Raw genomic sequence first — 121,896 nt, forward strand, 5'->3', positions numbered from 1 at the left:
AGAGCTAGTTAGAAACAAGCCTAAGCTACTGGCTGAGCTTTTGTAGTTAATAAGAAGTTTCTGTGTGGTTATTTGGCAGCTGTCTGGCAGGACAGAAAAGTCCACCCACAAAGTGGTTAGAGCCAGCCGCGGCAGCACAAACCTATAATCCCAGTACTTAGAAACAGAGGCAGGCACATCTTCTAGCTTGATCCTGAAACATGAACAGAGTCTCCAGGAACAATAAAACTGAATCCAGTTGATGGGAGGGGCCTGCTCCATTTAAACAAAGTTAAATCTTTGCTGGGACGAGCTTTTCATACACAGCTCAAGCACTAAGTGTATCTTCCCACTTCTGGGCATTACCCATAATCCAACTCCAAAGTCCTCTGTGTTCCCCAACATTTTTTTCTACCTCTATGGAGTTGCCTCCACTCAGAAAGCTCCCTAGCCTTTCTCAGTATTGTGCTGAAATTCTGTATCTTTCAAGCTCTCTTCCACAGCGTGTCCTGGTCCCCAAACTGGATCTTGTCCTGCTTCTCAGCAGTCTTTAAACCATCTTTGGGCATTTACTTTATGCCATGCAGGAGTTAGTACATGATGATCGACAGGCTCTCACCTTCCACCAGTTCTGTGGTAGGTCCTGGGCAGGCGTCAGAGCTCTTGAGCAGCTGACACATGACCACACAGTTGTAGCAGAGAGGCACCCATTGTTGTGAATTAGTAATGTCCATCTGTCCCTTTGCAACCTACCCTGAAGCAAGATGGAATTGGTAGCATGATAGGCTATCATCCCTGGAACCTGGAGATCGAGCTTGTGACTGTTCCACACTGTATGAAATAACCACAGGGTGGTTTGAGGGGACTTATAAGGCTGGGCATGATCCTAGGCAGAACCTCCTGTAAGCTGGCAAGACCTCAGCTTAAACAGAAGACAGTGTCCACAGCCAAGCTCACCAAATATCCTTTAGCCTTTCAGTAAAAGGGTCAACCAATTCTCAGTACATTTTGATAAAAATGTACTGACTCTGGATAAGCTGTCATTTCTAAAACTCTTAAAATTTAGGTGCCATAATCTTCATTTGTCCAATCTCAAACCCAGTTTTCTTTCTCTCTTTCTTTCTTTTTTTTTTTCTTTTTTCTGGAGCTGAGGACCGAACCCAGGGCCTTGCGCTTGCTAGGCAAGCGCTATACCACTGAGCTAAATCCCCAACCCCTCAAACCCAGTTTTCTATATGTGAGATAGTTCCAGGATAGATTCAAGAGTGCTTTAAAAAAAAATGTGTTGTTGTTTTTGTTGAAGACAGAGTCTCTCTACATAGCCCTGGCTATCCTGGAACTCACTATGTTGACCAGAGTGGCCTCAAACTCAGAGATCTGCCTGCTTCTGTCTCCCATGTGCTAGGATTAAAAGCATGTGCCACCACACCCCGCAAAAGTGTATAAAGTTTAAAGTAATTTTTTCCCAAATAGGACAGCAGTCTGCTATCCTCAGAACTACTACTACCTTGCATGCAATGGTGTCAGCTAAAAATGCAAACACCCTTGAATGGTTGCAGTATTCACTCACTTTGTTGGGGAAAACCACAGGGCAAGGATTTGCTCCATTCAGAAATCACAAAGCTTCAATTTCCTTGGCAGAGAAAGCAAAACAGGCCAAACTGCTTGGTTTAGGCAAGATTTCAAACTTTAATGCTTTGGTAAAAACTGAGTTCAGAGACCACATCTCATTTTTAAGTTCTATAAAGGAAGAGGTGGCTGGGCCTTGTCTGCAGTTGTTGATTTAGGCATCTAAACTATCTGTTGTAGAGTGTAGAGGAACTGGGTGTGTGTTCTCATGAAACAGCAGTCAGGAGGAACCACACTCTTTCTCAAGGTCTGGTAACATACACTTGTAAATCCAGCACTTGCCAGGCTGGGGCAGAAGAACAGCCAAGTTCAAGGCCAGCCCAGGCTGGGCTATATACTGATACTGTCTTTAAAAAAAATAAAACAAACAAAGGTGAGCTAAGAAACAACCCTAAATGCCCGAGAGAATAGCTCAATATTTAGTAGATCTGAAGCTTGGCTGGGTTTGGATTGAAATTCCAGCCAGGCAAATACATGACAGATTCTCTTGACTGGCCCTTCAGCACACACACAAATCAGTTCGAAAACTTAAGTCATACATATAACGGGGATAGAAAGCTTCTGGAATTCCTTTCAATATAGATTTTTCTTCCTAATTACAAAAAGTTCTCTTTGTTATAAGAGACTCTGAAATGAACAAAATAATCGGGAAAATAAAAATGGAAACTGCCCATCTGCTTCACCGGGCATTTTCGATACTCTGACCTGCCCTGATTTCTCACCTGTCTGGTTCTTTAAGATTCTCTGACGTTCCTGAAAACAACCAGGTTAAAGGGAGAGACTTACTCTACATTTCGGCTGGATGATGGCCTGCTTGTTTATGGAGTGCCTAGGCAGAGAGGAATTGCATCACTTCTCCAGGGGGAGAGCTTTGTGCTATATGTACAACTCCCCTGTTCCCACCACGACATTTTAATAGGTTCCCCAGGCCTTAAGAACACACAGCTTTAGCTCTGTCTGATTAAAATAGCATGGCCTTGGGGTGAGAGCAGAGCCTAAGTCAGGCAGAAAACTTCTGTGGAGGTTTTCGTAGTCAGTTCAGTCAAGGTCGTGTGTGTAACATCTTACTGCTCTCGGTACCCCTAATCAGAAATGGGGAGTCCAGTCAGCAGAGGGATTCTGCAAGGGAGTTGTGGTGGCCTGTCAGGGGCTTTGGTGGGGCTCCCCTAAGACCTAGAGGTGTTTGAGCGAGAGGTCTGTCGAGAACCTACCCTTTAAAACAAAGATCTGAGTGACTTTAAAAACTGCTTTTCAGCATGGGGGTACACACCTGTAATTATAGGAGTAGAGCGCTGGAGGCAGGAAGATCAGGAGGTCAAGGGTGGCCCAGGCTCCAGGAGACTCGGTTGCAAACAAAAACAAAGACTGCTTTTGAAAGCTTCAAGAAGAACAGTTTTGTTTTTTCAAAGACCACATACGTATAAAGGCAAAGGAAGTTTAAAAAAAAAAAATCACAGGCAGATGAAGCTCTGGTTCCTACTTACGAAATGAGGTAACTAAAGGAAGCCATCTACTCCAAAGCACACTAAGCCTTGGAAGAAGTAGCTAGGACAGCAAGAGTTTTCAATTGCACTGAAAAACTGAGATATTAGCTATAGATCAAAAACACTGACGGACCTGGGTTAGTGGCTCACGCCAGTAATCTTAGCACATGGGAAGCTGCGGCAGGAGGATTTGGAAAATTCAAGGCCAACCTGTGCTATGTGGTGACTTGCAGGCCAGCCTGGGCTATAGTGCAATGCAATGCTATCTTAAAAAAGATACTGCCTTCTTCACCTGAAGCATGCACTGCAGAAGACACACTCTTGAGTTTGTGGTGAATCTGATACCAAGTTGGCAGAACTTAATTCTTCCAATGGACACAAGCAGAGAAAACCCAGAAAGAGGAAAATTACAAAGCTAAGGGTTTTTTGCTGTTGTGTTGTGTTATGTTCTGGCATTAAATGGCCAGATAAAGAAAAAGCAGCTGTGAGAGCCGGCCATCAAAGGAGCATAAATACAGAACAAGGTACAAAGAGCACAAGGGTGCAAGGTTACCTGGAAAGAAATGATTCAAGAACAAACACACACAACACAGTCTTTTTCTTTCAAGGGTGACACAAAATTAGAAAGAATTCCCCAGTGCTAAGAACTGAAGAGGAAGGGAAAACAAAAATCAGGGCAAATGAAACAATTTGTAGAGGTCCCCATTCTCAAGTGACCATTGCAGGAAGATGGGAAAGGCGGGTAACGATACCACCACCATCAGTTCTGAAAGACAGTTTAAGAAAGAACATCATACAAGAGTAAGTGGGGAGGCCGGGTGTAGACGAAATACTCCTTATTTTTTAAAAAAGCCAACAGACTGTAGTTGAGCACACCAATGTGTAAAAGGCTGGAAGAACCTGCAACCTTTGGCTATCTCTAGGGAATGGACTCATGGGGCAGGGGCAGGGGGTGAGGGGTCGGGTCTCTGTCTACTTCGCAAGCACTAATCCCAGGAACTTGCCTGAAAGGTTTTGGATATTAAACTGCAAAGTATGAAGTGTCTTGCCCACAGCTACACAGAGGACCACTACGATGCTCCTGAGGGTGGGGTGTCAAGTCTGAGGTGAAGGTCAGCGAGGGCATTAAAACGCTGGCAGTGCTTCTTGCTTCAGAAATTTAAGGAAAACTAAAATGCCGGGTTACAGGGGAAAAAAACATGTACCATGTCCAGAACTGTCCTCCGCCCTGAGCAGCTCACTGGTTTAACAAGTAGACATTTGAGTCCAGTAACGGCTGTAATTTAATCAGTCTTTGGCCCCTCTCCAAGGAAGAACCAGATTTGAATTTAAAGGTGCCACAAGTCTGGAGGTGCTGTTGAGTGGGTCCCCCAAAAACTCAGAAGGGACCAAGGGTGGGACAGGAAATGAAGCCTTTCCTGCATTCACGAGGGGACAGCTCCCGCAATGTCCCAAGTCCCTGGGGGAGCAGACAGGATAGGAGGGAACACCAGGGTCTCAGTTTACTCACGCCGGGCGGTCGCCGGCTCATCCCACTCAACAGTAGCCCAGAATATCCACCTGTCCTCGCCGGAGACCTCCAGAAAACTGGACGGAACGAGACACTGGAAAGAACACAGACATCAGGAGGCGGCCTCTCCGGGCAGGAGTTCTGGAAAGTCTGCCTGCAGCGCTGGCCTCAGCTGCTAGCCAGCAAGTCCAACCGGTTCACGAACGCTGGCACCCGCCCAGCACAAAGGACATGGTCCTCTTCCAGTGACCAGAGAGGTCCCCGGAGGGATGCGCACGGCCCCCAGACCCCAGAGACTGAGCAAAGGCCATGCTGGATCCCAAGACCCTAACAGAAAGCCCGTGAAGAGTGAAGGAAATCCACAAAACCAAACCCGCTTCCGCCTCGGCTGTCAAAACGGACCACCCACCCACGACCCCACCCACGACCTGCCAGTGCCACGCCTACTCCCCGGGAGGAAGGAACACCCCCGAGCCTGGGGTTTAGGTTAACAAGTGATGACGTGCCCAAGAACCTCAAATGTCACCAAAAACAAAGTACAATATAAAACCTCTAGAAACAGCCATTTCAGCGGAGCGTGGTGACGCACGCCCAGCCTTTTTACTTTTTATTATTTTTTTTAATTTTTATTTTTTTGCTGGGAGATTGCTGAAGAGGGAAGATCACAAATTGGGGGCCATCCTGAGCTACATAGTAAGACCCGGTCAAAAAAGAAAGGCCCATTTTTACCCAGGTCACTCTACACAAAGGCTACAAGTAAAAAAGAACTGTTGACCAAAAAAAGAAAGTTCCGGTAAGGAAAACATTCAGAACCCACTTACAGCTAGGCGGGGGTGGTAAGACAGGGCAAGCTAGTACAGAGGTTCCTCCATCCTCAGTTCTTGCTGAGGCCATTTCAAGTTTAACTGGAATTTGGGCTCTTGGATGGAGAATCCCACGGAAAATTGCCCAACTCTATTCTGGGAACCCAAGCTCGAGGTGCCCCAGCTAGCTTAGCTTTCTGTTAACCGGCCCGCTTGGGCAAAGCAAACCTCGCCTTCCAGCTACCTGCTTATCTTAGCTTCGGCCAAACTGCTTGCTTAAGCAGAGCGCGCCAAGCCCCACCCCTACCTCCCAAGTCCCGCCCCCAGCTGCCTAGTGAGCTGCAAGGACAAGGTCTCTGCCTTCAAACACCCTGTGCTGGGGACATCTGGAGCCACACTTCCCGTCCTGAGTGCCTCAGTGTAGTCCCAGCTGGCTGGAATAAAGACTTCCAATTGGCTATAAACTATGGCTGAGTGAGCTCCCGGGAACAAGTCACCAACAGTGGCACACACCTTTAATCCTCGCAATGCAATCAGGAGGCAGGGGCAGGTGGATGGATCCCTGTGAGTTCTAGTGGTCTACATAGTGAGTTCAAGGACGGCCAGAGCTACACAGAGAGCCTTGTCTCAGAAAACCAAAACATAAAAATAAATAATAGTGTGCTCACAAACCAAGGTTGTTTGTGATACAGGAGAGCTGAACCTTTTGTTCAGAACCTTCTTCAAACTGTGTGTGTGTGTGTGTGTGTGTGTGTGTGTGTGTGTGTGTGTGTCTGTGTCTGTGTCTGTGTCTGTGTTGGGGGGAGTTGTTCTGTCTAAAATATCTAGAGAGCTCATCCCTGTTGGTTAAGGCCTGCCTTATGTGACCCTCCCCTCCTGACCCCACCCCTCTTAGAGTAAGAACAAATTTCAAAGGTTAACTAACCTGGAAGGATTTATTGAGCCCTTGAGTTCACTTCCAGCTCACCAGAATTTACTGTGAATAACAGTGGCCTTTGTTTTACGGCATTCCTTTGTTAATGTTCAAGCGAACTTGCCCTCCCATGCAAATCCAGACCTGGTTAATAAGAGAAAACATCTTGAAACCGTAAGAATTCTGCCCATCTGAAGTGGGTGAAGAGTTGCAGGATCAGGCTTACTTTAAGGGGTGGGTAGGTAGATAGATAGATAGATAGATAGATAGATAGATAGATAGATAGATAGATAGGGATAAGACAGTATTGAATTCTCAATTCCCAGGGGAAATGCTGCTGGTCAACAATGTCAACAATGCTAAGTGCTTTGGGAAATAGCCAAGGCGCTTCACTATGCTCTTGAAAGTCAAACTTCCAAGCACTGAGTAAACAAACGCACACAACAACTCAGAAAATGCCCCCTTTCATTTCAACTTTTCAAAAACTGGTAGTTTGGACAGTTCAACTCCAGGAAATGAGTAACTCCCCAAGATGTTTGCGCAAGACTATTGTGGCTTGCCCAGCATAGTTAATCTTCAAGGGTGCTCCCTCCTGTCCTCCGGATGCTCTCTCTACAGTTCCGGAGTGCACAAGGGTCCTTTAAGGGCTATTTCCCCTCGGGCAGGGGGCTGTCACCACCTGCGGCCGCCCTGCTGGGGACCGCACCGTAGGAGGGGCGAAGCCGCCCTGGACTGCGCTCGGAGCCGAGGAGGCGGGGACCCGGGGTCCGGGTGCCCAGTCCAGGCCGGTGCGGGCGAAGGAACTGCAGTCCTCGGTGCCCTCCCCGGGCTCCGCCCGCGGTCCTCCGGGCGCCAGCGCGCGGCTCGCAGCGGCCTCCCGGGCCGAGCCAGGGTGCGCACCGCAGGGGTGGGGGTGGAGGGGGGGGTAGTAGCGCGTGTGGCGAGCGGGTTTCCACCGCGCAGGTCACGTACCCGTCTTGCCCCAGGTGGCGCCTGGGTGGCTCAGATCTCCGAGACTTCGCTCCGGTTGTCGGTCTGCGCAGGCAAGATGGAGACACACACGGAAACCGAAAGCTGGCTGCGAGCCGACGTGGCAGCAGGCGCGGCTTCCCTGATCTCCGGCGGCCTCGCAGCCTGGGGAGAGATTAGATTCTATCTGGGCGGAGGTGGCCCATGCCTTTAATCCCAGCACTGGGGCGGCAGAGGCAGGTGGATCTCTGTGAGTTCGAGGCCAGCCTGGTCTACAGAGTGAGTTCCTGGGAAGCTGTTACCCAGAGAAACTCTTGTCTAGAAAAATCGAAAAAAAGAAATTAGATTCGGTTGGACTGAGCCATCCTGTGTGTGTGTGTGTGCTGGGGACCGAACTCAGGTCCTCTGCCAGAGCTGTAAGCACCATAACCCCTTACTTGATTATAAGGACAATAAAAGGGTTTTGGCTAGATATGCATATCACTTTTATTTTAATCTGTAGAAATGTTTAAAATACAGAAAAACACCAAATAGCAAACATCTGTTATTTTCTATCACTCAGAACTGAACGTGTGTGCCTCCTTTCTCATCCTTTCTCATTCGGTGGAATCATGGGGTGTGTGTGTGGGGGGGGGTGGATTGGTGGCCAGCAAGCTTCCTGCTCCCTTGTTACCTCCTATTCCCTACTTTCTAGTCTCGCAGATCCCTCTTGACTCCCAGTAATGTATCTAAGAAGAAGCCATACTTTTTAAATGACTGGGATATTGACTATTGACTGATAATTTAGCTAGTGACTTACCATCTCATAACTTGGAGCAGAGGCAGGAGGATCAGGCATTCAGAGCCACTCAGGGCTACCTAGAAAGTTCAGGGCTAGCCTGGGCTATATAAGATTTTGTCTAAAAAACAAAGACATAGGCTAATAAATCATCTTTCTTTAGATTTAAAGAACCCAGGATGTCTGGTAATCTTCATATAACATCAGAATCTTACCCTTTTTTGTTTTATTTATGAATTTTTATTTGTATTTATTTATTTACTATGTATACAGTGTTCTGCCTGCACACCAGAAGAGGGCACCAGATCTCACTATAGAAGGTTGTGAGGCACCATGTGGTTGCAGAGAATTGAACTCAGGACCTCTGGAAGAACTGCCCATGCTCTTAACCTCTGAGCCATCTCTCCAGCCCGAATTTTTGAAATTTTTTTAGATATAGTATATTTTGATTATATTCTTTCCTCTCACTAAACTCCTCCCAGATCCTCCCCACATCCCTACCCACTCAAATTTATGTTCTTTCTCTCTCCCCCAAATGACCCCAAAGCAAAAAAAAAAAAAAAAAAAAAAAAAAAAAAAAAAAAAAAAAAATCAAACTCCAAACAAAGAAAAGCTAATAAGGCAAAAAAAAATCCCAAAGCAAAACAGCACACCCAGAATGAGAGAGACAAGATTCTGTTTTGTGTTGGTCCATCACTCCCACGCATGGGGGTGTGACCGGGTGACACTCCCGCTGGAGAAAACTGATTATCCCTTTCCCAGCAGGTATCAATTACACACAGTTTCTTGGTTAGGTGGAGTCCCTTTGTGTCCATGTCCCCTTCTCAGTGCTGGGATTTTGTCTGTTTTGAGCCTATGCGGGTCTTGTGCATATTGCCAAAGCCTTTGTGAATTCATAGGTGTCTCAGTCCTGTTGTGTTTTAAAGATTTCCTTGGAGTTACCCACTACCTCTGTCTCTTACAAGCTTCTGTCTCCTCCATAGATCCCTGAGCCTTGACGGGAGGGGTGTGATGAAGACATCCCATTTAGGGTTGAGGACGACAAAATTTCTCTCTCCACACATTGTCCTGTTGTGGGTCTCTATTAATTCACATCTATTGAAAAAAGAAGCTTCTCTGATGAGGTGGAGCGAGGCACTGATCTATGGGCATGGCCATAAATCATTAGGAGTCATTTTATTACTTTGTTCTTTTAGTAAAATAACAGTAGTAGATGGTTTTCCCCAGGGTTCCTGACCTGTCTGGTCTCGGGTCCTTGGCCACTTTAGCAATGCCGTGTGTGTGATCTCTGGCATGGAGCGGGCCTCCAATCCAATCAAAAAGTGCTTGGTTCCTCCTCTAACATTTATGCTGCTGTTGTACTGGTATATCTTGCGGGCAGGTCACTGTCGAAGGTCACGGGCTAGTAAGGCCAACATTATTTACAAACTTATGTCTTAGCAGTTAGGTCCCATTCCTAAATCTTAAATGCCCCTCACTAAAATAAAATAAATCAGCTTATTTTCTAAAAAAGACAAAAAAAAAAAAAAAAAGCAAGCAATTTGGGGGCAAGAAGACGTCTTGCTGTCGAGCCTAACCACCTCAGCTCCGCCCGTGGACCCCACGTGGTGGAGGGGGACAGAGAAGGAAGCAGAGAACTGTCCCTACAAGTTGTCTTCTGATCGGCAGGGCATGTGTGCCCCCAACACATAAAGGTAATAAAAAAAAAAAAACTAAAAGTAAGCCTTTAACCTTTAAACCCTGTGGTAAATGACACTGGAAACCTTGTAATGTAAGGGCTGGGCCAGACGTCCCAGCTCGTAAACCTTTTTCTCTGCCCTCAAAGACCTAAGATGGATTCCCAGAACCCGTGTAAAGGTGAAAAGAACCCACCCCATAAAGGTGGCCTCTGACCTTCACACACGTGCCAGGCCATACGCATATCAGTGCGTACATGGAACACACAAAATAAGAAGTAAAAACGTAAAGTATGTGACTTAGAAAGGTAAAGGCTGTATAGCCGCCTCGGAAAGGTAATAAGGCACAAGTGTCTCACTCTTTCCGTGAGCGTCTGTCTCTACTAACCTCTGTTCTTACGATTTATGGTCAAATGTATTTTAACCTCAGCCTCCCAAATAGCTGGGGTTCTAGGCCTGTGCCCACCGGACCCAGCTCAAAATTTTAATCCATTCATTCACTCATACATGTTATTATTTTTCTTATGTTTCAAGGTTTGTTTCTCATTCTTACAGAGTTCTTAGAAACCGTACTTGGATAACTGACATTTAACCACGTATCTATGCCCCGTTTTCTATAGGAGAGAGAGCTGAGAAGACAAAAATGTTGTGCCCAGAACTTCTGAATGATGTAAAGAGTCTCCCCCACCCCCACAAAAAAAAATCTAGCAACATACCGTCCCCACATTCATCTTATGAACCCCATCAAGATTTTACCACATCACACTTAGTCTAAGAGTAACTCCATCTTGTTATAAATACACTTTTCTTCTACCATAAAGTCATAGACTCAGAAAGTTCTATAGAAACTTAGCTATTCCCCCATATTCTTTTTTTTTTTTAATATGGAACACAGCCAGGCGGTGGTGGCGCACGCTTTTATCCTAGCACTTGGAAGACAGAGCCAGGCAGATCTCTGTGAGTTCGAGGCCAGCCTGGTCTATAGAATGAGATCCAGGACAGGCACCAAAACTACACAGAGAAACCTGTCTCAAACCCCCGCCCCCCCAAAATGGAACACTTCCCGAATTTGCGTGTCATCCTTGTGCGGGGGCCATGCTAACCTTCTCTGTATCCTTCCGATTTTAGTCTGTGTGCTGCCAAAGCGAGCACTTCCCCTTATTCTAAATGAAGAGACAAAGGGAGTTGTGTGCTGTTAAGATTTCATCGTATTTTCCTGTTACTCTATATCTTCTCTCTTTTTTATTTTTGAGACAGGGTCTCACTCTGTAGCCCTGGCTGGCCCAGAACTCACAGTGATCCATCTGCCTCTCCCTCTTCAAATGCTGGGACTAAAGGTATGCACCGTGAACCACCACATCTGGTTCTCTCTCTCTCTCTCTCTCTCTCTCTCTCTCCCTCTCTCTCTCTCTCTCTCTCTCCTCTTCTCCTCTCTCTCCTCCCCTCCCTCCTCTCTCTCTTCTCCCCCCTCTCTCTCTGAATGATTATATATGTATGTATATATAATTTTTATTTTGCTGTAAATGTGTGTCTGTGTGTGCGCACACGTGTATGTGGCTACCGAGGAGGAGGCCACACCAGATCCCATGGAACTAGAGTTACAGCTGTTTGTGAAACATCTGTTGTGATGTGGCTGCTGGGAACCAAACTCAGGTCCTCTGGGAAAGCAACAAGCAGTCTTAGCTTTGGAACCACCTTTCCAGACCCAGCCCTGTATTTTCTAAGACATTAAAAAATCCTTTTCATAATCTTTAAAATTTCTAGCTCATCACGGAAATGTTACATTCTGATTTTAGGGTTTCCTCCAAGAAATTTTCAAGGCAGTTGACAAAATAAGGACATTACCCAATATGATGTTGAAATTCTGCCTACTTTCACCACATTTGATGGGAAGGTTGTCCACACCAGGCGCTATCACAAGCCTGAAGCGGTTAAACTCTCTCACTTTCACAACCAAATTAGGTTCCAGTTCTCTGAGAAGGACAAACAGGTGTCTTTTCCAACAAAGGGCCACTTATCTACAAGGCCCTCACATCCAGGGTGGAGGGAGAGAACGAACACAGACAGAGGGTCTAAGTCGGCCTCACAGTGTCTCAAGGACAAACCCAGTGCCCTTCTGAGTCACGGCCAAGCTTGTCCAGGAATGAGAAGACTAAACCTCGGCCAATTAGAAATATACGATGTAACTACTGCCTGCTTAACCAATTATGTAGCTGACCCTGAAACTCCCCTTAACTGTGCTTAAAAGGAGCCTGCATGGCCCTCTCAGGGTCGTGGCCATTTTGCACAGGTGAATGACCCCATGCAGGCTGGTATGATAAACGTTCTTTGTTCTTGTATCCTATCTGAGTCTGGGTCTTCCTTCAGCATTTCCTCGGACCCTGCAAGCCTGCTCAAGAATGGTACCGTTAACTAGATAGGTATGGCAAATTTCACAAGCCAGTGTGGAGCCAGATCTTTCTAGGACGGCATGAGCTTAAAAATCAGTTCCGAAAACATCTTTCAACTTTTGTAGTCAGTTTTTCTCCTTATCCCACAAACATACATTATCTTTACTCCAAGCCTTTTTTTTTCCCCATGCGGTCGGTCAGCTCCAAAAAAGGCGGCGTCCAGGAGCATGCATGGGACTGTCCTCTGTTTTCAGAGAAGCCTTGTCTCCTAATGCAATTGTTCTCAGTATTGCACTTTGAGTTTTTCTGGCTAAAGTACCCAGATCTCATCCATTTATTCCATAACATCCAAAAATGCTTTCAGTGATTCTGATACTGCCAAAAAAGAAAAAAAGAAAGAAAAGAAAAGCCTGACTATGAATGCTTATTAGGAAGCCCCATGGTGTCCAGAAAACAGACAATGGAGCTGTGTCTTAGGGTTACCATTGCTGCGATGAAACATGATCAAAAGCAACTTTGGGAAGAAAGGGTATGCTTGGCTTGGATATCCTGAAACACAGATTGCTGAGGAAAGCCAAGGCAGGAACTCAAACTGGGTGGGAACTTAGAGGCAGGAGCTGATGATGATGGAGGGGTACTGCTTACTGGCTTGTTCCCCATGGCTTGCTCAGCCTGCTTTCTTATAGAACCCAGGACCACCATCCCAGGGATGGCTCCACCCACAATGGGCTGGACCCTCGCCCATCAATCACTAATTAAGAAAAAGTCCTAGAGGCCTGCCTACTGCCTGATCTTGGGGAGTCAATTTCTTTACTGAGGCTCCCTTCTCTCAGATGACTCTAGCTTGTCTCAAGTTGATCTGAAAGTAGGAAGCGCTGGGCGGTGGTGGCGCAGCACTCGGGAGGCAGAGGCAGGCGGATCTCTGTGAGTTCAAGGCCAGCCTGGGCTACAGAGTAAGTTCCAGGAAAGGCGCAAAGCTACACAGAGAAACCCTGTCTCGAAAGAGAGAGAGAGAGAGAGAGAGAGAGAGAGAGAGAGAGAGAGAGAGAGAGAAAGAAAGAGAGAGAGAGAAACTAGGAAGCACAAGCTGTGAACGCCAAGAAACAATCTGCCAATTCTGAGCATATTTAAACTTAGAGTAAGATGTTCTCTCCTGAGGCATCTCCTCATTTTTAACTCAATGACGCTGGGGTAAGTAAGTAATCCATCCGTAAAAGTTTATCCCAATCCACAGCCCCTCTCTCAAACAAGGCAGTGAGGAGGAGAGGGCGTGTCTGAGGCTCCGAAAGCCACCTTAAACTCCGTAATAGACCAGAGCCCGCTGCCTCTTCCGTTAGACTGATGGGTTCAGTTTCACCTTTCTCTCAGCTGCCAACCACACAGCAGTCCTCCAGTCCCAAGTCCCAGGTCTCTGGGCAACAGTGTTAAAAAAGCGGAAACCTCCTTCCCGAGCCAATGAATCTTTCATAGGCTATTGTCTTGGAGTACTTGATGTCCCAGGAGCCTCGAGAAGCTTTCATCTGGGTGAGGACTTGGAGATGGAGCAATTTGGCATATGCCTCCACCCATATACATTACCATCGATTTATGAGTTTATTCTTTCATCCGTGGGTGAAAATCTGTGTCAATCAATACTTCCTTTGATATTCATCCTACCTCCTATTTGGTCCAGAGAAGACCTTTCAAGTTGACTCTGTTCCTTTGGGTCTTTGAGCACTTCCTTGATGGCTATCATATCCAAATGTTCCAACAACAACTAACTGTTTCCATGCTCCAGTCCTGGAGTCTGTTGTTTCTTCAGGAGTTTTTATTCCTTTTAGTCAAGCATTTAGTATTTAGAAGTCAAGATTCAGAATCTGTATATGCTCTATGTTTTTAGTTTTGTTTTGTTTTGTTTTGGGGGTGTTATTTTGTTTTGGTTTTTTTTTTTTTCCCTAAGATAGGGTTTTCTCTGTGTAACAATCCTGGCTGTGCAGGAACTCACTCTGTAGACCAGGCTGGCCTCAAACTCACAGAGATCCGCCTGGCTCTGCCTCCCGAGTGCTGGGATTAAAGGCGTGCACCACCACCACCACCACCACCACCTGGCTCATCTCTTTCTTTTTTAAAGATATACTTTTACTTCTATTTCTAAGCATGTGTGTTTGTGTGAGTGTATGCCACATGTGTGCTGTTACTGAGGGAGGTCAGAACTGGGTATCAGGTTCCCTGGAGCTGGAGTTACAGGAAGTTGTGAGCATCATGATGTGGCCAGGAACTGAAATCTTTTCCTCTGGAAGCAAGCAACCTGAACTGCTGATCCATCTCTCTAGCCCCCATTTTCTGTCTTTGTAATTGAAAGAATTGATTTTCAATCTTAGAGTTAAGAATTATACTGGATTTTTATTTTCATTTTTAAAAGTCTAACTTTTTTAAAATTGTGAAATATAAATGATATTCATAAAGATGCTGGTACCAAGCCAGAAACTGGCAAGAGCCTAGACGTCCATCATCTGATGAATGTGTAATACAAAAATGTATGCAATATGAATGTAAAAAAATATGTTACATTTATACAATAGAATATTTTTCAGCTGCTAGGAAAAGCATAATTACAAAATTTGCAGGTAAATGGATGGAGCTAGAAACAATTGTCCTGAGTGAGGTGATCCAGGCCCTCAAAGATAAACATTGCATGTTTTCTCTTCTGTATAGATGTTAGCTTTTAATCCTTATATGCGTGTGTTAGCTTTTAATCCTCATATGTGTGTGTTTTGGTCCAAGTAACCATGGAGGTTGCACAGCCAGTGAGGGGACTGGGGGAAGAGGCTAAGGAAGGAGAAATAGAATATGGTGATCTAAAGAGATAAGGGCGGGTGGGAGGGCAGGGTAAAGGAGGGGAATGTGGGAAGGAGAAAAGTAATCACCAATGTCACCCAGCTACAAACCTCTCAACCTGTAACAGCAACCTGCCTGCAAGACATACGAGAGCAACAGCAGAACTAGTGTGATGGGAGTGACTGATCGCTTTTTAAAAGCTGGATTTAAGGCTCACTCCATGGGATGCAACACATGCATGATACTGCTAAAGTGGCCAAGAACCCAAGAACAGATCGGGCATGGACCCTAGGGCAGACCTGCTGCTATTAATCTACTAAAGGCACGGACGTAGCAATACAAGGACTCCTGATGATAGTGTTATACCCACAGAACAGAGCAGCACTCAACGCCCACCAGAGAAGCGTCTTCCTGCCGTAGATGATAAGTAACACACAGACCCACAACTGGACACTGAGAAGGGGAAGTGGACACAAAGTCCCACCCCGAACCAGGAAGCTATGTATAATTGACACCTGCTGGGAAAGGGAAAATCAGTCTTCTCCAGGGGAGTGTCACTGTGTGTATTAATCACACTCCAAGGCAGGCCCAGTACCAGGAGTGGCTGGCCAGTTCAAAACAGACTCCATGTTTGTGTGTGTGTGTGTGTGTGTGTGTTTTAGCATTTTTTTCTTTTATTGTTTTTTTAAGGGTTTTTTGTTTGTTTGTTTGTTTTGCTTTCTATTTTTTGAGAGAGGGAGAATATGAAGTTGGGTGGATAAGGAGGTGCGGAGCATCTAAAAGGAGTTGGGGAGCAGGAAAGATTAAAATATATTGTATAAAAAACTTTTTAATTAAAAAGAGATTATCTATAAACTCAAAAACTGAAGTATAAATTATATTCACAAAGATACATTATAGCTGTAAGTTTCTCTGGTCCTGCCTGGCCCCACGGTCAGGACTAATCTCTCCCACCCATGTCCCACAGCTGCTTGGTTCCAAGTAAACACACAGAGGCACAGAGGCTTATATTATTAACAAACTATAGGGCCTATAAGTCAGGCTTCTTGCTAGCTAGCTCTTTTTTTAATTATTTATTTTTATTTTATGTGAATTAGTGTTTTTCCTTGAATGTATGTGTAGCTAGAGTTTTCCTGCCTTGCCCACAGTCAGAACAAATCTTTGTCACCCGCCAGTCCCACAGCCACTCAGACTCAACCAAGTAAACACAGAGACTTATATTGCTTACAAACTGTATGGCCGTGGCAGGCTTCTTGCTAACTGTTCTTATAGCCTAAACTAATCCATTTCCATAAATTTATACTTTGCCACGTGGCTCGTGGCTTACCAGCATCTTCACATGCTGCTTGTCCTGGCGGCGGCTAGCTGTGACTCCTTCTGCCTTCCTGTTCTTTCTTTTCTCCTCTCTGTTAGTCCTGCCTATACTTCCTGCCCAGCCACTGGCCAATCAGTATTTTATTTATTGACCAATCAGAGCAACACATTTGCCATACAGAACATCCCACAGCATGTATGTCTGTGTGAGGGTATCAGGTCCCCTGGAATTGGAGTTACAGACAGGTTTGAGCTGCCATGTGGGTGCTGGGAATTGAACTCAGGACCTCTGGAAGAGCAGTCGGTGCTCTTAACCACTGAGCCGTCTCTCCAGCCCCGCTAGCTAGCTCTTATAGTTTAACTCAACCCATAACTATTGATTTATGTATTCCCACGTGTTCCATGGTTTTACCTGCATCCCATTACATGTTGCTCCTAGACTGGCATCTCCCCAACTCCACCTTTCTCTTTCCCATCGCTCTCTTTGGATTTCCCACCTGCCTCTAAGCTGCCTTGCCATAGGCCAAAGCAGCTTATTTATTAACCAATGGGAACAACACATATTCATAGCATACAGAAAGACATCCCACGGCAGTACATAAACATGTTTTAAAAATTTTATTTATTCATGTTTTTTGAGACCAAGTCTCGTGTGGCCTAGGCGGGCTCCAGACTTACCATGTTGTCAAGAGTGTTTTTGTACTTCTGACCCCCGCTGCCCTCGCCTCTCAAGTGTAGGAATTACAGACACATGCTCTTATGCCAGGTTATGAAATATAAATATAAACTTTAGCAAAGCCACTCAAACAAATGCTGGACAAGTGTTTGTCTAAGTGGCTGCTTTCCTCCTCTGGCTGTGTGGCACGTTTATTTATTTATTTACTTATCTATCTATCTATCTATCTATCTATCTATCTATCTATCTATCTACCTATCTATTTATTTAAGTTTTAGAGACAGGGTTTCTCTGTGTAGCCCTAGCTATCCTGCAACTTGTTCCGTAGACCAGGCTGGCCTGGAGCTCACAGAGATCCTCCTGCCTCTGCTTCCCAAGTGCTGGGATTAAAGTTGTGCGCCACCAGCACCCATCTACGTGGCACTTTTATTTGTGATCTCAGAACAATAAAGTGATTTTACTTTTTAGATATTTGATGTTGGGTATATAGGTGATGGCTATAAAATAATCTCCATTTTGCTGCATTATTGAATTAGGGGGTGGGGGCAGGGTCTCACTGTAAGAAGGAACCAAACCGAAGCCATTTTGGATAGAACTTCCATTTTGGATAAGGGTCAAACAAAGTTTTAAGTTTCCTCAGACTTCCCTGGGTAACTGACATCCTGGTTGGCAAGGTAAGGCATGAATGACCCGCAAGCCACCCCACCACACTTGAGTAAACCGACCCGTAAGAACAAGGTGAGTGTACCACAGAACAGTGTTCCTAGGAAAGTCTCTTGTCCCTGAATCTTGACTGGTGGAAAATGTAACTGTAACTTGCCACAGATGTTTGTGGTTTTTAGGCTTGTAACATTCTGGCTCAGGGTGGCAGGCAGTTCAGCTCTGGAGTCTGTTCTGCAGATTGATGGGTAGCAGCTTGATTACAATAAATTTTTGTCATCCCCATTGGCTTGGTGTGTGAGTTGTGTAGACTCCAAGCAGATCCCGTAACATTACATAATCCAGGCTGGCTTTGAACTTCTGATTCTCTTGCTTCAATTTACCAAGTGTTTGGATAAGAGATGTGTGCTACCATACCTGGCTGTGATGGTGTGTTTTGTACTAAAATGTTTGGGAAGAAAAACACTGTGCTAAGTGAAAGAATCTGAACAGAAGAAACAGTGTGTGGATTATTTATACAAAATCCTAGAACAGACCAAACAAATCTGTAGTACATTAGTGGCTGCTTGGTGGCAGAAGTGATTATAGACAAGCAGGAGGTGTGAGGGGCCCAAAACAGCTTGACCACACAGCTGCCATGACAGAATTAAAGGCCCAGACAGAGCTTCTGTGACAGGCTTACTGGCAGGCAACATCCAGACCCAGGAAAAGCCATAAGCTGACCCCACCCAGGAAGGGCCTCCATCTAAGGGGAAGTACCTGACACCCCAAACATTCCAACCATTAGATAAGGTGGCCAGATGTCCCTGAGTCTAGCACACACCTATTTCTGTTTTACAGATACCCCTAGACAAATGTCAGCCAATCAGGGTCCTGAACCCTGGAAATTCCCTCACCCCAACCTCTGCTATGATGAAAACTCTACCCCACCTGAGCTCAGGGCTCTCTAGTCTCACTGCTGTGTCAGACAGACAGAGAGAGACCAAGCTCAGAGCTTGAAATAAAGGTTCTTTGCTTTTACATATGGGATTTGGTCTCTATGGTGATCTTTGGGGGTTCCCTTGATCTGGGCATAACAAGAGGAAATTGGGGATGTGTGATGGATATATCCTGTATTTTCAGCTAGATGGTCAGTGTGTGTTTGTCAGAAGTCACTGGACTACACACTTAAAGTGAGTAACTTATATAAATCATGTACTGATGAAAGTGATTTTTACTTTTACTACTAACAGACAAGTGAAAGCACATTGGATGTGCTAACCCCCTAAGTGTATCTACTGCATTTGGGGCATCTCAGTGGAAGGTCTGGCAGGCGAAGCTGTGTCCTTGCAAAATGTCCAGGGTCAAGGTACTGAGTCTTCCTTTTAAACTGCCAGATTTAACAGACATCTCCTCCTCCTTTTACAACAGGGTCTCCTGGACCCAGACTAGCCCGGGAAGACCCATGTAGTCAAGGGTGACCTTGAACTTCTGATCCTCCTGCCTCCACCTCCCAAGTACTAGTGTTACTGGTGTGTGCCCCCATACTTGATTAATGGCGTGCTGGGGATCAGCCCTAGGGCTTTGTGCATGTTAGACTTGCACTCTATCTGCCGAGCCACGCCCCTAGTCCTAGCAGACATAACTCCTGCAATTTTCTACCTCCAGAAGGAAGATGTGCCTGCAGGAAAGCCCCGCCCCCCTCAGTGTGGGGTGGGAAAAGATTGATGAGGCTTTCCTAAGCCTACAGGCACAACTCTATTTTTTTTTTTTCTGAGACAGGGTTTCTCTGTATAGTCCTGGCTGTCCTAGAACTTGCTCTGTAGACCAGGCTGGCCTCAAACTCACAGAGATCTGTAGCTAGAGTTTTCCTGCCTTGCCCACAGTCAGAACAAATCTTTGTCACCCGCCAGTCCCACAGCCGCTCAGACCCAACCAAGTAAACACAGAGACTTATATTGCTTACAAACTGTATGGCCGTGGCAGGCTTCTTGCTAACTGTTCTTATAGCTTAAATTAATCCATTTCCATAAATCTATACCCTGCCATGTGGCTCGTGGCTTACTGGCATCTTCACATGCTGCTTGTCGTGGCGGCGGCTGGCAGTCTCTCCCTCTGCCTTCCTGTTCTCTCAATTCTCCTCCCTGTTAGTCCCGCCTATACCTCCTGCCTGGCCACTGGCCAATCAGTGTTTTATTTATTGACCAATCAGAGCAATTTGACATACAGACCATCCCCCAGCAGAGATCTGCCTGCCTCTGCCTCCCGAGTGCTGGGATTAAAGGCGTGCGGCACCACCGCCCGGCTAGCTTCTCCTTCTCCTCTTACTGAAACCCTTATTGCTACTGTGACCTTATTTTCTCCGCACACACACACACACCCCACCTCTTGGATTTTTGCTTGTTTGTTCCTTTTTAGACTTCAGTTCCTTTGTTTGCCTTTTGTTTGTTTGGTTCTGTTGTTGTTGGAGACAGGGTCTCTCTGTGTGGAACTCACTTCGTGCACCAGGCTGGCCTCGAGGTCAAAGAGATCCGCCCACCCTGCCTCTTGAATGCTGGGATTAAAGGCCTGAGCTACCACAGCTGGTTCTTTTGTTTGCCTTTTAAAGCTGGTTCTGTCTTTGACAGTCCTCAACTGTCAACCAGAATTTTCTTCTTCTTTTTTTAATGCTTGATTCAGAACCTTGTCTTATTTAAATGAGCCCTTCATACTACAACACTTCAGAGTCAATTAAATACATGATGTCAATAGGTTTCCTCAAAACTTTTTTTTTTATTAATCTATTTATTTTACATCCTGACAGCAGCCTCTCCTCCTTCCTCTCCTCTCCCTCTCTCCCCCCTCCTCCGCCCACTCCCCCTCATCCACCCCTCCTCCGTAAACGCTCAGAAAGGGGCCGGCCTCCCATGGGCTTCAGCAAAGCATGGCGTGTCCAGCTGCCATAAGCCCGGGCACCTCCCCTGTATTCAGGCTGGACAAAGCAACCCAGCATGAGGAATAGGTTCCCACGAGCCAGCCGAAGCACCAGGAACAGCCCAGCTCCCAAAACCAGGAGTCCCACAAAAATAGACCAAGCTACACAACTGTCACATACATGCCGAGGGCTTCCGTCTGTCCCATGCAGGCTCCCTCCCTGGCTGTCGGTTCAGACTCTGAGTTCCCATGAGCCAGGCTGGCTGTTTCTATCCCTGACCACTCTGGCTCCTACAATCCCTCCTCCCTCTCCTCAGCAGGACTCCCCTAGCATGGCCCAATGTTTGGCCCTGGGTCTCTGTCACCAGTCACTGGATGAAGGCTCTCCCCTGACAACCTGGGTAGTCACCAATCTGATCACAGAGGGTGGTCAGTTTAGGCTACGCATCACCGCGGCCAGGGCTCTTAGCTGGGGCCCTCCTTGTAGACCCCCTTGCACCAGGCTTCTACCCGACTCCGTTAAGCCCCCCTTTCTAGTCATCTCTGTCTCCCTCTGCCCATGGCCAACCCCCCAACCGGATCCCTCAAGTTCCCGTGCCCACCCTCCTCAAAACTCTTAAAGACTCACAGCCACAGTACTAAGCCTCTATAAGACAGGTTCAGGCCGGGCGGTGGTGGTGCACGCCTTTAATCCCAGCACTCGGGAGGCAGAGGCAGGAGGATCTCTGTGAGTTCGAGGCCAGCCTGGGCTACCAAGTGAGTCCCAGGAAAGGCACAAAGCTACACAGAGAAACCCTGTCTCGAAAAACCAAAAAAGGGAAAAAAAAAAAAAAAAAAAAAAGACAGGTTCAGTGTCCAGAAGGACACAACACAGGAATTGTGCCATTAAATCCCATGTTTATGCAAATCAAAAGAAAAGCAAACAGAAGAAAATTATCAAACTAACAAAAGCCAGTGACATCTTTATTTAGTATGTATATTTCTCAGCTCTCTAAACTTCGTTCTCAACACCGGGGGAGTTTTAAAAACTGTCAAAGCCTGAACTCCACCCCATGGCTTTTTTTTTTTTTTAAACTTCCCCTGCAGTTCTTGTGACAGCCAGAGCTGGAAATCATTTCTCTAGCAGAGTATCTGATTACGCAAAAACATGATTAATTTCAAAGCACAGCACAGGAAAATCGCAGGCACGTGGTGGGGATAGATTTAGAAACCAAAAGGACACACTCTGCTTTTGAACAATTTCTACCTCTTCCAAGGCTCGAATTCGTTATGTTTCCGTAGCCCTGCTTCTTTTGGCCACATTCCCCCAGTTTCTGTACCCATGAAAGCTCTGCCGTTTCCTGTTAAGGGCCGGCCTTCTGCCTTCCTTGATGGAGCCGTAAGGGAACAGACTACAGAATTTGACCGAGAGAGGTGGTCAAGGTCAGAGACGCAGAATCATCGGAGCCTGAGGAGCCTGAGGGCCACCAGCTGGTTCAGCAACGTCACAGGCTTGGAGGGAGTCGCTGACAGACGGAGGCAAAGCCTGAGGGAAGCTACAGCATCTTGGTTTCATACCGCTTCTCCGGGCTGGGAGTGACCTAATTCCATTCTGCTGTTCCACTGCACCGCAGGAGAGTCCTTTCCGAACACGAAGTCAACGCTTAGGCACCCTGGTCTCCCTTCTTTTATTCAAAATATATATATAACAAAATGCTTGGGAAGAAAATATAGTGCCACATGAAAGAAGCGAGACACAAAGGCTAGACACTGCCTCCGTGCCTAATACTGAAGTTAAAAATAGTGCTGTTTCCTCCCAGTGCGGGCGGGCGCGAGCCCCAGGGGAGCGGCTCATGGACACATCCCCTCCCGGGACCTACAAAGCTACTTTTTGTTAGATGGGGACCATTTGAAGGCAAGTATATGATCAACCATAGCTATTATGTCTTGGACATATTAATGTGCGATTTCTATACAATTATCTCACGTCGTGCTCACAAAGTACCATTATTTTCGGTTTGCTAAGAAGAATCTGAAGAGCAGACAAGCTAAATAATCAAGCCATCGGAGCTCAATGTCATGTTCAAAATCACAGGCAGAAGCGCCTTCCCCTTTGACGAACTAACAAGCCAGACATTGAACTCCCTGCCCGCTGTACCATGCGCATCTCTGTCTCCAGCAGTCCACAGACATAGACTAAGTCGCTCTCCATCCATGACCCCCAGAAACACGCATCCCTTAAACTTACGCATAAAATGCAGTTTGCCCTTGAGGTATAGGCTTGGGCAGAGGGAGACAGCCCAAGGGTCTTTGATCACATGACTGAAGTTCTTGGGCACATAGTTCTAGAGGAGGGCTTTTATGTGGAATGTCCCCTGGGTCTCCCTCACAGACTCTCCTCATCTCTCTCCACCTTGGGAGGAAGACACAGCCTGGGAAAAGCTGGAGCAGGCCCATTGAAATCAGGGCCTGAAGCCGGGCGGTGGTGGCGCACGCCTTTAATCCCAGCAGAGCCAGGCGGATCTCAGCACTTGGGAGGCAGAGCCAGGCAGATCTCTGTGAGTTCGAGGCCAGCCTGGGCTATCAAGTGAGTTCCAGGAAAGGTGCAAAGCTACACAGAGAAACCCTGTCTCGAAAAACCAAAAAAAAAGAAGAAGAAGAAAAGAAAAGAAATCAGGGCCTGATAGCTTCCTCAGCTTCAAGGCTCTTTCTCCACAGCTAATACAGAAAAACAACAACAACAATAATAATAAAAGTGTGTTTTCGTCGACTCTAATGGCCATTAACCTTGACTGCACCTTGAACTCTCCCTGTGCCGCCTTGGAAACAGGAGTTGGATGCTATCCCAGGCCAACTAAATCCTAGTCTCTGCCAAAGGGGACTCCGGATTACTAGTTTATAAAGCTGCCCACATTGTTGCAATGTACATCCACACTTCAGAACAATTGGTCTAATCCAAAGGCCTTCTGCCTCCTCAATCATCTATAACTCAAATCCCAGATGAAGAACATGGGGTTTTTGTTGCTAGTAGATAGATTAAGATGTCTTGCATATACGAGTAGAGAGATAGCTCAGCTGGTAAGAGGTCAAGAATCCACATAAAAGGCCGGGGGGTAGTGGCGCACGCCTTTAACCCCAGCACTCGGGAGGCAGAGGCAGGTGGATCTCTGTGAGTTCGAGGCCAGCCTGGTCTACAGAGTGAGTTCCAGGAAAGGTGCAAAGCTACACAGAGAAACCCTGTCTCAAAAACAAAAACAAAAAACAAACAAAAAAGAATCCACATAAAAAGCCGGTTGCCAATGGCAAGGATGGGCTACCTCCCCATAGGTTACTGGTCAGGGAGACCCTTGGATTACCAAAAAAATACAAGCAATTGCCACAAAAGTACATGGCAAGACTCTGTTATTAAAGACACACAAGCTATGGTCACAGGACTTGGAAAAATCAAGCTGAAATTGAGTTGAATGCTTCTTCCCTGCTGGCTGATCCTGATGGTACCAGAAGGATCTGTGCAGTCCGCTGGAGGAGGACTGTGATGAATAGCCTTAGACAGCTGTGGACCCTGAATACTGAACTACCAAACTGCAAGGCAAGATGTGGGGACTGGTTCCCCACATCCCCTTCCTGCTGTGGGATGTCCTGTATGTTGTGAATATATGTTGCTATGTTTGTGAATATATGTTGCTATGTTTGATTAATAAATAAAACACTGACTGGCCAGTAGCCAGGCAGGAAGGATAGTGTAGGTGGGACAAACAGAGAAAAGAGGCTGGGAGGTGGAAGCCTGTAGGAGGAGACATGAGCTTGCCATCCAGGGAGCAACATGTGAAGGCAACAGGTAAAGCTATGGAACATATGACGACATATAGAGTAACAGGAATGGGCTGAGTTTAAGAGTAAGAGGTAGACAATGTAGGTCTGAGCTAATGGCTGAGCAGTTTAACTAATATGAGCTTCAGAGTGATTATTTTATAAATGGTTGTGGGGTCCATGGGGCTGGGCAGGACTGGAGAAAACTCCAGCTACACCTTCCTGATTGGTTTATTGCCTACTCCACAGGATAGAATTCAAATCTGGTGTGACAAACCTGACCAAAAGTCCATGGCTGGGGATCCTCTAGTGCTGTTGTTTTGCTAAATGGACGTGACATGCCCATCAAATTATTTTCTAAATAATTGTTGGGGCTGGAGGGATGAGTCATTCGTTAAGGTACCTGCTGCCAAGCCTGAGGACATGTCTTCAATCCCCAAGACCCACATGGTGGAAGGAGAGAACTGACTGTCTTTAGTTGTCTTTTGATGCCCACATGCCCAGAGAGGAAGAGAGACAGACAACACACACACACACACACATACACACACACACACACACACACACACACACACACACACACACATACATGTACCTGTGAACACAATAATAATGATGTTTTCAGGTGATGGTGGCACACGCCTTTAATCCCAGCACTTGGGAGGCAGAGGCAGGTGGATCTCTATGAGTTCGAGGCCAGCCTGGTCTACAGAATGAGTTTCAGGACAGCCAGGACTGTTACACAGAGAAACCCTGTTTTGAAAAAAACCAAAATAATAATGATGATGATGATAATGATGCCCATAGATTAGTCCTACTTTGGCCAGAGAAACTTCTCTTTCCTGTGGATAACAGTTACTGCAGGATTGATAACTGGCAAAATATGACTATTGAATGCTTTGTCCTGAATGGGACATGGATATCACCCATTCCAAGGCTCAAGGGACACTGTATGAGAGGGAGCAGAAGGATTGTAACTGCTAGAGGAAGGAATGGGATGCTATGTTCTTGGCATGCCATGACTGTTGGACTCTTGAACTCACAGGAGCTATGATTACCTGCTCAAGATCTTATCTGTCAACATTCTATCATAGTGGAGGAGGGTCTCATGAGACCCCACTGCTCCCTGAAGATATGGAGACAGTAGTTGCTGGAGAGAGAGAGAGAGAGAGAGAGAGAGAGAGAGAGAGAGAGAGAGAGAGATTCTTCAGTAGTGTAGCCACTAGTCTGTTGCCCTTGTTCATGTGAGTAACCCTTTACGTACACTCTTTGTGGTGGTTTGAAAGAAAACGGCCTCCCAAAGGGATTGGCACTATTGGAGGTGTGTGCTGTGGGATGGTCTTTCTGTATACTGTGAATATGTGTTGCTACCATTGATTAATAAAGAAGCTGTTTTGGGCCTATGGTAAGGCAGAATAAGAGCCAGGCAGGAAATCCAAGAGAGACACAGGGAGAAGAGGGAGGAGTCAAAGCAGAGGCCAGCCTGCCAGCCAAGGAGCAACATGTCAGCGAACCCGTAATGCCACGACCACGTGGCAAAACATAGATTAATAAAAATGGGTTAATTTAAGATAAAAGAGCTAGCTAGCTAGTGAGAAACCTGAGCCATAGACCAAACAGTTTGTAATTCATATAAGCCTCTGTGTGTTTACTTGGGACTGAGCAGCTTCAGGACACAGGAAAACTTCTGTCTACAAGCGTGGCCTTGTTGGAGTAGGTGTGACCTTGCTGGAGGAGGTGTGGCCTTGTTGGAGTAGGCGTGGCCTTGTGGAGGAAGTGCGTCACTGTGGAGGTGGGTTTCAGCTCTTATATATGCTCAAGTCACACCCAGTGAGACAGTCTATTTACTGTTGCCTTCATATCAACATGTAGCAGCTCCTTCTCCAGCTCCATGTCTGCCTGCATGCCGCCATGCTCCCTATTATGATGATAATAGACTGAACCTCTGAAACTGTAAGCCACCACCTCAATTAAATGTTTCATTTATAAGAGTTGCCATGGTGATGGCATCTCTTCACATCAGTGGAAACCCTCAGACACTCCTGTAAACAACCCTACTGAAAGTCTTTGGGGCAACCCTAAAGTCTTTGGGGGCAACCCCCCACTTTAAAGAGACAGGAAAGTAGAAAAGCAATTATTTGGGAAGAGGAGAATCAAAGTAGGAGACATATAATGGGAGTGAACATGACCAAAATGTATTACATACATTTATGGAAATGTTGTAATGAAATCCATTATTAAATATACTTGGTATGTGCTATTGAAAACTTAATTTTTAAAGCCAGGAGCCAGATGTGGTAGTACATGCCTTTAATCTAAGCACTTGGGAGCCAGAGGCTGACAGATCTCTGTGAATTTGAGGCCAGCCTGGTCTACATATAAGGTTGCTGGACAGCCAGGGCTACATGGTGAGACCCTGCCTCAAAAAATAATAAAATAAAACATAAAAAGAAGAAAGAAAAAACCAAGCATGGTAGTGTGTGGTCTTGTAATCCCAACACTGAAGAGCTAAATGACCAGCCAATGTAGACACCTGATCTGGACACCCAAGACAGCTCCAGGCCAATGAGAGAACTTGTCTCCAAAAAACAAGGTGGACAGTTCCTGGGGAACAGCACCTGAAGTTGACCTCTGACCCCCACATGCATTGTGCATGCATGTGCACATGAAACTGTGCCCACGTGAATACACCCCCACACATACAAAACGATCACATACATCTAATGGTAGAATTAGACCAAGGCCCCAGGGCTGTCAGGAATTATCCACTCATCCCAGAGGCCTGAAAAGTGGAGGCGCAGTGACCACAGTGAAGACTCTGTGTCTGGTTTTCTCTTCCCGATCATACACTCAGCCTCCATAACTGACCTTCTGGACCTTTAGACTCTTTACGAGGATAATCGAATCCCTAATTAATGTGCCAGGTTTCTACACAAGAGGGTAACTTTAAACTTGAACCACTGGATGTCACAAGAAAAAAACGATGCAGAAAGCCAGGCGGTGGTGGTGCACGCCTTTAATCCCAGCACTGGGAAGGCAGAGCCAGGTGGATCTCTGTGAGTTCGAGGCCAGCCTGGTCTACAGAGTGAGATCCAGGACAGGCACCAAAACTACACAGAGAAACCCTGCCTCAGAGAGAAGAAAAAAAAAAAGATGCAGAAATTGGCAATTCAGTCATTTCCAAAGCTTCGGCAGTTCAGCTGCATCAAGAGTTTTTTTTAATTGGCTCCGGAACAAGCTCTTGGTTTGGACCCAGCTCTGCCTTTTTCGGTCTGTGTGCCCCGACCAAGTGTTGCTTTGTACTTTAGTTGTATCATCTTTAAACAGGTAAGGACAGCAACAGTTCTAATCATATCAACTTGAGACAAGCTAGAGTCGTCTGAGAGAAGGGAGCCTCAGTAGAGAAATTGACTCCCGAGGATCAGGCGGTAGGCAGTCTGTAGGGCATTTTCTTAATTAGTGATTGATGGGGGAGGGTCCAGCCCATTGTGGGTGGGGCCATCCCTGGGCTGGTGGTCCTGGGTTCTTTAAGAAAGCAGCTATGGGGGGAACAAGCCAGTAAGCAGCTCCCTCCATGGCCTCTGCATCAGCTCCTGCCTCCAGGTTCCTGCCCTGCTTGAGTTCCTGTCCTGACTTCCTTCGATGATGACCGGTGATGTGGAAATGTAAGCCAAACAAACCCTTTCCTCCCCAGCTTGCTTTTGGTCATGATGTTTCATCCCAGCATCAGTAACCCTAAGACCGTGCCAAGTAAATTAACTAGTAAATACTGTGTTGGCATTGATCTAGGTTCTGGAAAAATAGTGAGGAAAAGACAAAGAGCCTGGACGCTGAGCTAGCAACTACCACAACTCAGCACAGAATCGTACAGGTGTTGGTTTTGTGTGGCGCTGTGTTATTCATTAAGCGGCACTGCTTTCCACGCGGGGGTTGGGGGGGAGGCATGAGATACAACAAAACCCACTATGAGTGTTTACCAGGGGAAGGAGCCAGAAGAGAATGTGCTTTGGACTACTTGGAAGACATGTGTGGAAGGGGGAGGAAGCAGAAGAAGACAGAGGAGTCTGTGACCCGCTTCTATGGATTCCCCACGCACATGCGCATCTGCGCCTACATAGCTACACCACACATGCGCATAGATTATGTGATCATGCAGCTCAGGGATTACGTAGGACGTTAGGGATGACTAAGCCTCTTGCTACTGGACAGCGCATGTGCAGTCATGTAGCAACAATAGTGGTGCACACCTGTAATCCTAGCGTTTCACAGGCTGGGGTGGGTGGATCAAGAGTGCCAGGCTAATCAAGAGTGCCTTGCACTGAGATACATAGACATCAAACTTACTGATTGATTGGCTGGGAAGTAATGGCGCACGCCTTTAATCCCAGCACTCGGGAGGCAGAGGCAGGCGGAGCTCTGTGAGTCGAGGTCAGCCTGGTCTACAAAGCTAGTTCCAAGACAGCCAAGCCTACATAAAGAAAAAACACGCTGGGCGGTGGTGGCGCACGCCTTTAATCCCGCACTCGGGAGGCAGAGCCAGGCGGATCTCTGTGAGTTCGAGGCCAGCCTGGGCTACCAAGTGAGTTCCAGGAAAGGCGCAAAGCTACACAGAGAAACCCTGTCTCAAAAAACAAACAAACAAACAAACAAAAAACCCCTATCTTGAAAAACTAAAACCCAAACAAACAAACAAACAAATGCATTTGCATATATTTATGCATAATGCATATTATTTTACTGACAAGCATATGGGATATACATAGAAGGCAGTACCTTGTCAAGAAATAATCTTTAGCAAACAGAACCAGGGGGGAAAAAAGAGGCACTGAAGTGTGCAAAAAGGTACCATTAAATTAATTCAGTTTATTTTTGAGATCCTTGGGGTCTAGTTATTTTTATCACAAATGCTAACAAGTTCGTTGGCTGATTTCCTAGATTATTAGGAGCTGTGAATTAAGGGGGTTGATGAGGGAAGAGCTTCCAGAGCTGGATCAGGAGCAAGTAGTGGCAGCTGGTTGCAGACGAGGCAGAAGACTATATGACAGAAAAAGCATCTGGAGCCATCTAGTATCCGGGCATCTTTGTGCCATGAACCAGTACAATAACAGATGCTTTCAATCAGCGCCTGAGTCAGAGAAAGGTTAAAGGATGTTCTGTGCGTGCTATTTCAAGAGGGAGAAAAATATTGAATGCCTTTCAAAAGGCTTTTTTTTGTGTGTGTGTATGCAAAATGATTCAAATGCAAAAGCAAGTTTAAGCTTTACGGAGTTGAGTTATTTGGGGAATTCACTTAAACGACGACAGCAAATGACTGGGGAAAATATCGCCTTTGATTATAACTAACACACAATAACACTAAATTCTGCGGTAAAAATAATATACAATAAAAATTCTATTTATAAATTAAAGGCAAGAACAAAAGAGAAAGCCAAGCTCCCATCATTGGGGAGGAGGGTTGGAACTCAAGGCAGCTTTGAGAGCTGCTTGAACAAAAGCATGACCGTGAGACTAAGAGGAGCCGGTCTCGATGAGTCAATTATTAGTCCTGGATAGGTTTAAAATGCAGCAGAGGGGCTAGAAGGATGGCTTGGTTGGCAAAGTGCCTGCCATGGAAGCATGGGGACCTGCATTTGGGTTCCCAGCACCGATGTGGCAGTGGTGTGTGGTCACATACATCTCTAACCCAAGCGCTGGGAGGAGCAGAGGCGGGCAGATCCCTGGTCAGCCAGTCTAGCCAATCAGTATACTGAGAAGACATGAACCAGGGAGATGTTTGGAAAGTTCTAACTATGTGTCTGTTTCTTTTCTTATTTCTTTTGTATCTTTCTTGGTTCATTTTTTAAAATTTACTTATTTTATTTTTATGTGCACTGGCATTTTGCCTGCATGTATGTCTGTGTGAGGGTGTCAGATCTTGGAGTTATAGGCAGTTGTGAGCTGCCATTGTGAGTGCTGGGAATTGAACCTGGGTCCTCTGGAAGAGCAGTCAGTGCTCTTAACCACTGAGCCATCTCTCCAGTCCCCTCTTGGTTCATTTTTAATACTGGAAAGCCAGGGCTGGGGTAAAGCTCAGGGGTAGAGTCTTGCCTAGCCTGCAATAAGGCCCTGGGGATTAATCCTGAGCAATATTCACAAGGGCAGGGGCTGTGCCTCTTCCATTTCTTATTGTGAATTCAGCACCTAGGACAGTGTCTGACCAACAGAGATTCTCCTTATCAGCTGGGTAATACCGCCTGACTCAACAACGTAGAGTCTTACTGCTGAAGACGTCTATTGTTTCTTTTGGTTTTTCCGAGACAGGATTTCTCTGTGTAGCTTTGCGCCTTTCCTGGAACTCACTTGGTAGTCCAGGCTGGCCTCGAACTCACAGAGATCCGCCTGGCTCTGCCTCCCGAGTGCTGGGATTAAAGGTGTGTGCCACCACCGCCCGGCGTCTATTGTTTCTTTACCTGGATATTCAGTGTAAGGGTTTCCAGCATGCATCCTCCACTTATGCGGTGGTTTGCAGCAACTGAGATTCTTCATAGTCTAGCCTCACCATTCCCAAGGCATTTGTCCTTCTCAGTGTTCAGCCATCGAATGAGAAAAGTGTGAAGGAAGTACACCTTCATCTTGAAAGTTGTGTCTTAAGAATGACACAATACACCTCCACATGCATCTCACTGGTGAAAACTACCTATTCAGTCACAGGGCAGCCACAGGCGGGAAGAACTGTGGAGGTGATGCCTAAGTTGCAATGGAGACCCAGGATACTAGAGAGGTAAGAGTCATGAGCTGTCCACCCAAGAAAGCCTCACACATAAAGTGGGGCCAGTGAGAGAAAGAGAGAGACTCTGCGTTACAGCGGCAACAGTGAAGGGTCGGAGTTGCCTAAGCCCTTTGGAACAGAGATGCATCCATTCCAAGTCTCAGCTGCCAGACGCGAAACCACAGGGTATGGTGTCTGCTCCGCCAGGTTCGGGTTTTCCTTTGATCCGATCTTTCCCCGCTACATCCCCATTCTTTCTTTTCGGAATGTGAATGTATACTCTGTGTGTGTTGGAAGTCCACAGTTTGGTTTTTGATTTTACAGAGTGTCTCAGAATAGACTCGGAAATTTTGAGTTTTAAACGGTGTTGGGATTTTGTGTTGGGGATCTCCAGCTCCGGGCCCCATTCCATACCCCGCCTTCAGTGGGCCAAGCCCCAGCTCCCTGGAGCTGCGCTCTCCAGACCCCACCCAGAGAAAGCTGGCCAAGGAGCGGCTCCACCCCCGGAGGTCTGGCCCATAGACTCCCCCGCCCCCGCCCCCCCCCCCCCCCCCGAGGTTTCCCCTTGTGGCTTTGCCTCTTTCCAGGGACAACCTGAGAATGTTTTGCTCAGATTAAACCTGGATTTATTTATTCGCTCTGATCTGACTTATTGCATCGGTGGAGTTAGTCACTACTGGGGGATTTTTACTTATCTCTTTGGAAGTTGGACAAGATGCATTTTGCAACAAGAAAGGGTTACAGGTATCGGGGTAAAAGGTGGAATGTTGCAGTTTGAATGTGAAATGTCACTCTAGGCTCGTGTATTTGAACCCTTCCTATTTAGCTGATACCCTGGTGGGAAGGTTGTTCTGCAAGAGGAGATGGAGTCTTGCTGTGGAAAGTGTTATCACTGAAAGCAGACTCTGAGGCTTTGCAGCCCAGCTCCATTTCCTGTTCACCCTTTGCTTCCTCGGTGTGGGTGAATTATGACCTCTCTGCTGCTACCGTTCCTTCTCTATCGTCATGGCTTCCTTACCATGACCAACTGTGTCCCGCTGGAACAACAGCCAGATGAAACCCGTTCTCCCTGAAGTTGCTTTTGACCGGGTGTTTTTATCACAGCAACAGAGAAGTACCCAAGACACCCTCCTACCGGCTACAACTAAAATCCAGATCTGCAAAGTCTACTAAACAGTCCTCGGATATTGGGTATCAGGCAGTGGGGGGGCAGTGACCTTAACAGAGGTCCATCACCACCCTAGCTTGCTGTCTGCACAGAGTTTCTAGGTCATCTCAAGGGGGAAGAACTAAGGCTAAGCCTGAGTGTCTTCCTCCTTGGAAGAGACAAACAAAGTCCAGGCAGGCCAAGGGTAGCTAGAGTTTGCAGGGCAAAGTACCGGAGGGGCAGTACGGTAAAAGAGATAGTGCTAGGAATCTGCAAGTCACCCCACACACTCAGTGGAGTGCCAGTCAGTGCCTGTGACTAAGAGAAGAACCACATGCTGTGAGAGAGGCACCAGTTTTCAAAGCTCACATGGAGACAGGAATAGTTTAAGTCTGTGCTGAACAGAATGAAAAATCCTAGCATTCATGGACCTCTTAGAAGTGGGGAAACATTAGCTCCAGATGGAAGTGGATTCTGGCCCTTATCGCAAAGCCTAAACATATGAAAGATCAAACTGTTTGTAAGAGACTTAGCTGCATTTAAGAATAAAGCTAAAAAAAATTTATAGAAATACAAAAAAATACAGCACATAAGATAAGTTTACATTGTCAAGTGTTTAACTTAAAATTATGAAAATATAAAGAGTAGGTAAGGAAAATATGAGCCATAATGAAGAATGCAACCAATCAATAGAATTAGGCTTAGAAATCTCACAGACAATAAAATTAGTATATAGAAATGTTAAAACAGATGGGCAACGGAGGCTCCTTAGGGGTGTGGAGGAAGGTGGGAGGTGGAATACAGAGGGAGGGGGAAGAGGGTGAAGGGGAAGGGGTGTGTGTGTGTGTGTGTGTGTGTGTGTGTGTGTTATATCCTTAGGGGAGAAGAGGGAGGTAAATACAGGAGAAAGAGGGACATGGGTAAAATAATAAGAAGAATGTCTGAAAAAGAAACAAGGACTTATACTATTGTCTAAAAAATTAGAATGCATATAATTCAGTATATAAATATACATAAATAGTCTTAATGAACTTTTTTCATCTGAGCTGGCAATGCTCCCTCCAAGAGCCAAAGACTACCTAACGAAAACCCCACTACCAGACATGAGAAGCCCAGGACTGTCTAAGAGATTTCCCTAAGCACAACAGCCTCCTCCTGTTGCCATTGGTTACCCCCAGAGGTGGAAGGTAAGTCCCTATTGCCAAAGAAACTATGCCCTTTCGAAACAGGGCCCAGAGAACCTTGAATTGAAACTGCCCTGAGTGCCCCCTCCCTGAGGAGTAGCTTTCATGGTATCAGAGGAGCTATGAAAGCTTCTGAATGGAGGAAGCCCACAGTCCTGCCCAGCTAGTATGCCTCTGAACCACATCAGTGACCAACATGGCCCAATAACCCTGTAGGTTCAGTAATGGAGCACATACCTCTGTGGAAAACAGCAGCTCTCTAACTGAACTTAAGATGCGCTCAACAAGAGGGAAGCCATGCCTGGTAATGGAAACCTAGCTAACTAGTCAGAGCTGGTGAAATCATGGTTATTGGAGGGGAACTTACAACCACTAATTTACTAACCCAGTGTAAACCTTAACAACAATCTATAAACATTCTCTTCATACCCACAAATAAGTGTAGTCCTCACCCTCATCTGCTGCAAGCCACAAGAATATATTATAGAGATTCAGCTGTATATAATAAAGCTATACCTAGAAAGGTCAAGGATTTTTCTAGAGGGAAGCCATTTATCAGGGAATATTTGGTGTTATTCGGCTTTTAATATATCAGCTGTCTTCTGCTATGAATTTCTTGTGTGCTCATATACTACTAGGCACTATGGCAAACAGTATAAGCTTTCTTAGACCTACTGCTGGTCTACTGGGTAACACTCCTACAGAGCCTAGGAGACAATCAGACTGTAGACGCATAGCTTTGTTTCTTGTGCAAATGAATCTGAGACCATCCCTTTCCTTCAGGCCTAGTGGTATTTCCGAGCCAGTGACTCAAGACAAAAGAGTTTTCTGCATAACCAGGTGCAGTGAAGACTGAAGCAGAATTTTTGGTCTGGTCAGAGTTGTGTGGCCGGAGAGAAGAGAACAAGGCAGAGTTTCTGTAGATGAGAAGGCAGACTGGCTTGGGCCAAGGAGCAAGGAAAAGGTTTGCAGACTGTGGGTGGATTGGAATCAGGTCAGGAGAGGAGGAAGGGAAGGAAAGATGGCGGAAGAAGGAACAGAGGAGGAAGATGAGATGGAGAGCATAAGATCTTAGTTATTACTAGGGCTTGAAAGGACAGAAAAAGAAGGGACAGAGAGGAGCTGAGTGTCAGAATGAAACTGACGCTGTGTAGATAGAAGTTTGTTGTAGACAAAGTAAGTGGGCAAAAAAGCGTGGTGTACATGGATTCTTTTCCCTCAGATAACCCCACGCCAGACGTAGCATCTTCCCCAGGACTCTGGGAAGGATTTTCTCAGGGCAGGCCCCTGGAAAAACTCCAGGACTCATCAAGGAAACTTCTCTTTGCAACAGAAAGAGACTACTGTAGAAAACCACAATCAAAATGCAGAGCTGCGGTTCAGTCCCAGTGGGAGATGCATCTACAAAATACTCATGCACCTAAGGCTGAGGGAGCCTGCGGGAGAAGAGGTGGGAAGACTCTAAGACTCAGGGCATCAGGGAGCTTGCTGTGAACTGTGCCTCCTAGTAACATCTGAAGCTACACACATAAAATCTCACCAACATGAGTGCCCAAACGGGAGCTGAACCAAGATGGCACCAATGAACGTGTCGAACGGGACAGGGAAAAGCAGAACAGAGGCAACTGAGTAAAGCTGAGAGCCAACCTCTATAAGGTGGCTTCTGACCTCCACATACACACCATGCCACACAATACTATCCCCATGTACACAGCACATGTTTGCACACATACACACACACACAATAGATAGATAGATAGATAGATAGATAGATAGATAAATAGATAGATGATAGATAGATAGATAGATAGATAGATAGATAGATAGAATTTAAAAAGGAAAATTACCTCTTTGAAAATCTGGTAGAATTCTGTGCTGAAACCATCGTCCTGGGCTTTTTTTTTGGTTGGGAGACTTTTAATGACTGTTTCTATTTCCTTAGGGGTTATTGGTCTATTTAGTTTATCTAGTCTTGATTTAACTTTGGTATGTGGTACCTATCCAGAAAATTATCTGTTTTTTTTTTTTCAGATTTTTCTAATTTTGTGGAGTACAGGTTTTTGAAGTATGACCTGATGATTCTCTGGATTTCCTCGTTGTCTGTTGTTATGTTTCCCTTTTCATTTCTGATTTTGTTAATTTGCATGCTCTCTCTTTTCCTTTTGGTTAATTTGGATAGGGGTTTGTCTATCTTGTTGATTTTTTTCAAAGAACCACTTGTTCCATTGATTCTTTGTATTGTTCTCTTTGTTAGATAGATAGATAGATAGATAGATAGATAGATGATAGATAGATAGGTAGGTGATAGATAGATAGATAATAGATAGATCGATAGGTAGATGATAGATAGATAGACAGATAGATAGGTAGATAGATGTAATTTAAAAAGGAAAATTACAAAAGTCAGTAAGGTGGAGAGCAATAGAGGACTCATGCATCAACCACTGTCAGACGTCAACCTCTGCTCCACTTTTATACACATACATGTGCATGCCTACCCATGCCTACATCATACACACAATAAAGTAAAATAAAATTCTAGATGTAATTACTGTGCTTGAGATGAAAATGCATTGCATGAACTTAACAGCAGACTGGAAACTGAGGAAGAAAATGTGAGTGAACCTGAAGAGAGACCATGCAAAATGAAACCTAGAGAGAAAGAGGCAGAAGAACAAAATAAACAGAACACCAGAAAAGGGGCAACACAACTTTACTAGACTAATGTCTGTACAAGTAAAGTTCCTGGAGGAGGGCGTGAAGGGATAAATACTTGAATAACAATGTTTGAAAGTGTATGAATCAGCTGAAAACTGTAAACCCATAGAGCAAAGAAACTCAATGAATGCCCAACACAAGCCATAAATGGAAGAACATCAAAAACCATGGGGGTCAACCGCTTAATGATGCTGACATGTTGATCAGATTAAGCACATTAATAATAACCTCTGAGTCACCCACGCTGTGCCCCGGAAAGAAAGCACAGCCTTGCTCCTTGGAGTCATTTAACCAAGAGTGAGCCCGGATTTGAGTTCTCTGGCTCGATTTCCCATGTCTTCTCTCCTTCCCTGTCTGTCTGCTGTATAAGTCCAAATATGTGCGGGCCTGAACGCTGACTTGTCGATCTGTCCTTGTGTCTGTCTACGTGAATGTGTCTGTGTGTATGTCTGTCCCTAACTAAGGGCTTGGCTCCCTCTTTTATTGAACAGCACAGACATCATCACATGGGGAAGGAATGAGAGATACTTTATAGAAATCTTGAACAGGACTTTATAAGGGATGAAGTCACTGGCTCCAACGGACTCAGATAACACACAGTATCACAAAAATCATTGTTTATCAAGCAATATACATGGACTGCTTTCATCATTTATGGTGGATATTAATTAATAAGGCTACTCCCAGCCTATTTGTTGTTTCCAGCAAATGATAGAATAACACACATGCAAACACTATGTATTACTCTCGGATCAGAGGCATGAAAGAGTCGATAAGATTACAGCTATGCATTATCTTAGGTTGTAAACCTTGATTACCTGGGAAATCCAAAACAAGCAAGGTTGTTTATTACATTGCTCTCTCTCTCTCTCTCTCTCTCTCTCTCTCTCTCTCTCTCTCTCTCGCTCTCGCTCTCGCTCTCGCTCTCGCTCTCGCTCTCGCTCTCGCTCTCTTCGAGACAGGGTTTCTCTGTGTAGCTTTGCGCCTTTCCTGGAACTCGATTTGGAGGCGAGGCTGGCCTTTAACTCACAGAGATCTACCTGCCTCTGCCTCCCGAGTGCTGAGATTAAAGGCGTGTGTCACCACAACCACCCGACCTTACATTGTTATCTTAAAAGCAGGTTAAACAAACAGGCTGAGCACACAGTAGGACAGCAATCTTAAGTCTTGACCGACCTCAAGGTGTATTTTAACTTCAGCTATGAGTTCCAGAAAGTGTTCCAGTCTTTTAGACCGTAAGAGACATTTTTTATCACAATGTATTGCCACAAAATGTCCTATCAAGACCGACCTATCAATCAGTCTTGGAGTTTTCCCTTTGGCCAAAGCCTGACTGAACTAAAGACACAGTAGCCCTGGAACTTTGCCAACACACCAAGTTTCACGTCCACACCACTCCGGACTCTTTAAGACAACCTTTGACGCCGACACCTGGCTTCCGGCAATAGGCTGCCTCCACTGTCACCAGCTGCCCTGAGACGGCCTGCCATTGGCTGTTCGGGCTTGTTTTCTTTGCCTGCCCGGCACTGTGATGGCTCTCTGGAATTCTAATCCATGCTTACCTCCTTGCACAACCGGCTTTGCCCAATCTGTTTGGACAGGATTTTCTGGCTTTGGCTCTTAGCACTTTCTCTTGACACGATTTGACAAGAACCCTTTGTCCCAGATCTCCGGACTCATTTACAACAGACTTAACCATTCACCTTTCCTACTGGCTTTCCTGTGAAACATTTCCAGAAATGACTTAAAAGTCCTGACTGTGTATCCACATTCTAAACAATGCCTCGCTCCACTTGACTGCCCTGCTGGGTTCATCGAGCTGAGAGCTGAGAATTCCAGTTGCACCTTCTTTTATAAATTAGAAGCCTGAATTGAAATACAGGTTCTCTCACATCAAATACGACTTATGAGAATTAAGTATGTATGCTTGCTACCCCAGTCCACACGGAGCAGGAACCAATAGTAACGGCATTTTCGTGCAAGCTGGATAAAGCATTTTTTGGGTGCCTTTTGTGGTTTTTGAATGCATTCTTCTAGTATTGTAAGTAAAAACAATCCTCCCACACACTCTGCTTGATGACCATATTGCTCTTCATTAAAATCACTCAGATATGTGCCAGCTACCCACCATACTTACACATCTGTAGGAAGTCCCGCCATCGTGGCCTACATGCAAAACCCAGAAAGGAACCACTGCCTTGCTGCCTTAGTAGTAGCAAAGGAAGCTCCAGTCGAAGAAGTCCTGGAACTGGAACAGAATCTTACTCTTTTGTTTTGTTTTTTTGTTGTTGTTGTTTTGTTTTGTTTTTTGTTTTTTGTTTTTTTTGTTTTGTTTTTCAAGACAGGGTTTCTCTGTTGTAGCTTTGCACCTTTCCTGGAACTCACTTGGTAGACCAGGCTGGCCTCAAACTCACAGAGATCCATCTGCCTCTGCCTCCCGAGTACTGGGATTAAAGGCGTGCGCGGCCGCCGCCCGGCCCAGAATCTTACTCTTATTTGGTGAGCTTGGCTACCCAGGGTGAGTGAGAAGGAAGGGGTTAGAAATGAACATGAGCCAAGCCAAGCAGTGGTGGCGCACGCCTTTAATTCAGGAGGCAGAGGCAGGCAGATCTCTGAGTTCGAGGCCAGCCTGGTCTACAAAGTGAGTTCCTGCACAGCAAGGACTAAACAGAGAAACCCTGTCTTAAAAAGCAAAAAAAAAAAAAAAAAAAAAAAAAAAAAGAGCACTTCCGGCGGCTACCAGCAATTGAGGTGCAGGTGAGCGGCGGCTTCCTGTCCGCGTCCCTCCGACGGGCGACTGGATGCCCTCGCCCGACCGCGGCTGTCCGGTGCCGCCTTGCCCAAGCTCAAAATGAACTATATGCCCGGCACCGCCAGCCTCATCGAAGACATCGACAAAAAGCACTTGGTCCTACTTCGAGATGGAAGGACACTTACAGGTTTTTTAAGAAGCGTTGATCAGTTTGCTAACTTAGTCCTGCATCAGACTGTGGAGCGCATTCACGTGGGCAGAAAGTACGGTGATATTCCTCGAGGGATTTTTGTGGTCAGAGGAGAAAATGTGGTCCTGCTAGGAGAAATACTCTTGGGAGGCAGAGCCAGGCGGATCTCTGTGAGTTCAGGGCCAGCCTGGTCTACAGAGCGAGATCCAGGATAGGCACCAAAACTACACAGAGAAACCCTGTCTCGAAAAAACAAAAACAAAACAAAACAAAACAAAAAAAACAGATTATGTAAGTCAGCAGTCAGTCTGAAGAAATTACATATTAAAGCCCAAGAGAACTCATAGCCAGCATATCTTTAGAGAAGCATGGTTGAAGACATCTCTAATGGTACCCCATGGTGGCACATGCCTGTGATATCAGAAGTGTGGAGACTGAGGCAGAAGATTTCAAGTTTATGGCCAGTCTGCACAAGACCTTATTCCAAAAAGAAAACAGAGTGCCTGGATTCTGCTGGATGATGAAGGATCCGAGTCCTAAGAACCTTTTCTTTAAAAGGTTACCCCATCGTGGTCAACAGTAGTAGTTCCCTGGGTGAAATGCCGTGAAAAGCCCAGGAAAGCAGAGCTAAGCCATTGTCTTTTCTTCACTCCAGGGTTACGAGGGAAGGGGTTAGGTGATCATGTGTAGTTTTCAGCAGATAACCTTTGACCCGGGTAACTTATGCAACTTGTGTGGCTTCTTCTAACCTCCTGCTGAGAGTCCTTCCTCTGATACCACAACGGCTGAGCTCTGAGACCTTGGAGGCATGTGTCAGTTATTATCCAGACTGAAACATCTGCAGATTTTTTTTTCTGGTCGGGGTCTTTCCAAACCACCTCATCAAAAGTCATGAAAGGGACTGGAAAGATGGCTATCAATAATTGAGTGCTTACTGCTTCCCTAGCTCTTCGGGAGAACCTGAGTTCAGTTCCCAGCACCCATATACGGTAGCTCATACCCGACTAACTCCAGCTCCAGAAGATATGACACCCTTGTCTGGTCTCTGCCCACATCCCTGGCTAGGCATAAATTTTAAAAAAAAGTCACAGAGGGTAAGCAGCTCATCTGTAATCCCAGCATTCACTAGAGGAGATCAATGAGTAGAGGCCAGCCTGGGCACTATATAGTGAGTTCTAGGACAGACACTTTTTGCTGTATAACAAAGATCCTGACTGGGAGGAGTTGTGGGGAGGGTTCAGAAATATATTGCTGCTTTATCTATGTAGGCTTTCCCTGTTACAGATAATACCTATACATTTTAAAAATGATAAATCTGTGTTTAGTGAGGCTCGTTTATAGTTCTGCATTACAAGATTGGTTATTAAATGTTTATGACAAATAATAAGTATATTATGCTGTGTTAAATGAAAATAAAATTGACAGTAACTATTTGCAAAAAAGAAAGAAAGAAAGAAAGAAAGAAAGAAAGAAAGAAAGAAAGAAAGAAAGAAAGAAAGAAAGAAACTTGGAATTCTCTGGCCTGCGCCTCAAGGAGTTCACAGTCTAAAGATGAGAGAAGAGTGGAGCACAGCAAAATGGGAGCAACCATAAATTAAGTCCAAGCATGGCAATAAGGACAGGAAGAGGAGGGACTTCAACATTTACGGCAGGAATCAGGTCCCACTTAGGTGAAGAGGGGGTGGGGAGGTAGCCAGTCACCGGATGTTGAGCGTTGGCACTCAGTGGTGCTGTGGTTCCGTCTCTATGGTTTCTGGCTTAGCAGGCCGATGTCTGACTATCTCTTGTAGCCTATGGAGGCCACCGGCCCTTGAGCAAAGACAAGGCTGCCAGAAAATTTGCATGACCAGGGCATCTCTACCCCATTGCCAGTCAGCCATGTGTGTCCTCTGCGTTTCCCAACAGTCCGCATACATAGCTAACTGGCTTTAGTATGTTTTAGAGTTACACACTTCATTACGCTCTTTCTTGTTCTGACTACTAATAGACTGACCAGCAAAGACAATGGAAGGGGACAAGAATGGTATCAAACGGAGAGGGGATCAATGCATTGTTGGGGTATTACCAATTGTTTGACCAGATGGAGTTTTCTAAACCAGAAGTGGTAGCCCAGGCCTGTGACCTCACCAACTGGAAGGCCAAGGAAGGGAGATGGTGAGTGGTGAGTTCAAATTCAGCTTCAGCTACTCACTGAGCTGCTGTATGAAAAAATAAAGATTGATGTACATGCAATGGAAAGGAAACACTGTATTTAAAAAAAAGAGAGATATTAGTATACAGGCCAGAAGAGAGCATCAGATCACATTACAGATGGATGTGAGCCACCATGTAGTTGCTGAGAATTGAACTCAGGACCTCTGAAAGAGCAGCCAGTGCTCTTACCCCTGAGCCATCTCTCCAGGATCAGGAGTTTAGGGTCATCCTTGGCTACATAGCCAGTTTGAGGCCAGCTGGGCTGCATGAGACCTTGTCTCCACCCCTCACTTCCCCCACAAACAACTGCACCTCAAAGCCCAGTTCAGGCCTCGAGCCTATCATCCTAAAACTTGGGCACTTGAGACAATGGAGCTTGAGACAAGCCTGGACTCTGTTTCATAGGAAGGAGGAAAGAGAAGAGAGAAGGAAGAAAGAAAAAGAAAAAGTGTGGGGAGAGAAGAGAAGCATGGTTAGAAGTGGGAAGAGGAAAGTGGGGAGGAAAGAGGAAAGGGGGAGGGGAAGAGGAAAGGGGGAGGGAAGAGGAAAGGGGAGGGGAAGAGGAAAGGGGGAGGGGAAGAGGAAAGGGGGAGGGAAGAGGAAAGGGGGAGGGGAAGAGGGAAGGGGAAGGGAAGAGGAAAGGGGGAGGGGAAGGAAAGAGGAAAGGGGGAGGGGAAGAGGAAAGGGGGGAGGGGAAGAGGAAAGGGGGAGGGGAAGAGGAAGAATCATCAAATTTCCCCGAGTCAAACCACAATTTCAGAATCATGTTCCTGGAAAAGACTGGTTGATAACATATACTTGGTGTGGAGATAATTTCTCTGAGGCTTACTAGGTAGCACCAATCCCACCAATAGTATCACAGGAAAGAGAGAGAAAGAGTAACAGCCTTGCACTGGAATGCAAATGTCCAGAGAAGACACATATGCGTGTTCATTGATGTGTCCCCAGAGCAGTGAATAATACTGGCACATGTGAAGTGATCAGTAAACACCTGTGAAATGAATGAGCGAAGTTCAAGGGAATGGTGCTGAACCGTTAGCTTCTGTTCTAGTTGGAATTCCGGGGAGTCTCCTGGATTCTGAGGTTGGAAGAAGTTGGGCACGTGTGTCCCACTATTTGCATCTGAGTTTCCGTTTCTGATAATCTGGACAACTCAGAAAACAACAGGGCTGACAAGGTAGCTCAGTAGTTAGAGGCGCTTTCTGCAAATCCTGAGTTCCTTTTCCAGGACTCCTGGGAGAAATGACCCTCGAAAGTGAGCTCCACACAATTCTGTCTGACACATACACACACACACACACACACACACACACCCCTACTACTACCACCTCCAACAAAGAACAGCATGTTAAAAGAGAAATTTTTTTTTGGGGGGGGGGGTTTCGAGACAGGGTTTCTCTGTGTAGCTTTGAGCCTTTCCTGGAACTCGCTTTGGAGACCAGGCTGGCCTCGAACTCACAGAGATCCACCTGGCTCTGCTCCCGAGTGCTGGGATTAAAGGCGTGCGCCACCACCGCCCAGCGAGAAATTTTTATTACCTGCGGTTGCTGTGGATGGAGTCATTGGCTGGAGTTAGCATAAACTGTTCTAGACCTATGATGGTCAGTGATTTTTAGCATTAATGAGCAGGGGCGAGTTATATCATGTGTCAATGTGTAGGCCTGGCTCAGTTGTAATGTCCTTGCCATTGGATTGAAAAAAAAAATCCTCCTTAGCTGGGCAGTGGTGGCACATGCCTTTAATTCCAGCACTTGGGAGGCAGAGGCAAGGAGATCTCTGAGGCCAGCCTGGTCTATAGTGTGAGTTACAGGACAGCCAGTCTATACCTACACAAAGAAACCCTGCCTCAAAACGAACAAAAACAAACAAACAAAAAGAAAGAAAGAAAAAGAAAAGAAGAAATGCTCCCTGACTCTGCAATCTACTCCCAAGACATCACCACAGGCCCCTTGAGATCTTATGTATAGTCACTAATTCAGTGAATTCCCCACTCTTAGATACGGGAGTTGCAAATTTCTTCTCACTGAAAATTATGTAGTGTTTAGAGGCTGCATTTTGGTTTCTGATGGTGTCTCGTCTGATTATACTATCCAGTTTTAAGTGTGTACGTCCTTATCGGGCCCTCACGCTGCGGTGTTTGGTTACTCTCACATGGAGTCTCAGGTCCAGGTGACACACTGCCTGTGACCCTGAATCTTCCTTAGCAAGGTGGCTTCATCTGTGCTGACAGAGGCACTATTTTTAGGACTGTATTGCTATGGTTACTGTGAACCATGGAGTTGGCCTTCAGGATTACATCCCTGAACAGTTAGTGTTTGCCATGAAAATTTTGAAATAAGATAATTTGAAATTTAAATATATATGTATATATTTAGTACAATAACTGTAATCATATAAAACATTTGATCAAGTGTGTGATTCAATTAGATAAATAATTAAAAGTTTTTTTAACATCCTTGTTACTCTAAAAAAAATACCTGACTAATATATTTAAAAAGGAAATTTAAAAAGATGTTTGATGGATTATCAAATCAGCAAAAAACATCAGCTGCTTTTCTTATTTCCAAATTCAGCTGCAACCGAGTAATTAAATATAAAGTCATGCAGACAGTGGTAGCATCTGCCTTTAATCCCAGCACTGAGGAAGCAGAGGCAGGTGGATCTCTGTGAGTTCGAGGCCAGCTTGGTCTATAGAGTGAGTTCCAGGACAGCCAGGGCGGTTATACAGAGAAACCCTGTCTCAAAAAACAAAAATAAATAAAAAGTCATGACACATTTATAATGAATATTAAACTCTTTCTTTATTAACTTACTTGAGTTATACTGCTTGTATAACTTATAAAGGCCTAAACACAGAGTATTTTCTTTTAGACATAATTTGTCTTGAGGAGCTTGGTGTGGTCTATGACTAAGAATTATTCCTTCAGGGTTTTTTTTTTTTTTTTCTTCTTTTCTTTTCTTTATTGAGACAGGATTTCTCTGTATAACAGCCCTGGCTGTCCTGGAACTCGCTCTGTAGACCAGGCTGGCCTCTGCCTCCCAAGTGCTGGTGTGTGCCACCACTGCCTGGCTTTCCTTCAGTTTTAAAATAAAGCATGACAATATATGATATTTCAAATGACACAAGACTCGATTTACATCTTAAGTATACATAATGTTCTTATTTTGCAATGTGCACTCCCAGAAACAGAAGTCTTTAGTAACAGCTATAATTCTTTCCAGTTAGTTTTGTAACTTGCGGGAAATTTCAAAAGAATTACTTCATTCTGTTGCATGTGATATTAAACAGAAACACACACAGGTCTTGAAATATGGGATTCCTTTCTTTCTTTCTTTCTTTCTTTCTTTCTTTCTTTCTTTCTTTCTTTCTTTCTTTCTTTCTTTCTTTCTTTCTTTCTTTCTTTCTCTCTTTCCTAGTAAGGCCCTGTTTAACATTGCTCATACATAGCAAATTCATTCTAATAGAGTCTAAAGCATTAACAATCTTTAAATGAGTTCATATTTTATAAGTTAATGTTATCATAAATGTACATGAAAACACATGAATGTAGAAATGGAAGGCAAGATAGAGATGAAGTGTGGTTTTTCTAATCATGCTGATTCTGTGCTGCTGTTGGCTAAGTTACCAAATCAGTATACTCCTGGGGTAAGGTTCCCTGTACTGACTGCTGGTCCAAGTCCATGTTTCTGTCTTCTAAATACTTTGGAGGGGAGGAAGTGGTTTTCCCGTGATGAGACCTCACACACAACGCTGCTGACAGATAGCTGTGGTATTTTGTCGTTTGCTTTTTCTTGTGTTATTGGTATTAGCTTCAGTCAGTGGTTTCTTTGTAAAATTCTCTTTAAGCTGCTCAGGTGCTTAAGGAAGGTCAGTTATTTAAAACTTGTGGATTATAAATTCCACAAGCCTAGCACACACAAAGTGCAGCCTGTAGCAATTTTCTGAATGACCTTTGTATTCTTTGGAGGTTAGAACACCTTTCCCTTAAGAGGTCTCTTTCTAAATTCTGTGTAATTACTTCTATCCAGTTTGTGAGAGAACACCCCCTTTTTTTTTTATTTATTAAATCTCAGCCTGGTGACCCAGGGTTCTAATCCCAGGTACTTGGGAGACTGGGGCAGAGGACGGTAAGACCAGCCCAGGTTACAGGAGTTCAAGGCCAGCCTAGGGAACCTACTGAGGCTCTACCTTAAAATAAAAAAGAGAACGAGGCACTGGGCTCAATCCCCAGTGCTGAAAAGGAAAACAGCCAGATTTAATTCATCAGCAATAAACATGAAGATAAACTGGGCGGCAGTGGCGCACCCCTTTATTCCCAGCCTTAGATAGGCAGAGTCAGGAGGATCTCTGCGAATTTGAGGCCAGCCTGGTCTACAGAGCGAGATCCAGGACAGGTACCAAAACTACACAGAGAAACCCTGTCTCGAAAAACCAAACCAAAGCAAACCAAACCAAAGCAAACCAAACCAAAGCAAACCAAAAAACCATGAAGATAAGTGTGATTAGAAGTTCAAGCGCTTTCTCCTTCCATTTCAGTGCGTGGTCTTGCTTGTCCTGTAACCGTAATAGACAATGTATCATGGTGTGTCTAGGGGCTCTCAAGTCAGAGCTGCACTCAAAATCTAACTTCACACTTATTAGCCAAATCGCTTTGGGCTCTGTTACTTTCATGCTATGGACTTGTCCCACGTACAAAGTAGGTCTAATAACACTTTTACATGTTATCATGCCTGGTGCTTATTTTTGAGGCTAGGTTCATGTAATTAGCAACACTTGAATGTTCTTTAATCGTTATTTGAGAAACAAAAACCACATGAAATGCATACTAGTTTAAATAATGGCCACACATAGGACAACAGGAGTTGGAATGCTTTGTAGGTACTAGGGAATTAAAGTAATAAATTCCAAATTCAGGAAACAGAAGGAAATTTTCAATCTTTACTTTCAGCAAAAATTATAGTAGATAAAAAATAAGTTATAAAAATGACCAAAAAATGGCTGGGCGGTGGTGGCGCATGCCTTTGATCCCAGCACTTGGAAGGCAGAGGCAGACAGATCTCTGTGAGTTTGAGGCCAGCGTGGTCTAGAGAGCGAGTTCCAGGACAGCTAGGGCTACACAGAGAAACCCTGTCTCAACCCCCCCCTACCCCCATAAAAAAAAGTTGTCATTTTTACTTTGAGTAAACCATTGTCCTTTTGTAAGACAGATCGCCGGCTGGGTGGGTAGGGGTGGCCGAGTGTTTGTCAGGTGCAGGACCCTAGGTCCAATCCTCAGCATGACTCAAAACCAGAACTGCAGAAGTTCATGCAAGGAGATAACCCGAATGACTTTGTGTCTATTACAAATGTTTGCAGTTTGGGGTACTTGTGCATTCACTTCCTGGGTTAGGTAGAGGAAAACAAAGACAATCTTGCTGGGCGTGATGGTGTCCTCCTGTGTACTCAGGAGGCAGAGGCAGGAAGGTGACCAAAAGTACAAGACCTTAAACACACCGTAACTAAACAAAAAGAAGAGAGAAAGCAGTGTCAGTTTCATCAGAACTACCAAACTGATTGTCTTAAAGATGTGAATAAAATGTCTTTATTGTTGAAACTCTCTAGGCCTGCTAGAGACACCCTCCCTCCCTCCCTCCCTCCCTCCCCCCTCCCTCCCTCCCTCCCTCTCTGTCTCATTGCTCCTTTGTGTCCCCCGCTCCCGCCCACTCCTACACATCAGTCTCACCTGCAGCTCTCAGACTTTGGTATTGAATTATCTCATTTTCCTTCGGTTTCTTTTTACATTCCCTGGACGCCTGTGCTGGTTAGATTTGTCAACCTGACATAAACGAGCGTCATCTGAGAAGAGGGAACCTCAGTTAAAGAATGGCCTCCATCAGATTGGCCTTTAGGTGGGCCTGTGGTACATTTTCTTGGTTGATGATTGATGTGGGTGGGCATATTCACTGTGGGTGTTGCCGCCCTGGGCTGGTGGTCCTTGGTTGTATAAGAAAGCAAGCCGTTGCCGGGCGGTGGTGGCGCACGCCTTTAATCCCAGCACTCGGGAGGCAGAGCCAGGAGGATCTCTGTGAGTTCGAGGCCAGTCTGGTCTACAGAGCGAGTTCCAGGACAGGCTCCAAAACTACACAGAGAAACCCTGCCTTGAAAAAAAACAAACAAACAAAAAAAGAAAGAAAGAAAGAAAGAAAGAAAGAAAGAAAGAAAGAAAGAAAGAAAGAAAGAAAGAAAGAAAGAAAGAAAGAAAGAAAGAAAGAGAGAGAGAGAGAAAGCCGAGCAAGCCATGGAGAGTAAGCCGAGTTCTCCATGGCGTCTGCTTCAGTTCCTGGCTCCTCCCTTCAGTTCCCGACCTGATCTCCCTCAGTGATGAACTGTTACCTGGAACTAGAAGATGAAATAAGCCCTTTCCTGCCCAAAGGTTTTTTCATCAATGTTTTATCACAGCTAACTAAAACTGCTTTTTTTTTTTTCCTTTTTTTGAGCAATTTGGTATTTTAATTGTCAATTTCCAAGTCACAGGCAGGTTTTCAGAGGTTAATTATTAGTCGAATTTCCCTGTAGCGTGAGAGTATATATTGTATGATTTCAGCTTTGCCGTTTTGTTTGTCTTTGCAGAGCTGCACGTGACTCCAGTCATCTTTACTGAGCCTGGTTTCGCGGTCTGGAATCTCATCAGTTATGGTAACCGTCCTCATGCTCTGGGAATGAGCGCTCTGCTTTTGTTCCAGGGTTCTATAAATATTACATCAAGCTGGGCGCTAGTGCGCTGCTCAAGACTTCCCATAGCCCTGTTTTCTGCGTGTTCTGTCGGGTACGGAAAAGGGAGCGTTAGCGGCGGCAGCCTGGCTCTCTTCCCTTCAGCCCGTTCATTCGGCTGCAGCCCGTTTGAAGCTCGGCACAGGTATTTAAGATTCTAGAGGGACCAGTACCTTTGAAGGCAGTCTGTCTTTTTTTTTTTTTCTTTCAGACGGGGTCTCCCTCCATTCCCAAGGCTGGCTTCCAGCTTGCTCTATCCCTGCTTCTCTCGAGTGGCTACACCCACGGGAACACAGCACTGTGCTCAGGGCCACTTGTCTCGTGTGTGTGTGTGTGTGTGTGTGTGTGTGTGTGTGTGTGTGTATGCACACCTGTGTGTTGATGCATGACCCACACACATACACTCGGAGGCCAGAGGTTGGGTGTCTCCCACTATCGCTCTAACTTTTATTTATTTGCTTTTCTGAGACAGGGTCTCTCATTGGAGCTGGAGTTTACTGTTGGGGCGTGACTGGCTGGCCAGCGAGGTCCCGGGATCCATCCCATCCCCCGGCACTGGGTAACGAACATGCATCACTGTGCCCATTTTTTTCTTGGGTGCTGGATATCCAAACTCAGGTCCTCAAGCCTGTGCTTGCCGTCATCGCCCCAGTCCAGAATTGAGCTTTTAATTGGCATGGGTTTTTTGTTGTTGTTTTGTTTGTTTTTTTGGTTTTGGTTTTTCAAGACAGTGTTTCTCCGTGTAGCTTTGCGCCTTTCCTGGATCTCGCTGTGTAGACCAGGCTGGCCTCCCGAGTGCTGGGATTAAAGGCATGTGCCACCACCGCCCAGCCTTAATTGGCATGTTTTAAATTCTGGACCAATTCCAGCACCGGGGAGGCAGAAGCAGGCAGATCTCTGTGAGTCCGAGGCGAGCCTAGATTACAGGGAGTCCTTCCTTGTCTTAATCAATTAACTCTGGACCACATACGCTCAATGTAATTATCAAGGAGTTAATCATCTTATTTCTAGGAACCCCAGTGTTTATTTCTTCCCCTGTATTCTGTGCACTGTATTTTTCTGTCTAATGTAATTTTTAAATTAAATTATAAATTTAAGTGATAGAAACATCAACATTATACAAATTCATGGGTGGTGTGCAATGTTTTGATACATTTGCATTGTGTAATGTTCAGACATTACACATTTTCATTAAGTCAAATAACAGTTCATTACTTAATCTCAGATTGTGACATATTCATCATGTAAAATGATTCACTCATTAACATTCAGATAATACAATTCAAATTTATATTTCTTGTGTTATAATTATCTTTTATCAAGGATACGATGATCAAAATCAACCCATCATAGCAGATTATATTGATAATTAGAATATTAAATCAACAAATGTATTTTTGTTTTTCAAGACAGGGTTTCTCCATGTAGTTTTTGGTACCTGTCCTGGATCTCTCTCTCTGTAGACTAGGCTGTCCTCGAACTCATAGAGATCTGCCTGGCTCTGCCTTCCCGAGTGCTGGGATTAAAGGCTTGGCTAACAAATGTATTTTCTTAAGTAAATCCAATCTATTGTTCTTGGAAAGATGTTTAAAGTAGGCCAGAGACAGACCAGACCCTGGGACAAGTCAAGTCCAAACATTACAGAGACAAGGGCTTCAAAGACAAAAGCTGGTTTCTTGAAAATAATCACTGCTGTTAGTTATCCTAATCAATATGCAGTGGGCTGAATGTCTGTGTTCCTCAAAAATATGTTGACACCTAATTCCACTGTGATGGTATTTGTTAAGTCTCAAACCCCGGGAAAATGGGAGAGAATAGCCAGAGGCAGGGCCATCTGATCATGTCCACTCTGGACTCTCCCAGACATCCCCGCCTCTGGCTACGCCTCCCTTGTATCTACAATAAACCTTCTTCTCCACCATACCTAGGAACAGTCATGTCTGAATTCCTTTTTTCTTTTTTTCATTCATCTGGTGCCAAAACCTGGTACCAGTCATGTCCTTTCTTTTTAATTTTTTTTTTCATTCAGTATTTAGAGGCAGAGGCCTTTGGGAGATTAGCTGATGAGGGCGGAGCTGTCATGAATGGAATTAGTTCCTTATCTAAAAAAGGCCAGAGTGAACACATCCCCCCCACCCCACCCCCAGTACAAGAATCCACCTTTTATAAACAAGAAAGGCAGCCACCACCAACAAAGCAACTGTATCAGCAATTAACTGCAGTTTCTTTCTTTTTTTTAAATTATTTGTTTTGTGTTCATTGGTGTTTTTACTTGCATGTGTCTGTGTGAGGGTATCAGATCCCCTGGAACTGGAGTTACAGATGGTTGTGAGCCACCATGTGGGTGCTGGGAATTGAACTCAGGTCCCCTGGAAGAGCAGCCAGTGCTCTTAACCTCTGAGCCATCTCTCCAGCCCCCTTAACTGCAGTGTCTAATCATTCCATTTTACCATTTGAATTTTATTAGAAATTCTGCCTCATTTAGGATTGCTCATTCTGACTTTAATTAGCTTGAGTACTCAAGAAAAGAATGTATCTTCTCAATAAATCTTTTTTTTTTTTTTAATTTTATGTTTGGGTGTTTTGCTGGCATGTGTGTCTGTGTACCATGTGCATGCCTGGTGCCCAGAGGCCAGAAGAGGGTGTTGAACCTCCTGTATCTGGAGTTGAGACACCATATGGATACTGGGACTCAAACCCAGGTCCTCTGGAAGAGCAGCCGAAGATCTTAACTGCTGAGCTGAGCTGTCTCTCCAGCCTCTTTGGTTGTTGTTGCTTTTCAAGACAGCGTTTCTCTGTATACCTCTGGCTGTCTTGGAACTCACGTTATAGATCAGGTTGGTCTTGAACTCAGATCCACCTGCTTCTGTCTCCTAAGTGCTGGAATTAAAGGCATGCGCCACCACTGCTCAGCTCTTTCCAGCCTCTTAATCTTAACTAGTGACTTAATGTTGAAGATTTAACATGGGGAAAATGTCCAATTTATTAAAAAGTGTCAAGTTTTTTCTCAACATGGCAACAGTGAGGATTAAGAAAATAGGATTAATGAAGAAATGAACATGATGCATAGGGATCATCAACCAGAAAATGGATGGGGTATGTCCCTCCAAACAGTAAGACCAACTCCAATTTTAAAACCTGGAGGCAGATAGCTGAGGGAGAAAAGAGAGTGGTCCTACCCAGAACTGGACCCTACATGCTAGGAGATGGACCTGACCAGCAAGATGTGGCCACTGTTATCCCATCACTTGTCTGGATTTGAGGTCTGCTCCACAGGAGGGAATTCAGGCCTTGGACGGTAAGCCCTGCCACGTCCATGGCTCAGGAGGTCACAGGCCCCAGGAGAGAACGTCCTACCACTGTTTTGCTAAATGGTCACTTGGTCAAACTGCCTTTTACATAATTATACTTGTACTCACAGATTATCTTCCCTCTCAACCTGGGCCAGAGCTTGCTTTGTGGCCAGCAGCAACCAATATAAAGACGACTAATTGGTCAAAATGCTGAGAATAAATAACCGTTGAGTGCTCAGGCCTGAACGGGACATCTCTATCCAACACTACACACACACACAGACACAGACACACACACACACACACACACACACACACACACACTCAGGGAGTACCGCAGAGAGGGACAGAGCAATGCAGGAATAGGACAGCAGAGAGTGCAATGAAAAGCTGTCTTCTGGATGTGACATGGCTGCCACACTGTGGGTACCTGCAAGACTCAGCCACCATTCCACCATGGACACTGGGGGCCCATGGGGCTCGAACTGTAGCCAAGAAAGTACTAGCCACCGATGGCTGACCTGGGGAGAGAGTCATGGTTTTGCGGGGAGGGAGGGGTGGTGTTGTGTGCTGCTGGAAAATTGTGCTAAGCTCCAGCAGACAACTCCACATCTATGCACATACAGGCTAACTGGATTCAAGTCATTAAAAAAAGCCCTCTTAGAACACATCCATTTCTTAGGTTAGATTTAGTGACTGCCTGTCACACGCAGAATACATCCAATACCCACCATTCCAAACAAAATCTAATATATATATAATGTATATATATGTGCATATTTCTTATTTATTTTTTGAGACAGCCTCACTATGTAGCTTAAGCTAGCTTTGAATTCATGACCCTTCCTCCTCAGCTTTTCAAGTGCTGGGATTATAGGTACATACATTAAATTTTTCTTTCTAATTTTATTTAAGAGTTACAAAACAAAACAAAGTTTTTCCTTACTTTATTAAACCATTCTTTCAAGGACAATCATATATATAGTCATGGATGCTAGAGTGAGGAAATCTTAGGTTGACGAGAGAGAAGTCGCAAGATAATTCCAGGTGCTGTCTTCAGTGATGCTTCTTATCATCATTTGGGGAGGCCAGCAAATATTCAGCCCCTAGAGCTACCACAAATGCAGCAAATCCCCATTTGAACCCTTTGCAAAACACGCTCATGAAGGAGACGTTTTCTGCAAAGCCGCCCATGTATCTCCAAGCCTCATTGCTGAAAAAGAGAAGAAAAATGATGATCACGTGCAATTCCCGTTAATTCACTGAGCCAAATACATTTGATCTTCTTCTTTCTTAAATACTGAAATGCTACATTAGTATGTTTTGTTCTTGTGTTTTTTGTTTTTTTGAGACAGAGTCTCATTATGTAGCCTAGCTGTCCTGGAACCCACTTTAGAGCAGGCTGGCCTCACAGTGACCTCCCTGCCTCTGTGTCCCAAGTGCTGGGATTAAAGGTGTGGGCCACTGAGCCCAGCACTGTTTTCTTTGCTTGGTTTCTACAGGGTCTCACTCTCCGGGCCAAGTGGGCCTCCGACTGTGCCATATCCTGCTTCAGCCCCCTGAGCTCTAAGGACTGAACCAGCACAGCTAGTTCAGAGCAAGACTATTTATACTAAGTCACAGTCGGAATATTTCTGTGGCCGAGGATAATTAAGAATATATGACTAAGTTTCACATAGAAACTATGAAGCTGTCTTCTGTTCCGAGCTGACTGCTTACGTTGTGTCGTGAGTACGAAGCATGCTAATGTGCAGCACACCCTGGCACAGAAGGATGCACCCTGACAAGGTGACTGCTCTCCGAGGCTGCAGCCTTCCCTGTCATAGAGCCTGCGCTTCAGAAGACTGCCCTCCTGCTCTGGTTCCTTCTTCTGACCATGTTGAACAGAGAGGCAAACAGAAAGCCATGCTATATCGAGAAAATGCATAGATAATCTAAATTAGTGGGGGGAAAAATCACTTTATAGGGAACAAAAAAAGAGTAACTTAAAAAAAATGCCTCTAGTGCCTCACTAGAACATATGGAAACAAATCAAACTAGTTTAGATGCCAAAACCACACAAAGATGTTAGAAGTCGCTCTGGCTGTGGAGCTCTGGAACTCTGGGACTAGACCAGGCTAGCCTGGAACTCACAGCCATCAGCCTGCCTGTGCCTCCTGAGTGCTTGGATTAAAGGTGTGCGCTACCATACTGGGTCTGTTGCACATTCTGAACAAAATTTTAGGAAATTAAAACCAGCAATGTACAAACAAAAATAATTTATCATGAAGAAACAGGGCTCAGCCTAGAAAAGCAAGATTGGTTTAGTATTTGGAAATCGATACAAGTAACTCACCACATTCACAGAAAAAAAAAAAAAAAAGCTATCACCAGCCCCTCAGTCAATCAGATCACCCAGCGCTACTAACAAGCATGGGTGCTGGCAAGTCTTTCCAGTCCAGCTAAGGAGCCGAACCAGGAACAGAACAAGCTGGGACAATATGGCAAGACTGATTTAAAAAAAAAAAAGGGAAGTTTACAGTTTAAGAAAGACACAGTGATGCTGTCTCTGTAGACAAAATGATCATTATTCAATGAAAAATGTAAAGGACGTACAAAAAGATTTACTAGGGCAAAAATTTAGCTAAATAATGAATGGAATATAAAGTCAGTATGTGAAAATTAATTACAATCTTAATTGTCAACAACACAGCTAGACATTGAGATTTAAAATACCACTTCATAGTATCAGAAATATGAATAAATTCAACAAAATGTTCAAGATATGTATAAAATTCAAGAAAATAATGCTTAAAGGTTCAAAAAGTAATTAATCACATGTGTTCTAAAAGACTCATTATTATAAAGGCATAAATTATCTCCAAACTGATGTGAGTTCAATAAAACATGGAAAAGATTCACATTGAAAATTTTTGTGAAATAGTGAGTTAGATCCCAATTAAAATCCAAGTTGGCTATTTGTAGAAACTGATGAGCACATTCTAAAATTTAAAGGCAAAAAAAAAAAAGAAAGAAAGAAAAAAGAAAAGGCCCAGAATAGCTAAACCAATGAAAGGTAATTGGAGATCTTATACTATCCTATTAAAGATTGTGGTATTAGACCTAAATGTAGACACACAGAACAGAGAGATGAGACAGAGTCCAGAAATAGACCACATAGATATGGTCTATTGATTTTTGACATATTTATCAAAGTAATTCAACTGGGAATAATCTTTTAATAAATGGTCTGAACCCACTGGATACCCACAGATAACATTTGTCTCCCTTCTTTCTTCAAATGAAACAAAGACTAACTCTGGGTGCGAGAGAGAGCTCCTTAGTGAAGAGGAGCTGCACCTCAAGAGGACCCAGGCTGGATTCACAGCACTCACAAGGAGTCTGTAACCCCTGTCTCAGGACCCAGCACCCTCATCTGACCTCTGCAGGCACCAGACACGTCTTGTGGATTATTATTTACAATGTATTACAGTTGATTATGCTGTGGAACATTTCTCTCTCTCTCTCTCTCTCTCTCTCTCTCTCTCTCTCTCTCTCTCTCTCTTTATTTTTCGAGACAGGGTTTCTCTGTGTAGCTTTGCGCCTTTCCTGGAACTCACTCTGTAGTCCAGGCTGGCCTTGAACTCACAGAGATTCGCCGGCATCTGCCTCCCAAGTGCTGGGATTAAAAGGCGTGCGCCGCCGCCGCCGCCGCCACCACCACCCATCTTTTAATGATGCAAAATTGTGTTGCATTCCTTTATGTTGCATTTGTTTAACTCTGTGAAGCTGTGTACTTTGTCTGCGTAAAATACCTGATTGGTTTAAAAAAGAGCTGAACGGCCAATAGTGAAGCAGGAGAGAGGATAGGTGGGGCTGGCAGGCAGAGAGGATAAATAGGAGAAATCAGAAGAAGGATCAAGAACAAGGAAAGGAGGATGCTAGGGACCATCCACCCAGCCGCACAGCCAGCCATGGAGTAAGAGTGAAAGTAAGATATACAGAAGTAAGAAAAGGAAAAAGCCCAGAGGCAAAAGGTAGACAGGATAATTTAAGGAGAGCTGGCTATAAACATGCCAAGCTAAGGCCCAGCATTCATAAGAAATAATAAGTCTCCGTGTGTATTATTTGAGAGCTGGGTGGTGGCCCCCCCAAAAAAGTATAGAGCCAAAAAGTAAAATAATAGCCGATAACACACATGTGGCGCACAGACATACATGCAGACAAAATACCCATACATACAAAGGCAAATAAAAATTTTTTTGTAAATAAAAAAAATTAACTCAAAGTGATTCACCACACCTCAGTTCAGGAAGACCGTAAGCGGAGTGTGATGATACCTGCCTGCAAACCCAGTACTTAGGAGACAGGACAACTAAGAGTCTGAGCCTGGCTTGAGTTATACACTTACCTGCTCAAAAGGATTGAAAAAAATCTTCGAGAAAATATTTATAGGATAAAATCCTAGATGAGACGCAAAAGTAACAGTGGCAAGAGGAAAAAATACTTAACTGGGAATTTACTGTTTCATAATTACTTCATAATATGAAACATGAAGGAAATGAAAAGATGAGTTATATACCGACATATACTCTGGGAAAACATTATAAAGAACTGTTACAACTCATAAGAAGAGGTCAAAAGACCTGAGGATACGTTGCACCAGAAACCAGATACACACACAAAATAATTAACATCATCATCAGCGTTCACGGAAGGGGCGTGAAGCCACACCAAAGTTCTGCTGACCTATTTATTAGAAGGGCTTCATCTCTTGGACTGTTTTTTTTGAGATTGGCTCTTATGTAGCCCAGGCCAGCCTTCAATTTGATAAATAATAACTGAGGATGGCCTTGTAATTTCAATCCTCCTGCATTCCTTTTCAAAGGCTGAGAGTACAGGTATGCACAACCATGCCTGGTGTTAGAAGGGCTGAAGTTAAACAACTGAAAACACTAAGTACTGATGAGAACATTAAGCAACTGAAATTCTCATCCACTGCTGCTAGGAATGCGAAGCAGTACCACCACTTTAGGAAATGGTTTGCAGCTTTTATAAAGAGACCCATAGATTTATGAGATAACCCAGAAATCCCACTCTTAGGTGTTTATCCAAGAGAAATGAAAATAAATGTCCAGACAGACTTGTGAACAGCTGTAGCAACTTCACTCATAAAAAGAACCAAGAGCTGAAAATAATCTGAATAGCTACTGTGGAAAACAAAACGTGTGGCTCACACCTTTAGTCCCAGCATTCAGGAGGCAGAGGCAGGCCGATCTCTGAGTTCGAGGCCAGCCTGGTCTACAGAGTGAGTTCCAGGACAGCCAGGGCTACACAGAGAAACCCTGTCTCAAGAAACCCAAATCAACCAACAAACCAAACAAACAAAAACAAGTATAAAAAAGTATTATGTTGGGCTGCAAAAGATGGGCTTTCTAGAATGGGTTTTATACCTTGGTACTTAAAACAAAACCAATGAAAGAGAAAACTCAGCCCCCCCCCCCCCCGAAAACAACAACATTAAGAGGAAGGCTAGGATGAAGGACACACCCACAGGACTCTAACGTAGAAGGTATTATTAGTAAGGGAAAATGAGACAGAAGCAGCAGGAGTTGTCAGGAGCCAGTCCTTGGCAGCAGCTGCAAAAGGCACAAACGTTCTGGGCTAACAGAAATATTCTGCATGATTTCAGTAGTGATTCCATAACTGCCCATTTGTGAAAACTAGCAAAATTATAATGAGTTAACTTTAAAATGGGTGAATTGTACTGGACACAAAAAAAGCTAAGAAGCTGCTTTTCAGTGGGCGGTGGTGGCACGCACCTTTGATCCCAGCACTCCAGAGGCAGAGGCAGGTGAGTCTCTGTGAGTTCAAGGCCAGCCTGGTCTACAGAGTTCTAGGATAGCCAAGGCTACAGAAACCCTTTCTTGAAAAACAAAAACAAAAAGCCATTTTTCATAACATGGAATGGAGCAAGATACTGACTCTCTAAACTCATAAACCACTAGATTCGGGGCAGCAAGATGGCTCAGCAGGTAAAGGTACAGAGGACAACATGCATTCTACCTCCAGGACCCACAGAGTGGAAGGAGAGGCTTCCCCTGAATTGTCTCTATCTGCACGCTTGCATGTGGCAGAATCACGCCAGCCTCCCTGTCCCAGTATACAAAGAAATAAAAGTCACTTCAAAACAAGAAGACGTTTCTAGACTCATCTTACCGAGCCCAGGGATCCCTGAGCCCTCGTGCAGCAAGCTTCTTCTGGACAGTTTCTAATGGCGTCCCTTCTATTTTCCACTGTCTGTAATCTGGAAGTACCAACTTATCATGACCATGACCATGTCCGTGTCCGTGATCATGTCCATGCCCAGCTGCCATGTCTATAGGAAAAAAGTAAAGGAGAGAGACAGAGGTTGTAGATATCCAAGACCCAATTTGATGTTTACATTTCAAGTTCAAGAGTGTTTTGAAAAAAGATAAATACCTGAAAATTCTGAGTAGAAAGCTTTTATAAGTTATTATCACTTGGGAGGAAGAGGCAGGTGGAGCTCTGTGAGTTCCAGGCCAGCCAGGGTGACATAATGAGACTTTGTCTCAAAAAAAAAAAAAAAAAAATCATACTATTGCATAACTAGTGTATGCTCACAGTTAGGAAATACACATATACAAAATATGGAAATATAAACAGTGAGTAATCCCACCACTCAGATACCTGCTTACTACTTATTGTAACAGTAACACTTACTAAGCCTTTATGTGTTGGGTACATGAGACTTTATAGGTATTAACTGTACTGCTTCCTAAACAACTTTGAATTTAAATTAAAAATACAGATTTTTTTTTTTTCTTGACCTGGTGGCTCACAAATTTAATCCCAGAGGCAGAGGAAAGCAGATCTCTGAGTTCTTCTAGGCCAGCCTGGTCTACATAGTGAATTTCAGAACAGCCAGGACTATGTAGAGAGACTCTGTCTCACAAACAAACAAACGAGAAAAAACAAAACAAAACCCAACCAAATTAAAACAAAATAGAAAACAAGCAAACCACTTTTTATAGATGAAGGCAATGAGACTCTAAGCAGTAACTTCCTGAAGATAAGAAGATAGTCAATGCTGTAATTAGTATTTCAAGGTTGCATGTTAGTCTCAGAAGCCTTCTCCTAAAAACACCTAGATAACTCCCTCTCCCCACCTTTCATCTGTTTTTCAAGATAGGTTTCTCTGGGTAGCTGTGGCTGTCCTGAAACTCAGTTCCAGAGATCCTCCTGCCTCTGCCTGTGGAGTGCTGGGATTACTGTTATTTCAAAATAGCCATAAATCAAACAATAAAATCTCAAATGTTTGATGGAAGAGTTTAAAATTATCATTTTTTGAACCACTAATAGCTACAAATTCAAGAGACTCACTTCATCTTTCTGGACTTCTATTTCTTCACATAACAAGGATAAAAAAAATCAACCTTGCAAGACTGAGAAATGCAGAGAACACACTGTAGCGTGCCTTCCATTTTCACATCCAAGTGGTAAGACTATGACTGAGCACAACTGTTCTGAAAAAACTGGCATGACCTAGAAAATAGAACATTTGCTGGGTCTGGTGGCATATGCCTTTAAAACTTGCACTGGAGGAGGGGGCAGCCGGGGGGAGGGGGGGAGGCAGGTGGATCTCTGAGTTCGAGGCCTGCCTGGTCTACAGAGCAAGTTCCAGGACAGCCAGGGCTATACAGAGAAACCCTGTCTCAGGGGAAAAAAAATTTGAATACCTACAGCCACCACTTCCTCTCCTGGATCTGTGTTCTTTGTTAGGTAGCCACTGACATTTGGAATGTGACTATACAGCTAAAGAACTGGGAATTTTAATTAATTTAAATTTCAAAGTAAATTCTTTTTTAAAAGATTGTGTGTGTGTGTGTGTGTGTGTGTGTGTGTGTGTGTGTGTGTGTGTGATGCACGGGAGCGAGGCCAGAGAGAGTTTTGGATTCCCTGGAGCTGAAGTAATAAAATGAGTGAGTGTGAGCTGTCTGGTGTGGGTGCTAAGAAGTGAACTCAGGTCCTCTGGAAGAGTAGCAAGTATCAAAGCAAATTATAAAATCAATTATAAGAAAATACTAAAGAATCTTTGGAAGTATCTGTGTGTATGAATTTTTTATTTAATTAATTAATTAATTTATTTTTCTGGAGCTGAGGACTGAACCCAGCGCCTTGTGCTTGCTAGGCAAGTGCTCTATCACTGAGCTAAATCCCCAACCCTGAATGTATTTTTTCAATCTTATAAAACTTATAAAACATAAACACAGACCTAGTATTTATATTTATGAAAAGAATATATGTGTATATATTATATATATAAAATACAAACATTTTAAAGACAGTATGAAATATAGAATAGTTCATTAATGATAGAGTGTGCGCAAGACAGGTTTCTCTGTGTAGCCCTGGCTGTTCCGGAACTTGATCTGTAGACCAGGCTGGTGTTGAACTCAGAGATCCATCTGCCTCTGGCCTCCTGAGTGCTAGAACTAAAGGTGTATGCTACACATGCTACCATGCTTGGCTTCCCAGTATATCTTTAAATGAGGATATGTTTAATATATTACATGATATTGTTTTTACTTTTAGTGTGAGCTAGAAAATTTACTATTATCTATGGGACTTCCATTACATTTCTATTGGACATCATTACTTGAGAGAAATTTCTGTATGTATATGACAAGGAATATGTTTTATCAGACTTTTTTCTGAATGAAACACATATAACTTTATCACTGGGATAGGCGCCACCCCATCTTACATGAACACTGTTTCATTTACTTGAGACAGTCTTATCTAATTCAGTCTGACCTCAAACTTGATATGTAGTCAAGGATGACTTTGAACTCAATCCTTCTGTCTCTCTCTTCCAAGTGCTAGGAGTACACACCTGTTCATAAGCCCAGTTCCTATTTTTAAAAGAATCTTTATTTAAAGCCTTATTTATTTGGGTGTGCATGTGCCCACGTAAAGGTCGGAGGACAACTTAAAGGACAACTTAAAGGAACTGGTTCTCTCCTCATACAACGGGGGAAATGAGTTGTAATGCATTGAGGACTCAACGACAGCAAATTATTTCACTTTTAGAACTACTCATTTAAGAACAGTAAGGAAATAAATTCAACAAAGAACGAACAGATAATTATAGAGAATGTAAACGCTCTCTGCTTATGTCAGAAGTCAACTTATTAGTTAGACGGATGATCAACCTCCGCTAAAGGTGGCCTGTTCTAGCACAGGAAGTGTTGACTTACTTTCCCTAAGGAATGTTACTTCCACTACATGTAATTTTACTGTTTACCAAGGGCTTTCAAGTCTATCACTCCAATTTCCCTCACTCAGAAACTGAGGTGACCATAGAAACCTAAGAAAATAAAGACAAATGAAATGCTATTGCTTTAGGACCCCAATCCTCAACCCTAGGAATATGCAATAGACGTGATTTTGTGAGGCATTCGCTGGATTTTTTTTTTCTAGTTTAAGTAGTGTCGGATGGGGGGGGGGGCTGTTCTTTATCCAAATACAACCCCAGAAGCCAGGAGGCGAGGAGACAATTGCATGTGGCGGCGGCGGCGGCGGCGGCGGGGGATGGGGGTGAGGGGGCATCTTTGGGATTTAACTCTCACGACAGCAATTCTCAGGGCATCCTCCATCCGCCTCCGCTCCGCTCCGCTGCACTGGGGGGCCGCGCTCCCCTCCTCCCGGCCTGCGCTGCTCCCTCTCAGCACGCTCGCTCCCTTCTGCACGTCCCTGGACACAGCCTCGATTATTCCTCATCCAGAGGTCTCCCACCAAACTCCCTAAATTACCTGACAGCAATCTGACCTCTCAAGACACTCAAAGTTCAACCTTCCAGCTGGAGCCAACCGGAAACGGACGCGTTGCCTCCTCGAGTTCCTTACGGCAGGAAAGCGGAGGAGATCGTACCAGCGTTCCGGTCCGGGCGCAAAGCTCCCCAGACAAGGTAGAGACGACCTGAGGGAGGAGCCTGGGAGTTGATAGTGTGTGATCGTGTGTGTCCCACGCTTTGCCAGCCCGGAAGCCGACCGGGCTAGGCGGCGCCGAGGAGGAGAAGGGTAGGGAAGCTGTGTTTTTTCCCTTGCTCCCGGGCGGAATCTTTCGGCGGCGCACCGAGGGGGTGGGGCTGGGGGCGGGCCAAGGCCGCGGCCCAGCCAATGGGAGCGGCTGTTGTTAAGCGCGTGGGCCCAGTCAATGAGAGGGCTGGTTGTTGTGCTGCAGTTGGCAGGCTGCTGCGGGAGGCGGTGGCGGTCGGAAGCCTGAGGCTGCGGGGTGACAGGTAGGCGGCGGAGCCGTCCGAGGGTGCAGCGGGGGGGCGTCGCGCACCGTGCCGGGGCGGGAGGAGGAGGGCTTTCTTCTCCGGCTGCGGACGCGGTTAGCCCGGGGAGCTGACGAAGGTGTGCCGGAGAGGCGGCAGCCGGACCCCGAGCCCTGCAAGGCGGACCCGGGAGCCAGCTCGTCGGGAGGGTCGTGAGCTGCAGAAGGCGGCTGCCGAGGCGGGTCGGGGCCGAGTGTTGGGGGGGGCGACTTGGGGGGGCTCGCAAGGGCGTGAAGGGTGTCGGTGGCGCGGGCTGAGGCGGGAGCACGGCACAGGTGGTGGGGGGGCTGAAGGGATTTCTTGCAGGGAGCCTCAGGCGGCAGAAGGGCACCTGAGTGGAATCCTAGGGGTTGTTGCTTCTGAGGGCCGCTTCCTGGGGTAGGGAGCGGTGCGGAGGAGAAAAGGTATGCCTCGGTGGTCAGGTCTGGAAACTAGTGGCTGGCTGTACATTCATTATGTAACCCCGGGCGATGATCGTCCCAAACAACTCCACCGACCCTCGTGAGAGAGGAGCCCTTGCAGCCCATTGATAGCTGCGAACACTTTCTTGTTATTGGTGGCTTCAGTGTGTTCTACCCAGGCAGGCTCCGGAGGAGGCGGAGGGCATGGAGGCAAGAGTAGTCACGAAGCGCTCATCCCAAATAAGGACTTGGGTTGAGAAACTGACACGACGTTAGCTTGGGATGAACGCCTTAGTATTCGTAGTACACGAATTTGCTGCTTTGCAGCTCAAAACGGATAGACCGTCTAACCCCCAGACAAGTGGGGAGGGAGCCTTACAAATCTATAGAGGACGGTAAATGCACATCAGAAAGGGAGCGGTGAATTAGTTGGTAGACAACTTACCCCCAATGTTTGGATGCTAAAGACTGTGAAAATAAGATGGGAATCTAAACAGAGGATTGTCATCTTTTTAAGTGATTTGCTTTGTTAAGTCTGAGAAGCTAGTTGTGAGTTGTTTCTTAGATTTAAAAAATAAGGTCTTTCAATGTCTTAGACTTAGATAAAAATGTATTTACAATTTAAAGAGTATTTTGATTTGAGAAGTCTTTTAAATTCACCGTTTGAATGGTGAAATACAATACCAAGAGAAACAAACCCCTGTCGGCGTGTATTGTAGAAGGGCATTTGATTTTGTAACTCATTGGAAAACTAACCTTAAAAGACGGGAAAATATTTTTAAAAGCAGCACTATAAATTACTGAAATGTATACTGATTGAGATGCTGCCTTCAAGTTAGAAGATGAAGATAAATGTAGTATCAGGAAGTGTCTTTCTGGGCTTGTTTTTGAACTACATGTCAGGAAAACTTTCTAAGATCTGATTTTTTCCCCTACTATTGGTCATTTATGTTAGTACATATAAAATGAGAATTTGGGGTTTTTTCCTCTCAGAATATCATTTGAAAAGAAATGGGTAGTTAGAATTTGTTTTGAAATGTCCAGCGCACTGAGGTATTTGTTAGTGCTTTAAGTAAAATTTAAAAATATTTGTGTTTCATTTCTTGTCTTTTATCTTTTTACAAGAATAATGCTATCTTAGTCATAAAGAAAACTCATATTTTTGCTTTAGGTGGAATGCTTTAATGCTTTCTATACCTGGAAAAAAATCTTTGCCTTTAGGTAGGTTGATTTAAGAGAGAGAGTGTGTGTTTCTGTGTGTTTCTCTTATGTAACCAGCCTACTCTAGCTATCTTAGAGAACTAATGGCTGATTTTCAGTGGCCAGTAGGTGTCATTGTAGAATGCCAGAAATCGAACAGGCAGTAGGGAATTACCAAATAGTTTAAGAAACACTATCCCAAATTATCATCTAATAGCGTCTGGATGATTATTTGTAAATCGTAAGAGATTGTGATTTCTGTGTCAACGCTATTTGTAAGTAATTTGAAACATTGATTGTAATGATTGTAAGGAAATATTGCTTGCTTCAAAATTGATCTTGAAAGTTTTGTTTTTTAATATAACTCTTAAGCTGTCTTTTTTTTTCTTCCAGTCTCACTATGTAGACCAGGCAGGCCTTGAACTCACAAATATCCACCCACCTCTGCCTCCTAAGTTTGGGAGTTAAAGGCCTGTGCCACCACAGCCAGTCCCAAAAGCTGTCTTAATAGGCAGTGTGGATTTGTTTCATTGCGACTAGTATACAGCTTTGGCATCTCTTTGTCAAATATGTTGTAGTGTATTAAGTTCTAGAATGATTTTCATCCTGACTAAGCTCTATTATAGAAAAACACAGTACTACATAATTAAAAACTAAAATGATATAACATAGGCAGAAGCCTGGACCAAGTTGTATTGTCAGCTACACAAAACAGTACTTTGCTGTTCTTTTAATGTGTGTCATTGTTTGTTTCCTTTCCCCACCCCCAGAATAGATTCCTTTACATTTTTACCTGGTTAGTAGACCATGAACTTTTTCCCATTACAGGAACTGGATACTTCTCAGTGTCTAAAATGTAATAGAGTGGGTTCCAGTGAGTGCTGGCCAGACATCTGTGAAGATGGTTTACACCTACTGTTTATACAGTTCTCTGCTGCCCCAGCCTTCTGATGAGCTTATCCCTTTTTCCAGCTCCGTTTCTTATGCTTGCTGTTAATATAGTACTTTCAAAAAGGGATCTCCAGGACCCACGTAAATGCCAGACGGGCGTTGGTGGCCAATCCATAATCCCAACGCTTAGGTGGCAGAGACGGAATCACCAGTGCAAGCTGGCTGTTGGACTAATCAAACTGGCAAGCCTTGGGTCAGCTGAGCATGCCTCAGCGTATGTAAGGTGGAGAGTGGGTGAGGGAGACAGTGGCATCAACCTCTGACCTTCACCTGCACACTCACCCGCCCATGTGTGCACCCACATACAGCAGCCACACACCACATACACGCACACAGTACACACAAAAGAGTCAGACCTACTTTGAGAATTCTCTGTGAAGATAGAGGTATCTCAAAAATAGTCCAGAAGGTTTTTTTAGTTTTTAAAAAAGGGGACACATGCATATATTTTATCTATGCTTCCCATTAGAATCTTGGTATAAAGGAGGTAGATGCATTTTGCAAGGAAAAAGAAATCCCTGAATGCTTTGGTTTGTATCTGGCCTTCCTTCACTTTAGAATCTTTGCTCTAGTTCCGCTTCTGTCACTTGGTGGTATGAGCCAGTAACAGCCGCTTTAGCTGAGTGAACCAGCTGCCAGATCTCCCAGTAGTTTATAGCTCGATAAACTGTTTTCGTTTAATGTCACAGCTAGGGCAGCTTTTCCAGCCAAAGATAAAGATGTGCTGAATGGTTTGGTTTGAATTAGTCTTTACTTGGCACTTAACTGTTTTCCATAAGTCAAGCAAATTTCTTTCACAGATTAGTCCTGTACTAATTAATTTGCACAGGTAGTTACTTATTTTGTTTTCCTAGTGTCAGAAAGCTATAGTGTCCTTGAATTAAATTAAAATTGGGAAATAAGAATTGCAAGTTTAGCCTGGTGGTGGTAGTGCACGACTTTAAATCAGGCACTTGGGAGGCAGCAGGAGGAGGATTGAGTACAGAGGCCAGCCTGGGCTACAGAGTGAGTTCTAGGTCAGCCAGGGCTACACAGAGAAACCCGGTCTCAAAAATCCAAAATAAATAAATAAATAAATTTAAAAAAGAATTGCACATTTACTTGATTAAACAGTTTTCAGTGGAACTTTGATATAATTATGTAGATTGATATATGAACAATATTCACTCAATAATATGTAGTAAACTTAGAATTGCAAATCTTTTGACCATAACATGGGTCAAGTTTAGAAATTCATGGACTTTAGAACTAATGTTTCAAGATTTGGCTATTTGGAGACAAGTATGAAAAGAAGTAAATGGGAAGGAGTATAAATCCAGATATGTAATATATAAAGTGGTGTGATTTAAGTATTCACAAAATTATAATAATTTTTAGGTTTGAGGATTAGCTGCCAAAATAATAGTCACAGAATATGGTAAAGGGCACTGACATTGACCGGTAAAGGTGGGTCACCGAATGGTCATTTTGTTATAGAGTAACTGTACCCTTCAGAAAACTTTAAGTTAATTCATTGTCCATCACGTGACTTTCTCCCCCTGCTTCCTTTTTTTCTGAGACCGGTAGTACTGTGTGGCTCTGGCTGGCTATGAATTCATTCATAATTATCCTCCCCTTTCCAGAGTGCTGGCATCACGGGTGGCGCTAACCTCACCTGGCTGTATTTTCTCTTTTATCATCTTTTTAATGTACTGAAGCTGGAATCCTGATGTTATCTTGGCTGTTGTTTGCTTTTGCTTCTGGGTTATTTTGAGATGGGGATTCGCTAGTAGTCCAAGCTGGATTTGCTGTTGCCTTCTGAATGATGGAATTACAAGCATGCTTTATACTTGGTTTTATAATGTTTCCTTTAACATTTTGAGACTGGAAATGTAGCTGTGTCGGGTAGAATGTTTGGCTAGCTTCCATTTCTAGTACATCATAAACCAGACATGGGAGCATACACCTGTGATCCCAGAGTTTAGCTGCAGCAAGTCTGAGATTGTCTCATCCTAGGCTACGTGAGGCCCTGTCTCAAAAACAATCAAGAAACAAAACATTCAAGATTTTATTTATATATCTTTTATCTAAGTAATCCTTTGGTCTTTGAAAAATAATTTGTTACTGTTTATGCACACATGCTTTTGGCAGGGATGTGTGTGTGTGGTCAGAGGACAGCTTGGAAGTTCTCTTCCCCTGTGGGTTCCAGGGGATCAAACTCAGGCTTACATGGCAAGCACTTTCTACCCGCTGAGACATCTCATAGATATCCTTGGTTCTACTGGTTTTTTTCTTCTCGTTTATCATTTACTTAGTTTTGAGTCAGGATCTCATGTCCTGAATACTGGCCTTGAACTTCCGATCTTACCTCAATCCCTCAAGTGCTGGGATTACAGCTATGTGCCATCAAACCCAGCTATTTTATCTTTTTTAAAAAACATTTCATTAGCTGGGCAGTGGTGGCGCACGCCTTTAATCCCAGCACTTGAGGGGCAGAGGCAGGCGGATCTCTGTGAGGTCAAGGCCAACCAGGTTTTCAGAGAGAGTTCCAGGACAGGCAGGGCTACACAGAGAAACCCTGTCTCCTTGTCTTGAAAAACCAAAAAAAAAAAAAAAAAAAAAAAAAAAAAAAGCACTTGGTTTACTTAGTGTGTATATTTGTATGTGTGGCTCACATGTGTGGAGGTCAGAGCCACTTTTGGGGAGTTGGTCCTCTCCTTTTACCATATGGGTTCTGAGGACTGAGCTTAGCTTGTCAGACTTAGTACTTAGCACCTTTACCCACTGAACCATCTCACCTGCCTCATTTTGATTTTTTTGTTTTGTTTCGTTTCGTTTTTTTGAGACAGGTTTCTCTGTGTAGCTTTGGAGCCTTTCCTGAAACTCACTCTGTAGTCCAGGCTGGTCTTGAACTCACCGAGATCTGCCTGCCTCCGCCTCCCAAGTGCTGGGATTAATGGTGTGTGCCCCCACCGCCTGGCTTGTTTTATTTTTTTAATCGGCACATAGTTATATATACTTCTGGGATACTATATGATGTTTTAGATATATATATATACACACACACACACACACACATATATATATATATATATATTACATGCATACATTCTGTAACATTCAAATCGAGGTGAGCTTTCTCAACTCCTCCAGTATTTGTCTTTTGTATATATGGTGAGAACATTGAAAATCCTAGCTTCTTTGAAATATAGATGACTGCGGTTATCTGCACTCACCTCACTATGAACAGCATCAGAATTGTAACTGACCTTTTCCTGTCCCTCCCTTATATCCCCCCCAACCTCTTGTAACCACTGCTTTACTCTCTGTTTCCATGAAACCCAGTTTTTAAGATTCTATGTAAGAGTGAGATCGTCTTTGTCTTTCTGTAACTAACATTTAACACAATGTACTGCAGGTTCATCCATGTTGTCATTGATGACAAGATTTCATCCTTTAACTCCGTAATACTCTGTTATATATATGACACATTTTCTTTATTCATTCAGCAGTTGGTAGACATTTAAACTGCTTTTGTTTTTTTGGCTATTGTGACTAGTACTGCAAGAAGCGCAGATCCAGTGTTTCTCAATACTGATTTCTCTCCCTTTGGATGTATACCCAGTACTGGACTTACTGGATTGTCAGGTGGTCTTTTATTAAAGACAATGAAACCTGGCATATTTGTATTTTATAATGTTGTCTTATGTAATCCTTTGTGTAAGTCTGTGAGGTAAGATGGCTCAGTGGATGAAGGCTGTCTCCTGCAAGCCTGTCCATCTGAGGAGGCCTGTCGATCTGAGGAGGCCTGTCCATCTGAGGAGGCCTGTCCATCTGAGGAGGCCTGTCCATCTGAGGAGGCCTGTCCATCTGAGGAGGCCTGTCGATCTGAGCTCGGTCCCCCAAACCCACATCAAGGGGGAAAGAGACTCAGCTCCTGAAAGTTGTTCCCTTATCTCCACACACACAGTGGCGTGTGTGACCCATACACGTACAACACACAAAATAAATAATTGTAAAAATAGTTTAAAGTTTAAAACACAAGTGCAAAGACATTAAATGGCAAGTATGAAGGATTTATTTAAGATCTTTATGAATTAGAAAAATGGGATCATGGAAGTCAGCCTTAACTTTTGCTATATCAGCGTTTCTTCAAATTTAAATCTGAGTCAGTTTTTCTCTTTTTAAAGAAGTAGTACAACTTTTGAACAGCTTTTTAAATTTTTACAGCTTATTTTATGTTTATGGGTGCACATCTGTGTACTGTGTGCATGTGATGCCCACGGAGGCCAGCAGAGGGCGTCGGATTCCCTGGAACTGGTGACAGCTGTGAGTTGCCCTATGAGTAGGGAATTGAACCTGGGCCCTGAACACAACAGTGTTCCTAACTGCTAAGCCATCTCCCCAGCCCCTTAAACAACTTTTAACACTTTCTTTTCAATAAAATGTTTCATTCCCCTAATTCTGACTTTCTTGCAGTTTTGTTTTTCTGGTAACAGCCTTGTGAGCTGTGTTACTTTTCTGTGCTGTAAGCTGCGGTGTCGGCCAGAGGCTGCAGTACCGTGGTGTGACAGCTGTCAGTGTGCTGGGCTCCTCGCCCGGTCATCTGAATCGTGACTGTGCTGTGCCCTCAGAGGGGAGAGGCCCTCCTACAGTAGAAACATCTGACACTCACTCTGTATCACACGGAGGCTCCTCTGAAGGCGGAGGTGTCTGGTACCACTGCTTTGTTGTTAAAGCCATTGTCTTCCTTACCGGTTGGGAATTGTATTTCGGTAGCTGAAAACAGATAAATAACCTCTGCTTAGCCAGGTGTGGTGGTGCACACCTTTAATCCCAGTGCTCAGGAGGCAGAGGCAGGCGGATCTCTGAGTTCGAGGACAGGCAGCCAGGAATACACAGAGAAATCCTGTCTCAAAAAACCAAAAAAAAAAAAAAAAAAAAAAAAAGTTCACCTCTTTATTTAAATTCTTAAAAATCAGAAATAGACAGTGTAGGAATGATGCATGTCAGGCTTGTCAGGGACCCAGGCTCCCTTGGTTTTCTTTGACCTTGTTCAATTTGTGTCTCCCATTCACAGTCACCTGGTGATACTGACCAGTTCTAGGCAGAAGAAAGAAAAAACAAAGTGCACACATTCATTTTGAAGAAACATTTTTAGAAACCCTATGCAGAACTTCTTTGATTTTTTTTTTTGTTGTTGTTATTGTTTTGTTTTGTTTTCAAGACAGGGTTTCTCTGTGTACCTTTGGAGCCTGTCCTGCAACTCACTCTGTAGCCCAGGCTGGCCTCAAACTCATAGAGATCCGCCTGGCTCTGCCTCCTGAGTGCTGGGATTAAAGGCGTGCGCCACCACCGCCTGGCACTTCTTTGATTTTTTTTTTTTCTTTTTTTTTTTTCGAGACAGGGTTTCTCTGTGTAGCTTTGCGCCTTTCCTGGATCTCACTTGGTAGCCCAGGCTGGCCTCGAACTCACAGAGATCCGCCTGGCTCTGCCTCCCGAGTGCTGGGATTAAAGGCGTGCACCACCAACGCCCAGCTTACTTCTTTGATTTTTGACAAGAGAAACTCAGTCTTTTGTTATACACAATTGCAAATCAAGTTTAAAGGTGGCTTTAGTTGAGTGTGTAGACTAGATCCGTGGGCTCAGGGCTAGGGCGCTATGTTGTGTATAAACTAGTAATCGTTTTCATATTTGCTGCTTTTCCTCTTTACTGTGTCATTGCCCAGCTATTGCTGTGAAGCTATTCATTTAATATGAATAAACTACTAACTATATACTTGATCTGAAGAACTAGAAATGCAAACACAACAGAGAACACACTCTGCTCTAGAGAAGTTGTATCAGGGACCATGGGGGTCCCAGCCCACCGATAGTCCTCTTCTAGGGTCCGGGAAGAATCTACAACCAGCTGATAATTAATCTTTGATGAGAAGAAATGAATCTACGTACACGAAACTCCTTAGTCCATATACTTTATTATTCTGTGTCAGTTACAAGCTTATATTCTGTTCTCGTATTTAGCTCATTTCTAGCCTGATTTCTCTCTACACTTGTCTGCGGTCTGTTGCTGGAGGGCTTCTCTCCAGGTTCCCCAAGCCCCGCAGTCCCACAATCCACTTATAAAATAATCACTCAGACGCTTATATCACTTATAAACTGTATAGCCGTGGCAGGCTTCTTGCTAACTGTTCTTTTATCTTAAATTAACCCATTTTTATAAATCTATACCTTGCCACGTGGCTGGTGGCTTACCGGCGTCTTTACATGCTGCTTGTCCTGGCGGTGGCTGCAGTGTCTCCTCCTCAGCCTTCCGCTTCCCAGAATTCTCCTCTCTCCTTGTCCCACCTACTTCCTACCTGGCCACCTACTTCCTGCCTGGTCACTGGCCATCAGTGTTTTATTTATATAGAATGATATCCACAGCAGCGGTCCCCTCTAGGTTCTATCTTAATTCCTTCATCTAGTTCTGCCCCTTCTAGGTTCTCATCCATCTTGTTCCTTCCCATATCATCTTCTCTCCCATCTCCTTCTCTCTCATCTGGCTCTTCCTCATCTTCCATCTCGTTCCTCTAGTCCTCTCTTCTAGCCCTTCAATCTAGTTCTTCCCCATCTCAGTTTGTTCCTGTCAAGTTCTTACCCATCTAGTTCTTCCATTCTCTTCTCTCTTCTCCGTCCTGTGCCCTGGAAGTCCCAGTATATAAAGGGAGGGTCTGAGCTAAATTGTGTAAAGCTATTACTTAACGTCCACCTCTCCTAGGTGGTGTTTTCTTGTGGAATTTACCTTAAGTCAGGAGACTGGAATGTGGGCTGTTATCATTGTTATCCTCGGAAGTTGGGCGCCCACCTGAGTGATGTTTCCTGTAGTCCTTGAAAGTGACTAAGGGAGATAATCTGATTCCAGAGAAAGCCTTTCCTGAGGCTGTTCTCCAAATACCTGGATTGTGTATGTCCAGAGAGTGATCAGTCCACACTGTTAGCCCTTCTTAGGGAAAAGTCAATTGGGAAAACTATGAAGGCACACATGATTTTCATAACAGAATACAGCTGACATATAACAAGCCAAGTAACACCAAAAACTCCTTGAGATTTGGCTTCCTCTGGAGGAATTCCTTGATTCCTCCAGGTAGTGACTTTGCCATAACCAGCTGAGTTCTTATGATATATTCCTGTGGCCTGCAGCAAAGTTGTAGTTTAATAATAGGACTTATACACTTGTACACAAGTTTCTGACATGGAAAAGTCTTGAGTTTTAAGGTCTATTGGGAATAGCTACCACTGTGCCTTTGTCTACCACATCAGTTTTTACAGGGTGTAAGAGGGAGAGGAGGAGGCGGTCTTTTTGGAGGGGCATTATTAAATGGAAAGAAGTGAACTTTTTCTTTTTCTTTTCTTTTCTTTCTTTCTTTTTTTTTTCTTTTTCTTTTTTTGGTTTTTCGAGACAGGGTTTCTCTGTGTAGCTTTGCGCCTTTCCTGGAGCTTACTTGGTAGCCCAGGCTGGCCTCGAACTCACAGAGATCCCCTTGGCTCTGCCTCCCGAGTGCTGGGATTAAAGGCATGCGCCACCACCGCCCGGCAGAAGTGAACTTTTTCATGTTCTAAGGTAGAGGAAGAAGGCTGTTCCTCAACCCAAGAAGAAGGGGTCCCAAGAGTCACTCTCTTATTTTATGTGCCGCCAACATTTGTCCTCTGATTTGATGTCTGCTAATCAACTGATCCTAGATGCTACCTTTCTGAAGAGTGCATACTGGTGCACCACCTAAGATAAGCATTCTCTGTTCCAAAAGGCTCATCTTTATCAGTGTTATCCAGAAAAACAACCGCTAATAGAGGATGCTGTGTGTGATTCATTATGAAATTGGTTAGAAGTTGGCTCATATGACTAAGTTAACCAGTCTCAAGAACCGCAAGATAAGTTGGTAAGCAGCTCAACAGAGTTAATGTAGTTCCTTTCAGTGTCCAAATGCCTAAAAGCCGAGACGATGTAGTTATTTTACACCAAAATTGTCTGGCTTGAGACCCAGAAAGGGCAGAGGTTTGACCCCCCCCCCAAAAAAAAAAAAACCCAAGTAAATACTGATGTCCTAGAGGAAAGGCATATTTGGGCAGGAAGAACACTCTTACATGGGAAAGGTTTAGCAATTTTGTTCTGTTTGGGCCTTCAGCTGATCATGTGAAACCCACCCCCAGTAAAGGAAATCTGTCTACAGGCAGTTAAGTGTCATCCACAGTAACCTCAAAGAAACAACTAGGGTGTTTGTCCAACTATATGGGTAAATGAGATTAGAATATTCTTATCCAGGATGGGACACAAATGATATTTGAATGGCTCTAATAACTGTTAACTTGACAGTGAAAAATACCTGTAATTTCTGTAGTAGAATAGTATTTTAAGGAGTGTGACTTTTGTTTATGTTGCATTTGTTTAACTCTGTGAAGCTGTGGTACTGTGCCTGTCTAAAACACCTGATGGTCTAGTAAAGAGATGAACGGCCAATAGCGAGGCAGGGGAAAGGACAGGCAGGGCTGGCAGACAGAGAGAATATATAGAAAGAGAAATCTGGGAGGAGAAAAAGAAGTAGCAGAGAAGGAGGAGGACTCCATGGCCAGCCACCCAGCTACACAACCAATCATGGAGTAAGAGTAAGATTTACAGAAGTAAGAGAATGGGAAAAGCCAGAGGGAAAAGGTAGACGGGATAAGTTAAAGTTAAGGAAAGCTGGCAAGAAACAATTCAAGCTAAGGCCAGGCATTAATAATTAAGAATAAGCCTCCATGTGCAGTTTATTTGGGAACTGCGTGGTGCCCCCCCAAAAGAGCCGAAGAGTAAAAAGGAACAACAAATTTCTATTAAGCATCCAAATGACAGAAAATTTTGTGCGCCCCATGTACATTCATAATATAATGGGAATATAGGTCTTAGTTATGCATTGATAAAAGAATTAGAACTTCGTTCTTTTTTAGGTAGTATGAGTTCTTTTCACAGCCCTGGACCCTCGGTTGACAGTTGTTGGGATGGGAGCGTTGTCGGGAAGGCTGCATTGATGGAGGGGGAAGCTTTGTAAGAGGATTTTTCACTGGAGAGTTGAAGGAAGAGCAGGATAGTTAGCTCATAGTTGAAGGTATCCCCAAGAGCAGCGTAGCTGTATGCTACCATGCCCAGCTTGCCTTGGGCTCCTTTTAAAACGGGCAGCCTTCTGGGTTATTTGGGAAATGTGAGGAAGCAGCAGCACACTAACGTGATTCGTGTTACTTCTAGAATTTAAGCTTGCCTGTCAGGGCACTTATGTACTGTTCTCTCTTTATCGCGACAGAGTGCCGGACAAGAACCCGTGAAGGAAGAAGGGTTGTTTGGCTCAGTTTAAGGTAGAGCAGAGCTGCAGGTTCGAGGCCAGCCTAGACTAGAGAATGCAAGGCCCTGTCTAGTGAGGAAAACCAGTCCTCAGAGTCTAGATTGACAGAGTTGACTGTCAATCTAGCTACTGATTATGTGACCTTTTGAAATGACTTAATCCCTCGGCGCCTGTCTCCTCGTCTGTGAAATTGGGATAATAACAGTTACACAGAGGATCACTGTGTATAGTATATAGTATATAGATGATGGAAAATGTCTGAAAAGCACCAGTGTGTTGGCTGGTTTCATGTCAGCTTGACATAAGGTAGAGTCACTGGGGAGAAGGGAGCCTCGGCTGAGAAAAAGCCTCCAGAAAATTGGGCTGTAAGCAAGCCTGGAGGGCAGTTTCTTCATTAGTGATTGGTGTGGGAGGGCCTGGCGCATTGTGGGTGGGACCACTCTTGGACCGGTGGTCCTGGGTCTTATAAGCAGGCTGAGCAAGCCATGGGGAGCAAGTCCGTAAGCAGCACCCCTCCATACCCCTGCATCGGCTCCTGCCTCCAGCTTCCTGCCCTGCTTGGGTTCCTGCCCTGACTTCTTTCAGTGATGGACTAGACGTGGAAGCCAAACAAACCCTTCCCCCTCAGGTTGCTGTGGTCATGGTGTTTCATCCCAGCAACAGCAGCCCTAACTAGGACAGCCAGTATAGTCCATGCTGTAGAATACTAGCTAGTAAAAATAAGCCCTAGAGGAATGTGTGATCGTAAAGGAGAAAATTTAGGCTGAGCATGTATAAAACCTCAGAGGCTAGAGAGACGGCTCGGGTTGAGAGCACTGACTGTTCTTCCAGAGATCCCGGTTCAATTCCCAGCACCCACATGGCAGCTCATTACAGTCTGTACTCCAGTTCCAAGGGTCTCTGACACTTTGTTCTGACCTCCGCTGGCCCTGCACACATATACTGCACAGACATACATGCACACAAAATGCTCGTACACTTACAAAGAAAAACAATAAATCTAAAACCTTAGAATAGGAAAGAAATTCATTAACAATACTATAAGAGGATTATCTGATTAGCTCTTTTCTTAATTTGTTGTTATAAACTTTTTTTTTTCCCGAGACAGGGTTTCTCTGTGTAGTTTTTCTACCTGTCCTGGATCTTGCTCTGTAGACCAGGCTGGCCTCCAACTCACAGAGATCCGCCTCTGCCTCCCGAGTGCTGGGATTAAAGGCATACGCCACCGCTGCCTGGCTGTTGTTATAAAATTTTAAAGATAAATGCTTCATATACATTTAACTATATTTAAAATTAGAAAATGTACATTAAAACTTTTCTAATACTATTTATTTAAGAGTTAATAATAGTCATTGTTGGAAAGGAGGAAATGTATTGGTTCTTAGATGCCTGCTCCTATTTCATTCCCCTCAATTTTTTAAAAAAAAAAAATTATTTTATGTGCATTAGTGTTTTGCCATGGGTTTTGGGTTCCCTGGAATTGGCGTTACAGACAGTTTTGAGCAGCCATGTGGTTGCTGGGAATTAAACCTGAGTCTTCTGGAAGAGTACTCTTAACCACTGAGCCATCTCTCCATCCCTCTTCCCCTCAATTTTTTTGTTTGATTTTTTTTTTAAATGATCTCATGATGTACCCTAGACTGACTTTTTTAGATACTTGGTGTCCTCCTGCCTCAGCCTCAAGTGCTGAAATTACAAGTGTGCACCAGGACACTCAGTCTCCTCTATTAAGTTTCCTTCTTTCCCTTTTTAGAGATTGCATTATGTATAACACCCAAAAGAATTAGGGTCAGGGTCTTGAGGAAATATATGTATACACACACACTAATTAATGTTCATTTTAACATCATTGACAATACCTAAAACTTGGAAACAGTCCGAGTACCCATCAACAGATGAATTGATTAGCAAAATGTAAAATGTCCTATGTATACACTGAAATCTTGTCTAGACTTAACAAGGAAGGACATTCTGCAGTATTCTGTAACAGGTATGAATTTTGGAGATATTATACTAAGGGACATTAGCTAGTCACATAAAATACTAACTGATTCTACTTTTATGAGGTACTTAGAGTGCTCAAAAACCAAGACATACAGCAGAGCGGTGGCTGTTAGGGAGAGAATGGGGGAGAGGCAACATGGGGAGTATCATGTAATGGTTATAGAGTTTGAGTTTTGCAAGATGAGAAGAATGTGAAGATAGTGATTGTACAACCATATGAATCATGTTAACATCACCAATAAGGTGGTAAATTTTTTTTATTTTTATTTTTTATTTTTTATGAGACAAGGTTTCTCTGTAGCTTTGGAGCCTGTCCTAGAACTCACTTTATAGACCAGGCTGGCCTTGAACTCACAGAGGTCTGCCTGTCTCTGCTTCTCGAGTGCTGGGATTAAAGGCATATGCCACCACGGCCCAGCAAGGTGGTAAATTTTATATTTGTATTATACTACAATAAAAATGGAGGGGAAACACAAAAAGGAAAATGTCAATTAGCTTACATATCTTTACCTTAAGAAAGCTTGTTTGGAATTGTGTCTGTTAGCTAGGTATGCATGGGTTAAAATTTTTAGAGGTTAAAATTCGGTCAAATCCAGAGACTACCTTTTCTCATTCTGTTCTTTGAATATCAGCTTCTTTAAATGTTTATTATTCAAAGGTTTATTCTAAGTTCAGCATATTTTCTTGGCATTTATTTTTACACCTTGATGGTTGTGTCTATATTACCTAAACATACTATATGCCTAGCATGTTTATATAGGTCTTTCTGAATGGAATATCACCTTCTAGACTCTTGGAAATTGGTGTGGACATCTCATCTCTAGGACCCCCCCCCCTTTGAACTAGGGTCTCTTGTAGCTGAGAATGACCTTGAACTGATCCTCCTGATCTGAGAATGACGTTGAACTGATCCAAGTGCTGGGCTTGTAGGCATGGAGTACCACACCCAGCTCATTCTCCAGCTTTTCTTTTTAATGTTTTTGTTGCCCAAATGTTTGTTCCGTTTGTTTTCCCAGTACCTCAAGGAACCCTGATATTGGCTAAACTCCAGGTTGGTGCCGAGCAATGATAGCTTTGTAGATGGGGATCTTCCAGGAAATTACATTCTCTGGGAATGAAGCCTTGAAGGCACTTTGGCCTGTGTATCCTTCAGTGGCTGCCCCCTGTGATTTTCACTGTGATTGTGGGCTGTTCTCAGAGCTGTTGTGGAGCATGGGAATAGAGCAGATTAAAACTCTACAAAGCTCTCTGTTCTTAGCCAAGATTCACCCCCTACCTCCCATCCCCACCCCCATATGTAGGGGATATGGATGTGATGTATGTGTGCATAGCATGTATGATTTGGGAGGCTGCTGGTCCTCACCTTCCCCTTGTTTGGAGCAGAGTCTCTTGTTGAGTTTCTGCCTCAGGCCACTGAACCTCCTGGGGTTTCCCTGTCCCCACCACCCATCTCCCTGTAGGAGTGTTGAAAGTTTTCCTGTGTCCCACCCGGTCCCGAAGCCACTCAGACCCAAATAAACACACAGAGGCTTACATTAACTACAGACTGTATGGCCATGGCCTGTAGCTCAAGCTTCTTGCTAGCTAGCTCTTATAACTAAACTCAGTCCATTTCTATTAATTTATGTCACCACGTGTTTTGTGGCTTTACCTGTGTGCCATTGCATGCTGCTCCCTGGATGGGGCGGCTGACATCTCCCCTTACTCTCCTTTCTCTTTTCACTGTCTCCCTTGCGTTTTCCCGCCTGGCTCCATCCTGCCCTGCCATAGGCCAAACGGCTTTATTTATCAACCAGTCAGAGCAACACATATTCCCAGCCTACAGAAAGACATCCCCAGAACACTGCTGTCTCCTCTGCTTGCGTTCTGGAGATCCCGACTCTGAACCCTGGTCCTTAGACTTCCCTGGCCTGTGCTTTATCCACCCAGCCACCTCCACAGCTGCCTTTCTCGAATATACACGTCCCAGTTTGCTTCACGCTTCCGATTCATTTCCAAAGTTGGTGAGAACTTGAGTCCGACAGTGTTTTTAAGGCTTCATTGCTCTTATGGAGGACAGGTTTTCTGAAGCCATTGCTCTGTTGTGTTTTGCCGTCATTGCAGAGCTCAGTGGGTACCCGTGAAGATGTCCAGGTTCCTGTGTTCTGGAGCAAGGAATTGGGCAGGGATGTGTGCATGGTGAGGAGTGCTTGACCCTCTGCGATCTATTTGCATAGCGCCCGCCTTTTTTTGTATTTGCGTTGTGATAGGTTTGTTTTGTTCACACCTTAGCTGTTACCTGGCAGTCTTGGTTGGCGAGCTTTTCCATCTTCTCTTTTAACCAGTTTCTTTGCTGTACCAATCCCAGCCTTCCTGTAAGGTTTTTCTGAATCTTATGCTGCCCGATTTTCTTTCTTTCTTTTCTTTTTGGTTTTTTCGAGACAGGGTTTCTCTGTGCAGCTTTGCGCCTTTCATGGAGCTCACTTGGTAGCCCAGGCTGGCCTCGAACTCACAGAGATCTGCCTGGCTCTGCCTCCTGAGTGCTGGGATTAAAGGCGTGTGCCACCAACGCCCAGCTGCTGCCCGTTTTTCTTGCTTCAGTGCGTGCCACTTACATAACTTTCCTTTCTGGTCTATGAAATGACTATTACTTTGTCCAGACATTGTGGATATAGAGGTGAATAAATACTTTCTCCCACGTGTGTCTTGTGCTTATATTCTAGTGGGACAAAATGGGTAGTGGATAGTTTGGTTTTGCAGTGCTGAAGACAGAACACAGGCCTTGTGCAGTGCATGTCTACCCTTGACTACAGCCCCCCTGCAGCCAAGACCTGAGTAAACTTAACAAAACAACGTCAGCAGCTGGCCCCAGGGTGGTGGCAGCACAGAGCAAGAATGATTGACATGCTGAAGACACCGAGACAGCCAGTGTGACTGAAGCAGTAGATGGCCACGGATGGAAAAGACAAGTATTGCTAAGTCATGTGGCTTGGCATCATTGGCATCTAGGGCATATCTTTGAGTAGGAAGGGTTTTTGCTAGTCACTGTTTTCATTATCTTTTTCTTTAGTAGGCTGACCTTCCAGCAGGTAGGGTTGCTAGGCTGATGTATAATGTTGCCTTAATTGTGCACAGTTGTTTTTAAATTAAGCATTGCTTGCTAGTTCCTAACATTCAGTGTCTCACAGAATGTCTTGCTAATTAGCTGTTTTGGAAACTATCAAGTAATGGGACGCTTTTAGTTGCTTTCATGAATCATTTTTATCCTTGCCTTTAATCCCAGCACTTGGGAGGCAGAGGCAGGCGGCTCTCTGTGAGTTCAAGGCCATCCTGGTCTACAAAGTGAGTTCCAGGACAGCCAGAGCTGTTACATAGAGAAACCCTGTCTTGAAAAACAAAACAAACAAACAAAATCAAAACAAATAAAAAAGAATTCACCCTCTAAGGTTTCCATAAGCTCCTCAAACAGTGCCATCAGCTAGGGACCATGTGTTCAAATACATGAACCTGTGTGGGACGTTTCTCATTCAAACACCACATTCCACCTATGGGCCCCCACAGGCTCATGGCCATTTCCTGATGCAAAATGCATTTAATCCAAAATCAGAACTCTCAATAGTTGTTACTAGTCTCAACACTGTTCAAGGTTTCTTTCAAAACTCTTACTATGACCCCTGAAGTTGGTTGTGATGATGCACATCTTTAATCCCAGCACTCAGGAGGCAAAAGCAGTTGATTTATATGAGTTTGAGACTAGCTATGGCTTACATAATGAGTTCCAGGCCAGCCAAGGTGGTGTTTTACTATTATTACTTGTCATCTTAGAAGTTTTTCAGATAGCAAATTACCTGCTTTCCTATTTATAGTTTGAGGCAGAAGAAATTAGAAATACTATATAAGAATCAGTAATGGCCGGGCGGTGGTGGTGGCGCACGCCTTTAATCCCAGCACTCGGGAGGCAGAGCCAGGTAGATCTCTGTGAGTTCAAGGCCAGCCTGGGCTACCAAGTGAGTTCCAGAAAAAGGCGCAAAGCTACACAGAGAAACCCTGTCTCGAAAAAAACCAAACAAACAAACAAAAAAAAGAATCAGTAATGATGAAAAAGTGTATCTTTTCTTTCTATTGGACTTCCAGCCAGAGTTGGCCCAGAGCTCCCATGTAATTGAAGATGACCTTGAACTTCCGATCTTCTTGCTGCCATCTCCCAGTGTGGGGATGGCAGTTGTGCAACACCATACGTGGTTGCTATAGAGACCTGTGCACGCCAGGCAAGCACTCTCCGAGTGAGCTATAGTCCCAGCCAAAAACAGACTTTCTGAAGATGAGCTGGTCCTTGTTATATTCTGGTTATCTTAGTATGGTTGGTATTAATTACAGATAATGGAAGAATAGTTACCTGCATGTGGGTAGGTCTTGTAGCCATATTCCCTTAGTTTTTCTTACATAGCTGGGCAAGTTTCAGTATGAAATCAGTAGATTAAAAAGTAGTCCACCTTACCCTCTGTAGGGTAGTTAACTAATGCTGATTCCTTGTCTGGGGGATACACTTCGAATAACCTTGCTGGTCTCATCGGCTTAATTAGATAAACTGGAATGACCAAATATATATAAGAGTTCACATTGGGTCCCCCACTTGATAAAGTGCAGGTTATTTAATTCTGCTTCCATCTTGACTAATTTTATGTTGCTCTGTTTTTAAGTTCATTAATTTTTTCCCTGGAAAGTCTATTGTTCTGATATAATGGTTTTTTTTTCTTCTCACATATTACAGTTTTTCATATACCAGTTTGATTTAGCACATTTTTAAAAAACATATTTAGCCAGAGCCAGGCAGTGGTGGCACACGCCGTTAGTCCCTGCGCTGAGGCAGAGGCAGGCGGATCTCTGTGAGTTTGAGGCCAGTCTGGTCTACAGAACGAGTTCCAGGACAGCCAGGACTGTTGTTACACAGAGAACCCCTGTCTTCAAACACCCCCCCAAAAAAAAGATATTTATCCAGGTATAGTGGTGCATGCCTTTAATTCCCAGCATTGGGAGGCAGAAGCAGAGGCAGGCAGAGCTCTGAGTTCCCTGTGTTCCTTTCCACCATTTCTATCTCTGTACTTAGGAAGGAAGGACCCTGTGTTCTCTAATCAATCTTTAATCTGATTGGTGGCCTTTTGTGAGTTCTCTAATCATGTGACGCTTCTTTTTCTGGATTCTGGTAGTTTCCTAACATACACAAGTACTAATTAGTTTTCTTGTGGCCATTAGAGATGAGGATGGCACCAGGTTTGCACTCCTTACGTTGAGGCCTGAATATTTAGGAAGGAAATTGATTGTTCTTCACTGACAGTGTCCAGTATTGAGAGACCTAAGGTGTAAATATATGGTGTAACATACCTTTGATCCCAGCACTGGGGAGGCAGAGGGAGACAGATGTCTATGAGTTTGAGGCCAGCCTGGTCTACATAGTGAGTTTCTGGCCTGCCAGGGTTATGTAGTGAGACCCTGTCTCAAACAAAAGTTTCAAAGAAGAAGGTAAATGTTTGCCTGTCACTGTTGACAAAGGGAAGGCCATTTCCTAGATTTGACTTTTCTTTTATTCTGTGTGTGGATACATGTGTACAGGTGCATATGCACATGCATGACAGTGTGTGTAGAGGCCAGAGGTCAGTGTTAAATATTTTCTTCAATGGTTCTCCATCTTATTATTCTTTAATAGACTATATTTTAAAATAAACTTTATAGTGAAAAACTTGCAAATAAAATAAATATTACACCCTGAAATTAAGGAGACCCAGAGTCTGTACAACTGAGTGAAATTCTTCTATACAGTTAGAATAGGCATTTGAATAGAAGCTATGGAGCTTCACATTAGATTTTAAACTTTCAGATTTGAAAATATATTTTATGATCTTATCCACAATCAGAAAAGAATTAGAACTGGAGAAAACGATTAGCTTTATACCCTCTTTCATAACTCATGTCTTTGATAACTGAATCCCCCATCAGTCCCTCCATATTGTCTAATATTGAGCCTTTCTTGGCTCTTCTTTATGTCATGCTGCATCCACATGTGCGTTTGTTTACACACATACATGTATTGTTGGCTGGATCCCTCATAGAAGAGAGAACATGCAAGTTTTTTCCCCTGATATTGTGTGGCCTTTCTTAATATTATATATTCTAAGTTTGTCCATTTGTCTGCAAATTTGGTTTTTTGAGACAGGGCTTCTCTGTGTAGTTTTGGTGCCTGTCCTGGATCTCGCTCTGTAGCCCAGGCTGGCCTCGAACTCACAGAGATCCACCTGGCTCTGCCACCCGAGTGCTGGGATATAAAGGCATGTGCCACCTGGCTTGTCTGCAAATGTTTAAACTTTCATTTTTTCTTTAGAGCTGAATAGTACTCATATTTTCCCCCCCAAATTCCCATTCTGTTCATTTGCTGATGGGTTAATAGGTTAGTTCCAATTCTTTGCTAAAGTGAATGAACCAGCAATGAACTTGGAAGTGTGAATATCTCTATGGGAGGGTATGTCATTCTCTGGGTATATGCTGGGTCATATGGTAGTTCTATTTTTAATTTTTTGAGAAATATGCAAACTGATTTCCACAAAGGCTGTGTTAATTTGTACCCCCACTTGACAGTGAGTACGTGTTGTCAGATTTGTTGATGACGGACAGCCATTCTAACTGGGTAAGATGGTATCTCATAGTAGTTTTAATTTGCATTTCCCTGATGGTGAGGGGTATTGAATACTTTAAAAAAATAGTTACTGGTCATTTGTATTTCCTAAAACAAAACAAAACAAAAACTATCTATTCAGTTAATTTACCCATTTGTTGATTGACAGTTTTATTTCCATAGTTTTTGATTTCTACAATTCTTTGTAAGTTCTGAATATCAGCCCCCTGTCTGAAGTGTGGCTGGTAAAGATTCACCCACTGTGTGGGCTGCTGTGTGGGCTGCTGACTGTGTCCTTGGCTATATAGAAACTGATTCTCATGTAATAAATCCCACTTGGGCTGAGTCCCTGTGCTGTGTGTTCTATTTGAAAGTCCTTTTTAGCTAACCCAGTATCTTGATGGGTATCCCCATGTTTTCTTCAAAAGTTTTCAGTGTTTCTGGTCTTAAGGTCTTTGGCCCATTTTGAATTGATTTTTTTTTTTTGTACAAGATGAAAGATACAAATTTAATTTCATCTTCTGTAGGTGGAAATCCAATTTTACCAACACCATTTGTTGAACAAGTTCTTCTTTCCAAAGTATGTTTCTACTTCCTTTGTCAAAAAATGAACTTGGTTTAGCTTTGCCCTCTTACCTGCAGGTCCTCTAGTCTGGTCTGCCTGTGGTTCTGTGTCAGCACCAGGCTGTCTTTATCACTACGGCTCTATAGGATAATTGGAGGTTGGGTTTTGTAATACCCCAATAATACTCTAGGTTCCATAGGAATTCTGGTATTTTCTCTAAACCTGTGAAATATGGCACAGAAATTTTGGTAGATATTTCATTGATTCTGTAAATTAAGTCTATAAACATTTTCAGAATGTTACTTCTGCTATCCCAGGAAAATGGACTCCACGCGCTGAGCTGTTTTTTGTTGGCAGATTTGATATAGTCCAGTGGCTGTCGTCAGAGCTTTCGGTTTATTTTTAAGATGTTTGCCCAGGTGGGGCATGATGGTGGCGCATAGAGCCACAATCTCAGGGCTTGGGAGGTTGAAGCAAGGAGGATTGCAACTTTAAGGCCAACTGCATTGTGAGACCGTCTCAAAAAAACAAAGAAGAAGAGGAGGGTGGAAGGTACATTTGGGTGCTTACATAGATGTTTTGCTCCACACCCACTGCCCCCAACACTTAGATCCACGTTCCACTTGGAATTTTCCTCCTTTTAAACACTTAATTAGAGGCAAGAGTGGGGAAGATGTCCGTGCACACACGTGTGTACAGGTCTGGGGACAGCTTTTGGGAGTCAGTTCTCTCCTTTTACCATGAGGTTTCCGGGATCAAACCCAGGTTCTCAAACTTGGCAGCAAGTGCCCTAGCCCAGGGAATCATCTGCCGGTCCCTGGAATTGACTTCTGTCAATAGTGTAAGGTTGAGGGTCACAGTACATTGTTTTCCATAGAGATGATACCCTAATTGCCTAACATCTTTTTTTTTTTTTAAAGATTTATTTATTTATTATGTATACAGTGTTCTGTTTGCATGTACGCCTGCAGGCCAGAAGAGGGCACCAGATCTCATTACGGATGGTTGTGAGCCACCATGTGGTTGCTGGTAATTGAACTTAGGACCTATGGAAGAGCAGTCGGTGCTCTTAACCTCTGAGCCATCTCTCCAGCCCCTAACATCTTTTTAATACATTGTTTTCCATAGAGATACCCTAATTGCCTGACATCTTTTTAAGACTCTTCTTTTCCAGTTGCATTGCAGTATTATCTTTGTTATAAACCAGTTAGCATGACTGCTATAGAATCTATTTTCCATTTGTTATTTATTTAGTTTAGGAGTGGGGATGGATGGGTAGGTGCACACATGCTGTGGTGAGGCTGCAGAGGCCTAAAGGAAACTCTTGTGAGAGAAAGGATGCATCACTACAGTATGTTTCAAAAATCAGAGTCAGTAGTGTTTGTAAGGAAAAGACTTAATTTTATAGATTTTTTTTTCAGGTGAATCTCCAGCAATTTAAATAACCTACCCAACATCTTAAAGATAATTAATGGGACACTTGAAGCTAAAATTTGAGACTTTGTGTGTCCAAAATAATGTTTTTTTTTTCTTGGATATGATAAAGGTGTACATACAAGTGTGCTCATTATTCTAGAATGTTTTAGGTTAGGTGAGCTACAGTGAGTGGTAAGTGTGCTTACTGCACAGACGTCGAGGACCTGAGCTCAGTGTAAAAAGCCAGGCATTTCTGCCTGTGTCTGTCCTCCTGGTGCTGAGGGGCACATGCTCTGTCTCCACATGCTGATATGGAGACAGGCAGGTCCCTGGGGCTTGCTGGCTGCCAGCCCAACAACAACAACAACAACAAAAACGGTACTGTGGGAAGGGGATAAAGTGGGAAGCAATAGAGGCGGATGCTCAGTGTCTTCCACATACATGACCGTGCACAGGTGTGTGCAGCCTCACACATGTACATGTGCGCCATCAGCACCTGCAGACACACAAAATGAAGAACTGTTTTCTGAGTGTTATTTAAAACATTTTGTGTTTATGTTGTTGAGAATATTCTCTTACTATTTGAATTTCCTATTTTTATTTTTTATAGAGTTGGAAAATATTTAACTCTCAACAAATGAATTCCACACTTGAACTCTGCCGTATTCCTGTGCCACCTCCTCCTTTAGAAAACTGATCTTAAGACAGGTAAAATTATGACCTTAACTTTTTAAAAGATGAAGAATAAATTTCCCATATGATTAAACATTTTAAGAATTTTTGGTAATCTTTGGTGAGCAGCTTTATTTATTATACAGTTTTACCTGAAATGACCATATCTTATTACCTTTGAATTCAATTTTTGAATTATTTGCATTTAACAAATGTATTATCTGAATTCCACTTCTGTTTAGTTAATTTATTCAGCACAATTGTGCTGTCAGGTTCATCTGCATCACTGTTGTCCAAAGCAACGTTTGTGACCATGGCTGTGTTCTTTTTCTGTTCTCTCTGATGTGGGAAAATAACCACATGTAGGTTCTGAGTATTTGAAATGTGGCTAGAGCAAGAAACCTGCTCTTCCAGGGTTTGTTAATGACATGCAAAATACATACAATCAAGGCCAGGTATTGTTTTGTTTGCCTGTAATCCCAGCACCTCAGAGTTCAAAGGTCATCCTTAGCTCATCAGAGAGGGGTTTGGAAGAGGAGAGAGCCCAGATACTCATTCCCAAATCTACTGTGCTTTGACCCATGATCCTGCACACGTCCCTACAATTCCACTGTTTTCATAGAAAACTCATGCCAAGACACGCCAAGAGAGAACGGGGAATGAGCACAGTCACCTAGCTGGACCTACCCAGGAGGGCAGTTGGTTGGAACTCAGAAATGGCTGACAGGGGTATGTCAGTGAAAGCCTCGTGTTGACAAGGTTCAGAATCGGGACAAGGCACAAGAACACTTGCAAAGATAGAGCTCGTGCTGCATGGAGTCTGACCACCAGATCCGTCATCCTGGTGAACCAACAACTGGTGTGGTTTACGACGTCTCCAGAATGGCTGTAGGCAAGGGGGCTCAACGCCGCCAGCCTTACCCCCATCCAGCGAAAACTGAGGCGATCCAGACGGGGATCTGCCATCACAGAACCTAGCCGTCACGTGTTGCGGGCTTGAGTGTGACTGTTGTAGGGAGTAGACTCACGGGTTCAGAATTGGCCTGGTTGTGTCTGTATTCCTTTACCGTCTCCCCACCCTGTGAGGAATGATGAACTTGGTTGAGAAGGTGTCGTAAGTTAGTTCTGTGTCTGTGAATCCACGTGAGGAGAGCAGGATAGCCAGCATTACAGAAAACACTGGTTTTCGGAGTACACAACAGATTGCCTTACGGAGTGAAGTCGTCAAAGACAGTGAAGCTGTCCAAGGGGCATTTTATTAGATCGTAGATCCTACAGCTGCCCGCCCCCACCCCTCTGTGTCTCTCTCTCAGAAATCAGACCATGGCCCCTTACAGCTGACAGGCCCCTGCTATAAGGTCTAGAGCACACGGGTCTTGGAGAACAGAGGAGGCGATGAGTAAGCTTAGCCCTCCCTCTTGAAGCTACAAGGTCAATTTACCCAGTACCTGGACCATTAGCACATAGGCTGTGCCAGACTAAATCATACTAAAACTTCTGATCGTCCTGAAAACCTAGAAAAGGCAGGAAATCCTGTTGTTCAGGGCATTTGTCTAAAGGACATCTTTCTCCTTCAGCTCCCCACAAATACACACCCCACCCTGTCCCACCCCCACATGTTATCATCTCTCTTCCTTTTGTACTCTAATCTGTCTTTCTTAATGAAGCTCCTCTCTAGGACTTGTAAAAACATGTATTAATTTATTTGCCGGCAGGGGTGGGGTCTGAGCCCATTATGTGCTGATGTGGAAGTCACAGTACAGCCTTCGGGAGGCAGTTCTCTCCTCCACCGTGGGGTGTTAGATCGGACTCAGGACATCAGGCCTGGCAGCAAATGCTTTTACCCATGGAGCCGTCTCTCTGGCCCTCCCTCCAGGTTTTGAAAGGAAGCCTCCCTCTCCCTCCAAGGCCCTGCCATTTGTCTCTGATCTCCTAATTAATGCTCTATCTCTCCTAATTAAACTCTTATACTAAGGACTTGTCATGAAGCTGGGCGGTGGCGGCAGCGCACGCCTTTAATCCCAGTGCTCGGGAGGCAGAGGCAGGCGGATCTAATTAAATAAAATACAATGGACCTTATTTTTAATACATAACTAAATATGTTAGACTACCCTCAACTGCAATCACTTAATAGTTGAGCATATATTTGTTTCCAGGCTTTTAAAAAAAGTGAACTTTAATTGGATTATAATTTACAGACTTACTCAGTTTGATTTTGCTAGTTAGACATTTTTCCATCTTAGAAAAATTAGGAATCTGCTTTGTTTTGCATAATGCATATACTGCTGTTAGTTTGCCAACTATATGGCCCTTGCTTTTTCTAGATTTGATGTGTATATTTTGTTACAAAGTTTGTTCTGTCGTGTATAACTTGCTCTGTGTATTTGTCTTCGATAATGTAATTTGGTTTCACTTGACCGCTCTGTTTTTCAGCATTTTGTTTTGTTGATACGGGGTCTTGCCATGTAGCCCAGGCCTTTCTTAGAATTCACTGCATAGCCCAAGTTGACCTCCACTTCTCAATCCTCCTGCCTCTGACTCTCTGGTCCTGAGATTATAGCTATATCCACTTTGAGGACACCGTCTTTGCCATTTTGAAGTGGGGAAATGTGAAAGCATGAAGATAGTGGGTTCCTGAAGTATCATTAAAAATAGGGTTTATTTTTGAACAGTTGTAATTGCACTCCAAATGGAGCGGAAGCCTCTATCTAAATACAGACTAGATGAGTTCTTGGCTAGTGAGATGGACACATGATGCACCTCTGGTAAGCTCTGTAGGTACTGCTGTCTTCGGGTTCATTCCTTAAACTTGTGTCTTAGGTAAAGAAGACTGGAGGGAAGATGCTGGGGTCCGAGCGGGCAGTCGTGGAAGAGTGGCTGTCGGAGTTCAAGGTACCGTGTTCTCCGCAGATGCTCCTCTGTCTGTGCTGCTTTCAAGTGGAAAGAAAAGGAATTGTCAGGATGGAAATATATCCAGGAGATGACGGGATCTTCACATCTAATAATAATATTTGCTCCCTGCTTTGGTTTCCTGTGATTAAAAGTCAGATAGTTTCGAATGAAAACTATATTATGGATGCGTATGAAATGTGTTTCGTAAAAGCATAAGTGCAGGAACTGAAATATAGCCTGCTCTCTTTCGGGCTAGGTTACTTTAAAGAGCCCTGTTTCTGGGAAGTCTAGTACGATATGTAACTTGTAATTGTTTTTGTGGCTCACCAATTATTTGTAGGTTAATTACTCGATTATATTTATTACTTTAAATTTTCTTATTTGACTCTTATTTGACTCAAGTAGCACTCATGTAAAAGAAATCGTCTCCTAAATGCTAAACTCACTTTGCTGTCCTTCGGCTTCCCCTAGGCGTTACCTGACACTCAGATCACCAACTATGCAGCAACTTTACACCGGAAAAAGGCGCTGGTTCCCGCACTCTATAAAGTTATTCAGGACTCCAACAACGAGGTAGGAAGAATTAGAAAGGACGTTCTAGCTGGTTAGGTGGAAGCTGTGCTGGAGTCGCACAGTGTGAGCGTGTGGATCCTGTCCCTGGGACTGGAAAGCTGCTTCCCTCCGCACTCGGGTAGTTGCTTTGCCTTCCCCACCCCGTCTTCCTGCCTGTGAAGAGGCCTGGGTCTGTTTCCTGGTGGAGGTGGTGTGCTTTGAGTCTCAGCTGCAGTCACCTCATCTCAGTGGAGTCTTTATTTAATGTTTATTTTTTCTTTGTGTTCTGGAATGTTCCTTCTCTGGAAAACCAATTTTAACAGTACACTGGGTCAGCTTTCTTTATGTTAATATCGTTTACTCTTACTTCTTAATACTGCAGAGATATTTATAAGCAGCATTCTCATCAGTTGTAAACTGATAACACAATTATGCTGTTTATTGTTTACCTGAAAATTATCCGAGGAAGTGCTTTTAAAGATCTAAGTAGCAAAGATCAATAAACTTAGAATAACAGTTCACTGTTACTCACTCTGTGATAGAAGATAGTAAATACAGCACCTGAATCTATATGGTAACTTCGGCCAGATACACAGTATTTTTGCATTAACACAGTCGTGCAATTATAGTTTAATCCACTGGAGTCATGTATGCTTTAACATGAAAATGAAAGGAACACACAGGAAAGTAGCTTCTTTCTTCCCAGATACAGCCTCCAAGAGTGCCTCTGCTGTGTACTGCAGCGAGCTGAAGAAGTGACCGCCAGGTAACCGTCTCCTAACCAGCAGCCTAACTGAGAGTGCAGCTTTGTATCCCCTCACTAAAAGCTTGCTTCTTGACCTCTTCCTCCTGTCTCCTGTCTTTGGACTGGCTCTCAGACTTGCAGCTGCTGCTCTTCCTAGCAGTGGCTGCAAGGTGCATTTCCTGCTGCTTCTCCTGCCATGTATTGCTGAATTGTTAAAACTTGAGACATGGGCTGTGTGTGAGTGTAGATAGATATACACACTCATACACACATATCTATAGTCAGGAGTATTTGAAATGTTCTAAATGATAAATGTGTATATACCCTACCCCTAATCTTGCACTGTCCTAACATTTAAGCTTTGCTTATTAAAAATTATTTGTTTTATACTTTTCTCTTTAGATTGTAAGCTCTTCATGGGCAGTGGTCATATATTCTATAATTGTTACTTCCAGAATGCAACATTTTATCACGTATGTAATGAATATTTAATAAATATTATGTGCTTGGGATGTGGCTCAGGAGTTAAGTGTAAATAAATAAGCAGTAAATATTGATTAGAAAATTATTTTACAGGTTAGAGAGATGGCTCAGAGATTAAGAGCACAGGCAGCTCTTTCCAGAGGTCCTGAGTTCAATTCCCAGCAACCACATGGTGGCTCACAACCATCTGTAATCTGGTGCCCTCTTCTGGCCTGCAGGGACATATACAGGCAGAACACTGTATACATAATAAATAAATAAATCTTAAAAAAAAAAAAAAGAAAAAATTATTTTACAAAAAGATTCTAATAGTGAAGATTTAGTACTCAAAAAATAAGGAAAAACTTAAGACTTTTTAAAAATTATTCAAACATTTTGTATTATCATGCTTTATAATAACACATGAGACAAAGTCATGGTTAAAAATGGAAATGGTAGCTTGAGAAATTCAGGTTCAAACTTAGCATTCACTGTCATTATGAAGTTGTGAGGACAGGTCTGGGTTCCATCCTTACTATTGTCAAATGAAAGGAACACACAGGAAAGTAGCTTCTTTCTTCCCAGATACAGCCTTTAATTTTAATTCAGACGTTTGAAAACCCAGGACAGTGCATTCTGTAGACCCTCAGAACTGTTGTTAATTGAGACATCTGAAAGCCCAGGACAGTGCATTCTGTAGACCCTCAGAACTGTTGTTAATTCAGACATTTGAAAGCCCAGGACAATGCATTCTACAGACCCTCAGGACTGTTGTGCACAGTAGTCACAGATGGGTACACTATTATATTCCGAAGCATTATCTGATGTTCTACCAAGATGTCATTTCAGAAATTGGCCACATGCTTTATTTAATATGAATTGAACTTAGGACAGTCTTAAAATCAATGTTGCTTTAAAGACATAAAAGTCCTCGATGAACTTGCAGGGTTTAATTTTGCATGTTGTGCCTACCTTTGTTACAACCAACAATCTTATTTTTTTTTCTTTTACATTTAACAGACCCTCTAGTCACCCTAGTGGTTCTTCCATTTTGATTCCTCCACTCTGTCCCCCACCCCACCCCACCCCCGAGACAGGGTGTAGCTTTGCGCCTGTCCTGGATCTTGCTCTGTAGACCAGGCTGGCCTCGAACTCACAAAGATCCGCCTGTCTCTGCCTCCCAAGTGCTGGGATTAAAGGCATGCGCCACCACTGCCTGGCTGATTCCTCCACTCTGTTAAGTCCCCTCTGTTCATTTTATGTTTTCTTTGACTTCATATTCTGCCTTATTCCCCCTTTTCTGAGACGGGTGTGCAAGTGTCTGAGTGTTCTCCGGTCCCTGCTGCCCATCTCCCGTAAGTGTGCAGGTTAGCATGGGTGAGGACTGGGATCTGAGTCCAGGGCCTGGGGCCTGCTGAGCTGCACCTGCCCCCTACACCTCTTTAAAACAAAACAAAACAAGAAACACCTTCTTAGACTTGACCTTTTATGATCTACCTCATTTCTCTCACCAATCACAGGTCGGCTTGTAATTATTTCATTGCTTATTGTCTGACTTGTCTCCATTTCTTCACCTCACGTTATTTCTCTGACTCAAGTTAGGCTTCAGTTTCTGTTATTTCACTCAAAATGCTCTCAAGTGTTTTCATCAGATAGTATGTCTCAGTAGTTATCATGTCAATAAAGTATTGGCTTAATTTAGGAAAGGTGTCAACTATTCCTAAATTGTTTTAAAGCCAAAGATGATGATTGTTAGCACTTTTGATGTGGATGATAGTACTGGTTGTTTTTGTTGTTGTTTTGTTCGTTTGTTTTGGTTTTTGGTTTGTTTGGTTTTTGTTTTTTGAGACAGGGTGTCTTTGTATAGCCCTGGCTGTCCTGGAACTAACTCTGTAGACAAGGCTAGCCTTGAATTCACAGAGATCCACCTGCCTCACCTCCCAAGGGCTGGGATTAAAGGCGTGCGCCCCTTGACTAGATAGTACCATTTAGTGGAGTTGTTTATAGTTTGTTTGAGACAAGGTCTCATGAGGCTGTGTAGCTGAGAAGACCTTTGAACTTTGATCATCCTGCTTCTGTCTGCCAGGTGCTAGGATTGCAAGTGAGTGCCACCATTTCTCATTTCTATTAAGAACTTCAGAAATATTAGCATAATACAGATGCTTAGAATTAAAGATTATTTTGGTTTTGAGGTTTTTGGTTGGTTGGTTGGTTGGTTTTGGGCAGCTCTAGCTGTCCTAGAACACGATTTGTAGACCAGAATGGTCTCAAACTCATAGAAATCCTCCTGCCTCTGCCTTCTGAGTGCTGGGATGAAAGGCATGTGCCACCACCACTTCCAGAATTGAAAGTTTTAATAGACAGCAATGGCAGGTTTTTAGTGATCTCATTTCGTAGTTGTATTGGATTAAAAGCAACTGGATTACCAGTATGTACCATGTTTAAAAATAAGAGTCTAGCTGGGCAATGATGGCACACGCCTTTAATCCAGCACATGAGAGGCAGAGGCCAGTGAATCTCTGTGAGTTTAAGGCCAGCCTGGTCTACAAAGCAAGGTCGAGGGGTGTGGGGGCGGGGAAGCTCAGTTTCTCCTCAGTGTTTGTAGATAGTTAAAGTCAGCCAGGTGTGTATAGTCTATAGTCAGTAGGAGCAGAACCATTTTAAATGAGCAGTAGATGGAGCTGCTCATTTTATTCAGGTTTTAACATCATGAGGTCTCGCAAGTCATTTCATGTGGTAATACAAGAATAATTAGCCAATTAAGCATTGAAAAACACACACACATATATACACACACACACACACACACACATATATATATATATATACTTTTTCCCTTTCAAATTTGTGTGTTTGGTCCTAAGGCCCGGGGAGTCTGTTTATCTCCCCTCCCCCATGCCATGCTCTGCTCACCTTCTGTGTAGGGGCTGGGCATCTGAACTCAGTGTGGGTGCTGGGCATCTGAACTCAGTCCTCTTGCTTGTGTGGCAGGACCTTTGCCCACTGAGCCATCTTCCTAGCCCTGAAACCTTTTAAACAAATATAATTAGTGAGATCTTAAATCTGGTTTTACTTCCCTTGTATGTATTTAAAATACTATATTAGCTAGAATTTTGGATGCCCATATCGTGTGTTTCATAAAATTTCTTCATCTAATAAGTGGTATATAATTTAAGTCATGACTTTACTTGAAATTTGAAGTTATTTAATCAAGAAGAAATTTCTTCGAATGGAAGATGGGCTACTGAGATGACTCAGTAGATAAAGGCACTTGCTACAACCTGAGTTGATCCCTAGAACTCACACGATAGAGGGAAAGAACTAGATCCACAAAGTTGTTCTACGACTTCCACACATGTACCATGGCGTTCAAGTACCCACACATACATACATACTTACATCAATGTAAAAGAAAAAATAGAGACTAGAAGGTCTTGGTAAGGACAGGAAAACTCATCAAATATAAATATAGTACACTGGCAAACAGACTACTTATCTAATAAATTTAGTAGCACAGTACATCAAAAAGTATAGTAATAGTACTTGGTACTAAAATATTTAGAGTTAGAGGTATGGTCAGTTTAATATATAGTCTATTAAGGCTTTGTTGAGTTAGCTCATATATGGAGGAATTAATTTTAAGAAGAATTTATTTTTTAAATATTATAAAGGTACATTTGCTCTTTTTAAGAAATACAGTTACAGCTCAAGGAATGGAAATAATACTGCTCTGTTTCTCTTTTAGCTCCTGGAGCCTGTCTGCCACCAACTGTTTGAGCTCTATCGCAGCTCTGAAGTCCGGCTGAAGAGGTTCACACTGCAGTTCTTGCCTGAGCTGATGTGGGTTTATTTGCGCCTCACAGTCAGCAGAGACAGACAGAGCAATGGCTGCATCGAAGCGCTCCTCCTAGGAATTTATAATTTGGTGAGTTGAAAGGGAGAGTTCAGGAAATTGAATGTTTTTTAAATTCTCTGAAATATTTGAAGATTGTTAGAGAAAAATAAATTCAAATATGTATTGAATAATTTTTGAGATGAATATAAACATTTGTAACAAGTATTTTTATAAGATTGTTGAAGATGTATTTGATAACATTGTTAACGCAGATGACTTACTTCAAAGCATGTTTTGGAGCCAGTGTTTATAAATCCCTTTTATAAGAAACAAATTGGATACTGAAATGAGCTACCTGCTTTTAGGGCAACTTCTCTACTTCCGAAGTCATATTCATAGATGACTAATAATGCAGAATGTGTATAGAAAAGGGTATGAGAAATTAAAATATTAGCCAAAATGTAGTGACTACACTTTCCTGAGGAAATAGTATCTGAAAAGTATACTTTTGATCCCTTTTGAGTAGGAATAGGTGAGATTTTAGGAAAAAGTCATTGTTTTAGGGTGTCTGTTGCTGTGATAAAACACCATGACCAAAAGCAACTTGGGAAGCAAAGGGCTTATTTCACCTTACAGAATGTTTGCATTCCGTCATCTAGGGAGTCAGGGCAGGAACTCAAGGCAGGAAACGAGGCAGGAACGATTGAAGCATCCATGGAGGGGAGCTGCTTACTGACTTGCTCCTCAGGGCTTGCTCAGCCTGCTTCCTTACACATGTAAGGACCACTGGCCCAAGGGTGGCACCACCTAGGATGGGCTGGCCTGGCCCTCCCACATCAATCATTGATCAGGAAAATGTCCCACATGTTTGCTCACAGGCCAGTCTGATGGGGACATTCTCTCAGTTAAGGTTCCTTCTTCCCAGATGACTCTAGCTAGCTTGTGTCAAAGTGACCAAACTAGCCAGCCCAGTAATCAAATGAGCATAATAGAAGGAAAATCCAGTTGTGCCCATGCAGATGAAAAGCTCAGAGCATTCGTACAAGCTGAGAGAGGCGCTTTCATCTTAGCTCCAGGGTTGCTGGGCTTTGGTTTCTGTCATTTTGTTTTTCTCTCTGTGTAGCTTAGTTGACCTCAGACATAGTATGTAGTGGAGGCTGGCCTTGAACTCTTCGCTTGATCTTAGGCCAAAAGGCCTCATTCTTCATTCTTTTTTTTTTTTTTTTTAATTTTTCGAGACAGGGTTTCTTTGTGTAGCCTTGGCTGCTTCTACCAGGGTGGAGAGAACAGCCCACAACTGACCAGGCAGGGAAATTTATATAGGATTTCTTGGGAGTGGAATTTCTCCAGGGAGAAGATTTTCTGTCCAGGGATTAGTTAGTTTTTTTCTGCTCAGGGATTGGTTAGTTTCAGTGGTCAGGAGCAGATTTCAGAGCCAAACTGTGTTTCTTTCTCTGGCCTTTCTTAGCTTTTTGGCTCTAAGGCCAGGGTATATTTCTTTCACTGGCTCTGATTCTAGGGACAAAGTGTTTCTTTGGCACTGGTTTCAAAGTCAGGGTATGTTGCCATGGTCCTGGGTTCAGGAATAAAGTGATTCTTTCACTGGCTCGGGTCCCAGATATAGGCTGTGTTCTTTCACCTGTTCCGGCTCCAGGGTCTCTTTAGCTGCCCCCTTGACAGTTGAATAGTATTCCATTGGATAAATGTACCCCTTTTTCATTATCCATTCCTTAGTTGGTGACATCTAGGCTGTTTCCAATTTATGGATATTATGAGTAGAGAGCAGCAGTGAACATGGATGAGCAGGTATCTCTGTAGTAAGGTATAGAATCCTTTGTATATATGCCTAAGAGTGGTGTAGCTAGATCTTGTGGTAGATCAGTTTTTAAATGAGACCTCATAAAACTTAAAAGTTTTGGAAAAGCTAACCTGGTTGTTTTTGAGACAGGGTCTTATTGTGTGGCTCTCACTGGCCTTGAATTGACTATGTAGACAGGATGGTCTCAACCTGCCTTGATGGAATCCACCTGCCTTGGTCAAAGTGCTGGGGTTCAAAGGGTATGCTACCATGCCCAGGTGTTTGGGACTTTTTGTTGTTGTTGTTTTGATTTTGTTTTTTGAGACAGGACTCTGTCTGGCCTGGCTTCAAACTTTTTGTGTCTGAATCTGACCTGTTCTCTGAACCTCCTTCCTCTGCCACCCCAGTACCAGGTTTACAGGTTCACAGCAATGTAGCCAGCTCCTTCATCACTGACTCTCTACTGTAGTAGGTCTAGTGAGAGCCACTGTCTGTGGATTTTATGCCAGTTGCATGTTCCTTAGAACAAGCAGAAGGCAGTGAGCTGAGATGTAACAGCAGTTCACGCCTTGTGCTGGAGTCTGGAGACGATCATTAGTGAGACCTAAAGACCAGAGATCTCTCTCTCTCTCTCACACACACACACACACACACACACACACACACACACACACACACACACGAGGAAGGACGGATGGCAATGTACTTTGTCTGTTTGGTCCTGCCTCTGCCTCCCCAGTGTGCGCCGCCACTGCCCAGATTTTGTGTTTTTAGAAAAACACTTGAAAAAACTTGTAGCCAGGTGTGGTAGCACATAGTTTGAATCCCAGCACTTGGGAGGTAGCCAGCGTGCTTCAGGACAGCTAGGGGCTACACAGAGAAACCCTCTCAAAAATCTTTTTTTTTTTTTTTTTTTTTTTTTTTTCTTCTTTTAATCCTGGCATGATTGAACATGGACGGCCTGGGAATTAAACTTGGGTCCTCTGGAACATCAGTCAGTACTCTTAACCACTGAGCCATCTCTCTCTGTTTAAAAAGTCTTTTAAAATTATGAAAAACTGGTATATGGTGACTCATATCTTCAATCCCAGCTTCAGGATTTTCAGTTCCAGGCCAGCCTGAACAATATAACTAATCAGGCTGTAGTAGTACATGAGACCCTTTCTCAGAAAAAAATGAGAGAGAGAGGACCCAGGTATAGTAGCACACACTTCTGATCCTACTACTCAGCAAACTGAAGTGCAGACTTGAGGCCAGCCAGGACTATCCATTGCATTCCAGGACACCCTGCGCTACTGAGTGAAACCTTGTCTCAAACAAGAACACGAAGGAATTTTCGTACAGTTCAGTAGAAATTATCTAAATATATCTATTTCTTAAACATTTACACTAATAGTGTCAATATGTGACTTATTACAGATTGGTAGTTTATTGCTGAGGGATTATAAATTTCTTTTAATCAAGATTCGTTCTTCAAATGTTCTCACCATAAAAATGGTAACTGCAGTACTGGATATTTGAATAAGTTTGTTTATGTACTCATTTCACAATGAAATGTATCAAAACTTCAAGTACACTAGAAATATCTGTAAATTCTGTCAGTTATGGCTCGGGAAAGCTGGCAAACAATGCATTTGTGTTATGATAATGTGCTCTCATGTTGGTAAGTGTGGGTCTCTCGGTTTGAGTTATACTCTGTTCACCCATGTTTCTACTAAAGATCTGATCAGTATTTGCCCTCCGGATCTAATCTCTTTTACTCTTCCTGTTCTCTGTACACCTGATGTTGCCTTTGCTGTCATGTTGGATTTGATGTAGTGTGATTTATGCTCAGTATCTCTGGGTAACAGCTCTGCTATAAACATGTATCAGTTTGCTAATAAATTTGAAAGGGTCTGATACAGTAATAGCATTTCTATGTACTATTGTTTCTCAAACTCACTAGTATGTTCTATGAGTTAAGGAAGTAATTATTATGTATGTTGCTATAGACTTAGTGTGGCATTGTTTCTGTACATTTTTTTCTGTAGGAAATTGCTGATAAAGATGGAAACAATAAAGTGCTGTCTTTCACTATCCCTTCCTTATCCAAGCCTTCAATATACCATGAAGTAAGTAACGCGGGGAACATGGGATATTTCAAATTATGTTGAGAAAAAGATAAAAATTTGTCTTTTGTCAGAGGTAAATATCATGAGTACTTTTTGTTTTGTTTCTGTTTTAGAAACATGACCCCTGTAGCCCAGGCAGGCCCCAAACTCACCAGGTGGTCAAGGATGACCTTACACTCCTAAACCTGCTTCTGTCTTTCAAGTGAAACGACTATATCACCATGCAGGGGTCCTAATACATAGTCTTGTCTTTTGGGTTGTGAGCTGGGCTTGCTCAGTGGTTAGGACACTGACTGTTCCTCTGGAGGACCCCTGTTCAGTCCCCAGCACCCACATGGTGGGTCACAACCACCTGTAAGCCTAGGCTCTCTGATGCCCTCTTCTGGCCACCCTGGGCACCAGACATGCATCTGATGCACAGACCCCCAACACGCAGGCGGGACACTGCTGCACGTTTAACGATGGAGGGAAGAAGGTAGGCATCAGGCCTGCAGGAGACTTGGCGGGTGGAGGTGCCAGCCAGCAACCCTGACAACCCGGCTTAGTCCCTGGGACTGGTAGAGTGGAGAGAGGACTGACTCCCACAGATTGCCCTCACACTTCCACGTGTGCACACACCGGCAGTAGATAAATTAACAATTGAAATGGAGTACATTTTTTAATTTATTTTATTTCACGTGTATTGGTGTTTCGCCTGCATGTATGTCTGTGGGAGGGTGTCAGATCTTCGAGTCACAGTTCAATTTCGGAAAATTGAACTCAGATCCTCTGGAAGAGCAGCCAGTGCTCTTAACCACTGAGCATCTCTCCAGCTGTTGTGTACATTTTTTAGAGTGGATGTTATGTGTGGTGTCCGATTTGTGTCAAGAGAGTTAATATTTAATGGAAATTTTTCCTCTAGTTTTTGTTTATTCATATATTTTTCCTCATCAGTATTATTTTCAACTTTATTTTTCTTTGAGGTGGGGGGTGGGTTTCCAAGACAATCTGGCTCTCCTGGAACTCGCTCTGTAGACCAGGCTGGCCTTGAACTCACAGAAATCCGCCTGCCTCTGCCTCCCGAGTGCTGGGATTGAAGGTATGTGCCACCACCACTACCTGGCTCATTTTTAACTTTTTAAATCAGTTTTGGTTTTTTTTTTTTTTTTCCGAGACAGGGTTTCTCTGTGTAGCTTTGCGCCTTTCCTGGAACTCGCTTGGTAGCCCATTAAATCAGTTTTTAAAATGAATTTTCAAAGAATTTTTTTTCATATTGTTTGCTGATTATCTTTGTTAAATTGTGTAACTGGAAGTTTCTCGGTTCTACCTGGCCCCTTGGTCCCGTAGCTGTTTATAAAATAATCACTCGGGCTGGAGAGGTGGCTCAGAGGTTAAGAGCACCCACTGCTCTTCTAGAGGTCCTGAGTTCAATTCCCAGCACCCACATGGTGGCTCACAACTATCTGTAATGAGATCTGGCACCCTCTTCCGTATACATAATAAATAAATAAATCTTTAAAAAATAATAATAATCACTCAGAGGCTTATGTTAATTACAAACTGTATGGCCTATGGCTTCAACTTCTTGCTAGCTAGCTTTTTTATATCTTAAATTAACCCATTCCTATTAATCTCTATGTTGCCACATGGCCATGGCATTACCGGTCTGCTGGCATCTTGTTGCTCCTTTGGTGGCGGGGGGGCTGGTGTCTCTCCCAACTCCGCCCTTCTCTCTCTATCTCTGCTTGGATTTCCCACCTGGCTGTAAGCTTGCTTGCTTTATTATCCAATAGGAGCCATACACATTCACAGCATACAGAGAGACATCCCACAGCAAGACTGAATCATTTTTGTTATTCTTTAGGAACGTAATTACTCAGAAGGATGTTGACGCTCCATTATTCTTCAGTATAAAAGAGTCTAATTGCACATGCTAGCTGTTAGGAACATATTTGTTTTGCTTATGTTTATTCTGTTGAAGAATATGAGCACACTCATGATTATTTTAGGTAAATGTTGCTGTTGAGCTGAGCTCTCTTTAATAATATCTAGTAAGAAATGTGTTATAAATCAAATTTACTGTCTTTAGTGGCCTTTGGTGTGTCAGATTGTGAGCATTTAAAGTTTTTCCTAAAAATTAAATTCCATTTCCAACACACATTGTCCTGTTTTGTGATTCAATGAAGCTATTAATTTTTTAAATTACCTCCTCTGAGACTTTGTTTTTATTAGAAATAGTATATCTCCTATTCAAGCAGCATTTATTTTAGCAGAATATTTCTGAGTAATAGATTTTAATCATGTTATTTGTATTATGTTATGAAATAAAATGTTTAGTAGTGATATTAATAAGTGGTTATTCTAACATGAAAAACATGAAATCAATTGTATAAATATTAAAGAGGTTTTTAATCATAGTCTTCAATACTGTTTATTTTATGTAAGTAGTTATGTGTTCTGGAGTATAAACAAATATAAATATGTTTCTTTCAAAACTAAATGTTTTCAGCAGCTTTTCTTTTTCCATACAGAGTAACTCCATTATACTTCAGATTTTATGTGTCTTCTACACATAATTTCCAAAAGAAAGAATAAAAATGTCATTGAACAGAGAAAAGCTACATTTTATTTAAACAATTAAAGATAATTTAATACAGATTTTTACTTCATTTTGGAGACATTAGCTCATGCTCTCTCTTATTTTTTGTAGCCCTCAACAATCGGATCCATGGCTTTAACAGAAGGGGCATTATGTCAGCACGATCTCATCAGGGTTGTTTACAGTGATCTTCATCCTCAGAGAGAAACATTCACCGCACAAAACCGGTAATGATCAAAACTACAGAGTGGGGGCAGGGGCTGGAGGGATGGCTCAGGATAAATGCTGGCTGTTTTTCCAGAGGACCGGGGTTCAAGTCCCAGTACCCACATGGTGGCTCACAGCCATCTGCAACTCTGGTCCACAGTAGCTGTACCCTCTCTTGCTTCCACGGGTACCAGGCATGCATGTAGTGCACATACACACATGTGGGCACCAGGCATGCATGTGGCGCACATACACACATGTGGGCAAACATCTAAAACAATTTAAAAGTAACTACACAGTCACCGTGGTGAATTTATGAACAATGGTGAATGGTGATAGCTAAGTATAACTAACTTCATTTCAAGCTTGATATGAGTAGTGTCCAAAAATTAAATACGTCACTCTGGTAGAATACATTATAATACAGGTTAAGCATCCTTGTCTGAAAATCACAAATCTGAAGTGTTCCAAAGTCTAAAATCTGGTGGGTACCAGCAAGATGGCACAGGCAGACAGTCCTCACAGTCTGTGTGACTGGGACACAGGGAACACGCACATGCACTAAAATACTATGTAAAATTGCCTTCAGTCTGTGTGTGTGGTACATGTGAAACATAAATGAATTTCTGGTATAGACCTGGGCCTTACCTCCAAAGAGGGCGCACATTACAAAATCTGAAAAACTGCAAAATCTGAAACATTTCTGGTCCTTGTCACTTTGAGTAAGAACTACTCAGAAAAACTTTTGTGAACGTCATCTATAAATACTGTATCTACACTCCTCCTCCCCCCTCCAACTCCTCCCATGTCCCACCTCCCAGATTCATAATCACTTAATTATGCACATGTATCTATAATCTGCCGAGTCTGTTTGCTTGCATATACACGTATCCAGGGCTGACCACTTGGGATTGGACAAATTATTGAGGAGCTCACTGGAGAAAACTGGTTCTTCCCCACACAGCAGCCGCTGACCACCTTTTCATGTGGGGTGGTACAGCAGGCTGGTCAGCACCCTTGTGGTATCACTGTGTCTCAGCTATAATCAAATTCTTCCTCTTTCCCTCTGTACTATAAATGGCTTCTGCTGCTTGGGGGAAATTTTCTGCTTATGGGGCACTTCAGCAAACTCTTATTAAATAAACAAGGTTAGTAACCAATCAAATATGTGTCACAGGGCTGGAGAGATGGCTCAGCAGTTAAGAGCACCTACTGTTCTTCCAGAGGACCGGGGTTCAATTTCCACCACCCACATGGCAGCTCACAACCACGTGTACCTACAGTTTTAGGGCATTAAAGCCCTATTCTGGTGTCGTTAGGCACCAGTCATGTTCATGGTACACAGACAGACAGACACACACAAGCAAAATGCCCATAGCACAAGATAATAAATAATAAAAGTTTCTCATTATCCTTACTGGCAACTAATCTCACGTCCATCTTCTGATCTCAGTGGGTATGAGAGGGATGGCATTGGATGTTATGGGAGTCTTTTGTTGTATATAATTTCTACTGTGAAATATCTTACCAAAATATGTAGTTTTACCTCCAAACTAAATATGCATTACTTCCACACAGGTCATTAATAAAAACTGCTGTCTCCCATCCCTCTTCCCTTCCATTTTCCCTTTTCAAGATGTAATGACTTCTAAACCACGGTTCTCAACCGGGGTCTCCACCTCCTGTATATACCATTTAGCAGTCAACATGGAAGATGTATTTTATTGATATAGCTGGGTGGAGGGAGGAGGGCTCTGTGTATCTGGTGGATACAGGTTAGGAATGCTGTCCAGCATCTTGCAGTTTCTTCAGGACCTCAGAAGCTCTGGAACTGGAGTTGCAGGTGGTTGTGAGCTGCCACGTGGGTCCTGGGAACCAAACTGACAAGACTAGCAGGTGCTCTTACTGAGCCATCTCTCCAGCCCCTTGATTTCATTGGTTTTGCGGTTTGGGGTTAGTTTGGTTTGGTTGGTTGGTTATTTTTGGTTTGGGGGGTGGGGTGGGGTGGGGTTCTTTATTTTTTTGAGACCGAGTCTTACTATGTAGCTGTGACTGGCCTGGAACTCACTGTGTAGACCAGGATGGCTTCAAACTCACAGAGATGGGACTGCCTCTGCCCTCCAGTGCTGGGATTGAAGATGTACTCCACTACACCCAGCCTTAAATTTTTTTTGTTGTTTTTGAGACAGGCTCTTTCTACATAGCCCTGGCTGTCCTGGAACTCACTCTATAGACCAGGATGGCCTTGAACTCACAGAGATCCACTTGCCCCTGCCTCCTGAGTGCTGGGATTAAAGGTGTGTGCACCATGTCCACTCTTTATTTGTTTTTTTAGAAGAAAATACTGATGACAGCAAAGGGCTATGGTTCATAATAAGAAGGAAGCAAACTACTGAGACGAATCCTACAGAAACCTGACTAAGAAAAAGACATGAAGATTTACATTAAGGCATTGTTATAACCATTTAGTAGGTAAATAAGTTACTGTGGTTTCAGATTGAAATACATAATTGTGATCTTTTTGTTATTTTTCTAGGTTTGAAGTCTTGAGTTTCCTCATGCTGTGCTATAATTCTGCTATTGTGTATATGCCTGCCTCATCGTACCAGTCTCTCTGTCGAATGGGTTCCAGGTGAGAAGAGTAGTTATTACTGTTCATAGTCATAGAGCTATTTGGGAAGTATTATATATGTTGGGCTGTTTAACTTCTGGTACAGTGGTAAATAAAATTCATGGTGCTTCCTATAGGAATGAAAATTACTTTAAGGGTCTGGAGAGATGGCTCAGCAGATAAGAGCATTGACTTCATTTGCACAGGACTGGTTCCCTTCCCATTGTCTACACTGTGGCCTACAGCTATCCTTACCCAGTTCCAGATGTTCCGGTGCCATTAGGGCTCTGGTACTGCCCTCACATAATTAATTGTACATATACACGTGCAGACAGAACAGTTATAAAATAAATCATTAAAATTATAAAAAAGATTATTTTAACATTAAACAGAATATTTTCTAGCCGAACAAGGAGCTGGTCAAGTCCACTAAGTTTAGGATGGTTTATCAATACACCAGATTGCTCCCTAGCTGCAATTGTTTTTATAAATCATGTTAAAAGTTTTGAAATATTTTCTGGATAGTAGTGATGCAGGCTTTTAATCCCAGCACTTGTGAGGCAGAGGCAGGTGGATATCTGTGAGTTCAAGGCCAGCCTGGTTCACCAAGTAAGTTCCAGGACAGCCAGGGCTGTTACACAAAGAAACCTTGTCTTGAAAAAGAAAAAAAAAAGAAAAAAAAAGAATTTGAATAATAGAGCTATATATGGGAAAAACCTTAAGAATCCAATCTTTTCCTTATACATTTTTGTTTATTTAAAACATTGCCTTATGTAGTGCAAGCTGACCTTGAACTCCTGACCTTTCAGCCTCCATTTCCTTCATTATAAACTTGTTTGTATTGGAAAAGATTGATATTGTACCATTTATCTGTGTGATGGTAAAGGAATATTCTGTGTGTGCTACAGATTAGTCTTTATTACTTTAGAATTTCTGAGAAGTTAGGCTTGACTGAATTCTACTGTAGAAAACATTTAAGTACTATAAATTGGTTCAGTGTCACAGAATTCAGTTCTGAGCTTATATATTCCAAATGACTTTTGACTTAGAAAAAGCCTAGCCAGGCAGTGGTGGCACATGCCTTTAATCCTAGCTCTAGGGAGGCAGAGATAGGTGGATCTGAGGCCAGTCTGGACCTCAGAGTGAGTTCCAGGACAGCCAGGGATACACAGACAAACCCTGTCTTGGGGGATGGGAGGGAGGGGTCATATTCAGTCCCTTTCTTTAGCTACATAACAAATTCTTGGGCCAACAAGAGGCTCAGATAGGTAAACCAGTGTGCTGAGAAACCCTTAAAATGTGAGTTCAGGGGTTGGGGATTTAGCTCACTATTGGTGAAATTATTAAGGCCACTCCACGTAGTTAAAAGGAAGATTTATTTAGTGGGTAACTTACAAATTAAGGGATAGGGATAGGTAGGTCGCGGGGTCTGGGGAAGGTGTATTGCAGTCCAGCGGTGTTCTCTGGAGCTCTGCTAGGTCCACCTCCACCATTCAGGGTCCCAGAACCGAGCAAGCACTCAGCCCATCCAGCTCTTGGGTCTCCAGGCGCCTCCCTTGGCCCCGCCTCGTAGGCGTGACAGTTGCCAGAGTCTCAATGGGGGTTGGAACTTCCAGATCCAAGCTGGAATGGCTACCCACTACAGCTCAGTGGTAGAGCACTTGCCTAGCAAGCGCAAGGCCCTGGGTTCATTCCTCAGCTCCAGGGAAAAAACAGAAAACAAAATAAATGTGAGTTCCTCAGCTCCGGGGAAAAAAACAAAAAACAAAATACAAAAAAAAAAAAGTGAGTTCAATCTCCGAAACTCAAAACTACAAAGCAATGCAGGAAAGCTCTTGTAAAAGTCCTGTTGCAGAAATAATGCAGTGGGAGAAAAGAACTGAGTTCCCAGTTGTCTTCTGATCCCCACAAACATGTTGTGAGATATACATGCACACCAAACTTGTTTTGTTTGTTTTTGTTTTGTTTCTCGAGACAGGGTTTCTCTGTGTAGCTCTGGCTGTCCCAGATCTCACTCTGTAGACCAGGCTGGCCTCGAACTCACAGAGATCCGCCTGGCTCTGCCTCCCAAGTGCACCAAAGGATTAAAGGAGTGCACCACCACCACCACCACCACCACCACCACCACCACCACCCAGCACAAAACAATTTTTAAAAAGAAAAATAAGCCCGGCAGTGGTGGCGCACGCCTTTAATCCCAGCACTCGGGAGGCAGAGGCAGGCGGATCTCTGTGAGTTCGAGGCCAGCCTGGACTACCAAGTGAGTTCCAGGAAAGGCGCAAAGCTACACAGAGAAACCCTGTCTTGAAAAACCAAAAAATAAATAAATAAATAAAATAAAAAAAAAAAGAAAAATAAGTTTCCATAATTTTAACTACTCATAACATCATACATTTATTATTTTATAATTTTTATGAGACAGGAATATGTGGTTCTGGCCTTGAAGAAACTCCCTATGTAGACTAGACTAGTCTCCAACTCACTAAGATCTGCCTACCTCTGCCTCCTGAGTGCTGGAATTAAAGGCATGTGCTACCTACCATACCTGGCATCTTAGAGGTTTTTTAAGACTCTAAAAAGGCATAAAGAACTGTATTCTTACAAGACTTTTTGTCAGAATTCTGTTCCTATAGTTGTAGGATTATAGGTTTCTTTATCTAGTTGCTGTCTGCTGGAGTCCACCCTCACTTTCATGCCGCATGGGCAGCTTATGACATCATAGCTTGCTTCTTCAGAGCCAGAGTAAATTGAGAGTCTCCAGTATGACCTGTTACTTTTGGAATAGTTATACACATAATGTACAAATAGTGTACACATAGTGTGGCATCCTTTCACCTGCTACATTGTGTTGGATAGTCACATGTTCCGCCCTTAGTGGGTAAAGGAGACATATCATAAGTACCGGAAAGGAAAGTTCATAGGGATCAGGAATCTGTCTTTGAGGAATGCTCAGGTTCACATGCTGTTCTGATTATAACAAAACTCACTAGTTTGAGTAATTGGCAGAATTCTAATCTAAATTTCCAGAACTTTGAGTTTACAGATTATCTTAAAATTTAGTATATTATTTTATCCCACTTACAATGTTAGTGGTAAAACGAGGTTCTTTTCTCTAATGTAGATTCTGCGTCCCCTGAAGAACTTTTTTTTTTTTTTTTTAATTTATATTTTGGTTTTTCGAGACAGGATTTCTCTGTATAGTTTTGGAGCTTGTCCTGGAACTCGATCTGTAGACCTGGCTCCTGGCTGGCCTTGAACTCAGAGATCCACCTGTCTCTTCCTCCCAAGTGCTAGGATTAAAGGTGTGCGCCATACCCCAGCCTCCCCTGGAGAACCTTTAAAAACTTTGTTCTGAACTTTGTACTTGTTTTTAATTGATACTCAAGTTTTTTCATCTTTCTTAGTAGTTACAAGTGATTATTTCTAGTGTGTAACTATTGATATGATAAAATCATTGGGTTATTTTAAACATAAAATATATATACCATAGTAATTTGATACCTATTATTGTCCGTCAGGGAATACATGGGCAAGCTTCACCCTTAATAGTCTGGTTTTTGTTTTAGTGATAAACTTCTTTATAGGTGAGGCTGTACTCACATTTCTTGTGTGGCCCAGGCTGGCTTCCTTTCTGTCTCTTGAGTGCTAGGATTAGAGGCATGTGCCAATAATTTTATCAGTGTAATGCTATTTTCAACTTGTAGTACTTTTATTACTTCATTATAGTCTATATATGTATATAATTTTTAGTTGATTGAGACTATAATAAGGCACTAAATTTTTTCTTCTGAACTTACTATTATAATTAACCTAAAATGATATTAATGTTATAACTCTATAACTATATATTAAGATACAGCTTTTGGAAGCATCTCAGTGAAACAAAAGCAGTTGTTTATGGTATTTTGATTAATAGTGGCTTCAATGGCCTTTGTTGTCACTGCCTACAGAGGTGATAGCATATTCTGTTTGGTGTCATGGCCACTCTTACACCTCTTGCGCATCCTAAGATCCCCCAAAGAGGACCCAGAAGTTCATTTGGCATCAGACTGCTGTGTTAAAATTAAATATAATTGACAAGAACACACTGATATATAAGCAGCATGCAGAAAAGATTCAAAGGCAAGCTTGGTTATAGGAAGAACAACCCCAGTCTTTAATCCCACACGCGAATGACAGAGGCTGGAGAGCTCAGGCCACCCAGGGTTAGGTTACATCGTGAGACCCTGTCTCCAAAGGAAAGAAAGAGAGAAAATAAAGTTCATGCTGCCCAGCAGCTACCGGAAGTCCTTGGTCTGCAGTGCCGAGGAGCAGAGGTGCTGCTGGTGTGCGGACCGCAGATCTTGCTCTTTGAGATTGCCCACGGTGGTTCCGTAATGGAAGGATAATGCTACGAGAGCCTCCTGCTATGAGAGCCGCCAATCCCAGTGCTGACTACACAGCAGAGAAAACGAGGAGACCCTAATTGTGCACATCGGATTCTGCTTACGTAAAACATCAGATAGATAAGTGTGGCCTTATGAACAACAGTATTTTGCAATGTCTGTTTTAAAATTTATGTACTGTCTAGTAATTCCCCACTACAATTTAGGATGGATAAAAGCTATGTATTTATATGTTTGAGAGAGAGAAAGAAACAAAAGGATGTCTGTGAAAGAGGTTGTTAGGGAAACTTGTGACTGTTTATGTAGTCCACTAGAATACATGTTTTCTGAATAAAGGTGTGCTTTAAAAAAAATTAAGCCGGCGGTGGTAGTGCACGCCTTTAATCCCAGCACTCAGGAGGCAGAGGCAGGCAGATAGATCTCTACGAGTTTGAGGCCAGCCTGGGCTACAGAGTGAGTTCCAGGAAAGAAGCTACACAGAGAAACCCTGTCTCGAAAAACAAAAAACAAAAAAAAATTAAAAACGAAACATCTACCTGCTCATGACTGGCTTTTAGCAGGCATCAGTAGCTGAGGGATGGATGACTCATTAAATGTATGATTAGCCAGTCAGGAAGTCACACATTAACTACTATGTTTTCCTAGGGTTTGTGTGAGTGGGTTTCCGAGGCAACATGAGAAACAGTGGAAAGAAATCTGTGGTCGAATAGTATTAGATCCTGAATTTATGGTGCAACTTCTCACAGGAGTTTACTATGCCATGTAAGTAGGAAGGAGATGAAGTCTTCTGCATGTGGGAACATTTTATATTTCTATTTCTTCTTTATCATAGAATCTTTTGTTCCATGATAAACCTGTTACCTGGTTTTTCTACTATAGTGTCTAGTCAGTACTTTTCAAATAGCAGTGAATAACATGACTAGTCATAAAATTAGGTTTTTCTGTACGGAAGCTGTATTGTTTCTACATAGTTCACTATCATGATTATCACGGATACTTTAAATAAATTACTTTGAATATCAACACATGATAAAAACCAATTTGTATAAAGAAACATCTGTAAACTATGTTAAACAGAGCGTTGTAATCTTCATTTTATTGTTATAACCAAAGCTAGGATAATTCAGCAGTGAAATAATAAATTGGAAGTGTAAGTTTTGCTTTACAACTAAAGTAGTAGAACTTTTCTTTTCAAGTGCTGAAGACCAGAGATCTCTATTAAAAGTACTAAATAACCCACCCCCAGGTATAATGGACAGTGGGACCTTGGCCAGGAAGTACTTGATGACATCATTTATAGAGCTCAGCTAGAACTCTTTTCTCAGCCACTCTTGGTAAGTTACTTTTTTATACTTTTTTTCCCTGAAGAGTAGAGGTTTATTTAGGTCCTAGTTCTGGATGTGTGTTGATTCTTCTTAAAGCGTATATGTGGTCAAAATGTTACCATGGGGCAGAGGACAGGGGAAGTATTGAGATAAATTGAAAAATGAAATGTTTTGAAATCTTTAAGAAACGAGAAAACTGAGCCGGGCAATGGTGGCACACGCCTTTAATCCCAGCACTCGGGAGGCAGAGCCAGGAGGATCTCTGTAAGTTCAAGGCCAGCCTGGGCTACAGAACGAGTTCCAGGAAAGGTGCAAAACTACACAGAGAAACCCTGTCTCAAAAAATCAACAAAAAAAAAGGGGGGGGGGACTGAAGAGATGGCTCAGTGGTTAGGAGCACTGGCTGCTCTTCCAGAAGATCTGGGTTCAATTTCCAGCAACCACATGGTGTCTCACAACCATCTATAATGAGATCTGGTGCCCTCTTCTGGCCTGCAGGCATACATGTGGACAGAACACTGTGTACATAATAAATAAATAAATAAATAAATAAATAAATAAATAAATAAATAAATAAATCTTTTTTTAAAAAAAGAATAAAATTAATATGCAATACACAAAAGAAGAATATTCTCTGTGGCATAAGAAAACCCCTATTATAATCTTACTCTGTTTTAAAGATTCCATGAAGTTTGAGGCCCACCTGGTCCACAGAGTGAGATCCAGGACAGGCACCAAAGCTACACAAATAAACCCTGTCTTGGGAAAAAAAAAAAAAAAAAAAGGTTCCATGCCTCCCAGTGTAGTGTGTAGAGACTTGTGAGGTGACTCCAGATATTGCCAAGCCTGACAGCCTGAGTTCAATCCCAGAATCCACTTGGAAGGAGGAGAGAACTGACTCCCACAGGTTGTCCTATGATCTCCAGACTCATGCCATGGCATAGTCACACACACACACACACACACACACACACACACACACACATGCCGACAAAACACCCATACATATAAATTCAAATTGAAAGTACTAGAAATGCAACATTACAGTTACTTTTATTGTTTTATTTTTGGGTTTTTGAATTTTTGAGACAGGGTTTTTCTGTCTAACAGCCCTGACTGTTCTGGAACTTGCTCTGTAGACCAAGTTGACCTTGAATACAGAGAACTACCTGCTTCTGCCTCCTGAGTGCTGGGATTAAAGGCATTTGCTGCTGCCACCACCACCTAGCCTACAGTGTTACTTTTAATTGTAAAGAAATAAAAGTAGTCTAAGTATTCCCATAACAGAGAACAATTGAAGTTTGTATTTCCTTGATGAAATTGTATATTTGAGAACTTATGTTAAAGAAAAGATCGTAACAGGTTAAATGGGAAAGTATGTATGTATTTTAAATCTACATGTAAAAAAGGAAACAAAATACTAGTAGTTGTAGGTGATTTGACTGTCCATGGCCTCTCTTCTTCCTTCTTCCCTTCTCTTCCTCCCTTCCTCCCTTCCTGTGTGTGGCAATCTGGCTTTGAATGGAGAATTCTGTCTTGGTCTTCCAAGTGCTGGGATTACAGGACCACCATGCCTGACTTGCTTGCTTTGATTTTTTTTTTTTTTTTTTTTTACCAGTTATTAAGCTTTCTAGGTGGTTTCGTGATACTTAAAATGTTTATGCATTTTCTACTTGGGATAGTTTTTAAAGCTATTTTATTTACTTATACCATTTTTAATTTTAAGCTCAAATTCACTGATGCGTAGCATTTTTCTCATATCTAAAGCTGTATGTAAAAACAAAATGGAGAAACAAGCGTCCTCTATATTGCTAATAAAGACTTAGTTTAGAGACTTAACCTTATATACATCAAGCCTCAAAACAGCTTCCTTCTCTAGGTCTGTGTGGGTAGATGAGACATACTTTCTCAGGGTGCTGTGTCCCACGTGTGCTTGTCCATGTGTGGAAGGAAAGAAAGACAGTCCTCTAGCTCAAGCTCTTTGCTGGCTTACTACTTACCTGTTAAGAGACACAGCATTCAGATGGCAGTTGCTTAGTAACCAGGTTTCCCAGTCTCTTTCTTGAAGCAGAAATACTAGGAGACAATGCCAACCTGTATTCAGGGAAAATCTGTCCACACAGGAGCACAGAAAAGTGTTACTGTTTTGTCACAGATTAAGTTTTCTATTACTTACCATATGAAAAAGCAGGAATTTATTCTAACTTGTTTTATATCTTGGTACAAATATTAAACACTTTTCTTTGGAATGTTCTTTTCTTTTCAAACTCAACAACTTCAAGAATCTAGTGTGGTGGGCTGGAGAGATGGCTCAGTGGTTAAGAGCACTGACTGCTCTTCCAGAGGACCTGGGTTCAATTCCTAGTACCCACATGACAGCTCACAACTGTCTGGAACTCCCGTTCCAGGGAACCCAACACCCATAGCAAAAATACCAATGCACATAAAATAAAAATTTAAAAATTAAAAAGAAAAAAGAGAATCCAGTGTGGTATATGGCTCACATTTTAATAATAAATTTTCATTTGAAAAGCCTGCCGAAAGGAATATATAATATGGAAAATAAATACTTCTGACACATTCGTGCTTTTATATTATATAACTTTATATGTTACAAAGTGTACATGTTCAAAAATATGGAAACATGCATTATAGAAGCGGTAAAAATTCTATGCTGGTTGTAAATTTGTAAGACTTACATTATCACTTTAGGTTGCCAATGCCATGAAAAACTCATTACCATTTGATGCACCTGATTCTTCACAAGAAGGCCAGAAAGTGCTTAAAGTGGAAGTCACTCCAACAGTGCCGAGGATCTCTCGGACTGCAATTACAACAGCTTCAATCCGTCGTCACAGATGGAGACGAGAAGGTCAGTACAGAATCCCATGTTTACTCACGGACTCAAATAACTTATCACTGTACAGAATGTACTAATGCTTGATAGTAATTAATGTTTTCTGTATTCAAGTAAAATATTTTCACCTTAAAGATGGTACTAGAAGTGTGATAATGCTTAGTTATTTTGATGTAAAAAATATGTCTGTTTATAAAGTAGGGATTTGTTAGACTGTTCTGTTAATGTTAAAACATAAAATAAGACCTAGTTAAATTTTGTTTTATGTTTTGTTTTTTGAGCTAGTAATAAAAATAGGGAAAAATGTTGCTTTAAGCCTATTAACTGGAACAGAGGTACATGAATGAGCACTGTGGGAGAAAACTATATGACCTGTCAAACTAACAGTATAATACAAGCTAGCCATAAAAGAATTGCTTCTAATTTTTGCATTTTTATATCTGCTTTTCCTTTTTTTTTTCTAAGAACTGAACCCAGCAATATTTTATAGATGCATTACTTACTAGTCAAGCTGTCTTGCTTAAGAGACATTGTCATTTTTAATGATCCCTATTTTTCTGTCCTATTCATTTGCAAACCTCACATTGTTCATCTGCTGCCTTATGTGTGTGCAAGCTGTGCACACACATGTAACTATAGAGATAGTGTTTGTGTTAGTATCATATCCATATATACATTCTCTTATCTGCCTGGGCCAGAATGCTCAGACAGGAACAGAGCAGCACAGAAGTACTAAAATTTTATATGTTGAATCCCAGATGGCTTTGACTTCTCAAACGAGGCTGACTCGAGTATTCCTGGCTCCCCGATCCAACACGGCTCCACTGACCTAGGGATCAAACGTGTCCAAGAGGGGGAGGTGCGCAGGACCCCTGAGCATGGCTCGCCGGAGCCCACCTCGGCAGCAGCCACAACAGAGGGTAGGACAGAGATGAGGAGGCAGAAGTCAGTGAGGCAGTTGCTGGAGAAGGATCCTGGCTCTCTGTCCCCGAGCAGAACACCTTTCCATTCTAGTGTGTGTCTCCACCACCCCTGGGTCTGCTAGCTCCTCCTTGCAAAGCAACCCTCCTCCCCATATGCCTAGCACCAGGTTAGGTACAATCTTGAGTTCCCTTTGTGCTGGCCTGGAGTCTGCATCCCTGTGTCCCCAAACGGCAGCTTGGCATGGCTACTAACAAGGCAGGGACCTGGGTGAAAAGATCCGCAGATGCTTGGAATTTGTCATTACTGAGCATGTTTGTTCTAACACTAGGGGAAAAATGCACCCAATGATCATGAGCCTCATTCGTCCGTATTGATGTGTACACATGACGATTGATTCTGTAGAAGTCTGTGAAGAGAATTTTAAAAGACAAGTCCACTTAAGAAACTGAAGTGGACCTGGCATTTCCCTGTTTCCCAGGGCATCCTCTTTACAAGTATTTCCTGTCTCTGACAGAATGCTGGTATTAACTGGCTTCTCAACAGCTGGATTAAGTTGCCTAACTAATTACTGACATCTTTTCTCCATAAATGTGCTATCCTGAAGCATTCTACACTTCAAAGTTTTTTTATAAATAGTGGCCACAGCTCCCAGATGGAAGTGAAATGTGTTGTTTACAGGTCATATACAGAGAAGATCCTTGTTTCTACAATGTAGGTATTTGCAAATAAGAACCCTGTGCCCCAGCACTACGTGTAAAAGAACACTTCTCTCTGACAGGAAAATATTTGCCTGCTGCTGTGTATGAAATGGCATATGAGTTAGCTTCATGGAAGAGAGAACTAGAGCCAATGGTTTCATTATCATAAAACCTTATACTAAAAAACCGATAAGTAGTTTTTAAAGAGATCAGCTATTTACCTAACACACATAAAATATTTACCTTCTACCCTAAGGAAGTATCTTTTCCGTGTATTAGAAATTTGAGCATGCTCAGTAAGAATCTAAATGTACCCTCAGTTCCTAACCCATTTGCCTAAATTGTCTTTACTTCATTTAACAGTATTGCATGTGCATGACCTAATGACCCCAAAGTTGGTCCTGTTTTAGAGATCCCTCTTGACATGGCTGTGGAAGTTGTGGCCCTCCCTTTTTATCTTACCCCAGCAATTATATGTATCTTCTCTAAATGTCAAAAAAAAAAAATTTTTTTTTGAGAAAACAAGTGGATTTGGAACCTAAAGTGGATCCAAACTAAACAGCAATCTATTTCTCATTGTTGATGACTAAATAAACCATTTTCTATTTGTGTATAACTTTTGTTAGGATGTTGAGAGTACTTGTGCTAAAAATAATGTCATATTAGCAGTTGATGAAATTCTTGCAAGTCTGACACTAGGCTGAAGCATTACTTCTAATTCATCAGGGGTATACTTTGAAAAAGGAACCAAAATAGTAATTCCCCTTTTTTTTTCTGGAGCTGAGGACCGAACCCAGGGCCTTGTGCTTGCTAGGCAAGCGCTCTACCACTGAGCTAAATCCCCAACCCCAGTAATTCCTTTTTAATATCTTTTTAACTCTATTAAGTCCCCTGCTATTGTTAATCTTTTAGTTTGGGGTAGTTTGCAGAGATGAACGGCCCAAGGAAAGTGAATACATCTCTCTAACGTGTTTGAAGCTGGTTGGTTTGGTGGTGCACGCCTTTGATCCTGCCACTCAGGAGACAGTCAGTCTTTGTGAGCTCAAGACCAGCCCACACCACACAGAGAGACCTTGTCTCCGAAAAGGAGAGAGATAATTTTATCTCCTAACCTAGATTAATTGTGGTTTTAAATAAGTGTTCGTAGATGCAAAATGTATGAGAAACGCGCCATGGACAAAAAGGTCAGTGAAACCCTTTTCAGTAGGGTCTTCTTGGAGCCGTGGATGTTGTCACCTACAGAAAATCTACAAAGGGAAAGATGTTTTGAGACTCAATTGCATTTTTATCTCCTGGGAGTTTTCTGTTGGTGATGGTTTTGGTTTTTTGAGACAGGGTTTCTCTGTGTGGCTCTGGCTGTCCTGGCACTCACTCTGCAGATTAGGCTGGCCTCTTCAGAGATCCATCTGCCACCACCTCCTGAGTGCTGGGATTAAAGGTGTGCACCACCACACCTGACTTCCTTTGAGGGTTTTTAAGACAGAGAGAAAAGGAAATTGATTAAAATTTAGGAGAATTTTAGTAATTCCCTAGAATGCTGAAGCCTTTGTATTACATATATAACATTCTTTAAAATAAAACATGTTTGTAGAAACGATGTTTTTATAATAAAAATGTGTTTATTAGGACAGGCACAATTGTTCGGTTGTTAAAGGTGCTTGCCCTGCAAGCCTGGGAATCTGAGTGTAATCTGTAGAGCCCATGTGAAGGTGAATGGAGAAAACCAGTTCCACAGAATTGTCCTCTGACCGCCACACACACAGAGTAATGCTAAGACATTTTAAAGTTAATTTATTGTATGTTTCAATGAAAGGTTTTAAGATAGTGCCTGTGATTTATGGATAATCAATGTTCTATCAAATTGAAATAACATGTCTAGTGTATAAATTAGCAGTAGATTCTCTTGCATGGTGGCTTTTTATGTTATCACCCCTCTTCTAGCATACTGCTTGGGCATCAGATCTGCATGAGCAAGACTCAGAGCCAACACTAAGTCTCTCAGTCTCCTGTCCGAACTGTTAGATAAACCAATCCAGTTTTATATTCATAGTTTTGAATATTTGGAATTTATACTACTTGTAAGTCAATTATTAAGAAAGGTAATGTGAATCGGATCTAAATATTTCATTTTTGAGGTACATGACTCCCAGTTATTTTGAAGGGATTGAGAGAAGTAGTGTCAGTTGCTTTTTTTAGTAAATGTTTTTCCACATGGCTTTGCATGGTGATTAAACATCAAATTGCTGTAGATATTTATATTTATACTTATATACATATGTGTAACAAGTTGCCTTTTGCTTTAAGGATCGCCTAATTTGATTCTTTTTTAGAAGTAAAATAACTAATCCATCTGAAGAAATGCAGCTAAAAAATATTTTTATTTTTCCAGGTACTATGTTAAGTAAAAGATTATGTTTGAATATGTACATTTTGCTTAGGTAACATGTATCTGAAATTAGTGTTTAGATTGTTCTCTAACATTTTGCCTTAACTATCATGTTAATATCAGTTTTACAGATTCATACTTTCTTTCAGTCTGGGAAATATATGTTCAGTTTTTGAAAGAAGAAAACATTAATTTTGAGACTGTTTGATCACACTTTTCAGTAAAAGAATTGGGCTGTCTGGAAACTACAACCTCATTATGTTCTCTATGACTCTCCTGTCCCAAAAGTCGAGATGAAGATTCTTTCCCTAAGTGCAGTGACTGGGAGGTGTGATGCAGCATTGCAGTGCTCTGTGAACCTGACAGCGCTCGCTCACTCTCCTGTCGAGAATGTAAACTGTGCCGGGCGGTGGTGGCGCACACCTTTAGTCCCAGCACTCGGGAGGCAGAGGCAGGTGGATATCTGTGAGTTCGAGGCCAGCCTGGGCTACAGAGCGGGTTCCAGGACAGCCAAGGCCGTTAAACAGTGAAACCCTGCCTTGGAAAAACGAAAGAAGGAAAAAGAATGTAAACTGTTAAGGATACATAAGACAGACAGTAGAAATATCCCTGCGAGTTCCCTTTGCCAGCTCACAATCAGTGTACTCTTTACTGATTGGCCGAGGAAATATGGAAATCCATTTGCAGGGTGTGTCCATAAGACAACATGTGAGTGTGAAGTTACTACAGAAATGTAGTTTTTTTAGTTGAGTTGGCAAATTTAGTAGATAATAAAAAGAATTATATTAAGAAGCTATATAAATGCAGTTAGCTGCCAAATAGATAATACATTTTTATTTTAATTTAAAGAGTTTGGCCTATAGGCCTAAATGACTTGGTACAATTCTGGGTAACTGAAATTAGAAGAGAATTCCTTTTGTACAGCACGTGTTATATGATGGGTTAAAGAAAAAATGAAGAAAGAGTTTTGTTTTCAGACATGTAGGTACAGTGACTTCATATGGTTGGCAGTGTGTTTTTAAAGGGTTATAGTTTAGTTTTCTATGCCTAGGTGTTGATAGTTTACTGGTTGATGTTTGTGGATAGTTTTACAAAATCAGGACAGCTGAAGCCAGATGAAAACACTGAGTAGTGTGTTAAACGCCTGTGTAGAGGTTTAGTCCCCTAAATGAACGTGCTAAGGCCATTACAAACCTATAACAAACATTCATGAGATTAGGTCAGTGTTATTCACAGCTGCTTTTTACTTAATTTAGCTGTTGCTGAGTCTGTCTGATTTACTTTTTAGGTGCTGAGGGTCTAAATGGAGAAGAGTCTTTAAACATGAACGATGCAGACGAAGGATTTTCATCAGGGGCTTCTCTCAGCAGCCAGCCACCTGGGACCAAGCCGTCCTCCTCTTCTCAGAGGGGAAGTCTACGGAAAGCAGCGACTGGGCGGTCCGCCAAAGATAAAGAAACAGCTTCTGCCATCAAATCCAGCGAGAGCCCGCGAGATTCAGTAGTGCGCAGGCAGTTTGGACAACCAGCCGATCTTAGCCTAGATTCAGTGGAGCTGACGCCGATGAAGAAACACCTGAGCCTGCCTGCTGGCCAGGTGGTGCCAAAAACCAATAGTTTAAGTCTCATCCGGACAGCCAGCGCTTCCTCCAGCAAGTCATTTGACTATGTGAATGGCAGCCAAGCAAGTACCAGCATCGGGGTTGGCACGGAGGGAGTCACTAACCTAGCAGCTGCAAATGCTAATCGATATTCAACGATCAGTCTACAAGAAGACCGGCTAGGTCATGCTGGAGAAGGAAAAGAGCTCCTCAGCCCAGGAGCCCCCCTAACCAAGCAGTCCCGATCCCCGAGTTTCAATATGCAGCTAATATCCCAGGTGTAGTTTTGATGTCCCCTCATTCTACTTACCTTTTAGACTGACATTGCATTGTGCAAGACACTTCATCCCACATTGTGAAAAGATGTCACTGTAATCAGATCTGGTTTAGCTTAGGTATCTTCCTACTGTATTTTGTATGGAAACAGCAATAAGGTTTTCTTTTTCCTTGAACCTCTCTCCACCTATTCCTTGTAAACGTGTTTGTGAAGCAGTGTAAAATGTTTGCCTTTTCCACGCCTTCCTTTCTCCTTGGGTAATGTGCAATCCATCGTAGGCTGATCGGTCCCATTTCAACACTGTGAGACTGAGGATATGTTAGAGGAAATGGTGTATATGATCCCTATGAAGTGATTCTTTGGCTTTTGTTTAAAAACAAAACGGGTTTGTTCACATAATCTATGGAACTATGAAGATAACTGGATCATATTTTTTTTCTCTCTTAACCAGGAGTGCCTCAGAGATTCTGCTATGACTTTGGACTTCTCTGAGTCTGTGCAATTTTATATTCTTGAGAAGCATGGGGGAAGGTGTTAGACTACTGCAATTTTTCATTAAAATGAGGCTAGCTGCACCCCCTTTCCTTTATCCCAAGGACATAGATGTTTAATTATTGAGGCATTTAAATTAACTTGTGACCACCTCCATTGGAGGCCGGGGCTCTAAGTTGATTGTGTAATTGATGATGCACTTTCTCAATGGCTCTCTAGTCATTAACAACATGTCTTCCCTCTTCCCACAAGGACTTGAGGACATTTCTGACCTTCAAGTTTGAACTAGCAAATCAGAGACCCCAAGGGGCGTGTTCTGTTTCCTAGGAATGACTGACACTTTGGTGCTGGGGGTGTGGGGGGAGGGTGCTCTTGGGTTAGTGTGTGTGAGATTGTATGTGAGGTGACGTTCTATTTTCTTTTTTCCTTTGTGAGTTAATAATGACTGAAGTAGAAGCTGTACGTCTTCAGGTAAAGAGAGGGATTTCTCAGTCCACTTTCCGTGATGTCAGACTATTGGAGAAACCCTTTCAGCTGCTTCCTAGATGTACCTAAATTCAGTCAGCTATTGGATAAAGATACCTAAAGTCCTGAGATCATATACTCCGAGGAAATACATCAGGGACAGATAATTGGTTGAAAACACTGATGCTTCAATGTGACACATTTTTATAGAACATTTCTACCAGAGGGTACTGACTTGATTTCTCCACAAGGACCACACTGCCTTTGTGTTTAATGCAATTTGTGAATCTTCTGATTATCTGCAAAGTTTCTCGTTTTTATAAAACTTTGAAATCATGCCAGTAAGCTAGATGTTGAATGTATGTAAGTAGCATTTGGTAACTGCTAAGAGGCTACAAAAATAGACTATTGGTTTAAATTTTTGGGTTATGATTTGGTTGGATAAGACTTTCTTATATCTCTTCTGGGTCTCAGGCCTTGTTTGAAAAAGAAGGGAATGTGTTGGGATTGTGAAAATCAGTGTTGTGGCTTGGCCCGCTCTCCATCTGAAGACATCACTTACACCTGCCCTTGTACATGCAGACATTTATGTATTATTGTGAAAGAAAAATATACTGCCTTTATTGAAAGCAAGTGTTCTCTTAATGACAAAGTTCTGTTCTCTCTATTTACAGTAGAATTTGATAAATTAACCAGGAAAATGCCTCTCATTTGTTTTCACACATAAACCACCACCACTTTTGGAAGAGTTGTTTGTCTGTGTGTCTGTTTGTTTAGGGGGCCTTGTGTTAGACTCATCCTTGATTGGATTTGGTGGTCTATAAATTTTCAGCTCCCAGCAAATGGAAAACTAGAACCTCAGCTATTAGCCACATCATTGCCAAAATTTGGAGTAAAGCTAAAAGCTGATACATGATTTATTGATTTTTATAATATGCATATATGCAATTATCACAGACACATTTTAGTCCTATTTCTACTAATTTAACTAAGTGACATAAAGTAAACTATAAAACATTATAAAACAGTGAAATAAAATGATTTTCTAACATACTAAACGACGGGTTTCTAGTGTGTAAAGGAAGGAATCAGTGATTGTGTAGCAAAACATACCTGCTTTAGTAAAAGGCTAATGTGCTCAGGTGCACATATATTGGCATCTACGTCAAGCATTTTCGTTAAAGCACAAAAGAATACCAAACAATTTGAAGTTATACCATAAACTATAGTAGATACAAGAAAATGTCCTTTAATTGGAAATGTTATAACTGTAAAATTGGTTTTAAGATATTTTCCAGAGCCAGGTATAGTGACACACACCTTTAATCCCAGCACTCGGGAGGCAGAGGCAAATGGATCTCTGAGTTCGAGGCCAGCCTGGTCTACAGAGCATGTTCTAGGACAGCCAAGGCTACACAGAGAAACCCTGTCTTGAAAAACCAGAAGAAGAAAAAAGTTCTTTTCATCTTAAGAGCCTTTCATTTATTGGTATGTATAGATTTTGTATATACATCCTGATTAATATTTCACGACCCTGTAACATTTGAATCCTATTCTTTGGGCTGTGATTCAGTCTCAATAAAGAAATCCTTCATTTATTCTCTATAACCATGGTCTTAGAAAAAAATTCCTTTATAACACAATAGTTCAGATGAAATGAGTTACACCAACTGTCCAGTTCTCTAAGCATCATTCTAACCACTGTGTGTTAGCAACACCTCATTTCAAATGGTTCTCGTTCAGTTATACAGCACCTGTTAGAAATGTAAGCCAGAAATGTCCATTCTTTGTCCTTTAACAAGTCCCCTTTAATACTCCTCAGCTTTCAGAAAGCTTCATCCCACCAACAGAAAAAGACATTTAGGGAAAAAATGATTGGTGTCATCTGTGCTAGGTCAAATTAAGGAATACAGCATCTGAAGGTTTAGGAGTTCTTCTATGTGACTTTAAATTAATGTTATTAATATGAAAACTAAAATGTAAAGTAAAAAGTTGACTTAGAAGTAAGGTTTTTAAATATGAAAATATATTAAGAAGCCAGGGAGGTTAACAGGTGTCATTTAAAGTCTTACTCCTTTACTGTTCCATGCCTGTGTATTGCAGATCAGAATTTTTGTGTGAGGAGAAACCCCAGAGATCATTTAGCTGCTCTCTCTCTCTCGTGCACATACATCCATCCTCAGGAAACTGAGGCTCAAAGAGGTTGTGAAATAAAGTCCATAACTAAGAAGCAGAGCCATAATCGAACCTTGTCCCTAGTCAAATGCATGTCCACACCCCACTGCTTCCTGTTACCCACACTTAGGTAGATAGTATTTAACACTTTTCCATTTCTGCAGTTTCTTTATGTTTCTGGTCTAGTAGTTGGTGAACACATTAAGAAAAGTATTAATTCCAGAAAAAAATGCACAATACTAAATACAGATGGGGATGTGTTCAAATGTAGGTATCTGTGTAGCACATTACTCTTTTCTAATTTATACCTTATGAATTCTCTGCCACATAACAGTTATATGCTGCCATGTTATTTGTATTTGTGGGGGTTTGTTTAAAGGTAAAATAAACCCAATGAAATGACTTTAATCAGTGTTCTAACTATTTGAAAGTGATTTTTGAATCAGCCAGTTTTCAGTCATCAAAGGTACAATATGGAGGATTGCAAAGTAAAGATAACCTAAATTCAATTCCATTCATTAGTAAGCCAGAGAGAGACTGTTTCTCACTGTGCTTAGGGCAGATAAAAGCAATATTTTATATATGATTGGAAAGGGTTTCTAGTGAGTATGAAGCTTATGATTTATAATGCCCTCTGTCATTTATAACACAAATACCGTATGAAAACGACTCCAAGTTTCATAGTCTCAGCTATGTAAGCTCAGAGTCTTCACCCTGAAGTCTAAATTCCTGTAGTCTCAATTGTTAGAATTACTTATCAGACACCAGGATACTGAGAAGAACTTCTTTGGATTGCTTTTGTTTGCACTGTTTTTGTGAGTACTTTAATGCAGTGATGTGTTTTTCCTACCTCATTTTATGAGGTTTCTTTGGGTCCGTTTCTGAGTATTCCAGTTGTTGACAATCGGCTGTCTCATTTAATTCACTGCATGTTCATTCATAAATACAAATACTAGTTCCTGTCTTTATGGGTAGGGTGGCATCCTGTAAACCACTGGTAAGGAGGAGCACTCCATTTCTGAACTTGGATCACATTATAAAGGGTTTTTTTTTTTTTAACCAAAAAAACTTAATGTTTCAATTATATCTAGTTTTGCAATGTAAAAAGAATGCTTTGTCATGGTTGTCTGATGCAGTTGGAGCAGGAGGCTTTTCTCTGTCGAGCCAAATGACTGCTGGCATTGTTTGCCCACCAGGTTGGGGGAGACGCTTACTGTAATCCTTTTCATTTTGTTCTTAAAGTGGTTTTCAAAAATAAGGGATGTGAAAACTAGCTATTGACAGCTTAACCTCTTAAAAAATAGAGTGTTTGCCAGGTTACAGAAACATGAAATACGGTGTGAAATAATATTAATAAAATCATGAGTCATCAGGTTGGGACAATTTTCCATGCTAATGTGGTGAGACAAATTTTAGTATTGTTTATGCTGTGTGAATCTAATGGATAGATCACCCCGGTACTGAACTACATAGGAACCGCTATTCCTGTGGGAGGCACAGCCTGCCTCCTTGTACATGTAGGTGCGTTTTGTCTAATTCCAACCACATAACCATAAGAGTTTGCTCTTTTTTTTTCCTCCAGTATTTTTGTAATATTAGACATTCATCCTATGAGAAATATATACAGGACCAAATATTCAGGCTAGAGTTTCACAGAAATCCAGGGTGACGGGAAATAACTGGCAGCGTAGTACAGAAATAAGAGTGTCTATGTTTTGCTTATGGACTTTGAGAAAA

At 42.9% G+C, this 121,896-nt stretch overlaps 3 protein-coding genes and 1 non-coding gene across 10 annotated transcripts in view; 1 reads left to right on the forward strand and 3 right to left on the reverse strand.

Moving 5' to 3' along the window:
- Cflar (CASP8 and FADD like apoptosis regulator) overlaps window positions 1-7,468 on the reverse strand; it is a 46,688-nt gene extending 39,220 nt beyond the window's left edge. Inside the window, exons 1-2 of one of the 4 annotated variants that reach the window (XM_028885715.2) lie at window positions 7,291-7,468; window positions 4,653-4,696 (exon numbers count right to left, since the gene is read on the reverse strand). The gene's annotated coding sequence lies outside the window, so the exon portion shown is untranslated. Of the gene's footprint in view, window positions 1-4,602; window positions 4,697-6,330; window positions 6,463-7,290 lie in introns of all 4 variants that reach the window. The other 3 variants (XM_028885707.2, XM_037210390.1, XM_028885703.2) reach the window with 3 other exon arrangements.
- A 3,321-nt stretch (window positions 7,469-10,789) lies between these two features.
- On the reverse strand, window positions 10,790-10,893 carry LOC114705493. The gene has a single exon (XR_003736404.1). It is a non-coding gene; the product is annotated as a U6 spliceosomal RNA (small nuclear RNA).
- Window positions 10,894-52,185: 41,292 nt separating this feature from the next.
- Ndufb3 (NADH:ubiquinone oxidoreductase subunit B3) lies at window positions 52,186-61,356 on the reverse strand. Of its 2 annotated transcripts, none has more exons than XM_028885752.2 (3): window positions 61,087-61,356; window positions 57,454-57,613; window positions 52,186-52,468 (listed from the first exon to the last, which is right to left on the reverse strand). In XM_028885752.2, the coding sequence occupies exons 2-3, from the start codon at window positions 57,609-57,611 to the stop codon at window positions 52,312-52,314; spliced, it is 315 nt and encodes a 104-aa protein (XP_028741585.1). In that variant the 5' UTR covers window positions 57,612-57,613; window positions 61,087-61,356; the 3' UTR covers window positions 52,186-52,311. The 2 variants fall into 2 exon arrangements, with proteins under 2 accessions (XP_028741585.1, XP_028741575.1); XM_028885742.2 differs by having other exon boundaries at window positions 61,071-61,347.
- A 106-nt stretch (window positions 61,357-61,462) lies between these two features.
- Fam126b (family with sequence similarity 126 member B) lies at window positions 61,463-120,647 on the forward strand. 3 transcript variants are annotated; one of them, XM_028885768.2, is made up of 13 exons: window positions 61,463-61,558; window positions 84,723-84,820; window positions 87,605-87,676; window positions 88,148-88,249; window positions 93,181-93,360; window positions 97,099-97,179; window positions 99,869-99,984; window positions 102,501-102,596; window positions 107,606-107,722; window positions 108,207-108,294; window positions 110,998-111,157; window positions 111,901-112,062; window positions 116,439-120,647. In XM_028885768.2, the coding sequence occupies exons 3-13, from the start codon at window positions 87,626-87,628 to the stop codon at window positions 117,032-117,034; spliced, it is 1,749 nt and encodes a 582-aa protein (XP_028741601.1). In that variant the 5' UTR covers window positions 61,463-61,558; window positions 84,723-84,820; window positions 87,605-87,625; the 3' UTR covers window positions 117,035-120,647. The 3 variants fall into 3 exon arrangements, with proteins under 3 accessions (XP_028741601.1, XP_028741617.1, XP_028741627.1); XM_028885784.2 differs by lacking the exon at window positions 111,901-112,062; XM_028885794.1 differs by lacking the exons at window positions 61,463-61,558; window positions 84,723-84,820; window positions 87,605-87,676 and adding an exon at window positions 88,935-88,994 and having other exon boundaries at window positions 88,161-88,249.
- Window positions 120,648-121,896: the final 1,249 nt, after the last annotated feature.

Source organism: Peromyscus leucopus, chromosome 13, assembly GCF_004664715.2.
Source record: "Peromyscus leucopus breed LL Stock chromosome 13, UCI_PerLeu_2.1, whole genome shotgun sequence".
Classification (NCBI taxonomy): Eukaryota; Metazoa; Chordata; class Mammalia; order Rodentia; family Cricetidae; genus Peromyscus; species Peromyscus leucopus.

Coding starts and splice junctions, on each gene's coding strand:
- Fam126b (XM_028885768.2), top strand. CDS start 87,626: ATGCTGGGGTCCGAGCGGGCAGTCGTGGAAGAGTGGCTGTCGGAGTTC. Junction 88,250..93,180: donor TTCAGGACTCCAACAACGAG/GTAGGAAGAATT, acceptor TTTCTCTTTTAG/CTCCTGGAGCCTGTCTGCCA. Junction 97,180..99,868: donor AGCCTTCAATATACCATGAA/GTAAGTAACGCG, acceptor TATTTTTTGTAG/CCCTCAACAATCGGATCCAT.
- Ndufb3 (XM_028885752.2), bottom strand. CDS start 57,611: ATGGCAGCTGGGCATGGACATGATCACGGACACGGACATGGTCATGGT. Junction 52,469..57,453: donor CTCAGGGATCCCTGGGCTCG/GTAAGATGAGTC, acceptor TCTCTTTTTCAG/CAATGAGGCTTGGAGATACA.